Below are 144,179 nucleotides of genomic sequence, written 5' to 3'. Positions count from 1 at the left end.
AGTAATAATCATTTTTGAATATTTCCCATTTATTGGTCTGATGCACAAACGTTTCCCATTTCTCCAAATTAAAAGAAAAGGAAAGAAAAATGAGGAGAAATATTGATTAAAGATGATGTGAATATTTTTTTAAATTGTTACTAAATGTAGCAATGGAAAATTTCAGATTGAATGAAATATATGTGTGCTCAGCAAATTGAAGAGGCTCTGGGAACAGTCAGAAAAATTGTTAAGCATTCAAAGTCCTTCTTCAGAGCTAACAAACTAGCACATATAATTCACGCACATAATACCACTTTTTTCAATTCTGCTATTTGACAGGGATGAGTAACAGTCTTGGCTGTGGTCATTAATGGGAAAGTGTAGGATACATAGAATGGGGGGGAGGACTAGGAAAGATCGTGCTGGAGAGAAATAGTTGTACTGTAACAATTGCTATCCCATTTCATATCATTCTATCTGTTTTTTATCTCCCTGTGGCAGTCATATTCATTTTAGTATTGCTGATGGCATCACATCCCACATCCGATGTACCTGTTTCTCAGTCAAGATCAAGTCTTTTACTTTCAGTTTCTCCAGTTTGTTATCATACCCCCATGTTGTCCATTTGTATATCCATACACACAGTATCTAATCCTTTGTTCATCAAGCCCACTGCAATTCTAAATATATGATTTACTAATAATTTTTTGTTATTTCTTATTGCTATGCATTTTCTCCTCTGATTTCTGTGACACAAGTAGCCATTCACTTATTTTAATATCACTAAATTACTGTATGAGCAGTGGAAGATCTAGAATGGGGTAACAACTTGAATTAGAATAGATTGCTGCTCACCACATTGAGGAGATGCTGAGTAGCAGACTCGTGCCACACAATGCCTCCTCTATGTAGTGGGTAGCAATCCGTTCTAATTCATATAATTTATTCATCGCCGTGACTTCTTTGAAAACCATCACTTTTGATATTAGGTATCAGGGAGACATCTGTTTCTTCATTTAGTTTATGAAGAAATTTTAACCATACGTAAATGCTGTCAGTGCCCAAGCACTTGTTGATAACACAGGATCTAAAATTGGGGATAACAGTGCAAAAGCAGAAATGCTTCTTGAAATGTACCTTTAACAAGGAAATACAGAATGACTATTCCAGTTTAATTCTCACACAGTTGGAAAGATGGGTGATATATACGAGGGTTGGAATTTAAATAGTGGCAACTTTATGTATTCACAAACGATACAAAAGAGTTACATGTTTGCACCTATTACTGTCCTTCAGAGTAGTCACCAGCATTGTGTAGAACCCGCTGCCAGTGATGTGGAAGGCGTAGTATACCGTTAGCAGAGCCTGTTCTATTGATGGTGCAAATGGCGGTCTACTACCTGTGAAATCTCTGGAACAGTTCTGAAGTAAGTGCCACAAAGTGGTTCCTTCATCTTCGTAACCAAATCAAAGTCACAAGGACTTAAGTACAAGGAGTATGGTGGATGGTACAGTACTTCCCTTCCCATCGACGGAACAGAGCAGCCAAAGATTGTGCTGTATCCGCCGCACATTGTCATGCAAATTGATGTGTGGATTGTCCAGAAAGTGTCGGTGCTTCTTTCGAAAAGCTGGTCACAGGTGACTTAAGTCCTTGTGACTTTGATTTGATTCTGAAGATGAAGAAACCACTTTGTGGCATTTGCTTCAGAACTGTTCCAGAGATTCAACAGGCAGTAGACTGCTCCATTTCACACCATCAACATACAGAACAGGCTCTGCTAACGGTGTACTACACCTTCCACATCACTGTCAATGGGTGCTACACAATGCTGGGGACTACTTTGAAGGACAGTAACAGGTGCAAATATGTAGCTCTTTTGTATCGGTTGTGAATAAATAGTTGCCACTATTTAAGTTCCAACCCTTGTAGATAATAATGTCACTGATGTTGGGAAATGCCTAAAATAATTAAAATTAAGCAAGGTTCTAGGGCATGATGGAATCCCTGTCAAATCCTATGCATAGTTTGTAGCTGAATTAGTCCATTTTAACCATAATATGTCATGGATAGTTGGAAAAGAAGGTCAAACCTGTTGACAGGAAGGGTGGAGAAGTGATCACAAGACTGTCATCTGATCTCAGTTACATATGTTTGACAGAAATGTGCAATGTTAATGGTAGTATATGTAAATACCTCATAGATTTGTGTACTGTTCTTGCTGTGGATGGCTGAAAGATCAGTTCTTGTTTTGTGTGTATTTCAAATATCCATCTTTTTCATCCTAATGCATTTCATGCTTTTATTTTAGTTTCATACTTTCTCCAATCTGGGAGATATAAAAGGTATATTTTATCATGTATTAATCTTATTGGGTGTTTATTTTATAGGGATTTTATGCCAAATTTTACAACAAACTTTAGTCCATTTGCTGTGCGTGTTCGACCAGGACGCCGCAGAGAAGAAATGGGAGCCAAAGGAAGTTCTATGAAAAACCCATCTCTCTCTGGTCAGAGCTCTAGTAGTTCCACCACATCGAGTGCAAGGTAAGTGATAGTCTTTCTGAAAGTATTCGAAATTGGCCTTCTGAAAATGTTAAAAATTTGCAACATACTGAAACAAAGAGAAAAATGTTCACGAGCTATCTAGAGAAAATTCTAGAGTAAACAGATTAACGTGTAAGAAACTTGAATTTTGTAGTCTAGGAATCTTTCTAGCCCCATAAAACGGTTATGACAGAGTAGCTGCCCACAGTGGTATTGATACTGTTTTTTTAAAGAGAATTGTGCTTCTGCATCAGTTTTGATAAAGTGTATCTAAACTGACTTTTTCATCACAATGCTGTTCAGTAGAGGAGCACATTGATGTTCCTCTTCTCCACTTTGGAAAACCCTACCAAAATTCTTTGTTTGTAGATACTGTTTCTGTATCATATTGTTAGACATAAAAAAAACAGTATGGCCATGATGAACCAAAGTTTATTCTTCATCCACATACAAGTGAACAACATTTGAGAACATAGACACAAATATATAAATGATCCAGGCACTGACACAAGCCGTTTCTAACCCTGAGTATGAACACAATATGAGAGTGAGTTCCTGCTGCATTATTGTTATAAAATGGACAACTCCAGTAGACAGCGTGGCAGATGCTGTACCGTGTGCACAAGTTGTGTGGCCTACCACGGGGATCCTCTGGAGGCTGGTCCATGCAGATGCTATTGGCAGAACATTTGAACTGTATCACACCTGCAGCCTAGTGCTGCAGTGCATTGACAACTATTACATAAAGGATTATAGCACCCCTCTCCCCTTGGGGAAAGGATGCTCCACTGAGGCTTGTGTCAGGGTGAGTGTTGGAACACCCATGGCCTCTCTGGCAGACATTACAAGTAGTGATGGCAGCAGCAGAAGGAGATCCCAGGCTGGAATCAATTATTAGGGGCAGAACTTGCACATCCATGGACATGTGCAGCAGCCCCCCCCTTCCCCGCTCCCTCCCACGTAGTCTCAGGTAACTGAAGCTACACTGCAAACAGCATCACCAGTACATGGCGGGAGTGGTGACTGGGTGGGGGGTAAGGAGGAGGCTGGGGTGGGGAGAGGGAGGGATAGTAGGGTAGGGGTGGGGGACAGTGAAGTGCTGCTGGGGAGTGTGCAGGGACAAGGTGGAGAGAGGGTAGGGCAGCCATGTGCAGTCGGGAGTGTTGTGCATTTTGGCAGGGAACAAACCACATATTTATGCTTAGGGGGAGCTGTAAATTGCTCCAAAATTTGATTATGCTGCTTATAGTAACTTGCCAAATGTTGAGTAACAGGATACAATGCTGAAGATACCAAACCCACATAAGATTGTGAATTCAGTAAAGTCACGGCTGCACCCACATCCACTTGTAGTCTGAGCTCATTGCCCATCACTCGCACATTGATAAACTGTTTGTTATGATTCGTAAACATTGAAGACACACAATTAACATCCATTTCCATGTCTGCAGGAGGAGGTTGGGAACTACATACAGATGCTATATGTATTTTTTCCCTACAGTTGTTGCTAGTTATCTAGCACCTAGGGCACAAGGTCCTGTCACGTTGCACAAAAGAGTATGCACAAGATAAGAGCATTGAAAAGACACACACACTGGTCACTCAGCTATGTACGTGGATTTTATAGCTTCAGTGTTGTACTATAAATTAATGATACTATTTGTAATATGGTTGTTGGATTCTGCAGGTGTTTTTAACTACAATAAAACACAAAAGGATGTTATTAAAACTGTTTGTAATCTTCAAATAATTATATATTAGTTTAAATTTTAGTAGGATTTTACACTATTTGTTTGAGCTAAATGGTGCACAGACCCTCAACCTGGAATTTCTCAACACACAGAATTGGAAAATTGATTGATGACATTAAATTCAGTTGTTAAGCAAATTCTTTAGAGCCAACTTGACAATAACTCAGTTCCCCATAATAGCTAGCCTCATTTTAACCACTGTATAGTAAAAGAATTATTCCTCTCTGACTTTATTATTAAAACTGTCTTTAAGTGTCTTTCAGACTTATGTTAGTGTTATGTTTGTAAAAGAATCCAAACTGTGGCAAACTGCTCACTAGTACCACTGTTTTTCCCAGTTGTCATATCAGAACTTTTGACAAAGAACATCCATTGTCCATGGACTACATGTCATCCCAAGATGTATTCAAGATTCCTTATCTGCTCTATATACTCTAAAGCCCCACCAGAAATGCAACAAATATTTTCAACTCTCAGAATGCTCAAATTGTTTCCTGAATAAACCCATCAATCACAATTTCAGTGGAAGGTGATACAATTCTTCTGCTGCATACTGGGGCATGGAAAAAGAGATGTAAACAACATTCCTATAGAGTGCTGGCATAGTATACTTATACTACTGTAATAAGTAGGTATAACTTTTACTCAAACAATACACAGAACTTCATCAATACTTTTAGAAATATGATTCCAAAAAAAAGTAGCTAACTGAGGTCAAGGTTGCTTCAGATGTTTGAAATCCCACCCTTCAGCCGAAAGCTTGTGGCAGTCTTTTCGTTGAGTCTGTCTGTGACTGAATATCCCCTCTATATGGTAAGTAGCAATCTTTTCGTAGTATTGTCAATATATGCATCAGCTATAGAAGAAGTAGAAAAGAGAGAAATTGTACGCATGGTCTCTGATTTGATATAGCTAAAATTTAATTAACCAAGGTACATATTAAAAATGGTGTATGTCAAATAAAAGAATGAAAGGGGTAAATGTAAGATACAACATTTGAAACAGTAAATTTTAGGGATATTTTCAGAGGAAGATTAGATAGCAGTATAAGAAACCAAACAAATGATGGAGAACAATATTGGAACGCTCTCAGAATAGTATGTCTGAAAATAATGAATGAGGCACTTGGACCAAATTAAAAACAAGGATTAAACATTTGGACTGAGAAATTAAGGGAACATTATAAATAAAAACAAACAAGATAAATTAAGGTGTTTAAATAACAAGGTAATTGATAATTCTGAGGGGATTCTTGAACCAAGCAAACATAAAGCTTTGAGCAGTGTTAAGTGATTAAAAGTTGACATGACTGGAGTGCAAAGATTTGGATTTAAAATTTTTCAGAAATTAACGGGGTGAAACAATATGTCAGGCCAGAATATTTGTTACATTGGATGAAGGGTTAATCAGTTATTACAAATAGATGTTTACTAGTGGAGAGGAACCACATTACACAGATTGTAAGACAGTCAATGCATTACACAAATATAAATGTGGTGGAAGCACTTGAGAATGATAAAGTTAGTTTATCCATGGTGACTGCTGAATTCCATGGCCATTGTTCTATTAAAAACTGTTGAGATCTCCCTCAGAAGTTGATGGTATCAACAGTGAAGGCAAAAACTATGCAATCCTAAAATGGGAAGAGAGATTTCTACAACTATTAGATTATATTCAAAGCTATGAGCAAATTTAGCATGAATGGAGAATGCTGAACATCATTGATATATATGAGAAATTCAGTAGAAAGATTTTCAAAATAACAGGGACATGGCACAATTGAATATCATCTACAAAGTATATGAACCATAATTAAATCACAATTGCAACTGGCAGAAGAAAACAAACTGCAGAAAGAAAAACATGGATTCAGAAAGGGAAAGTCATCTACTGATGGCCAATATTTGTAATTTCGAAAAAGTGGGGAAAAGATCTTCCTGTGTTTGTTATTTTTTCAGTTATGAAAAACCATATGACAAGGTCAACAGACAAAGATTACGGAAGACATTAGAGCCATATGACATGCTAGATCTTTTTAAAAAATGACATTAAGTCTCTTTAGGTTAATACAATCACAATCATTAATAATTATTTTCTAAAAATTAATCAAAGACCTAAACAAAGATTTTTCTTTTATACTTTTTAACATTTATATGATACAGTCACACAGAAATAACATTTGTGTAATACAATCACACTGGAATGGGAACAAAAATACCAATTTGGTCAAAATAAGTAAATAGTATCCCATATAATGATGATGAAGTACAATGAGCTTATTCTACAAACCATATCCAAGGATATATGACAAAATTAAACAAGATATCAAAAGCTACAATGTGAATTTTTCAGCAAATACAATGAAAGCCAATACCATAAAAAGGGTATGAATGATTGTAGATAACCAAACAATACAACAGACAAATTCATTCAGATATTTGTGATGTGAAATATCAATTTATAATAAATTATGAGTCAGAATTTCTGGTGATACTTACCTTCAGGAGGCAAAATGTGTAGCTTTGTTGACTGACCCAAATAAAAGTTGTGGTGACTACATGAGATTGCATGCTTGGCATGCACGATCAGCTGATTGCAATCAAATGTCAAGGAGTTTGTGTGCCGGATACTTGGAGCACTGCCTGATGCTTATTCCTTGTTGTGTTGCGGATGCTCTATGAATTCGGTGGTTTAGTGATTAATTATTCTGTTGTTCTTGACTAGTAACTAGTTCTTACACTACTGTTGAAGGAAGTAATTATTCATATTCTCTCTCCTGTTTGAGTTTATTACACAGAATAGCTGGAAGCAACTTATGTTAACTCACAGCAACAAATTGTTGAATGCAATAACTGCCATCCATAGTCCTCATGATGAGCATGTCAAAATAAGCCGTGGCCTTGTGTCCCTATGAGATTAGCAACACTGATGACCCTGATGTGATTGTGCCCAAGAATATGGGTTACAAGAGATGGTATTGTGTTGCACAACAGAAACTTGATGGATAACGACACACCCGTTACTTCAGGACTGGCAGTATGACTTCCACCATTTTGGCCAAGCAACCCCACACTGTGGTTTGCACAGGTGGAGGCAAGTTTTCTGTGTTTTGGAATAATGACAGATTATACCAAATTTGCACTAATGGTTAGTCAGCTCGATCACAGGTATGCAGCGGAGGTACAAAATGTTATAACAGCGCCACCGGAGACAGACAAAAAGCTGAACTTGTACATCGAGCGTCCACCTTGCAGGAAGAGAGGTTATGACAAGGCCTCACCCAGTGCGATATAGGTATCAAAAAGCCTTCACAACACCTTCACCACCTACGAAGCGAGGTTGGCAAGCACACCGTCCTGGACAAGCTACTACACATACTATGAAGCAGCAGACTACCAGAACAAGTCAAGGCCACAATTACATCTCAGATTGAAATGCCTCTGGACATTGTGGCTGATCTGATAAAGGATACCATTGTACCTGACAGTAATGTGCAACAGTACTTCGGCAGATGCTAAATCCGATTGCGACAAGTTGACAGAAAAAGTTACGGCACTGGAGCAGAAGATGAATGATGGCCTGTTGAACAAACACCATAAGCAAACACTTGAGTGAACTTCTTGCTGACTGCCATGTTACAGGTAGGTATCAACGGAGATGGCAGATTTGTTATGCATCCAATGCTCCTCGTCGTGATCTACATCTACATCTACATCTACATCCATACTCCGCAAGCCACCTGACGATGTGTGGCGGAAGGTACCATGAGTACCTATATCGGTTCTCCCTTCTATTCCAGTCTCGTATTGTTCGTGGAAAGAAGGATAGTCGGTATGCTTCTGTGTGGGCTCTAATCGCTATCATTTTATCCTCATAGTCTCTTCGCGAGATATACGTAGGAGGGAGCAATATACTGCTTGACTCTTCGGTGAAGGTATGTTCTCGAAACTTTAACAAAAGCCCGTACCGAGCTACTGAGCACCTCTCCTGCAGAGTCTTCCACTGGAGTTTATCTATCATCTCTGTAACGCTTTCGCGATTACCAAATGATCCTGTAAAAGCGCGCTGCTCTCCGTTGGATCTTCTCTATCTCCTCTATCAACCCTATCTGGTACGGATCCCACACTGCTGAGCAGTATTCAAGCAGTGGGCGAACAAGCATACTGTAACCTACTTCCTTTGTTTTCGGATTGCATTTCCTTAGGATTCTTCCAATGAATCTCAGTCTGGCATCTGCTTTACCGACGACCAACTTTATATGATCATTCCATTTTAAATCACTCCTAATGCATACTCCCAGATAATTTATGGAATTAACTGCTTCCAGTTGCTGACCTGCTATTTTGTAGCTGAATGATAAGGGATCTATCTTTCTATGTATTCGCAGCACATTACACTTGTCTACATTGAGATTTAATTGCCATTCCCTGCATCATGCGTCAATTCGCTGCAGATCCTCCTGCATTTCAGTACAATTTTCCATTGTTATAACCTCTCGATACACCACAGCATCATCTGCAAAAAGCCTCAGTGAACTTCCGATGTCATCCACAAGGTCATTTATGTATATTGTGAATAGCAATCACTCTTACTTCAGAAGACTTCTCTCCATTGAGAATGACATGCTGCGTTCTGTTATCTAGGAACTCTTCAATCCAATCACACAATTGGTCTGATAGTCGATATACTCTTACTTTGTTCATTAAATGACTGTGGGGAACTGTATCGAACACCTTGCGGAAGTCAAGAAACACGGCTTCTACCTGTGAACCCGTGTCTATGGCCCTCTGAGTCTCGTGGACGAATAGCGTGAGCTGGGTTTCACACAACCATCTTTTTCGAAACCCATGCTGATTCCTACAGAGTAGATTTCTAGTCTCCAGAAAAGTCATTATACTCGAACATAATACGTGTTCCAAAATTCTACAACTGATCGACGTTAGAGATATAGGTCTATAGTTCTGCACATCTGTTCGACATCCCTTCTTGAAAACAGGGATGACCTGTGCCATTTTCCAATCCTTTGGAACGCTACGCTCTTCTAGAGACCTACAGTACATCGCTGCAAGAAGGGGGGCAAGTTCCTTCGCGTACTATGTGTAAAATCGAACTGATATCCCATCAGGTCCAGTGGCCTTTCCTGTTTTGAGCGATTTTAATTGTTTCTCTATCCCTCTGTCGTCTATTTCGATATCTACCATTTTGACATCTGTGCGACAATCTAGAGAAGGAACTACAGTGCTGTCTTCCTCTGTGAAACAGCTTTGGAAAAAGACATTTAGTATTTCGGCCTTTAGTCTGTCATCCTCTGTTTCAGTACTATTTTGGTCACAGAATGTCTGGACATTTTGTTTTGATCCACCTACCACTTTGACATAAGACAAAAATTTCTTAGGATTTTCTGCAAAGTCAGTACATGGAACTTTACTCTCGAATTCATTGAAAGCCTCTCGCATAGCCCTCCTCACACTACATTTCGCTTCGCGTAAATTTTGTTTGTCTGCAAGGCTTTGGCTATGTTTATGTTTGCTGTGAAGTTCCCTTTGCTCCCGCAGCAGTTTTCTAACTCGGTTGTTGTACCACGGTGGCTCTTTTCCATCTCTTACGATCTTGCTTGGCACATACTCATCTAACGCATATTGTATGATGGTTTTGAACTTTGTCCACTGATCCGCAACACTATCTGTACTTGAGACAAAACTTTTGTGTTGAGCCGTCAGGTACTCTGTAATCTACTTTTTGTCACTTTTGCTAAACAGAAAAATCTTCCTACCTTTTTTAATATTTCTATTTACGGCTGAAATCATCGATGCAGTAACTCACAAGCATCTAACATATGTGGGTATCATCAGCGGTTCAGTGATTAAGCACATAAATGTAATCTGCCATGCATACATGTTAACCTTAAGCGCCAGGCAGAAGTCTGTGCATCAAATTGTTCCTCTGCTCACCTGTTTATGGCTGATCACAAATTTTTGTTCGACAAAGGATAGGACTTGAGTATTTTACTGAGAGACAAACTGCAAAACTGCCACCCAGTCACAAACTTCAGACTGTCAGTGCCTAACAGCTTCACCATCCAGATGTACGGCATGCAACATGTGGAGCTAGATCTGAGATTTCGATGTGCCTCTGCATGGAATTTCCTTGGCGTGGATGTGGCAGAGCCAATAATCGGGATGGATCTCCTAGTGCACTACTTCCTGCTCCCAGGTGTCGCCAACGTCCGCTTGCTGGAAACTGTTACTGGGCTGCCTATGGGCAGGTTCTGACACCACATAGCTGGCTATGTCAGCCAGGTTGCAGGATGAGAGTACACCAAACTACTCAACCAGTTTCCGTCACTCACAAGGCCTCCCGGTGCCCCACAACAGGTATGCCATGATACTGTCCATTCTGTCAACACCACAGGAAGCCCCCTGGTGCCATGTAGGCCTAGATGGCTGGCTCCAGTCAGATGCACCATTGTGAAAGTGGAATTTGATACCATGCTGGCCGAAGGCATCGTTTGCCTGTCCAGTAGTCCATGGTTGTCACCCCTTCATCTTGTACCCAAGAAGAATGGTGCATGGCAGCTATGCAGTGATTACCGTGCCTTAAATGCTAGGACCATCCCTGACCATTACCTTGTGCCATGTCTGAAAGACTAAAGTCACACATTAAATGGAGAAGAAGTGTTCAGCATGCTTAATGGTGCCAAGGCGTACACCCAGGTCCCTGCTGCTGAACAAGAGATTCCTAAAATGGCCATTATAACACCTTTTGGCCTGTTTGTAAATTTATTTATGGCCTTCAGCTCGAGCAATGTGGCACAAATGTGGCAGTGGTTTATAGACTCAGGGCTACAAGGCTTACTGAATTGTTTTGCACACTTGGATGACATCCTCATCTGTTCAGAAACACTGGAGAAACACGAGTGTCTGGCCGCACACAGTATCATCCTAAATGTTTCTAAGTGTGTGTTTGATCAAACTGAAGTACTTTCTTGGGCCATCAAATTTCATTGGTGGGATCATGCACCTTACCCGAAAAGGTTGGGGCCATATTAAATACTCCACATCTGGTAACGGCAAAGGAACTACACAGATTTCTTGGCATGCTCAACTTATACTGCTGCCACCTACCGCAGGCAGTCGAATTGCAGGAGCCACTCACAGCTGGACTGACCAGTCCAAACGCAAAAGGCAAAGCACTCTTGCAATGGACACCGTCAATGACTGATGCATTTGGAGCTCCCAAAAAGGGATTGCGGACGCTGCACTCCTTGCTCATCCAGCGGCAGATGCATCCTTGGCACTAGTAGTGGATGCTAGCCAGGCAGAGATAGTGAGGCAGGGCTTCAACTCAAACTCATAAATGTGCCAAGAAAAGATGTGCAATTATTCTGTGACACCACCACTCAAAAGACTCACCCATATGTGCCAGCAGAGCTCTGAAAGCACGTCTTTCATGGCCTTCGCAACCTGTGTCACCCAGGAATCAGGGCAACCACTTAACTTATCTCTGTGCATTACGTATGGAATAGGCTACAGAAGGATTGCCAGCAATGGGCTTGCACATGCCTAGGCTGACAGTGTAGTAAAGTTTCATGCCATGTCCATGTGCCCATCATAAACTTTCCAGAGACAACTAAGAAATTTGCCAGTGTTCACACTGACATCATGGGACACATGCCGCTGTCAGATGGGCAACACTATTTGCTAACAATCATAGACAGATTTATGCGTTGGCCAGAAGTGATCTCAGTGGACAACACCTCCACAGAGACGCTGGCAGTGGCATTTGTGTCTCAGTGGGTTGCATGTTATGGTCATCCACTATACATTACTACCGACCAAGGATGCCAGTTCAAGTTGGAGCTACTCGTGCATCTCAGAAAGTTCTACAGTGCAACCCATCATTCTGCCACCAGCTACCTTCCGGTCAGCAATGGTATGGTGGAGTGATGGCATAGATCTCTTAAGACGGCGGTCATGTGTTATGACTCCAAGTAGACCGTAGCCTTACCATTTGTTTACCATGGTTTATGGCAAGACACTGCAGCTGGAGAATTTGTCGATATACTTGCCTCGATGGAGGACGATTCACATTGCTGGATTTCATAGCGCAGCTGAGATAGCGCATCTCTCAAATCCAGCCCTGGCCAGCATCACATAATGGCTCACAACCAAAATTTGTGCCAAGAAGTTGTCTTAACAGTACCACGTCCATGCTCCATAGAGATGGCTTCAGACCAGCACTTACGCCTCCTTATACTGGCGGCCCCCACCATGTTGTGGACCATTCTGACAAGACATTGGACATTTTAATCACTGGCAAATGGCACACCATTTCCACTGACTGTGTAAAGCCTGCATTTGTTTTAGAAATTCACTCACTACTCCCCAGCCATGTCACCTGCCTCAGCTGTTGTCTGAAAACAATTGGCTGCCTTCCATCTCTCCAGTGCCACTGCCACTATGCCAAACAAGGTCTGGTCACCATGTAAATTTTCCTTCAAGATTCTGAGATGACGCCAAGCCTGGTGGACGCTCTGCTTCTACATGGGGCCTGGTGTGATGACTGTGTGAGATTTTGCTATTGGTATGCGTGATCAGCTGATCACCACCTTGTATCAAGGAGTAGATATGCCTGCCAGTTGGAGCACTGCCTCGCACTTATTCCCTGCTACACTGTGAATGCTCTATGAATTCTGTAATTTAGTAATTAATTATTCTGTTGTTATTGGTTAGTAACTAGTTCTTCCAATACCGTTGAAGGAAATAAATGTTCATATTCTCTCTCCTATTTGAGTTTATTACACAGAGTAGCTGGAAGTGACTTACGTTAACTGAGAGTAATGAACTGTTGAATACAATTACTGTTACCATAGTCCATACGCTGAACATGTAAAAGTAAGCCACAGTCTCCTGTCCCTATGAGATCGGCAGCAAAGTAAATATGAGCTACTTCATAGCTTTCAGAACTAGAAATTTCTTCCTCAGGGAGAAGAGAGAGATAAGTTTGGAATGTTAAAAGAAAGGGTAGGTCACTCAGAACTCAGAATGAGAGGGGCCCACATGAATTATAGACCTGAAATTTACAATGTGTACAACTTTTACTTTTATGTGGGGCTGTCAGCTGTACTATATATTTTGCCCCCCGAAGGTGAGTTTAGGCCAGAATTTCTTTCTTACAATCTGGTAGTTTTCTCTGTTGAAATATCAATTTACTTCAACAGCCCAGATTCAGAGAAAAACACACAAAAATACAATAGAATGAATGAATATATAAAAGGATACTTGGGGGAAAATATGAAGAAAGAGCCAAGAACAAGATTTCATAATGTTGCATCAAAACCTGCAATTCAGTATGCAATTATAACATAGATTCTGAAAGTAAATGATAAAATAAGTTTAGTTTTATGGTAAATGTGAATTTGAAAGGTGAAATTACAAAATGTTGACAGAAATGACTTGGAACTGTAAGAGTTTTTCAGAAGATGTGAAAGAGTACCAGCTAAATGTTCCAGTCTCACTAGGACTACCACTGCTAGAATTCCATTGCACACCAACAGGCTGTGGGACACAGTCCATAAAACAGTAGAGGGAGCAGTTCTTCTCGTGGCTTCTCAAAGGAAGGTTTAACCCATCCCTTGTTTTGCAACAACAACAACAACAACAACAAAAGCAAAAACAACAATTGATAGTATTGTATATTAGATAACTACACACAATCAGTAAACAGTTGAAATCTTTATTCTACAAGTTAAATTTTTTTCTTAGTCACCTCCCTCCTTCTATCTCTCAGCTTTCTTCACCTCTAACCTTTCCATTTTCCTTTCTCTTTACTAATACTACTGGTACTATTACTACTTTTGCCCAAGTTCAGTACAGGGGCTTAAGACTCGTACAGTTTCAAAGGCTCTGATTTGTGTTACAGATGTTGAAGCAATAGATATTTGGAGAACATGTCTGCAACATAAATGCAATTCTCGTATCCAGTCCCACTCTCCTATCGGATGTGGACATGTGACCTCTGGGCAATGTACTATTAGTGGAATGTGGCTCCAAGTGAAAGCAGGGAGGCTAGGCGTAAATTCCTGATATTATAAACGAGGGATCATCCATCTACAGTAGAATCGATGTGGATATTAATGTTCCCATACTGTAAAAATCGTCACTTTTAAGAAACTGAACAAGAAACTTCAGAACCAATATAACAGACTGGGAACAGCAATGAATATTTTCTCTTGAATAAACAGCTGCAGATCTCATTACTTTGCTGAAAACTGATGGACTTCATTAAAAGAAGGGTAATATGGGAAATATTTTCATCTGTTAAACACGGAGAAGAGTGGAGACAGTGAACAAGGAAGGAGTCCAAGTGAATGGACATTGAATTACAAACATCATGAGAAGAAAGGGGATCCAGTGACTGCTCATATGATAAGGCAGTCTAAAAAGGCAATACTCAAGAGCTATGATAGAGGGAAAACCACCACATAATTGTATTGGTGGTGTGAGCTGGAAAATGCCATAACACATCTGGACAACTTAAAGAGTTTGGAGGCACCAGCTTTAGATCTTTGTAGCTGGAGACAATTAGTCTTATTTCTTTCTTTTTTTTCAAAATTATATTTATTTTCATTCAATCACCCAGCAGATCTGTATATGAAAGTTAAGTTTATGTATCATTTTGCATGGGATTCCTGTAATGTTCTGTAAGAAATCTCCCGTTACATCTCCTAAGGAACCAAGTGCAATAAACAAGTTGTTTTAATCATTTCAGTTTACTTAACTGTATGATAATTAAATTTATTTATTCTTTTTCTATAGCATATGTTCCACAGAAGTTTCAGTATTATGAGATGGAAAGTTTCTACTCACCTTACAGTAGAAATGCACAACAAAAAGACTTTCATAATTATGGTTTCGGCCATTAAAGCCTATGTCAACAATAGGCATTCACAATTATGGTTTCAGCCGTTAAGGCCTACATCAACAATAGGCGCACACACACACACACACACACACACACACACACACACACACACACACACACACACCACACACAAACGCTACTCACACGCACGACTGCAGTCTCAGGCAACTGAAACCACACTGTGTGCAACAGCATGATGGGAGTGGCGACTGGGTGGGGGTAAGGAGGAGGCTGGAGTGGGGAGGGGGAGGGATAGTATGATAGTATAATAGTATGATGGGTGTGGTGGGCAGTGAAGTGCTGCAGATTAGACTGAGAGCAGGGGAGAGGTGGGGAGGGGGGGGGGGGGGGGGGGGGGGTGAAGGAAACGAAAAAGGAGAGAAATAAAAAGACTGAATGTGGTGGTGGAATGACGGCAGTGTAGTGCTGGAATGGGAACAGAAAAGAGGCTGGATGAGTGAGGACAGTGACTCATGAAGGTTATGCCAATCTACGACTCAGCAGCTCCACTGCATGGTGAGTAGCAGCTTTCCTTCTCAAAATATTGTTACATTACATCCTGGATTCCCACAAAACTTTCATTTTCATATAGCATAGGCTTTAGTTTGTTAAGCCTTTATATAGTAAAAAATTACAACAAAGATGTTAATGCAGCACTTTGGTGTACATAGAAGCAACATTTCAACAATTAAATGATAGTTTAACCTCATTTCCTATATTGCTCATATTGATATTGCAACAGTATAACAAACATTATGAATGTACTATTAGCAGTGGTTTATTTTTTATTTGTGTTGGATTGTAAGGTATCCATCTACTGCACTTTTTTTTAAGAAAAAGATTCTCATATAACATCAACTAGTTCCATTTCTGTTATCATCTGTTCTAAAAGTATTTTTTCTTCAGCAACACCTGTTATTTAACATAACCATTGACCATCCTGCTCAGTAGTGGTTCTTTTATGGCAAAAGTCAATGAACCAAAACAACTGTTGTTCTTGAAGGAAATGTGTTCCTGCATTCCTGCTTTCAAAGAACTGACTATTTTTTGGACCCACAATACAGCCATGAAAAATGGATAATTGTATTGCCAATACTATACTGATACTGCTAGACTTCTACACATTGTGCTTGTTTTCAGTGATACATATATGTTCTCCACTATGTTATGTTCCTCTATATGATACTGTGGTTGTATTGTGGAAATTACTGGTAATTTTGGCTTTTTACACAGCTCAACATCAGATACGGAAGAGTCAGAAGAAGAAGAGCATCGAAGTGACTCACAACCTACACCCTCCAAAGACAGTTCCTCAGACTACATTACTTTTGAGACACTTTTTCCACCAATGAGACAAGTTTATGGGATGGAAATTGAAAATCCAAAGAAAGCTGATATTGCGCTATACAAAAGGTAAGTTCTAGTACATAGCTAAGTTGTTTTATTATGATATTAATATATTTAATTCTTATGCTGTAATCTACGATTAGCTGACTGCTTGTGTATGGCCAGCGTACATGTACTATCCATTTAAAAAAATGTATGAAGTTCCTGCTGGACTGAAATGTATATTCTTGCTGCAGATTGAAAATATGATTTCTATGCCATGATGCAAAGATTCATTATAGGAGTTATTCCTGCTAATAACTGTCTCCAGTCAGATGTTTGTAGTCTGCAGTGCACCCAAAATAGTTAATTATTTAGTTATAATAGAGGGAAACATTCCACGTAGGAAATATATATCTAAAAACAAAGATGATGTGACTTACCAAATGAAAGTGCTGGCAGGTCGACAGACACACAAATAAACACACAAAATTCAAGCTTTCGCAACAAACTGTTGCCTCATCAGGAAAGAGGGAAGGAGAGGGAAAGACGAAAGGATGTGGGTTTTAAGGGAAAGGGTAAGGAGTCATTCCAATCCCGGGAGCGGAAAGACTTACCTTAGGGGGAAAAAAGGACGGGTATACACTCGCACACACACACGTATCCATCCACACATATACCATATACAAGCAGACATATTTAAAGACAAATTTTGTCTTTAAATATGTCTGCTTGTGTCTGTATGTGTGGATGGATATGTGCGTGTGTGCGAGTGTATACCTGTCCTTTTTTCCCCCTAAGGTAAGTCTTTCCGCTCCCGGGATTGGAATGACTCCTTACCCTCTCCCTTAAAACCCACTTCCTTTCGTCTTCCCCTCTCCTTCCCTCTTTCCTGATGAGGCAACAGTTTGTTGCGAAAGCTTGAATTTTGTGTGTATGTTTGTGTTTGTTTGTGTGTCTATCGACCTGCCAGCGCTTTCGTTCGGTAAGTCACCTCATCTTTGTTTTTATATATAATTTTTCCCACGTGGAATGTTTCCTTCTATTATATTAATTATTTAGTTAGTTACAGGTTCCATTGGTCAATCTCATGGTAACCGTTATGATGTGGAATGTGTCAAATGCATAATAAATGCACACATGAATGAAGCTGTTTTCTTTTTTCTTTCCTTTTTTTTACAAAAAAGAAGCTTAAAACTTTTGTTACCTACCCCATGCACTTAAATGGCACAAAATACATATGTATTATATCTATTGATTTATTTATCCTATTCAAAAATTCATATGTGGCATAGAAGGGGTTGTCAAGGAGGTATGATTTAAATTTATTTTCAGAACTGTTACTGCTGTCTGTCAGACATTTTATTTCATCTGGTAGTTTATCAAAAAGTTTTACAGCAGCATATTTTACCCTTTTCTGTGCCAAAGATAGCTTAAGTAGACGATAGTGTAAGTCTTTCTTTCTTCTGGTATTATAATCAGGAATGTCACTGTTGTTTTTAAAGTGGTCCATGTTATTGAAATAGAGAAATCTTTTCAGTCCATATGGCATGTAGTCATAACCAAGGTAGAACTGAACTAAAGGGGTTATATAAAGGTAGCCATAAGGACCCATGAACTTCTGAGTGCTGCTTCTGGTCCATTCAAACATGTTCACTGGCTTAAGAACTCTTACTCTAAGATTCTACAAGTCTTATTACTCAGATGTATACTGTTAAAGACTAGATTTAGGCATCTTACATTTATAAATGTGCAATATTTCATAGGCACTGCTCAGAAAAATAAAAACCAATATGAAAACTGAAAATTCTTTTGTGGGAGAACCTAAATCTTAAAGTGGTTGCATGGATTTCTCTTAGTGGTTTGGTCACAAATACAATTGAGAGACCATGCAAAGTGTTGTTGGTTGAGGTGGGGGGTGGGGAAGGTGAGTAAATCAAGCAAAAACAAGGAAGTATTTATATAGAACACTTCCCTGAGATAGGCAGATTTTTAGAAGTTATGAAATGGATTTTAAGGGTGTTTGTAGAAATTCCATCTGGTACATTGTTGTATGTGATTGTACTTAACCAAATTGTAGGAATAAAATTATACTTCTGTAGTAATCATGGAAAGCAGTCTATATGATTTTAGTTCCTATTGCCCCTCCTATACTAAAAAGCAATTCAACAGCTGTTCCAGAACCATGGATCACTCAGTGTTTAAGCAGATCATTATAAATGCCTCATAGTGTGCATTCCTTCCCTGTCTTCATTGGTGGGATTATAATCACTTCATTCCAAAACTTTCAGCACTGCTCTAAGATCAGATGTTGTTGGAAAGATCAGAGACTGATCTGTACTGTTGTTAATGCAGTGTGATATGTTAGTGGTGTGTGCCAGGGTCTGTATTGTGAGCTTCAGCTCTTACATTGTTATTTGAGGGAACATATATCTAAAGGCCCCATTAGATTATCAAACAATTTATCAAACTTTGCATGTTTGTCAAAATATTTGGCTGTGTCCTGCTTCATTTGACGTGTTTGTCAAACAAAGATGTTCAGTGTGTTTGAGAAAAATTTTAATGATGACAAATAGGATGGACTGTTACACTTGGGTTTGTCAATAACAAAAGCCATTTGCTTGCCAGACCATACAAATGTTGATGTTTCACTATGCATTTTGAGCAAAAAATGTTATTTAATTGCTATTTCCCTCTTTATATTTTGTGTTTCCAAAACTGTGGAAACTAAAATCAAAGTAATATGTGTGCAAGAACAAAAGATTGTAGGCCATTATCAAATTTTATACAGGAAAAAGGTCAATATTCTACAACAACATAAATGATGGTGTAACAAAATAATGTCATTTTATACTTCATTTATTGCTTTACATATTTCCATAATAATGTCACTTGGTGTATAAGGTGCAATACAAGATACATATTTTAAATATTTGATATCTGGTCCAGTTGCCAGGTATCTCGGAGTTATAGACAGTTACTGGGAAACTGGAATAGTACTAAAACCAATGCAAGAAATACTTTGACTGCTTTGGTAGCCATTCACACTAGTGTCAAAATACTTCATGATATGATACACATGAGAACACCTTTAAAAGTGAGGTTTTAGTTTGACAAAGTTGCTTAATACATTTGTGTACCTTAATCCAACAAACTGTATTTCACTGTCGGGAGGTGGGATTCCTGTTTTTATCAAGTGCTTTGTGATGAAAATATTTTCTGAGCTGTGGCAAATGCAGAAGTTTAATAGCTCATCTATGTTCGTTATATACAAAAGTTTCCATGGATGCATCTGATTAACTCTAGTACTCAATATTGTTGAAATGAAACAATTTACAGATTTCAGGAACTCATGACATGACAATTTCCTGATTTCTTTAATTATGTAGTATGGATCCATGGCATCACATTGAAAACAAGAGAACATCAAAAGCCCAGATCTAGAGCCATCAGACCATGCTCTACTGGTACTGTTCTAGTTAGGAGGAGGCCAGCCTTAATGTGATACTGCAGTATCCCCCACTACAATAAAAAGATAGGGGAAAGAACTGATGCAAACTGTTACTGTGCAATAGTTCCCACTCTGCATTGGTTTCAGGATATACTTGAAGGAATGGAAACCACTGGTGCAGGGTAGGTCTCAAGCATCTCCAAAAAGCATATATTAAAGATTAGTACTCTTGCACTAAGGAGTTGTAACCACCATGAAAATAATTACATGAATGAGGGCTAAAGGGGATTTTGCCATTTTTACTAATAGTGCATACCACTTCTAGTATCTCCAAACCATCAACTACTTTACAAGCAGTTTGTGTACATTATAGGTTTACTATATGTTTCCTTTCTCTGCCTCTTTTTATGAATCAGTATCTCAGGAGGCTCTCACTAACATCATCACACAACTTCCCTTACTGTTTTCCCTCTGGGAATTTTAATACTGTTGAGAGCTGCTTCATTTGAGGGCACCTGTATCTTCTGATATGGGCGAGAGCACACACTTTAATCTTATACTGATAAAGGTTTATTTGGTAGGAAATTCTCAATGTTGTACATGTTGTTAGCCACTTCCCAATGTGGATAAACCTGCCTGACAGTGCCTGAAGGAATATGACCCAGGTGATGTTCATCAACATAAATTGGACACTGTACAGGAAATGGATGTGTTGGGACATAAAGAAAATGTTCAAAGATGAGCCAATCACATGACCTGTATGATCCACCATGGCAGTTATCCATGTATGCTGCAAGTCTTCCTGACACCATAGAGAACAACTTGTGGCAAGTGCCATTCTACAATCAATGACTGACATTTTGCTCTGTAAACATTGTAGAACAAACAACCTTCTGAGAACCTTGCAGATTTTCAGATAGTAGGGCAAAATGTTACTCTACGTTTAAGAAGAGGAAGAAGAGATTACGAAAGCAGTATCTGAAATCGGCCACTTCACTAAATGATCACATGTATGAGTAACATTCTTAAAGTTTTCAGGAAAAGTTGAGAATTCCAAATTAGTGCAATAATGAGCAATCAGAGTCCCTGATCACCCAAGGAGTCATTGCCCAGATCAGCGTTTCACTCAAATCACTACCACCATCAGAAGGGATACAGCTTTCCATTGCCACTGAGTAATTGCTGAAAGGCTGGACAAGACTTCAGCTCTGCCTGTAAATAATTTTACATCCAACCACTTTGCCTTATGGGAAGTGGACACAGCTTAATATCAGGTCATGACAAATTTGTCTCAGGGTATTGTACCACTTCACTGAGAAACTTGAAAAGATCTTCTTGACCATTTTAACTTAATATGGAGTGGGGGGGAGGAGAAAGACTTCGACTCATGGAAAAAAGCTATGTTGATCCCCTTCTTGAAACCTTTGAACAATACCTGACTGCTGAGCTATTAGTTTTGCTGTTTTCACTGGTTGCTTGTGAATGACCTTGAAGAGTATGGTTAAACACTGCTTTGTCTGGATGTAGTACACATGACACCTTAGTCAATTTCAGTGTGAATTGAACGGATACTGATTCACCTCTGATAAGCTGAGTCAACAGAAGGTCTCTATACAACAGGCTTATGTGCATGGCAATCAGTTGATAGGTGATCTTTTGGACTTTGAGAAGGTTTTGAATATTGCTCTGAGGTGTAATGTCCTTAGACAGGCTTCTGAAGATAATTTTTTGCCTTTTTATGTTTGTTCCCCTCCTCATACTATTTCAGATACTTTGTCATGATGTTTTATCTAATTGCTTTGAATGGAGAAAGGCAACCCTCAGTTTATCAGTTTCAGCGACAGTGTCTGTAATAGCTTTAAACAGTATTAAGCCTGCAGTAAAGGGACCCTGTCAGTGTTCTTTATTTGTGAACAGCTGTTCCATGTTTAGTTCTTCTTCCAGACTTCTACCAAGTTCACAATGGGAGAAGATTATATTTAGGGAGATGGTGCAGTGGTCAGACAGAGCAGGTTTTCAGTTTTTGGCCGAGAAACGTGTGTTCTTTTTAATGGTCCACATCATATTTTTAATTTTCCATAACTTATATGAAGGGAAGTATTTTAAATACTTAGTACATTGGTGAGGAATACCAAATGACAACTCTGTTGTTCATCTTTTTAATTATTATGGAGGTGAAATTTTATATAGCCTTTTGGCTATATTTTAACATACGTATGTTGCAACATATAATTCAGCTGTCAATATTTCCTTCTGAAGAAGACCTTTTTATAAATGTTGAAATCATGGTAAAGGTGGTTTTAATAAACCTTACATTTTGCAACTGATTGGTTGGTTACTATTTCTACTAGATTATTTCATCCTACAGCTGCTGTTCCAGCCTTGTACAAAATTTTAGAATACTTGAAGATATTGGATGCTGTCCATCATTAGAGAAATACATTGGCCATGGGCTTTTCTCCTCATTGCTTCTTTTTTTTTTTAAAAGATCTCCCTGCCAGATCATTCACAATATACAGTGCTGAGTTGTACACTATTCTTAAAGCATAGTGGTAGATGAGATATGACCACTGATGAAATTTCTGATCTGAGCCAATTTCAGTAGAGTCTTCATGTTCTAAAGATATTTTATCCCACCAAGAACATTGTTCAGAACATACAGAACTCATTTATTTATCTACAAAAGTAGAGAAAGGAGGCTCGGGACCAGGAAAAACAGAAATCTAAGCAAGCTTATTTAAAGTAAAGAAGTGTAGAGTTGACAGAGTGTTTCTCTCTTGTTGAGCTGAAAGGACCTGCATCAGTAAGCAAAAGAGTGGCTTTAGTTGTAGGACAAAACACTGTTAATAATCTAGCCATGGTATTCCTTGTTGTGGCACAGATGTGAGATGAAGTGCAGCTCACAGTGTACTCACTCAATTCTTTTTAATCCAGCAGGAGGATGGTATAGATGGTATAGAAATGTCATGTGTGATCCTTCCATCGTGCAAGCACACCAAGATGCACGTGACATGCAGTGGAGGGAAGGAGTATATTTCAGTGGCTATTGGAGATTGAGGCCAGAATGATTGAGGGATCAAAGAGTGTGTTGTAATGTGCATTCCCACCTTTATTGTTCAAAGAAGCTGGCAGTAACTGTTCACTTGTGTGAACTGTTGGGTGGTGGTCATTACCACCCAAAAGTCTGTCCAAAAATTGCATCAGAGCTGGGTACTCATTTGACTTCTTTAACATTTGGCCTTGTCTCTGATAGGGTGAATACAGCTGTGGTGGGAGTGGAGTAGGGTGCTGGGTGGGTGCACTGAACAGATCTCACACCTGGTTATTCTACATTTGATAGTATACCCACTTGTTAAAAGGTTGGAAGTAAGTGTGGCATAAGGACAGACCAGGATATCTCGTAGATTGGGTGGGTGGTGGAATAGCACTAAGGGAGAGAGAGAAAGAAGTGTGGGTAGGACATTAGATACTCAACACAGGTTGACATTTGAGGATGACCATGGTCATGCTCTGGATTTGTTTGTGTATCTTCCCCTCAAAGGTAAAGTGGTTATGGACAAGGTCAGGTGGTGGGTTTGTAGTCAGTAGGATGTTGTGATGTATAGTGTTTGAGAGACACAAAGCCTTGGGAATTGGGGATGATGGTGTGTAGGGAGGTAGCAGGAACAGTGATGAGTATGAATCAGGTGATAATGTGGTGTGGATGGTTAACAAGTGAGGAAGCAAATGGTTTCTGTTCTTGATATCAGATGTCCTAGATGGTTGGGTTTTGGAAGGCATGTAGTGAGTGTGTGTGGGGAGGGGGAGGGGGTGAGGGTAGAGTAGTTTAGGTGAGGAAGGAGACAAAATTGAATGAGAAGTTCTGGGACAGGCCTAAGGATTTGTGTAGGGATTTATTTTGGAATAAGATTGCTGGGGCATAACTTGTAAATGGAAGAGTCAGACAAATGGTGAATACCTTCTATCAGGCAACCACTCTAGTTCATCAGAACAGTGATGGAGCCTTTTTCCTCTGAAAAATGGTTTGTGTTTTTGGGAGGTATGTAGGAAAGGAGGCTAGGATCAAGGTGGAGGTTAGGCATTTCCAGAAGTAACCAGGGTGTAGTTGGATGGGACTGAGAGAGGGTTCCACATGGACAGAGATGGGAACTGGGAGAGGCAAGGTTCAGTATTAGATTTTGGTTAGTTTGGCTAGAAGGAGGAGAACAGTTCTCCGACCAGTCCAACTTGGCTGAATTTTTATGTGGTACAGAAGGTGATGCCTTTGGGTAGGAATGAATCTCCTTTAGAACTGAATTTTTTGATATGTAGGTTGACAACAGTGTTCTCAGTCTGTTTGTATTTTGGGTTTTGTGGGATATTGTGTGTGTATTACATGCAAGATGTCAGCAAGGTGGGGTCTGGATGCTATGAGTAGTTGACAGGGTTAGCTCACTGGTTGTAGGATAGGTGTTGCTGAACAGTGCTATTCTAAGGCAAGAGCAGGACAACAGTACATTGAAATATTTCTGGAAGTTTTGTTTGGAGTTCTTTACCAGCTGTTGGGTTCAGATTGGGAGATAGAGTGTAAGTAACTGATGTGATTAATAACAGTATCTTGCAGAGGGAGCAGAGATGGTTCAGAGATGCCTTTGCTATGGAAATTTGTTTATCCACTGTTAGGTTTGTAAGGACTAGGGAATGGCAGAATCTGAAGGTTTGGCAGCTATTGTGAAAGAAGTTGTTGAATCTATTGAGGGAATTTTGTGGTTAGGCCATTGGAAAGGGATTCCATGGGTGAGGCAGCATTTAAGGAACAAGATGTGGTACTCAATTTTAGCCAGGAATGGGTATCCTTTCCTGAATTGATGTAAATGGATGGAACCGGAATCATTTGGGAAGTGATGTCACTATAGAGAGAAAAAGGAATTTAAATGATGCCTAAGAATGATTAGTGTGAGTAAACACTGTAGGAGAATACTAGAGGTAAAACTGAGTGGTACACTCTAAAATGAAAAATATGAGGTAAATACACAAAATAGAAAAATAAGCATGTTGGATGGTTGTACATAGGTACATGGAAAATAGATTGACAGTTTGAAAAATGAAAATGACTTTACTCTGTAGGCTATAGGATGGTCCTTTGGTGCAAGACTACTTTTTGTGTGTTGTCACTGAGCATGGAGAAAATGTTACCAAGAAATGACATTTGTTCAAATATACAATGTGAAATAATGACAGAGATGATGTTTGGAAGAGAGGTGTAGAAATTACAGAATAATCTGAATTGGTTTAATTATTAATTAATGTTAAACTGAAATTGGGTAGCCACTCAAGGAGGCGTAACCTTAATGGCTGCATGACAACATGTGTCATCAGGATTCCCTCCCTTGCCACACATCCTTATCCACTACCTCAAAATACCAGCTTATCTGAATTACAGCTGTGGAAATTGTCCTTATGACACTTCCTTTAAAATTGTAAACCTTGTGACCCAGACTTTGCTACCCCCCCACCCACCCCTCCCCTCCCTTGCTCCCTCCACAACCACATCCACATCAAAACTTCACAAGCCACCATATGGAACATGATGGAGGGTAACTTTTGTCATTACTTACCATTTCCTTTCCCATTCCACTCGCAAATAGAATGAGGGGAAAATGACTGACTGTATGCCTCCATATTAGGTCTGATTTCTCATATCTTATCTTCACAGTCCTTATGTGCAATGTATGTTGGCGGCAGTGGATTGTTCAGCAATCATCTTCAAATGCTGGGTCTCTAAATTTTCTCAATAGTGTTTTTTGAAAATAATGTCACCCTTCCAGAGGTTCCCATTTGAGTTCCCAAAGCATCTCCACAACATTTGTGTGTTGTTCGAACGTACGTATAACAAATCTAGCAGCTGGCCTCTGAATTTCTTCGGTGTCTTTCTTCAGTGTCTTTCTTCAGTCTGACCTGGTATGGATCCCAAACAATCAAGCAGTACTCAAGAATAGGTAACCCTAGTGTCCTATATTCAGTCTCCTTTATAGGTGAACCACTCTTTCCTAAAAACCTCCTACCCCATTTACCTGTTAACCTCCCGTACACTCCCACCTTTTCTCCGCTTCGCTCTTTCTACACTCACACTCTCCTCTCCACAATGTATGTGTCTCCTGAAAAGTAGAATTGTGTGAAAGCTTAGCAATGTTTTTACCTTGTTTTTGAGCCTATCAATGGCTTAATGCTTTAACTGTATGGTGAGTTGTAACCTTTACTCCTTTCATTATTTGTTTATCATCCAGAAATTTCTATGATTACATATATTCAGTAAGTTCAAGGTGTGCAGTGGTAGCTTTCTCGTGTTCAGCCAGTTATGACTGAGGCACCTTATTATATATTGTTGCAGCACTGTATTTATGTGATCACTGATACAAATGTAACATGCACCATAAACATTCTTATGCTTAAAAATACAAAAATCTGTTTTCTTAGCGGCATCAAGGAACTAAATATCCCCACAACAGGCGTATCAATAAGTAAAGTAAATAAGGAAAATAAAGCATAGAGGAAAAAAATAAACATGTTCTTTCCAGTGCTGCAAAACAAATTTAAGTGGTATACAGTGTAGTGCCTGCACCTTGTGAAGTACAGGTGTAGATGTAGATTGTGTGGTTTATACACATGAGAAATAATTCATCTAAGTTTTTTCTGTTTCTTTTTCAGGTTTGCTATGTTGGGATTACATGCCAATAATGTGGAGTCATCACAGCCATCAAAATCTGTGCGTCTCATACAGCAGAGTGCATTTTCCTTGGATTCTTCAGTGAAAGTTTCTCCACCACGTGTAAGCCGTCCATCAGTTGAAATTTATAAACAATATGTGAATCGTGGGAAGTTTGGTGCTACTGATCCCAGCCCTACAGATCTTATGAAATATCAGAACTTTGTCAACAATACTGTCTTGAATAGTAATAGCTGGGATGACTCTGTATATTGATGAGCTGGAGAGAGAGAGAGAGAGAGAGAGAGAGAGAGAGAGAGAGAGAGAGTGGGGGGGGGGGGGGGTGGTAAGTATTGCACAAATCAGTGTGGATTTCAAAGTCAAGGCTTGTGTAAAATTTTGAGTGTATTGTTTGTACAGTTTGTATTTTACATGTTACTGATGTATATGACAGGCCTCATGCAATTTTTATATTGGCCATGTTTTTGTAAATAAAATGTTTTGTTTATTTCATATTTAATCAGCTTTATGAGAATGTGTTTTCAGTTTATATAAATTTATATCCATACTCTGCAAACAACTATGAAGAGGATAGAAGGACTTCCATTATACTAAGTATTAGATTTTCTGCTTATGCTATTTGTGTCTGGAGCCTGAGAAGAAAGACTGTTGATATGCCTGTGTGTGTGCTGTAATTAGTCTAATCTTGTCTTTGTGATTCTAATGTTCTAATGACTTAAATTGTGAGTGTGAATCTAGGTTATATCGGTTTATTCCCCCAAACCACCTTACACTTCGTTACGAGGTGACTTACTTGGAACTTGCAGCCACTCTACGTTACTGGCTAGCTGGCTGCTGGAAACTCTCTCGACTTCTTCTCCATCAAATAATGCTAGGTACAGGAGTTTTTAGACTCATTATACTTATGAAGTAAGTAGACATACACACTTTACTTTTCATCAATTAACAATGTATTTGCCCTCCGAACACAATAAAACTCTCACATTCCACATAAATATGTAGCTTCCTGTAAGTCTCCCACACAGCTAAACATCAGAAACAAATTGAGTTACAATTAAAAGAAAGTTGGCTTAGATACCATAACTTTTCTTAACATGAATCAGAAAATAACTCTTGCCTATCAAGAGTTCTTTTTCAACTGTCTTTGTTTTAATAACAATAGTCAATGACACAATAAGCTCAGAGCTGCATATAAACTCCATGGTTATTCCTTACACACTCACTAAAACATCTATGGGTTGCCTGATTTGTACTTGTCGGTGCCGTTTGTCAGCCGCGTCTACTTTCCTCCTGCGACTGATTTTAAACCTGCACACACAAGCATGTGATGCGCCTGTAGGTAGGATTCTACCATCCCACACTCATATGCAGAATATTGTGTGTTAAAGATGGTAGAAGGCTGAGTGGTTCTAGAATTTACACAGAAATTCTCGAATCACTACATATTTTTGGAAAAATTTATGAGTCTCTTTCTTCAGAGCCGAGCTGTGAAGATGTAGTTTTGTAAGAACCAGATCATCAACTTGGTACTGAGGTTCCACAGCCTGTTCGTTATGCTTACTTACTCTTCGTAGCACCTTTTCAATTAAATTCTTAGAAACTATTTCCTGATTTACTTCGTAATTGACACTAGGTTGTTCAGGCCAATTAAAACACTTAACTAGAGGTTCTCCTATAAAAGGTTTGCCTAGAACTTCTAAAGGTGTCAAACCAGTCAATAAATGGGGTAATTCATTTAGGATAAATTCAAAGTCTTTAATTTTCATTGCCCACGAAGTATATTTTTCATGGCAGTACGTATGACATAATTTTCCAATTTCCTTCATTACTCATTCACACGGATTAGATGACGGGTTATGATTGGATATTAACACTTGTTGAATACTTTCCCATGCTAGGAATTCTCTAAATTCATTACTCATGGTCCGTTATCCGTAAGAAACTGTTTTGGTTTACCTACTTCCAGAAAGTATTGTTGTAAACAGTGTATAACCATCTGCATATTTGCTCTTTTAATAGGACATAGTTTAACATTTTGACCAGCATTATATGATAACCAAAATATATGATACTCCTCCCTTTCCTTGTGGAATTGGTCCAAAAAAATCTGTCACTGTGAGGTCATGTAATGTAATACAATATTTCCAATGCTGCAATTTACTTGAGTTTCGTATTTTACAAGTTTGCTTTTCGTTCCCATTATCCTGATTATGTATACTCCAGTCACTGGCAATAAAGGTAAGTGCTGTTTATTCTTTATCGAGTTAAAAAATGTGTTTGAGATGAGTGATACCTCACTCCCCGTATCTATAAATATGGTAACCTCGGAAGTTTCCACTGTCCCTGCTATTATAGGTTGTGGGTTACTAGTAGCTAAGCTTGGTTCTTCATGCAGCAACCATTCCTTTGTGTAAAGTTAACATGCTTATATGGACTAAGGCCTCCTAATGTTCTCCACGGCCTGGGCCCTGGCACTGGATCCAGATCAAAAAATGTTTGCCTCATTACTACTAATTATGAGTTGGTTACCAAAATGACATACTACATTCCCATTTTGTGTTTTATGGTTACTCAGTACAAATTCTTGAGAAGCTACCGGATCTAAATTTGAATATGATGCCTTTTTTTTTTTTTATAATTGTCTTTACAACTTTTCTTATTGTACTGGTGTACTTTTGCTAAGTTTGCCTCATGCTTTTTAAAATTATTCCCACTATTTCTTTTATAGTCCAAACTTTCATTTCAGTGTAAAGTATCATTGCGGTCCTTATTTATTGCATCAATTGCATCAACAAAAAAAAACAACTCTTCTATCATTTTCCAACCACTACACAAGATACATAGTAAACCTTCTTCTTCCATTGGCTTATCTAAATACTTTGCTAGTGTTAAATGCCAATTGCAATATTTTCTTGTAGTACTCCAAGTTTTATTGTAATATTTTGGGTCCCATAGATCTGATATTAAGTTGGCAGACCAGTACTTCTCTTTAAATTTCTTTTGAAACTCTCCCCAAGAAGAAAAATTCTCAATATTTACTGTTCCCCATTCTGAGGCTTCCCCTAGAAGGTACCCCACAGCAAATTCAATCTTCTTCAAATCTTCCCAATTTTTTGGTGAAGTTCGGTTAAATCTTTTTAAGAAATGGGTCAGATGTGTCTCTCCATCCAGTTTAAATTTAGGGAATTGTCTAGATAACCCTGAAGTAGCTCCCAATAGCAAATCAGTCTCCACATCACTAGTTAATACAACATCAGGTGAAGTTACTATTTTTTCTGTTTTATCTTGGATAAGCTTAATTTCTCTCCACAAGTCATCCATACCCTTCCTGAGTTCGGAAGAAGAATAAGTGATACGCTTCCAGATGTTATTCTCTCGGTAACCTTTCTATCTATAATTTCTCTGAATTGCTCCTCCAAACTAATTACATTTATAATATCAGAGTTAGCTATTTTCCCTTTGAAATTTCTTTCTACATTATCTACCTGTGTATTGACACCTGTAATTTGCGACTGAATGACTGGCATTAATTCATTCTGCTTATTTACACTCTCTTTCAAAGTATTCAACCCCTGCCTTACATCATTATACTTAATGCTGTACACGTTTTCAGAAGATCTTAACTTTTCAATAAGTTCCTATTCTACATTATTACATTTGTTCTGAATGTTAAGTTCTAACTTTTTCGATAAATCTTGAAAAGTATCATTCTGTTTCTGACTAAGGTCAGTAAACATATGATTTATGTGAGTGGTCAAAGAATTTGTCAACTTGTTCTTTTAATCTACTTTCAAATTCTCTAGTTTATTACTTATAGCATCAAACTCAGTCTTCAAAGCACCCATGCCTTCGCATAGATTACTAAATTCTTTGCTTTGAGAGTCGACTTTGGCATTTAACAAACCTAAATTTGTCATTTAAATATTTTGAGTTTCATTCTGAGCATTTAAAGCTTCACTCTGGATATTTAATTGAGAACTTAATGAGTTTAACTTAAGACTCTGAGCTTTGGTTAAATTTATCATCTCAGCCCAGTCAGGCACTTCTTTGCTAATTTTCATGGCTATAGTTGGGTCATGAGTTTCCCCAACCTGTTGTATATTTTCCATACTTTTATATGACTTAGCTCTTGTAATCATTTAAAACTAACTTTAAATATGATAGTTACACAATAAAAGTTCACTCAACAGTGTCTTATACCACTTTGTACTAAAGTAATCAAGCTTTGTTTCATGCTCACTCGGTGTAGAATTCACTTTACGTAAGTGAGATGATATGGAAGCAGGTCAGCACCAGTGAACAGCAGCTGGTGCTGGCAGTGTTGGATGTTGGTTTCTGCATCTGCGTCCCCGCAATGTGTGTGAGAGCTGTATACTCCCCACACTGGATCTTCTTGGTTGAAGCGTTCTACGCGTATTTCTTCTTAGGCAGATACGTCGAAATCATCTTTGCTGTTTTATCGTTGTGAATTTTTCATTTCTTCACCATTTTTCCATTTAAATTCTGTTCCATTGGATACTTGAACATATTCCAATTTCTTGGAGTAATTCCCTTGTCTTATTATGTTTGGTTGCTATGGCAACACGTAACAGCTTCATCTCTCATTTTTTACGTAAAATTCCTGTTTTCTTGGTCCTTTCACACAGGTCACCACATTCTAACATTCTGACTTAAAGTGTGAGTGTGAATCTAGGTTATATCAGTTTATTCCCCCAAACCACCTTACACTTTACTAGGTGACTTAATTGGAACTTGCAGCCACTCTTCGTTACTGGCTACCCAGCTGCTGGAAACTCTCTCGACATCATCTCCCTTGAATAACACTAGGTACAGGAATTTTTAGAGTCATTCTACTTATGAAATAAGTAGACATACAAACTTTATTTTTCGTCAATTAACAGTGTATTTGCCCGCCATACACAAAAAAACTCTCACATTCCACATAAATTTGTAACTTCCTTTAAGTCTCTCATACAGCTGAACGTCAGAAACAGATTGAGTTACAGTTAGAAACAAATTGAGTTACAGTTAAAAGAAAGTTGGCTTAGGTATCTTAACTTTTCTTAACATGAATTAGAAAATAAGTCTCGCCTATAGTAAGCTTGTGTCAAGAGTTTTCAAGATTTCTTTTTCAATTGTCTTTGTTTTAATAACAATAGTCAGTGACACAATAAACACAAAGCTGCGTATAAACTCCATGGTTCTTCCTTACACTCTCACTAAAACATCTATGGATTGCCTGACAGGTACTCTCCCAATAAGAACCTATTTGAGTTAGTAACACTATCATTCAACTTAATTCCCACAGTAAAGTTCCCCACTAGGATAACCACTTGCTCACAAACAGCCATTGATAATATCTTTATAGAAAAGTCAAATGAACAAAATTATATTACAAAACCAATAGTCAATGGCCTCTCAGACCATGACATGCAGTTCCTTCTGTTAAATGTTAATACTGAACAGGATATAAAATCTGTTAAATCTGAGCTCAAGAGGGTAATCAGTAAGCCAAAAATTGATTATTTTAGGACACTCCTCAGAGACATTCACTGGACTGATGTTTACAGTGCTCATGGCATGAATGAAAAATATAACATTTTTGCTAATAAAGTGCTTACCTTATTTGAACACTGCTTTCCCCCAAAACTTACCAAGGTTAGAGCAAAGTCTACAAAGAAGCCATGGATTACTCGAGGAATAGGGGTATCTTGTAAAACAAAAAGAAAACTGTATCTGTCAATCCGAAACATTTCCAATGTTGATGCTATAGCACATTATAAGAAATACTGCAAAATATTAAAGACTGTAATACGGATGTCAAAGCAAATATATTACAAGGAAAAGATAGTCATATCAGATAACAAAATAAAGACAATATGGGATATAGTGAAGGAGGAGACCGGTAGAACCAGACATGAAGAGGAACAAATAGCATTAAGAGTAAATGATGCATTGGTGACAGATGTGTATAGTGTTGCAGAACTTTTTAACAAACATTTTATAACTGTTACTGAAAAGATGGGGTTGTCAGGTTCGGTAGATGCTGCTATGGATTACCTTAGACCAGACATTTCAAGTAACTTCCATAATATGAATTTGACCCTCACTACCCCAACAGAAATAATGTCCATCATAAAATCTTTAAAATCAAAAACATCTAGTGGGTATGATGAAATATCAACAAAGTTAATTAAAGAATGTGATTCTGAGCTAAGTAACATATTAAGCTATCTGTGTAACCAGTCGTTTATCAGTGGAATATTTCCCGAATGGCTGAAATATGCTGAAGTTAAGCCACTGTTTAAGAAGGGAGATAAAGAAATAGCATCAAATTTCCGTCCAATTTCACTGTTGCCAGCATTCTCAAAAATTTTCGAAAAAGTAATGTACAGTCGTCTTTATAACCATCTTATCTCAAATAACATACTGTCAAAGTCACAGTTTGGATTTCTAAAAGGTTCTGATATTGAGAAGGCTATCTACACTTACAGTGAAAATGTACTTAATTCATTAGACAAAAAATTGCAGGCAACTGGTATATTTTGTGATCTGTCAAAGGCATTTGACTGTGTAAATCACAATATCCTTTTAAGTAAACTAGAATATTATAGTGTAACAGGAAATGCTGCAAAATGGTTCAAATCTTATATCTCTGGCAGGAAACAAAGGGTGTTATTAGGAAAGAGACATGTATCAAGCTATCAGGCATCATCCAACTGGGAACTAATTACATGTGGGGTCCCACAAGGTTCCATTTTGGGGCCCTTACTTTTTCTTGTGTATATCAATGACCTTTCATCAGTAACATTACCAGATGCCAAGTTTGTTTTGTTTGCTGATGATACAAACATTGCAATAAATAGCAAATCAAGTGTAGTCTTAGAAAGATCAGCCAATAAAATATTTGTAGACATTAATCACTGGTTCCTAGCCAATTCTTTGTCACTAAACTTTGAAAAAACACACTACATGCAGTTCAGAACTAGTAAGGGGTGTCCCAAGAGTATATGTCTAACATATGATGACAAGAAGATAGAAGAAGTGGACGGTGTTAAATTCTTGGGATTACAGCTTGATAATAAATTCAACTGGGAGGAGCACACCACAGAACTGCTGAAGCGTCTTAACAAATCTCTGTTTGCAATGCGAATTTTGTCAGACATAGGGGATATAAAAATGAAAAAGCTGGCATACTATGCTTACTTTCGTTCCATAATGTCATATGGGATTATTTTCTGGGGTAATTCATCAAGCCAAGCTAAAGTTTTCCGGGCACAAAAACGTGCAGTAAGAATTATATGTGGTGTGAACTCAAGAACATCCTGCAGAAGCCTGTTTAGGGAACTAGGGATACTAACTACAGCTTCCCAATATATTTATTCCTTAATGAAATTTGTCATTAAAAATATATCACTTTTTCAAACCAACAGCTCAATTCATGGAATCAATACTAGAAATAAGAATAATCTTCACAAGGATTTAAAGTCACTTAGTCTTGTACAAAAAGGTGTGCATTATTCAGGAACACACATTTTCAATAACTTGCCAGCAGCCATAAAAAGCTTAACAACCAATGAAATTCAGTTTAAGAGAAGCCTAAAGGATTTATTGGTGGCCAACTCCTTCTACTCCATTGATGAATTTCTGAGGAAAACCAACTGATTTGTATATAAGTACAACATAACTTCTGCACAATTTCAGTGCAGTAATGTGTTCACTGAAAATTTGTGTGTGTGTGTGTGTGTGTGTGTGTAAGTATAATCTAACTTCTGCACCATTTCAGTGCAGTAATGTGTTCATTGTAAATAAGTATTACAGTAGTTGTATTACATGTTTCTTACCTTATAAATAAATATAAAACTTTTTTATTTTAAATTCAGTGCAATAGTATTTGTAAAATGACTCTTAGTGTTCATTAAAAAATGACGATCATTCCACTTGGGACCTGTGGAATGGTACATTAGCTTATTTGTTTTAGTTTAAATATTTGTCATGTATTGTTGTTTTTCTGACATGTTCCACATCCTGGAGGACCTCCTCACTACGGATCAATTGGAATGAAAGTAAATCTAATCTAATCTAATCTACTTGTCAGTGCCATTCGTCTACCACATCTACATTCTTTCCGCAACTAATTTTAAACCTGCATACACAAACATGAGAAGCGCAGTAGGTAGGATATTATCATCCTACACTCATATCCAGAATATCGTGTGTTCGAGATGGTAGAAGGCTGAGTGGGTCTAGAATTTACACAGAAATTCTCAAATCACTACATGGTCCCAAAGGGAATGGTATGTATGGGACTGTAGTGTGTTCCACACCTCACACTGGTTCTTAGAAACTTTGTATATAGGAATGACTGTCATTCTGTTTATTCTTTGTTGTACTATCAAGTTTGGTCAAAGGCCTTTATCCCGCACAGATTTTTGTTAACAGCAAGAGCTGCATACATACATAAAAAGACATGATGTCAAAATTATAATATATATTTTTAAATAATGATTAGTCATGCATGAGTGTAGGTAGATAAGGACTTAACAAGTGATCACACAGCAGTCATCTTCTTGGTGTATAACCACTTGACCTGGCTGGAAGACCAAGTTCATCTTATTCAGTCATACTGATGGAAGAACATGCATTCATTACATTAAAACTGGTGCCTTGCAGGGTTAACTGCCAATCCCACATGTACATCTGCAATTACATACATGCTCCACAGGCCACCATAGAGTGTGTGGTGGAGGGTACTTTATGTACTATTGTCACCTCCCTTCTTTCCGGTTACAGGTGCAAATGGTTTGAGCGAAGAATGATAAACTTTTGTGTGAGCTGAATCTCTCTAGATTATCTTTGTGGTCTCTTGTTGAGAAGTGTGCCCAAGGAAGCAATATACTGGTTCCCTCTTCTAAGAATATATGAAGGGCTTATTTAAATAGTGGTACAAGTCCACTTTTGTTCATATTGAGATACAGAGCCCTAAAGCTAAATGCGTGCTGAAAAATCTGCAGTTGAGATACCAGAAATATTCAAGCATATGGCTTATTGTTAGAGATGACCCTTTCTTTCTGTTTGTTTGGCTCATTAATTTCAGAAGCATTATAGACAGAGAAGTGGAGGTAATGGACTTTTGCCAGTATTGAAATAAGCCCTTCATATGCTCTCAGTACTTAACAGTAAACCACACCTTGATGCTGAACACATCTCTTGCAGTGTCTGCTGCTGGTGTTGACAGAGTATCTCTGTGATGCTATTGCACTGACTAAATGAACTTGTAAGCAAATATGCTAGTCTTCTTTGGGTCTTCTGTGTTTCCACTTTCAATCCTATCAGATATGGATTCTAGACTGATAAGCAATATTCAAGTAGTGGTCAAACAAGGGTTTTATAATTTGCACCCTTTTTGTGTGGGCTTCCTATAGATGATTTGCAGTCCATCCTACTCCATACCTGCGATTGCTTTTATGTGGTTGTTACACTCTGAATCACCCCATGTGCATACTTCTAGACATTATATGGATGTGACTGCTTCCAGTAATGATTATATGTAATCATATCTTTTTACCTATTTACTATTTATGTGCAGTATGTTACATTTGTTTGTTTTAAGTGTAACTGCCAATACTCCCATCAAACATTGATTCTCTGCAATCTTCCTGAATTTTGCTACAGTTACTAGCATTACAACATGTCTTTGTACAACAGCATTATCCACAAACAGCCTCATGGAGCTTATGATGTTTTCGACATCATCAAACAATGGAAAATCCAGGATGGAATTTATCAATACCAGAGAGGGAAAGTTGCTACTCACCATGTAGCAGAGATGCTGAGTCGCGATAGGCACAACAATAAGATTCACACAATTATAGCTTTTGACCATTAGGGCTTTCAGTTCTCTGAGACTGCAGACGTGTGTGCAAGTTGCGTTTGCGTGAGTGTGTGTGTGTGTGTGTATGTGTGTCTACTGCTGACAAAGGCCTTAATGGCCAAAAGCTATAATTGTGTGAATCTTTTTGTTGTGCGTATCGTGACTCAGCAAAGATATGCAAAGATCAGCACATTCCTCAAACTAGGGAACTATCACGAATGGGGTTCCACAAGGGTCGGTCTTGGGTCCTTTGTTGTTGTTGTTGTTGTTGTTGTGGTCTTGAGACTGGTTTGATGCAGCTCTCCATGCTACTCTATCCTGTGCAAGCTTCTTCATCTCCCAGTACCTACTGCAACCTACATCCTTCTGAATCTGCTTAGTGTATTCATCTCTTGGTCTCCCTCTACGATTTTTACCCTCCACACTACCCTCCAATACTAAGTTGGTGATCCCTTGATGCCTCAGAACATGTCCTACCAACCGATCCCTTCTTCTGGTCAAGTTGTGCCACAAACTACTCTTCTCCCCAATCCTATTCAATACTTCCTCATTAGTTATGTGATCTACCCATCTAATCTTCAGCATTCTTCTGTAGCACCACATTTCGAAAGCTTCTATTCTCTTCTTGTCCAAACTATTTATCGTCCATGTTTCACTTCCATACATGGCTACACTCCATACAAATACTTCCAGAAAGGAATTCCTGACACTTAAATCTATACTCGATGTTAACAAATTTCTCTTCTTCATAAACGCTTACCTTGCCATTGCCAGTCTACATTTTATATCCTCTCTACTTCGACCATCATGTTATTTTGCTCCCCAAATAGCAAAACTCCTTTACTACTTTAAGTGTCTCATTTCCTAATCTAATTCCCTCAGCATCACCCGACTTAATTAGACTACATTCCATTATCCTCATTTTGCTTTTGTTGATGTTCATCTTATATCATCCTTTCAAGACACTGTCCATTCCATTCAATTGCTCTTCCAAGTCCTTTGCTGTCTCTGACAGAATTACAATGTCATCGGCGAACCTCAAAGTTTTTATTTCTTCTCCATGGATTTTAATTCCTACTCCGAATTTTTCTTTTGTTTCCTTTACTGCTTGCTCAATATACAGATTGAATAACATCGGGGAGAGGCTACAACCCTGTCTTACTCCCTTCCCAACCACTGCTTCCCTTTCATGTCCCTCGACTCTTATAACTGCCATCCGGTTTCTGTACAAATTGTAAATAGCCTTTCGCTCCCTGTATTTTACCCCTGCCACCTTTAGAATTTGAAAGAGAGTATTCCAGTCAACATTGTCAAAAGCTTTCTCTAAGTCTACAAATGCTAGAAATGTAGGTTTGCCTTTCCTTAATCTTTCTTCTAAGATAAGTCATAAGGTCAGTATTGCCTCACGTGTTCCAGTATTTCTACGGAATCCGAACTGATCTTCCCCGAGGTCGGCTTCTACTAGTTTTTCCATTCATCTGTAAAGAATTCGTGTTAGTATTTTGCAGCTGTGGCTTATTAAACTGATTGTTCGGTAATTTTCGCATCTGTCAACACCTGCTTTCTTTGGGATTGGAATTATTATATTCTTCTTGAAGTCTGAGGGTATTTCGCCTGTTTCATACATCTTGCTCACCAGATGGTAGAGTTTTGTCAGGACTGGCTCTCCCAAGGCCGTCTATAGTTCCAATGGAATGTTGTCTACTCCGGGGGCCTTGTTTCGACTCAGGTCTTCCAGTGCTCTGTCAAACTCTTCACGCAGTATCGTGTCTCCCATTTCATCTTCCTCTACATCCTCTCCCATTTCCATAATATTGTCCTCAAGTACATCGCCCTTGTATAGACCCTCTATATACTCCTTCCACTTTTCTGCTTTCCCTTCTTTGCTTAGAACTGGGTTTCCATCTGAGCTCTTGATGTTCATACAAGTGGTTCTCTTATCTCCAAAGCTCTCTTTAATTTTCCTATACACAGTATCTATCTTACCCCTAGTGAGATAAGCCTCTACATCCTTACATTTGTCCTCTAGCCATCCCTGCTTAGCCATTTTGCACTTCCTGTCGATCTCATTTTTGAGACGTTTGTATTCCTTTTTGCCTGCTTCATTTACTGCATTTTTATATTTTCTCCTTTCATCAATCAAATTCAATATTTCTTCTGTTACCCAAGGATTTCTACTAGCCCTCATCTTTTTACCTACTTGATCCTCTGCTGCCTTCACTACTTCATCCCTCAAAGCTACCCATTCTTCTTCTACTGTATTTCTTTCCCGCATTCCTGTCAATTGTTTCCTTATGCTCTCCCTGAAACTCTGTACAACCTCAGGTTTAGTCAGTGTATCCAGGTCCCATCTCCTTAAATTCCCACCTTTTTGCAGTTTCTTCAGTTTTAATCTACAGGTCATAACCAATAGATTGTGGTCAGAGTCCACATCTGCCCCTGGAAATGTCTTACAATTTAAAACCTGGTTCCTAAATCTCTGTCTTACCATTATATAATCTATCTGATACCTTTTAGTATCTCCAGGGTTCTTCCATGTATACAACCTTCTTTCATGATTCTTAAACCAAGTGTTAGCTATGATTAAGTTGTGCTCTATATTAATGACTTGCCATTCTGTATTCATGAAGAGGCAAAGTTAATTCTCTTTGCTGATGATACAGTATAGTAATCATACCTGACAAACAAGAATTAACTGATGAAATTGTCAATAATGTCTTTCAGAAAATTACTAAGTGGTTCCTTGTAAATGGACTCTCACTGAATTTTGATAAGACACAGTACATACAGTTCCGTACAGTAAATGGTATGACGCCATTAATAAATATAGACCTTAATCAGAAGCATATAGCTAAGGTAGAATATTCAAAATTTTTAGGTGTGTCCATTGATGAGAGATTAAATTGGAAGAAACACATTGATGATCTGCTGAAACGTTTGAGTTCAGCTACTTATGCAATAAGGGTCATTGCAAATTTTGGTGATAAACATCTTAGTAAATTAGCTTACTATGCCTATTTTCACTCATTGCTTGCATATGGCATCATATTTTGGGGTAATTCATCACTGAGGAATAAAGTATTTATTGCACAAAAGCATGTAATCAGAATAATAGCCAGAGTCTACCCAAGATCATCCTGCAGACATTTATTTAAGGATCTAGGGATATTCACAGTAGCTTCTCAGTATATATACTCTCTTATGAAATTTGTTATTAACAACCAAATCCAATTCAAAAGTAATAGCAATGTCCATAACTACAATACTAGGAGAAAGGATGATCTTCACTATTGAAGATTAAATCTAACTTTGGCACAGAAAGGGGTGTATTATACTGCCACTAAAGTCTTGGGTCACTTACCAAATAGTATCAAAAGTCTGACAGATAACCAACAAGTATTTAAGAAGAAATTAAAAGAATTTCTGAATGACAACTCCTTCTACTCCATAGAGGAATTTTTAGATATAAATTAAGAAAAAAAGAAAAAAAAAACCAAACAAAAAAATTATAAAAAAAAACAAAAAAATAAAAAAAGATTTAATATTAACTTACTTATGTTGTTAAATTAACTTAATTATGTCATGTACTGGAAAATTTGACTCGTTCCACATCATTATGAAGTATCATATTCATGATCCATGGAACTAGTATTAATCTAATCTAATCTAATCTCATCTAATCATCTTCGCTATACGGTGAGTAGCAACTTTCCTTCTCTTGTATCGACTTCATTTTTTTATATATATTGTGAACAGCTATGGTCCTGTAACAATCCCTTTGGGTACCCCCAAGTTACTTTTGTGTTTGAAGATTTCACTCTGTATAGAATCTGTGGTATGCTCCGTTTGCTACAAACTCTTTAATCCAATCACACAGCCGGTCTAATGTTCCATACACTTATATTTTGCTCCTTAGGGAGTAGTGCAGAACTGTACCGAATGTGTTCCACAACTCAATAAACATGGCATCAGTCTGGACACTAATATCTACTGCTTTCTTGGTCTTGAATTAACAAAGTACTCTGAGCATTTTGCCAATCACTGGAATGCTCACTCCTCCAGCGAGCTATGAAACACTGCTGCTAGAAGAGGAACAAGTTCTTTCGTGCACTCAATGTAAAACTCATATTGCTGTTCTGTCAGTTCCAGTGGCCTTTCCTCAGTTGAGCAGTTATAGTTGCTTTTCCATCCTGTGGCCACTTATTTACATTCATACAATGATTAAGGAGGAACCGCAGTACAATCTACGTCAGTGACACAATTTTGGAAAAAGAGGTGTAGTATTTCAGCATTCTTTCCATCATACTCCATGTTGATTCTATCATGGTTTTGATCTATTTACTTATTTAACATAAGATGAAAACTTTTTACAATTTTACTTTTAAATCAATGGAATGCTTCACCCATTACTCATCTTACACAAATTTTGACTTCATTTAACTTTTGTTTATCTGTGAGGCTCTGGATGTGTTTCACTAAGCTTGAGAGGATACCATTGAAACTGTGGCTAGGAAGATGAAAGTGTGCACAATAGAACTGAGTAGGAAACACATCTGGAACAACATATGTAATGTGGTGGGAGAAGATAGTTAACTTTTGTGCATGACATTCGTGTAGCAAGAGACAGAAAATGATGATGATGATGATTGATGATGATGTTTATGATGACTCATTCATAGTACAGTGAAGTCAATGGATTTGAATGAATTTTTACAAAGTAATTTATTGCTAATTCACGTGTGACCTACATCTACATTTACATCAACATACATAATCTGTAAACCACTGTAAAGAGCATGGCAAAGGGTATTCAGCATTATACCACATGTTAGAATTTCTCCCCATTCCAATCATGTTTGGAGGGTGGGAAGAATGATTGCTTTAATGCTGTAACATGGGTTCCACACAATTGAGAAGTATTCTAAGATGAGTCACACAAGTGTTTTGTAAACAATCTCCTTTGTTGACTGACCACATTTTTCCAGTATTCTACCAATGTACTGAAGCCTACCACTAATGAAGTGATCATTGTGTTCATGGATACACAAATGGTTATACCAAGGTATTTGTATGTAGAACTGATGTAAATACATTTTGGTGATAGTGCAGCCACTTGAATACCTTGATCTATCCCTTTAAAGATGTTGTGTAAGAAAAGCATGAGCTGTGTTTCACATGACTGATGTTTTGGTTGGCATGGTGGGGAAAATTCTCTTTGAGATACCTCATTATGTCTGGACTCAGAATATGTTCTAAGATTTTACAGTAGATGTATGTCAATTATACTGAATAATAGATTACTTGTGCTACCTCACTTGTAGATACATGTGACTATAGCTTTCCTTGAGTCACTGGGAAAAGTTTTTTATTGGAGAGATTTACAATGTAATGTGGGTATAAAGAGGGAAAATCAACTGTAAAATATGCATAGATTCTGAAAGGAATTCCACTTGTCCCTTTGTTTAATTTTATCTGTTTCCCAACATCACTGACGATAATGCAAGACCTGTCCCATACATCCTCCTACCACCACCTGCTCCAGTCCGGTCACTAACATCACCTATCCCATCAAAGGCAGGGCTACCTGTGAAACCAATCTGTTGCTGATTATGCTGCCAAACATGATACCCCTGATCTCAATGACTGCTTCACAGCCTGTGCCATATGGATCCTTCCAACCAACACCAACTTTCTTAATTGCGCAGGTGGGAACTTTCCCTGAAATACATCCTACATTCCCGTAACTCTCCTGGCATCAACCTTCATTAGTCACTGTCCTCACCCATCCAGCCCACTCCCTGTTCCCATTCCAGCACTACACAGCCATCATTTCACCATCACATCCAGTCTTTTAATTTCTCTCCTTTCCGCTACTTACCCCTTACCCCCTCTGCACCTTCTCTCCTGCCCTCCGTCTAATCTGCAACACTCCACTGTCTGCCACTCCCACCATACTATCCCTCCCCCTCCCTGCCCCTCCTTACCCCCACCCAGTCACCACTCCCATCATGCACTGGTGCTGCTGCTCGCAGTGTAGTTTCAGCTCTCTGAGACTGCAGACGTGTGTGCAAGTTGTGTGTGTGTGTGTGTGTGTGTGTGTGTGTGTGTGTGTGTGTGTGTGTGTGTGTGTTTTGTGTGTGCGTGTGTGCGTGTGTGTGCGTGTTTGTATGTGTGTCTACTGCTGACAAAAGCCTTAATGGCCGAAAGCTATGATTGTGTGAATCTTTTTATTGTGTCTATCGTGACTCAGCGTCTCCGCTATATGGTGAGTGGCAACTTTCCTTCTCTGGTATTGTTACATTCCATCCTGGATTTTCCATTGTTTGATGATAATGTGTTTATCACATTGGAGTGGTATGAAAATTAAACTGGTGCACTTCTCCTGTATCTTTCTTTGTAAAGGAACATTTGGAAATTGGGCTCCACATTTCCAATTTTGCTTTTGTTTCCTCAGTTTCAGTTCTTGTGTCATTCTTGAGTGACATACATGCTTTGCACTTGGGAGTATCCCTCAATGTGTTGATCTCGATGCGATGGTGCTATTTTGCATACTGTCACTCTCCATTGTTGTATGGATTTATTTTCTGATTTTTGCCACTAATGTACATAGTGATAATTCTCAAAAAGTGGGCAACAAAAGTAATGTGCGCAGTAGATAATACCCCACCATACAGATGCCTCTCCTGTAGTTTTGCTTTTTCTTTTTTGTTTTAAATTTACCTACTAACACATTTTAGTCCTTATTGCTGTTGGTGGCTAATAATAAGTATCAAGTTCGTGTTAATTATGATTTACACATCTGCAATACAAGATAAATCATTATCATGTAAATTCCACTTGCTTTTCTGGAATACAGAGCAGGGCTCTACGTGTGATGTAATACTCCTTAAGCAGTTGCTGGCAGCTGTACAAATTCAAAAGAAAGCCACATACATATTTTGCAAACAGTTTTTCATACAAACTTTCTGAATTCGTTTACAGCATTCAAGATACCACTGTAAGACTATTGTTGTGAACAGTCTTCAGTTTACATATATTTAGAAATAGATAAATAAAAACATGTGCATATACCAATGAAACATTGTGTCAAGTTCTCAAATAAATTGGTCAAAAACTTTTGGAGATTTGTAATTATGATCACCTGTATTTCTATACAAGTACAAACATAGATGTTCATTTCTCCAAAATCTCAAATCTCCAAAAATGCTTCATCTATTGTTTTAAAATTTTGACACAACAGTGCATTGGAATACTCAAGTGTTTTTGTATACCTACTGAAATGCTATCTGGTATGTATATAATAAAAGGGGAAATGTCATAAAAATTTAAATGTTGGTTTGTTCAAAATCGTTAACCTCTGAAAGTTCCTGACAGATTGCTTTGAGATTTTCACACACTGAATCCTAATACAGGTATGTTTTATGTATACAATGGTTCTCAACAAGAAGGAACAAATGTCAAACATTTATTGCTTCAAAACTACAAAAAACAATTCCAGTGTTCCTGCAAATAGAGAACTTCAAATTTTTATGCATTTAGTGTGTGCACCATGTGCTACACAACGAATATAAAAATGGTGGCTCATTTCCTGCCACAGGTGAAGCAGCCAGTCTCTCGTTATCAAATTCACAACTTCAGCATGTGATGTTGCAGACTTTCAAGTGTAAGGCATAGGGGGATAAAAATGTGATCTTTTATGTAAAACCCACAAAGAAGTCACAAGCTGTGACATCTGGAGACCTATGGGGCCACCAGCAATGAAGTTCATTCTCTACTCCTCCTCTTCCAACCCAGCTTTCTGGAATGGTGTCATTTAGGCTATGTCAGATGTGCTTAGAGAATTTCTCTGCTTCATATGTGGCAGAAAATGAGCTATATTTGTCATGTAACACACAGTGCTCACATTGAATGCATAAAAATTTGAACTTTTCTCTTTCCAGGAAAGTTGGAATTGTATTTCTGTCTTTTGTATTTTGGAAGCAATAAATGTTTGAAATCTGTTCCTACTTTTTGAATAGCCCTGTATATATGCAGTAATAAACATTTATACACATATATACTATGTACTTTGTAATATGTAAATATATTTTTTAAATATACAGTAGTAAAAAATTGTTAGCAAACAGGTAAATTGTATTAATTACTTACTGTTTTATGATTAGACTGCTACTACAGAATCTGAATTTGCAATAACAATAAACAAGACTCAAGGTCAGACAGAGTGGAGGAAGAGGAGATAGACAGAGGGGCTGGAGGAAATGGACGTAAAAAACTGGAAGGTGGAGATGGACAGAGAGGGGGGCAGGAAGAGATGGAGAGAGAGGGAAGGAGGAGAAAAATTGCCGGAGAGAGGGCAGAGGAGGTGATGGACTGAGAGAGGAGGAGAGAGAGGGGCTGGAGGAGATGGAAAGAGAACATAGAGGAGAAGTTCTGGATCTACGTCAGTACTCTGCAAACCACCGTGAGGTGCATGGCAGAGGTTTTCTTACTGTTCCATTCATGTATGGAGCATGGGAAGAATGATTGATTGAAGCCTCTGTGAATGCAGTAATTATTCTGATCTTATCCTCATGGTCTCTGTCTCAATGTGTGTGATGTTTAGGGGGTTGTAGTACATTCTGGCAGTAATCATTTAAAGCTGGTTCTTGAAACTTTGTTAATAGTTTTTCTCAGGATAGTTTACGTCTATCTTGAAGAATCTTCTAGTTCAGTTCATTCAATGTGTCTGTGACACTTTGTTGTGGATTAAACAATTGTGTGGTCATTCATGCTGCCCTTCTCTGTATATGTTCAATGTCCCACATCAGCTCTATCTGGTATGGGTCCCACATACTTGAGCAATATTCTAGAACTAGTCACAAAGATGATTCATAAGTAATCTCCTTTGTAGACTGATTGCACGTCTCCATTATTCTACCAATGAGTCAAAGTCTGCCACCCGCTTTACGCACAACTGAACCTACATGATCATTCCATTTCATATCCCTACAAAGTGTTACACCAAGGTATTTGTATGAGGTACCTGATTCCAACAGTGACTCATTGATATTATAGTCATAGGATACTATGCCAGTCTCTGCAACATGTTGAAAACTTATCAAGATCTGTCTGAATATTTAAGCATCTTCTTTCAGGTAGCACTTCATTATAGATAACTGCATCATCTGCAAAAAGCCTGATTTTACTATTAATATTGTCTGCAAGGTTAATAAACACCCGAAGTTACTTCTACAAATGATGATGACATTCCATTCAAGATAACATGCTGTGTCCTCCCCACCAAAAATTCCTCAGTCCAGTCACACCGAGCGAGGTGGCGCAGTGGTTAGACACTGGACTCGCATTCGGAAGGACGACGGTTCAATCCCGCGTCCGGCCATCCTGATTTAGGTTTTCCGTGATTTCCCTAAATCACTCCAGGCAAATGCCGGGATGGTTCCTCTGAAAGGGCACGGCCGACTTCCTTCCCCATCCTTCCCTATTCCGATGAGACCGATGACCACGCTGTCTGGTCTCCTTCCCCAAACCAACCAACCAACCAATCAGTCCAGTCACAAATTTCGCTTGATACCTCATATGATCATACTTCTGATAATAAGCATAAGATGGGCAGAGAGAGAACGGGGAGAACATGATGGACAGAGAGAAGAAGAAGGAGGAGGTGGACAAAGAAAGGGGGAGAGGGAAATGGCCAGAGATAGGGGAGAGGAGATTATGATGTATATCCAACTCTCATACATATTAGAAACATGTGTTTCCTCCACTCTTTCTTTTCCATTTAAGCAGACTGAGGCACAGCAAAACATGGCTGGATACAGCTAGTCATGCTTAACATTGATCAAGCAGTAATAGATAAATATCACCTATGGTGCTTAAAGATGGAGGAAGAGGGGATCACATCAAAGAGAGTAGATAAAAGATAATACATTGGTAAGCACTGTTCTAGCTTCAGTCATTATGTTATGAAGAGTAAAAAATGGATTAAGAGGACAAGAAATTAATAGGTCAAATATGAAATAGAGCAAACTATATAAACCAAGATGATGTGACTTACCAAATGAAAGTGCTGGCAGGTCGACAGACACACAAACAAACACAAACATACACACAAAATTCAAGCTTTCACAACAAACTGTTGCCTCATCAGGAAAGAAGGAAGGAGAGGGAAAGACGAAAGGATGTGGGTTTTAAGAGAGAGGGTAAGGAGTCATTCCAATCCAGGGAGCAGAAAGACTTACCTTAGGGGGAAAAAAAGGACGGGTATACACTCGCACACACACACATATCCATCCACACATATACAGACACAAGCAGACATATTTAAAGACCTTTTGGTCAAGTTCCATTGTGCTAAACTATTCAGCAACTTTCACAAAAATATCATTTACTATTTTCTCTGTTGATGCTTCTTTGCTCGGCTTCTCAAGTATGTTTGTCTTATCTGAAAACAGAACTAATTGTGTCTCTGATTCAAATAAACAGGCAGATAATTAACATAAAGGGAGAAGAGTAGTGGGCCAATGATTGAACGATGTGGGACTCGCATCGTAATTTCTCACCATACAGATCATCAATGTGATGTCCCTCTTTGTATTGTTCAAACTTCCTAAGATAACGTTCTGCATTATTTTCCTTAAATAAAAACTAAATCATACATTTGCTGAACTTCATATTTCATAAGAAAGTCTTTAACACTTGGAGCTTTGGAGACCAGGCATGAACACAGCTTGTGGCACAACACTGTGTTGAAAAGTCTGTGCTGAAGTATAGGTTGGGGCACAATTTTCTTGACATGTGAGCCACCTATTGTTCAAAGACCACTGCTCAATAACTCTTCTCATCTTCCATCCTGACCTCCCCCCCCCCCCCCCCCCCTCTCCCCAAGGATAATGATCCTCCCTGTTATCAATATTTTAAAATTTATTATCTATCAAAGAACTAAATTAATATGCAAAATAAATCTTGAAGCTTGATCTTTTTAAAGTGTGTATTACTGTTGAAGATACATCAATTACATATGTGCCAGTAATGCTTTAAATACGAGGTCTGGAACTTAAATAGTGGCAACTATTTATTCACAACCGATACAAAAGGGTTATATGCTTGTGCCTGTTGGTGTCCTTCAAAGTTGTCACAAGCGTTGTGTAGAACCTGTTGCTAGTGATGTGGAGGGCATAGTGTACCGTTAGCAGAGCCTGTTCTATTTATGGTGCGAATGGAGCAGTTTACTACCTGTCGAATCTCTGGAACAGTTCTGAAGCGAATGCCATGAAGTGGTTTCATCATCTTCGGAATCAAGTCAAAGTCATAAGGACTTAATTCCGGGGAGTATGGTGGATGGTACAGTACTTCCCAGTCCATCTATTGAACAGAGCAGCCACAGCTTGGGCTGTATGCGCCCGCACATTGTTGTGCAAAATGATGGGTGGGCTGACCAGAAAGTGTCGCCTCTTCTTTCGTAAAGCTATTCGCAGGCGATGCTCCAAAAACAAACAGTAATACTGTGCATTGACGGTCTGCCGTGCAGGAACATAATGCATTAGAATAACGCCATCACAGTCATACGGGGGTCACTCCAAAAGAAATGCACACTATTTTTGTAAAAATACAGTTTTCATTCTGCATGTGTGAAAGTCTTACAGTGTGTAGGTACACCCTTCCCACTTGTTTTCAAACTTAGTTCAACCTGTTCTCATGAGTGGCGCCATCACAGCATGTCTTCAAGATGGCTGCTACACTTGACGTTCGTCAGAAGCAACATGCTGTCATAGAATTCCTGTGCTGTGAAAACGAGACAGTGGGAAACATCCATAAGAGGTTGAAAAAGGTGTATGGAGATGCTGCTGTCGATCGCAGTACAGTTAGTCAGTGGGCAAGCAGGTTACGTGATAAAAGCAGGCAAGACAATATTGAGGATTGTCCCCGCAGTGGCAGACCTTGTACTGCACACACTCCAGACAATGTGCAGAGAGTTAACGAATTGCTGACTGCTGACAGATGCATCACAGTGAACGAATTGTCACGTTACATTGGGATAGGAGAAGGAAGTGTTTGCAAAACACTGAGTGTTGGTGTTAAAAAAGGTTTGTGCCAGGTGGGTTCCCAGAATGTTGACGGTGGCTCACAAAGAAACAAGAAAAACGGTATGCAGTGAATGTTTGGAACAGTATGAGAATGGTGACAATGAATTTCTTGGAAGAATTGTGACAGGTGATGAAACATGGGTCCATCATTTTTCATCAGAGATGAAGAGGCAATCAATGGAGTGGCATCATGCAAATTAGCCCAAGAAAAAAATATTCAAAACCACACCTTCTGCTGGAAAAGTTATGGCTATGGTGGTTTTTGATTCCAAAGGACTCTTGCTTGTGGACATCATGCCAAGTGGAACCAACATAAATTCTCATGCATATGTGATGACACTGAGGAAACTTCAAGTTCGACTGAGTCGTGTTCAACCACATTGGCAAAAGCCGGATGTTTTGCTGTTGCACGACAATGCATGGCCACATGTCAGTGAAAAACCATGGAAGCAATCACAAAACTTGGATGGACAACACTGAAACACCCACCTTACAGTCCTGACCTGGCTCCATGTGACTATTATCTCCTTGGGAAACTGAAAGACTCTCTTTGTGGAACAAGGTTTGAAGATGTTGACTCCCTTGTGCATGTTGCCAAACAGTGGCTCCAACAGGTTGGTCCAGAATTTTACCATGCAGGTATACAGGCGCTGATTCCAAGATGGTGTAAGGCATTTGAGAAGGATGGAAATTATGTGGAGAAATGAAAATATTGCTCCTAAAAGATGTATCTACACACTGTAAAACTTTCAAACATGTAGAATAAAAGATGGATTTAAAAAAGAAGAAAATGTGTCCATTTCCTTTGGAGTGACCCTCGTATATGAGAATCACCATGACTATCACCATACTGGGGCTCTGATGTACTTTCGACTTTGGCGGCGACCCATAGTGACACCGTTTGTTGGATTGGCGTTTCAGTTTTGGCTCATACAATGTGGCCCATGTCTCATCCAGTGTTATGATATGTCATAGGAAAGCCTCTCCTTCGCACTCATAGTGCTCCACATGCATCTGAGCCATGTCGTAATGCATACATTTCTGCATTTCCGTCAAGTCATGCGGAACCCATCACAATGCGATTTTTCACATGCCCAGGAGTTCCTTCAGGATGCGAAGCACAGTTGTATGCACTAATCCAGTTTCATGGGCAAGCTCACAAATTGTGTGGTGTCAGTCACTGTCCACTAACAGGGCAACAGCATGCACTACTTCTTCAGACACTAGGACAACCTGCCTGATGAAAGTCTGCTGCAGGTTGCCAACCTTCATTGTAGGCTTTTTCCCAACTTGCCACTTTTTTGTATGGCAATGCCAATTCCCCACACGTGTCTTGAAGACCTTGATGACAATGTCATGCTGTATGACCTCTGGCACATTCAATCTTGATCCAACTCTGTTGTTCCTGTTTCGAAAACATAGTGACCGCTTGCCCACAAGTGACTGTGTTTCCCTCGATAGTGTGGATGCCGGTGACATGGGACGGGCGAGTTCATTTGCTCGGAGGTAAGGTAGGTACGTCAACAAAGTGTGCTATCAGCGACAATAGTAGATCCCATTGCATAGTGTCTCCACATCAGTGTTGCCACTATTTAAGTTCCAAACTATGTAACAGCATAAATGGACATTTTACATGACCTGATAGTCTCCAAAGTGTTAATAGAATATTGTGACTGATGTAATCAAATGCCTTTGATGAGTCACAGAAGATCCCAGTTGGCAATGTTTTATCATTGAAAGATTTTATTATGTGGTCAGTAACTGTATAAATAAATTGTGAGCAAGATCTATGAGGTGTTGAGGGAGATGAAAACTGGGTGAGGTTATTGGTGTAGGTGTCAAAGAATTCATTGATCGAGCAGGTGCATTTGCTGTGAATGCCTAGGCTGTGGGAAAGGAGTATTGATGTGGAAAGGATGATAGTTATCAAAGTGTAAGCACTGTCATTTGTTGATTCGTTTTATGTGCACTGAGCTATGGATCTGGGCTTCAGTGAGGTCAGCAGAAAGTAAGGTAGGATTCCTGAGCATATTCAAAGTTTAAATACAATAAATTTTCTTGAGGCATTAAAACTTCTGTCCAAAAATCAGCACAGATTAAGAAAGCATCAGTCACACAAAACTTGGCTTGCCCTTTTCTCGCATAACATTCTGAGGAACATGGATGAAGAGCAACAGGAAGTTTTTTTAATCCTAAATTTGCAGAAAGTGTTTGACAAACACAGTGTGCCACAGTGAACTGTTAACAAAGGTCTGAGCATAGGGATTAGGTTCTCCGATATTTGAGTGGCTCAAAGACTTTATAAATAATAGAATCCAGTACAGTGTATTTGATATCAAGTGTGCATCAGAGACAAGGATATCATCAGGAATGCCCCAGGGAAATGTCATCTAGAACAACACTTGTTCTCTCTATACATACATGATTTAATGGATAGAGTGAGTAGCAGTCTCCGACTGTTTGCTGATGTCACTGTATTATGTGGGCAAGTGTCATCATTGACTCACTGTAGGAGAATACAGGATGGCTGAGGCATAATTTCTGTTTGGTGTGATGAATAGTAGGTGGGGATATGTGGATCAGTAGTGTTAAGGGGTTATAGTGGATGAAATGTAAATCATATTGAGGGGGCTATGCTTTTAAGGATTTTCTGCAGCTCAGTCTGGACAGAAGGAATTGGGTCCTTAGGAAAAGTTTTGTGTGTCAGTGTGTCCAACAGTTGATGTAGCCCCTCTGCAACATACAGCTCATGGGCAAGTACCTCTGCCGGGAGAGGGATAGAGAAGTCTCTTTTCAAGTCACAGATATCTTGGGTTTCAGCTTGAGTAAGATTTGGGAATTTGGTAATATTTTGCAGGACAGAATGAGAAGGATTGCTGTCTGTCTTGGGAGCACCCAGTACCCAATTGCTGAATGTTCTCTACAGCACGACGCAAGAGACATGAGTGCCTGCGCTACGTGACATGAGCTATTTGGATCCTCCCACTAGATACTACTTTCCCCAAACTCCAGAGATGTGAACTTGACTCCCAGCTAATCCTCCACCCTGACATCCTCTTGGACTTAAGTCTTGTTAACATACTCCTCCACACCCACCCACCCACACACACACATATACACACACACACACACACACACACACACACACACACACACACACACACACATTGGGTGTTTCTCCTTAGAGTTATCAGGCGTATTTGTGCTGGTATTTTGGCAATTATTTGCAATTTTCTTTTTGCAGTGTGTTGCTGTAGTCAGCCCAAACAAATACAGCTCATCATGTGTTTTGTGCAATGACCATAATTGATGGAAAGCATCAGTTAGTTTGCTGTCACAAACAAACTTATTTTTTAAACAGTCATTTATGTGCCTATTCAGTAGTGTGTTCCCAGATTAATCTTGTGCAATACTCAGTTTCTTGATATGTATTAACAAGTACAGTAAAACAAGAAGAATAATCAGTACTCCAGCAGCAATGGAGCAGTGCTGCCGCAGGACATTATGAGTCAGTGCAGGTGAGGGCACTACTGTTGCTGCTGGAGTACTGTTTATTCTGTGTGTTTTACTGCCCTATTAATACCTATTGATGACAGATATTGCACTGGACTAATTTGTAATTGCTCTGTCAAATGAGTACATAAAATACTGATTTAATAATCTTTTTTTTCAGTTTGTTCCTTAGTTGCTTCAGAATTTGAGGTGGTCAGTCCTGTCTATGCAATTAATTGATGTCAGTTTGTTTATTAGCCATACATGTTTTGCTTCTTTTATTAATGTTGCATTACACGTTTGTTATATGTATCAAAAGAAACATGTATTGCAGGCCACTGAAGATGCTTCACAAATAAAGGAAGTGAAATGCATATAGCAATAAAGAAAACTGTCACCAATTAGTTACATAGTCAGAACAGACCTCCACGAAAAGTCATTTGCTTGTAACAGAAAAAAATTGACATTTCTATTGAAGCTGGGCAGCACATGAAAGATGTGATGAACAGTACTTGTTTGGGCTGACTCCAGCTACACATTGCAAAAAACTATGTGTGTGTGTGTGTGTGTGTGTGTGTGTGTGTGTGTGTGTACACATGCATGTGAATTGTTTTGTCTTAGCTCCCATCCCCCCCTTTTATTCAAATTCTTAATTTTACTCTTAACTTCTCTTCCTCATAATCCATCCTTTATTCATTTTCATCTTTGGACTGAAGCTGATGCAATGCTGACTGTTGTAATATCTTTGATCTCCTACTCTCTCTGTCACCACTTCTCTCCCCCCCTTTTCATATGTGTCTCCTCTTGTCCACACAACAGATGGTTTCCCCCCAACCTGGGATCTGAATGGCCTCCTCCTCTTTTTTAATCTTCACTAACTCAGCCCTTACTTCTCTGTGAATCAGGAACTATTAGTTCTGAAAACTTGGATAGTGTATGTACTTTTATATGTTTCTATTGACAGCAATATAATTTTTCCTCCTGAAGGTGTTTTGACCAGCCGTTCTGTCTCATAATCTTATAGTTTTCTTGAGTGAATTTTCATTTTGATACAACTTTGTCACTAACTTTTAGTTTGTTTTCCCCTATATAAGCACATGTAGAATGTCATGTTAAATTAACATTAACTGTTATTACAGTTTACAGAATTTGTTTTAGGTGAATGCTTCAGTTTGTTGATGTAGACCTAAAAACATTTCCTTGCCTTGAAAGTTTTTGTTCACTGTAATGTTAGTGGAACACCATAAATAAGTAACTACATGATCAGAAATATTAAGTACTATAAATTTCTACAGCTCTAGAGCACTGTTTAACTGTGAGGAAATCTTTAAAATTTCCATAGGTAAAATTTACTTTAAGACAAGAAATGACACACCACAAAGGAATTATCTGAATGGGACAGAAATTGATAGCTGTGATGTAAGCGTACCCATAAACATATGAGTACAATTTGAGAAAAACTGTATGATTTATTCAAGAGAAGGAGCTTTACATATTGTGTATATCACACCTACCAGTTTGTGTCCCAATCAGATAATTCCTTAATGGCGCATCTTTTTTTATGTTTTAGAGTGTAGTTCCCCGATTGGACCTCTGGACACTGCTTCCCTTCCACTATATCACACCAGTTCTGTCCGGCAGAGTTGGTGCTGACACACATCTGAGTGGTAGTGCTGTTCACTGTTCGTGTCTAAGATGGTGCAAAAGAGAATCTTCTTGTTGTATCAATGTTTACTCTGCCCAGTGAATGCAATTCAAACTGGCACAGTTTAGTGAATGCAGTTCAAACTGGCACAGTTGCAAAAAAGGCAGCGTGCGACCAAATCGTCTTTTCCTGCTATGTGATGCACATCAGTTGTGAATTTTGCAAACTACTCAACCTGTCTGCAGGACACAGTGAACTGAGGTCTGTCTCAAATTGACTAGTAGCACACCACCCATAAAAATTGCAAAGTGTTTACATTAAACAGACAGGTGGAAATGCTTGATAGCTAAGTAAATAGCAAGTAAATTGCATTCAATAGCACACCATTTTTGCTACTGTTGAGTCGAATTAGCCCAGTGGATTAAAGATGAGGGTTGGTATGCCAACCAGTCTGGATGTGGATTTTAGCAGGTTTTCTGCTTCCTCCTAGGTGAATAACAGGCTGGTACACATGTCCTGCCTAAGTTACATGATTTCCAAACATCTGAGGGAACTGTCGCTCACGTTCACACGGGTAACACTGTGCGGATGTGGTGTTGAGTATTGAGTGAGCACTTCCTGGTGACACTGGCAGATATTGTGAATGCTAGAAAATCTTGAAGCAGATTATGAAAAAGTGGCTCCACAGCAATGCTATGATATTGTCTACAGTACATGGCTTGTAGGGTTCTTCTTGCGTGATGCACCCATTTGCACTCCACATTGTTGCAGGTACAGAATCGTATTGATACACCCTGGTACAGATGACACAGTAGAGGTGCTAGACATCTTCGTATAGAAAGCCATGGCTACATTGTCCCGACCCAGTAGGCAATACCCTATCTATGGGTACTGGCTCCAACTGACAGTTGAACAGGTCAAGTAATTGTAGATTGTTATGTAAAACACCCAATTCAATTATGGGATGAGGAATGTCTGCAACCAATTGTTGCATGCAGTAAGCACATGTTGTGTGTGTTGCCAGCAATGTGTCACCAGTCCTTCTCAGTTAAGTGCTGGCTTGCGAGTGCATGTCAGTTAGAAACTCTATACTTGTTGAATGGTTCTGCTTGAAGAATCAGTGTGACTGATTAACTACATTTCCAAGTAGGAATATCCAGTGACAGTGCTCTCGGTGAAGAAGAATGGCCTGTACAGTTTTCTCATACGCAAAATCCACACGCAAAACCACTATATTAAATCTGTCATTGTTATTGGACCCCAAACGCTGCTGCGAAACTGAACATAGCCTGCATGAGCCAGAGCTGAGGTTGCATCGGCCAAAAGGTGGGAAGCTTAACATTTACATGTCAGGCATATGTACTCCCATCTTGTGTATTTTCACGTATCATTCCATTTTGCGGTTGACTAACAGTTGTGGATTATGATCCTGGTTTGAGTAGCAAGTATTATTCCAACTCGATTCCAGTTTCCAGTGCTTGTGTTGATGAACCCATTATTCCCAATGGTACGTTCACACTATTAGTCTTTATTTTCCTTTTTTGGTGTCACTCCTATGGGAGCTTTTATATTATATATTATTCACATAAAATAACTGCTAACTTATTTAACACATACTCACATAAGAAAAACCAGAAACAAGAGCAAACAACTGCAACCATGCTGACTGCAGTAAAGAAATTTTTTTAGTCACCAATGAAATCGCTCATTCATTGTGGTGAAGTGGGGTAGGAATGGTCTTCACAATTACAACAACATAAAACATAAACAAGAATTACAGAAGCAGGTAAAAACGCAAATACATCAAACAACATGATCAACATAATTTATTGAAACTGCAGATTGAAACGCACCGCATCAGTGGTTATTTGAAATCATATTAGTTTAATTATATCTACTCTACATTTCTACTCTGCAGACCACTGTGGAGTGCATGGCAGAAGATATGTCTGCCCATACTAGTTATTAGCACTTTCTCCAGTTTTAGTCATGTATGAAGTGCAGAAAGATTGATTGCTGAAATTTTTTGAGCGTGCTGTAACAAATGTAATCTTGTTTTCAAGATTCCTGTGGGAGCGATGGTTAAAGTTGGTCCAATAAACTTTCTAAGTAGGTTTTCACAGTATACTCTGCCTCTATTTTCAAGTGCATGCTAATTCAGTTCTTCCAGCATCTTCATGACATTCTCCCACATGTTGAACAAACCTTTCTTTGTATGCATTCAATATCATATGTTAGTCCAATTTATATGGGTCCCACAAATTTGAGCAACATAGGATGTATTTAAAGTCCAGGTACACTTTCAATTATTTATTGCACAAAAACTAAACATTGTACAGATGTTATACATGTTGCATTTTGAAGAGAAACTCTGAATTTTTTTTTTACAAACATTCAACATGTGAACCATGGGTGACCCGGCAGATGTCAATATGGTAATCAAATTCTTGCCATACCCATCCCAGCATTGCATCATCGACTGTGGCAGTCACTTCCTGTATTCTCTCCTGGACCTCTGCTACATCTCTTGGTAGAAGTGGTACAAACACCAGATCTTTAATGTGTCCCCACAGAAAAAAGTGCCGGCCAGTGTGGCCATGCGGTTAAAGGCGCTTCAGTCTGGAACCGCGCGACTGCTACGGTCGCAGGTTCGAATCCTGCCTCGGGCATGGATGTGTGTGATGTCCTTAGGTTAGTTAGGTTTAAATAGTTCTAAGTTCTAGGGGACTGATGACCTCAGATGTTAAGTCCCATAGTGCTCAGAGCCAGCCAACAGAAAAAAGTCACATGGAGTGAGATATAGTGATCGGGGAGGCCATTTGATGAAACAGCTGCCCCCTTCTGTAGCACGTCCGATCAGTTGATGTGGCAGCTCCATGTTCAGTTACCCACGAACTTCATGATGAAAATGGGGTGAAATCCCATCCTGCTGAAAGATGAATGGAGAGTCCAATTGCATTTGAGGCATCAGCCATTGCTGCAACATGTCCAAGTAGGAACATCCAGTGACAGAGCTCTCTGCAAAGAAGAATGCCCCTTACAGTGACAAGGCACAAAAAACATTTACCTTTGGGGAATCATGCTCAAATTTAATGCATTTATGTGGGTGCTTTGTACCCCAGATTTGACAATTATGCCTGTTCACTTTGCTATTAGTGTGAAAAATGGCTTCATTGCTAAAAATTAAGCAATCAACAATGCCATCCCCATCCTCATTCAATTGTTGCAACTGCAAACAAAATTCAAAATGCTTGTCTTTGTCATCATCATTGAGTTTCTGCACTAGCTCCAATTTGTATGGTTTCATAGACAGCTTCTGTCGCAGGACTTTCCACACTGTCATTGGAGCCATTTCGAGTTCATGGGATGCCCCATGCACTGATTTCTTTGGACTCCTTATGAATGTCTCTCGTACGTGCTCCACATTCACCTCACTCTCACTGGGTGTCTGCTTCTCTTTGCTGGGCATGAGCAACCTGTCTTAACAAATTTGTTGTGCCAGTGGTAAATGGCCTTCCTTGTTGGTGGCTTCTTACCTCTTACTGTACTGGTTCTAAACATCCGTTGAACAGCTGCAGCACACTTGTTTTTGCTGAACTCCAACACACAGAAAGCTCACTCTGCATCTGAACTCACCTTGTTTGCGACTAGCTCTGACTATCGGCAAATTACCAAGCTACGCTGTGGCGGTATACATGGGAAAAAAAAAAAATAATAATTTTAGGATTTCTCTTCAAAATGACATATGTATGATATCTGTACAATGTTTGGTTCATATGTAATAAATAATTGAAAGTGTTCTCAGACTTTATGTACATCTTGTATTTTAGAATGTGTTGCACAAGTGTTTTGTGTACAGTCTCCTTCATAGACTGTTCGTACTTCCCTAGTATTCTACCAATGAACTACAGTCTGCCATCTGTTTTACCTACAACAGAGCCAGTGTGATTGTTTCATTTCATATCCCTACAAAATTTTGCACCCTGGTATTTGTGTGAGTTGAAGATTCCAACTGTGATTCAGTGATTATAGTCATAGCATAATATAGTTTTTCATTTTGTGAACAGCACAATTTTACAGTTCTGAACATTTAAAGGGAGTTTCCAATTTTCCACCACTTTGAAATCTTACTAAGATCTGACTAAATATTTATGCACCTTCTTTCAGACAGTATTTCATTATAAATAGCTGCATCATCTGCAAAAAATCTGAGGCTGTGATTAACATTGTCTGAAAGGTCGTGAATGAGCATCATGAATAGCAAAGGTCTCAACAAGTTTCACTCAGACACAGCTGAAGTTATTTCTATGTCTACAGATGACTCTCATTCAGAGATAACCTGCTGTGTTCTCCCTACCAAGAAATCCTTAATCCAGTTACAAATTTAGCTTAATACCCCATACAACTGTACTTTTGTTGATAAGCATAGATGTGGTACTGAGTTGATGCTTTTCGGAAACTGATAAATAAATACTGTATCAACGTACATGCCTTGATCCATGGCTTTCAGTATGCCATGTGAGAAAGATGAGAGCTGAGTTTCAACATGTTTGATGATTTTGGAATCTAAGCTGATTGGCATGGAGGAAGTCATTTTGTTTGAGATATGTCATTGTATGTGAGCTCAGAATATGTTCTAGGATTCTACAATAAATAATGTTGAGGATACTGGATTGTAGTTTTATGGACCACTTATACAGTGTTTATGTTAAATACATGTGGTACATGTATATAAGCAATACTGAAGGGTAGGGTGGCTACTAGACAGAAAAACATACCACTATTAACCTAACTGGTAGTCATACATTTATTGGAAGTGGCTTAGCCTGTAGCAAGCATTGCAGCACTGCAAAAGGAAAATCACTCTTCACTTTAACTCATTAATAGAAACAAGTTTTCTAATATATTATAAAAATGTGTTAACAAATGTCAAACATTCAAAAATCAGTAATGCCTTAGATGATCTGTAACAGTGGTATCTGGAAGACCAGTGCAGTCAGTAATTTTTGCATGACAAATAATATTTAAGTTTAATGATAGTTACCGGTAATTATTAAGACAGTTTCTAACATTTCCCTCACTTTGTTGATTTATATCTTGTTTCCTGAAGTTGGTAAACATCCAGATGTATAATTAACTGAGGTGGCTTCAGCATTCACAAAAGTTAATCAAAAAGCTCAGTTTTTCCTACTTTAAACTTATGAATCTCTCTTATTTCATTAACCTGAAGGCAGCAGGGTTGCTAGCATACTTTCACTCAATACTTCCCTATGCCACAGTCTCCTGGGACAATTCAGTTAAAGTGAAATGAGGATTTAATATAGACCAGGGCGCAGTAAGGATACTGTGTAAAGTTAATAGCTGAACATATAGCAGATGACTCTTCATGGGTCTAGACAATCTTACACTTACATCTAGTAGATACACTTCCTTACAGTATTTTTGGTTAACTACAAATATTAATGGATAATGTTTTTAACAACTGTGAATTTAGAATGAACAGTGCAATTCACATTCACAGTACTAGCAGTAGGAATAATTTCCATGTAGAGCATGCATCTCCCTCTAGGGTCCAGAATAGAGTTTTGATATTCTGGTGCTAAGATCTGTAACAGATGACCAGCAGACATCTGGCAGGAAACTGAAAAACTCAGATATTCAAAAATTTAAAAAAATTACAGTGCGTCATTAGCCAAAACTCCTACAATTTGTCAGAATATTCGAATGCAGGGACACAAAATCAACAAAAAAACAGCATTAATATTAAACATATATTGATGTGTATAGTGTATAGACATTTGATAGTGATCTGTATAAAGTTACAGTACATAAATACTTTGAAGTAGTTGATAAAAACAGCAACTGAATAATACAAGACGAGTAACAGCCTTTTTCAAACTAACTGTTTTTCTCCTAATATACAAACATATGAGCCAAACATTATGACCACTGCTTAATGGTTCATTTTTCTGGCTTGAGAAAGAAATATGTCACTGATCTGATAGTTTATTGGTAGTTTTGTGGAGGTAGGTGGCATTACATGTCTACGCACAGGTCATATAATTTGCATAAATAATGGGCCACTGATTTGCGTACATGGTGATGGCACATGATAGCAACCCAGATGGGTTCCATAGGATTTACGTCAGGCAAATTTGGTTGCCGAGACATGAACAAGAGTCCACTATAAAGCTCCTCAAATCCCTGTAGCGTGGTTTTGGCTCTGAAACATTAACAATTATACTGCTGAAAGATGACATGCCATCGGGGGAGAGATCAAGCATGAAGGGGTGCAGGGGTTTTGCAGCAGTCAGCGTGTCTTTGATTACAGACACGGATCCCATGTAAGTGCAAAAGAATGTATCCCATAGCTTAATACTGCTCCCATCTTCCTGCGTCCATGGTTTGCTGCATGCTTCGAGCCACCTTTCACCTTGATGACGGTGTTTGTCTAGATAACCATTGACCTAGTGCAGCAAAAATGTGATTCAGTCAAAGAGCTGACACATTTCCATTGATCAACAGTCCAATCCCAATGGTCTTTTGCCCACTGAAATCATAATTGACAATGTCATTGGGTCAACATGTCAACACATGGGGATGGTCTGCTGTGGAGCTCCATGTTGAACAATGTATGATGAACGGTGTGCTCTGAAACACTTGTGCGTGCACCAGCATTGTGCTCTTTTGGTGGGGATGCCTACTTCACACAGCTGACAAACCTCTGAACGCCTTATTCTGTGAAGAGTCATGTACATTCAACCATTTAGTGCCTAGTGGTAGTTTCTCTGTCCTACATCTTTCCGTGGATGCTAACGACAGTAGCAAGTGAACATTCAACCACCTTTGCCGTTTTCAAGATACTCATTCACAGGCTCTGCATAATAATTATTTAACCTTTGTCAGATTCACTTATCTGAATGGATTTCCCCATTTGCAGTCCATATCTTCATAAGAGTGACCTTCCGTCCTTGTCTGCTTTGCTTAGATGCTTCTGTTACCATGTCATTTGCCCTTAATGCCAACAGGTGGAGTCCAGTGTCACAGAGAGCAGTCTTCGTGATGAATCTGACTTATTAGTGTATGTATACATGGGAGAAGCCTGGAGGTAGTGACAGGTTTCAGATAGATTATATAATGGTAAGACAGAGATTTAGGAACCAGGTTTTAAATTGTAAGACATTTCCAGGGGCAGATGTGGACTCTGACCACAATCTATTGGTTATGAACTGTAGATTAAAACTAAAGAAACTGCAAAAAGGTGGGAATTTAAGGAAATGAGACCTGGATAAACTGACAGAACCAGAGGTTGTAGAGAGTTTCAGGAAGAGAATTAGGGAATTATTGACAAGAATGGGGGAAAGAAATACAGTAGAAGAAGAATGGGTAGCTTTGAGGGATGAAATAGTGAATGCAGCAGAGGATAAAGTAGGTAAAAAGACAAGGGCTAATAGAAATCCTTGGGTAACAAAAGAGATACTGAATTTAATTGATGGAAGGAGAAAACACAAAAATGCAGTAAATGAAGCAGGCAAAAAGGAATACAAACATCTCAAAAATGAGGTCGACAGGAAGTGCAAAATGGCTGAGCAGGGATGGCTAGAGGACGAATGTAAGGACGTAGAGGCTTATCTTACTAGGGGTAAGATAGATACTGCCTACACGAAAATTAAAGAGACCTTTGGAGAAAAGAGAACCACTTGCATGAATATCAAGAGCTAAGATGGAAACCCAGTTCTAAACAAAGAATATAATAATTCCAATCCCAAAGAAAGCAGGTGTTGACAGATGTGAAAATCACCGAACTATCAGTTTAATAAGTCACAGCTGCAAAATACTAACGCGAATTCTTTACAGACGAATGGAAATACTGATAGAAGCCGACCTCGGGGAAGATCAGTTTGGATTCCGTAGAAATGTTGGAACTCGTGAGGCAATACAGACCCTACGACTTATTTTTGAAGAAAGATTAAGGAAAGGCAAACCTACGTTTCTAGCATTTGTAGACTTAGAGAAAGCTTTTGACAATGTTGACTGGAATACTCTCTTTCAAATTCTGAAGGTGGCAGGGGTAAAATACAGGGAGCGAAAGGCTATTTACAATTTGTACAGAAACCAGATGGCAGTTATAAGAGTCGAGGGGTATGAAAGGGAAGCAGTGGTTGGAAAGGGAGTGAGACAGGGTTGTAGCCTATCCCCGATGTTATTCAATCTGTATATTGAGCAAGCAATAAAGGAAACAAAAGAAAATTTCGGAGTAGGAATTAAAATCCATGGACACGAAATAAAAACATTGAGGTTCGCCGATGACATTGTAGTTCTGTCAGAGACAGCAAAGGACTTGGAAGGGCAGTTGAACAGGATGGACAGTGTCTTGAAAGGAGGATATAAGATAAACATCAACAAAAGCAAAACTAGGATAATGGAATGTAGTCTAATTAAGTTGGGTGATGCTGAGGGAATTAGATTAGGAAATGAGACACTTAAAGTAGTCAAGGAATTTTGCTATTTGGGGAGCAAAATAACTGATGATGGTCAAAGTAGAGAGGATATAAAATGTAGACTGGCAATGGCAAGGAAAGCATTTGTGAAGAAGAAAAATTTGTTAACATCAAGTGTAGATTTAAGTGTCAGGAAGTCGTTTCTGAAAGTATTTGTGTGGAGTGTAGCCATGTATGGAAGTGAAACGTGGACGATAAATAGTTTAGACAAGAAGAGAATAGAAGCTTTCAAAATGTGGTGCTACAGAAGAATGCTGAAGATTAGATGGGTAGATCACATAACTAATGAGGAGGTATTGAATAGGATTGGGGAGAAGAGGAGCTTGTGGCACAACTTAACTAGAAGAAGGGATTGGTTGGTAGGACATGTTCTGGGACATCGAGGGATCACCAATTTAGTATTGGAGGGCAGCGTGGAGGGTAAAAATCATAGAGGGAGACCAAGAGATGAATACACTAAGCAGATTCAGAAGGATGCAGGTTGCAGTAGGTACTGGGAGATGAAGAAACTTGCACAGGATAGAGTAGCATGGAGAGCTGCATCAAACCAGTCTCAGGACTGAAGACCACAACAACAACAACTAACCACAATAAAGGCAATCACTTGAATGTTGATTAACAATGTTACTTCAGCTAGCCAATGAGTTCATCATTAAGGCTGAGTAGTCACTGAAGTTTGGTCCGAGAATAGTTTGATTGTTGAAAGGGAGTATGATACTGGCTTGCTAGACCTATCATGAATCTTTGCATTAGTATTTTGTTGTGCACTAGATTTTCAGTGCCTGACACACACTTCCTCATATCAGTATGGTTCATTGTTTACCCATCACTATTTGGTAGGGCTGACTGCAGTAGATGCTTTCAAGTATCTAGGAAGTCAGCTAACCAGGGAAATAAACATCATGGAAAAATTTCAGAGAGGGTAGAAAATTGGTGAAAATCTTATTATTTCATGTCATACACAATTAAAAATTGGAAAACATCTCCCAAAGCAAAGATAATGACACACAAATAATGTTACCTTACAATAGAAACTCCAGTTACAGCTGCAGCTGCCTTAGACTGCAGTCATGTGTGTGTGAGCTGAGTTTATGTGAGATAGTGTATTTATGTTGTACATGTGAGCCACTTGGTGCTGCAGTGCCGAAATTGTGGAAAAACTTGGGAAGGTTCATGATATTTTATCTTGGATTCTGGTTAAACTTTTAACACAAGACTGCAGCTTAATGTGTCATCTTTACAGTAAGTAGCAATATATTTTTTTCTACACTGTAAATAATGTTATTTGATAGTTTCGACCTAAGGATCAGAATGTTGGACCTGGCCAGAGAAAGATCTAAGTAGAAAACAAGTGACAGAGATGCACTCTTTATGTAGGATCCTGGGTGAGATGGAAAGGGACAGGTTAAGAAATAAAACAACATGAAACATGTTTCAGATCAGTCACCTAAAAGAAACTATGCAAAGAAACTAGCTGAAATGGTTTGGGCCACATTAAAAGAATAGAAAAACAAAGACTACGGAGAAGAGCTCTGGAATGGATAAAATATGGAAGAAGACCAATTGGAAGACCACGAATAAGATGGTGGGACGAGGCAAAGTATGATCTGTATTGAAGAGAACTACAGTGGCAGGAAATGTTGAACAACAGGCTGTGAGTGAAAAGAGAAGATTTGAAGAGGCTTTGTGAACAACCTGGGTAAGCAGAAATCTTTAAGGACAAAGAAGCTACTGAAGTTAATTCATACCAAGAAAATTATTTTGGTGTCTATTATGCAGTGAAGCAGATGTAATAAGCCCTGATTACTTTCACGTTACATTAAATAAATTTAATTCTTCTGCAGAACATTCACAAGAACAAAAGAGCTATTTAGGCAACTATTAATGATGCAATTCTTTGCATCTTGCAGGTAATGTGTACTGTCTTGAAACTTTCTGGAAAATTAAACTTGTGTGCTGCGCCTGATCTGCCAGGAAGTTTCAAGAAGGAGTTTGTTGACTAAAGATTGCATGTAATTTATTTGTTCACAAGTGAAGTTAATATTAAATAAATACTTCTAATTATGCACAAATGTGTGACTAGAGTTTGACTTCCTGATATAAAGGATAATGGTGTTGAATGAACCTTGGACATTGATGCAAATTACATACTGATGGCAAATTTACAAGCCTCAAACTTAACTGGGTTCAGTTTTCAGTTTAAGGTGTTCCCTCCTGTCCCCCACCTCACCCAACTCCTGCAAGCCCCAAGGTATGTACTTATGATTGAACATTTTATGTTATTTCGCACATGTCTCTTCCTAAGTAAATGATGAATGAGATGATGATCTGTCCTGCTTCTCACAGTCATAAGAATATTATTCCTACTGTCTTACAAAATGCTTTTAATGCTAGAATATTTTATCATAGCTGAATTCGTGTGCTTTCATATATAGGGATGTTCATAAATGAGATGATGAGTAAACACTGATTCAGAAGTCACTTTCTTTTAAATAGGAGAACACATCTTTGTTGAATGACGTAGAAAATTTTCATGAATATTCTTCAGTGGAAGGAGAGATCTGTTAAGAAATTAAATATTTTCAGTTCATAGATTAGATCAAGTCTACAAACAATGATTACTAAATTAAATGAAAATTAAAAAAATATGTCATACAACACAACAGAGTGTGCCATGCATGGAAACCAGAAGCCTGCAAATGAAGTTTGAGGTGGTGCCGATGTAAGACAGTAGACTCATTTTCAGGACTCCTGAGTTTAAAACTCTGTCCATCCATTCATATTAAGTTTACCACTTTTTCCCCAAATTCATTAAGGTGAATGCAAGGCAGGTTCCTTAGAAAAGGCTATTGCCAATTTCTCTCCATATCCTGTTCCATTTCAAGGTTATCATTCAGAAAGAATAATTTGAGACATTTGTTCTAGAAATAAGTGACAGTTAACTTCGTTTGAACTACTAAAAACTTTTTACAAAGTGATAGATTTATTTATTTTGCAAGTCTTTCATCTCCTGCAAGTGACATAAATAAAAATCCTGCAAAAATTTGTAAAACTGAAAAACCAATTAAAACAACTTAACTCACTACACTAAAACGTGACTGAGGAAAAGTATATGCAGTGTTATGGTTTGCTCACTTCCCTAGTTATGGCCAAAAATCTTTGGATGCTGGTCAGTGAAACTAATATAAAAGTACATTCTAAGCAAAGATCAACATTTTAGTTCAACACAACAGTTATTGTGAAGCAAATGCTGTGTTTCTGCCAAAGCTCGAGGATCGGTGACTGTTGTTTGTGACATTTGCTCAGCAGCTCAAATTATGTTACATCTTTAACCCATAGCTCATATATAGCACTAAACAACAAATGAAACATCTGACTTTGTGCATGTGTTTATTTCAGCCCTATTCAAGGGTGTCTGGATATTGTCCACTGCAGTACGACACCAGTATTGATAAAACTGTTAGTTCTTCAGCTTGCTGTATAGCTTTTACATAATAAGAACAAACCTCCTGTTTTGATGAAGCTGCTGCTATGTCCATCTGATCATTTACATTTCCCATACACATGATGATGTATGATTTCAACCTAGTTGGTGATGAAGGACACACCTTTTACATGTTATAATTTTCAAGTCTTCCTGATGTTATAAAATGAGAGATCATTTATAGGCTTCGTTCAGTTTGTTTTTATTGATTTGCATGAGACTTTGATCTCATAGTGTGAATGACAAATGAAGATGTTTTGATTTGCTGAGCAGCTGACCCAATAGTCTGAGGTTCAAAGTGGAATAAGAGATCAGTGATACTTTATCTTTCTTTGATGAATTTATACATGGAGCTTCAACAACATTTTCCATTAATATGTTACTACACATTCATGTGTAACGGGTTTACCATAGCCTAATATATGGCAGAATTTTGTGTTTTGTAGACTTACTTATGGTTTTGCAAAAATCAGTCTGTCATAAATGCATTTCATTTATAACACTAATGATTTTACACATAACACTCTTATTCTTTGTTTTATGTTCCACATATCCAGAAATACATTTTATGAGCAACAATTACAACAAATATTAAAGATAAAAAATAACATTGTTACAAAAAGAATATGTTCAGATATGTACAAATTCTTTAGAAAAATCTATGTCCATGAATCATCCAACAGATTCATAAAAATACATTGTAAAAAATAGAATCACTTTTCTGCACCTGGTGAACAGGTCAAGTGTCTGTACATATAAGAGTACAAACAACTGTTTAGTTTCACAGCCACAAGGAATTATTTATATCTGGTACAACATTTCAAACATCTGTATGTCCTTCTGATTCAATCCGAGTGGCAAACTGAGGACCCCAGTTTACGCACACACCAGTAGTCTGGCTTTCAGCACAAGAAACTGGAAAGATAAAAATTGTTCTCATTAATGGATTATTCATGTAGAAGGAATACAAAGAGCATTGGCAATCAAGAGTAAACTTAAAAGAGCCAAGTGAGCAATAGATGTAAAAATAAACAAGCTACAAATACTAAGTGTCGGTATCATATGTGAAACCTCAAATGGTATTTTGCTATTACATCAACGGAGGATGGAACAAGAAACATCTAAAGGAGCAAAATATGAAAACCTGAGATTACAGAGATGAGACATAAATTGTAGTAATGCAACAATGTTTGTACTAGGACGAAAATAAATTTTTCAGTTTGACATCTCTGTGGCAATGATATAAAAAAATTCCTTTTTTATCAATATTATGAGAAGGAAAGTTGGTACTCACCATACAGCAGAGATGCTGAGTCACAGATAGGTACAACAAAAAGATTTTCACACTTAAAGCTTTTGGCCAATGGCCTTTGTCAACAATTGACGCAAATGCAACTCACACACACGACTGCAGTCTCAGGCAACTGAAACCTGAATACACACTGCGTCTGTAATGATGGGAGTGGTAACTGGGAGGGGAAAGGAATAAGCTGGGGTGGGGAGGGAGAGGGATAGTATGGTGGGGATGGCGGATAGTGAAGTGCTGCGGGTTGGGCAGCGGGCAGGGGAGAGGTGGTGCGAAAGTAGCAGAAAAGGAGAGAAACAAATAAAAAAAAAAAAATAATAAAATCAAATAAAAAAAAAATAAAAAAAAAGACTGATTGTGGTGGTGGAATGACGGATGTGTAGTGCTGGAATGGGAGCAGGGAAGGGGGCTAGATGGGTGAGGACAGCAACTAATGAAGGTTGAGGCCAGGAGGGTTACAGGAGTGTAGGATGTATTGCAGGGGAAGTTCCCACCTGCGTAATTCAGAAAAGCTGGTGTTGGTGGGAAGGATCCATATGGCACAGGCTGTGAAGCAGTCATTGAAATGAAGGATATCATGTTTGGCAGTATTTTCAGCAACAGGGTGGTCCACTTGTTTCTTGGCCACAGTTTGTCGGTGACCATTCATCCAGACAGACAGCTTGTTGGTTGTCATGCCTACATAGAATGGGAGGATGTATGGGACGGGTCTTACACCTACATCTATTACCAGGGTATGGGCCATGTGGTACGGGATTGGGAGCAGGGGTTGTGTAAGGATGGACAAGTATATTGTGTCGGTTCAGTGGATGGTGGAATACCACTGTGGGAGGGGTGGGAAGGATAGTGGGCAGGACATTTCTCATTTCAGGGCATGACAAGAGGTAATCGAAACCCTAGTGGAGAATGTAATTCAGTTACTAGAGTCCTGGGTGTACTGAGTTATGAGGGGACTGCTTCTCTGTGGCCGGATGACGGGGCTTTGGGAGGTGGTGGGAGACGGGAAAGATAATGCATGGGAGGTTTGCTTTTGTACAAGGTTCGGAGGATAATTATGGTCAATGAAAGCTTCAGTGAGACACTAGGTATATTTTGAGAGGGACTGGTTGTCACTGCAGATGTGATGACCATGGGTCTCTAAGCTGTACGGAAGGGACCTCCTGGTACGGAATGGGTGGCAGGTGTTAAAGTGGCGGTATTGCTGGTTGAGTAGGACCAGGTGAAACAAATGGGGGTGAAGTTGTTGAGGTTCTGGAGGAATGTGGATAGGGTGTCCTCTCATTCAATCCAGATAGCAAAGATGTCATCAATGAATCTGCACCAGGTGAGGGGTTTAGGATTGTGTGTGTTTAGGAAGGATTCCTCTATATGGCCCATGAATAGGTTGGCATAGGATGTTGCAATGCGAGTGCCCATAGCCGTACCCCAGATTTGTTTGTAGGTAATGCCTTCAAAGGAGAAGTACTTGTGGATGAGGATATAGTTCATAGTGACTAGGAAGGAGGTTGTTGGTTTGGAATCCATCAGACATTGGGAAAGGTAGTGTTCAATAGTGGCAAGTCCATGGGCATTAGGAACGTTAGTGTACAGAGAGGTGGCATCAGTAGTGATGAGCAGAGCACAATGTGGTAAAGGGACAGGAACTGTGGAGAGTCGGTGGAGGTAATGTTTGGTATATTTTATATAGGAGGTTAGGTTCCGGGTAATAGGTTGAAGATGTTGGTCTACGAGAGCAGAGATTCTCTCAGTGGGGGCACTTCCCTGTACACTAACATTCCTAATGCCAATGGCCTTACCACTATTGAACACTAGCTTTCCCATCGCCCAACAGACCAAGGTGTTGACCTCCAAATATCCATATCAAACCTACTAACCACCAGCAATACCTCCACTTCGACAGCGGCCACCCATTTCATACAAAGAAGTCCTTTCAGTACAACCTAGCCATCCATGGTCGTCGCATCTGGAGTGATGAGCAGTCCAGTCTCGAAATATACCGAGGGTCTCACTGAAACCTTCACTGACCGTAATTAAAAACAAATCTCTCATGCCTTACCTTTCCAGTCTCCCACCACCTCCCAAAGCCCCACCATCCAGCTACAAAGGAGCAGTCCCCTCATAATTCACTACCACCCAGGACTCTAGCAACTGAATGACATTCTCCACCAGGGTTTCGATTACCTCTCGTCATGTCCTGAAATGAGATATGTCCTGCCCACTATCCTCCCCACCCCTCCCGCTGTGGTGTTCTGCCATCCACCGAACCTACACAATATACTCCATTCTTATACAACCCCTGCTCCCAATCCCTTACATCATGGCTCATACCCCTGTAATAGACATAGATGCAAGACCTGTCCCGTACATCCTCTCACCACCACCTACTCCAGTCCAGTCACCAACATCTATCCCATCAAAGGCAGGGCTACCTGCAAAACCAGTCATCTGGTCTACAAACTAAGCTGCAACCACTGTGCTGCATTCTATGTAGGCATGACAACCAACAAGCTGTCTGTCTGCATGAATGGCCATCGACAAACTGTGGCCAAGAAACAAGCAGATCACCCTGTTGCTGAGCACGGTGCAAAACATGCCATCCTTCATTTCAATGACTGCTTCACAGCCTGTGCCATATGGATCCTTCCCACCAACAGCAGCTTTTCTGAATTGCACAGGTGCTAACTTTTCCTGCAATACATCCTACATTCCCGTAACCCTCCTGGCCTCAACCCTCATTAGTCGCTGTCCTCATCTATCCAGCCCCTTCCCTACTTCCATTCCAGCATTACACAGTCATCATTCCACCACCACTCCCAGTCTATTTTATTTATTTTATTATATAATTTTTTAATTATTTCTCTATTTCTCTTCTTTTCTGCTACTTCCCCCCCCCCCCCACCTCCACCTCTCTCCTGCCCACCACCCAATCTGCAGTGCTTCACTGCCTGCCTTCCCCACCATACTATCCCTCCCCCTCTCCACCCCAGCCTCATCCTTTCCCCCACTCAGTCGCCACTCCCATCATGCACTGGTGCTGCAGCTCGCAGTGTGATTTCAGTTGCCTGAGACTGCAGTCTTGTGTGTGCGTATGTGTGTCTATTGTTGATAAAGGCCATTGGCCGAAAGCTTTAAGTGTGAAAATCTTTTTGTTGTGCCTATCTGCGACTCAGCATCTCTGCTATATGGTGAGTAGCAACTTTCCTTCTCATAATATTGTTACATTCCATCCTGGATTTTCCATTGTTTCGTTAAATTTCCTTTTTATGTTGATAGGAATTGTACAATAATGTAAGTCAGATATCAAAACTGTCCAAAGCAAAGTTTTATTTGAATTAATTTTTAAATAGTCTGTTGCTGTGTGTTTTGCTGAAATTAATCAACTGGTACATACTGCCATTGTAAAACAATCATTTTAATGCTATTTATTGCCAATGATATCCATCCACAGTTGGTGGATTTTGTTTCTTCCTGTTCAACAGTTCAAAATTTGTTGCTGATTCAAGCTTGGCCATTCCTCTGCTGAAGAAGCTGAAAGAACATCCCACAACATAATCCAGATGAAAAAAATAAAATTTTTTTCAGTGTATATGAAATGGGTCCATCACAGCACAAGAAAATGAAACTGTACTTGAAACACTGGGTGGAAGGGTCCTGTGAAATTCATTTCATATGCCAGACAGTTTTATTTTGGATGTAAAAAGGATTTTTCCGACAGATCACATTGCAAGGACTCAAACAGTAATAATAAATACCATGCATGTTTTTCGGACCAAATGGATGGAGAATATTTGAGAAGAAGTATGGATTGCAAAGGAAAACAGTGTCTTTAATTAGAACAATGCAACTTCTCATAAAATAGTTTTCCCAGTGTGATTGTGGTGAATATTAAGCACAAACTGCTGGATCATTAATCTAATTCACCTGTTTTTACATGCTTTGATTCCCATATCTAAAGAAATTGGTTGGAATACATTTTGAGTGCAGTGTAGAAGTTATGACAGCCAAAGATGGGTATTTTTGCGACTTTACATAATTGAAATTCATGAATGAAATATCATTACTCAGTGGAAAATCACTGAACAAAGCAAACTGACCTAATAGGGGGCAACATAAGAAATAAGTCCAGTTGTGACCAAAAAAATAAAATGGATCATTAATCCAAGTTACCTGTTTTTACACGCTCTGATTCCTACATCTAAAGAAATTGGTTGGAACACATTTTGAGTGCAGTGTAGAAGTTATGACAGCCAAAGATGGGTATTTTTGCAGACTTTACAGAACTGAAATTCATGAATGAAATATCATTACTCAGTGGAAAATCACTGAACAAAGCAAATTGACCTAATAGGGGGAAACATCAAAAATAAGTCCAGTTGAGACCAAAAAAATAAAATATTTCCTGGAAGGATAAGAAATTACCTCTTTGCTCTTGTAAAGGTAGGTAGGTGAAATAAGTATTTTGCAATATTTATATAACAATATATAATGTTTGTGACAGTTTTACGGAAACTAGAATGGAAAGGTAAAATGTAAAATATACACACAAAACTTTATATTGGCTTGTAGGTTTACGTTTTTGCATTGATTGCTGAAATTTTGGGCTACAGAGGGAATGGATAGTTCTAGGAAAGAGTATTTCACATTTGAATTCAAGCAGTCGTGTGCAGTTCATTTAGAACATTCATCAGTTACACAACAGATGCATTGTGAAGTAACCTCTTGCATCTTAACATTTTGAGTTACTTCCACACTGAATGTCTGTACAAAGAGACTACCTCAAACAAGCAGGGATTTTAATTCAAATTATAAAAATTAACATCTTGACAAATCCAAACAATGGAAATTCCAGGTTGCGACCTGTGGTAACATACTGTCACTATATGCTCCACCCAACTGCTTTCGCTCCCTCTGTCTTGTCATCTCGTCACAATTCACCTCCACTCACTCTCACTGTGCGCTCCTCTCTGCTGGCGCGTCCACTGGTCTTTTCCCCTTTGTTGCTCCTCTCTTTTCTGCTCCTCGTTTTTCCCTCGCCTCTCCCTTGCCCACAGCCTCCCAAAGCTGTGCCAGCCAGCCCTGTCCTGGCACCTCTAGCCCCTGCATGGTCTGCCAGGCAGTGCTGATTCCCCTTCTCCCACCTCCCACCCCTATCCTACTATCCTCCCCCACACTGTTCTGGATTGCTGCTTCTGTTCAATGTGTTTCTGTTCCAGTCTGGCCAGAGCAGTCAGGGGTAATAGTTATGTGTGTGTGAGGCATGCTTGCTTATGTGAATGTGTGTACCATTCTCTTTTCTGAAGAAGTCTCTAGCCAAATGCTCATTTGTAACAATCTTTTCATCATGCCTGTTTGCAACTCAATATGTCATCTTTACAGTGAGTAGTAATCTATCCTTTCATAATATCAGGCTTATCCTTTGAAAAAAAGGACATTATTTTTAAAAGTTTGTGATATATGGTTTATTTTTGTATGGGTATCTAAACACAAGGATCCACTGCATAAAACATAATGATTACAATGAGTGTTCTATGGTGACAAATGTAACTACAGAAAAATGGTACACTAACCTGATGCTGGGGATGAAATTGACGGTGCAGCAGATACTTCCCCCTCGTATGCATACACCTTACAGTCTTCTGCTGTATGTGCAATCAAATCTATATCAGCCTCTTTTTTGCATTTTTCTAATGTAGATGCTCTTCCTATTACAATGGATTCAAGGTGCACATCTGTAAATGCATGTACAATTTAAAACAATGAATACTGGTAGAAGTATATGTAATGTAAAATGGAACATACTGCAATGAATGAAGATTTATTAACAATAGTATTATAAACTCTCCCTCATGTATAAAGCATTTACACTCTTACAAATAAACTGCACAGCTTTAATGAACAGAAATATACATAATTGCAGCACTAGATGTAAAGATAAGTACCACATGTATACAGACAGAAACAAGTTAAGTGACAAAGCATCTAAAACAGCTAGATGTATATTCTATAACAAACTTCCTAGCAATATAAGGAACTTAAAAACATTGTCTGCTTTCAAACAAAAATTAAAATGGTCACCTGGTCTTAGCATGTTGTTACAGTGTAAAGGAGTTCTTAAATGTAAATGTAACAGTGTAAATTAGTTCTTAGATACAAGTGTACAAAATTCTTAAGTAAAAGATTCTTCTGCAGATTCCACATGAATAAAATTAAGATGATGTGCTGGTTACTGTATGTAAACACAATTGGGTATATTTTTCTTAACTGTGTCTGCTACTGCTTTGTGTAGGAATGTGTTTAATTTTTTTATACGATGTGAACTCTTAATCTCTCTTACACCTGAAAAATTGTGTACCATACATGCGTATCCTGATGTATCCAATTCCCCAAAGTGATTGAAGGATGAATAAATATATAAATGTTCCTTTCTTCTGAACCTGCCAATGAGAAACCATTTACTCAGCATATGACTATAGAAAAACGCATGTGCAGCCCCCCCCCCTCCCCTCCCCCCCCCCCCCCCTCTCTCTCTCTCTCTCTCTCTCTCTCTCTCTCTCTCTCTCTCTCTCTCTTTCGCTCTCTATTTTCACAGTGTCGATTCTCCTGTTGTCGCCACACACGTACCATCACCATCCAAAACAACAGTTACACAATAAGCAGATACCTATTGCTAACAGGGTTATGTAGCAACATTGTACTTGGTTTTTTCATGGTAAACAACTACAGTACAATATAGCAACAATTTTCAATAATGGCTATGTATAGAGATTTTCAAATATGTCGTAAGAACAATGCATGAAATACATTGTGCTTTATTCCTTTACACTGAATAGTACACACAGTCCCATTTTTCATCTAATAACCAGTATTTTAAATGAACTGATAGTGAAGTTATGCAAGCCAGCAATACTAACTCCTTTTATGGAATGTACTGAGTATAAAGTATGTCAGCTGTCAGATTTGAAGCTTTCCATTTTTTGGCAATAAGTGGATGGTACCACTGTCATCTGTCACATAAATCTGCTATGTTTCTGCAAAATCTTAATTCCTTCTGTAATGCAACACTGGGTTGGAGTTTATGCTCCTTTATGTCTCATTCCACCTCTATGCTACTTGTTGCTTAATAATCTGATTATTTATTCAAATAAGGAAAACACAGTGATATGAATTAGTAAATGCTTGTTTGGTAATTCTGTGTACGTAATTGGTCACACTGGTTGTTACAAGCTTGAATTATGGACAGAAGGTTGCATGAAGAGTCAAAGCATCTATATTACTATATGTCTGTTCCGAAACCTGGGGCACAGCACACTGTCACATTTGCAGGTTAATTATGTAATAGCTTCCAAGGGCAACAACAATTTTATTTTAATTATTTTGTGTAATTATTGACCATATTCAAAATTCTGCCATAATCCATGCATGAGGAGTTATAATATTATGTTAAAAATTTAACACACTAAGACAAAATTATAGTTAGAAATTGTCTGTTAGTCTCGAGGCAACATAATTGATGGCATGCTGATTCCCGGATTTTATTCATCCAGTATTTGAGAATTAGAGTACTTAGCAACTTCTAACAATCTTTAAAAATAATTTCACACCTTCTCAAAACAAAGTTTACTACATTTCCACTGTTCATGCAGTAAAAAGACCGCATCAGGTGTGACATTTTAATTGATTACTTCATCACTATCTATTTGCAACACAGTTTGCTTTTAAGCAGTAAGTGAGAAATTAAAATTATGCTTAAATTTTGTTGGAAGTCACTAAATGCTCTCATTACGAAATACTGGATGAATATAAGCTGGGTAATTTGAACTCCATTTTGAGCAAAAGCTAGCTTTCCACACATCTCAATGCTTATCTCCTGAACTGAGTATCGTGCAACAATATAATTTTGCAGGTCTATTCAGTGGAATATGTAGATACTGTCTACAATGTGTGTTACCATTACAGTTTGTAGTAAAGAAGTAATAAACTAAAATATCATGCATGATGTTGAAGTTTTACTGTGTCCCATGTCAAGCACTAGTTTTTCATGCATCTAAATGTTTTTGACTTCAAATCTCCTGAACTATATGTTATTCAATGATATAATTTTGTAAGTACATTCAGTGGTATATGGTATCTATCAAATTAAATAATTTTATCAATAATTGATTGTTTTTGTTGTTGTCTAATAAACCACATATAGATAGAATACCAGTACTGAAAGTGGTTAGGACAGTCAAAAAAATCAGTGACTGCTGAGAACTGTTGAACTACAGGACACTGGATGGACCACAAGCATGCAAGCTACTCACTAGTGTTTCCTCTTTTTGGGACAGTCTTATCAAAGAGGCAGTTTGCATTCACACAACAAAAAATTTAACTAACAAAGTCACTGGACACAACTTCAGCAAGGTGTGAAATCAGGAGCTAGTCATGCTAAAAACACAATGACTGTAGGAAATGTAACAAAACCATAAGAAATATATTATGTTGTGTCTTTAAATTTACCGGCCCTCTCAATGTGAATTTTCAGAATCTTCCAACCGATTACAAATGGTATACATATACCATTGCAAAAGATGACTGCTTATGACAGTGTTCTGAGAGTTTTCCCATAACAACCCTGTTGGGGTCTTACATCACCAAATAGGTCCATTGACTGAAGGTGATGAGCACTTGCTCTGTCCACAGAGACCATTAGTTTGGTGACAGCAGTTTTCAGAATAAAGACAATGCTGAGTAATTGTATGGAATGGCAGTGAACCACAATCTCTCATATGGCAAAATAAGTAAAATATATATACATTTTTTAATATTTTAGTCTTAGCTTTCAATGCCAGTATGGCCCATTCAAAGAATACAGTTCTAAACTGCAGAATGACAGAACACAATTCATGTTTTACTGGAAGTTAGTAATGTTTTTTACATCAAAAGGGAGGCAGACTACAGTTCAACATCCTGTGAAGATTAAGATCACTGCTAACTCAATTGAACAAGCTGTTTTTAAGGAATCATTGATATGAGGAAATTACAAGAAACCATGATGGTTGACTGGGTATTTGGATCCCATTCTTTTTAAATATTAATCTATGTACAACTCAATGCATCACAAGTGTAAAACATTCTTCAAGAACTAAACCTAAGCAATATAATACTATCAGCTGCCCAACTTTCCATGGTCTATGTTCATGGGAATTTTCTTTCAAAGAAATTCACAGTACTTCATTTACAGCTCTGTGCAGTTCTGCAGACTATGCAGTTCTGTGCAGTTGAGGGATGATTAACTGAAAAATGTTCTTATTTACTCTAAGTGTCTGTAATTCAGACCATTCAACAAATTTGCTTAGCATACAAAGCTCGAAACATCCAGGGCAACTTGTTTGGTGACTTCTGTGCAACACTAGGTCACAACAGTCAACGATGATGATAAGTGCAAACAACATACTGTGATGCACTGTATTATCCCCAGACACACATGCACAGCAGTTGAAGAGGAAGGACTAGTACTAATCGTAAAATTCCGTGGGATCCAGCAGGCTAACAAGCTAAAATGGGTCCTTCATAATGATAAATTAACCAGGAAGCTCAGTTCAGAATTTCTCATAGTGTTTAGTTTAAAAATGGGGTGCTAATTTATTTTGTATGATTTCACTCCCTGTTGTAGTTTGAAACTGTATTCCAGGACAATTTTGTTGAAGTATGAGGTGGTATCCGCAACTTCCAGAAATATATTAATTAAAATTATTACATCTTACCTAAATCTTACTCTGCTCTACCACCAACAAAATTGTTTCCTCAGGTGCAAATACATCAACATCAATGTTTCTACCACATTTTAAAATTCATTCTGGAAGTATTTTTTTTTTTTTTTAGCACCGCAGTCTCTATTAAAATAGCATCAAGCAATGTTTGTCTGTTAATTATGTTATGAGCTACTAAATAGAAGTGTGTCACTTATTTAGTTTTGTCAGTGTGCTTATGTAGTTTAATATTTGATTTCTTATGTGTTTGCCTATTTGCAAGGCATACACTTGCTTATATTAACCATATAGCTCAGAGTTATGCCTCCTTCAGCACTGGTTTTTTATTGTGAGCAGGGACTATAAATGCTGTGTTCAAATGTGAGCCGAGTTGGTGTCCCTCCGCTCACAGCTCCAGGCAGTGCTGGGAGGTGACTTTGCCCATGCAGCTTGAGACCATTGCGAATGAACATCACTGTGTGCAGCCAGTCATGGGGATCCAAGGGGTGTCTAGCATGGTCAACATGTCACCTAATCGTTCCATTGCTGTGGTTGGCCCAATTACTGCCTACATTTAGGTTAACCCCTCATCCAGGATCAAGTGGGAGGTCATTTCAAAGTGTGGCAGGAAGTGAAAGACTTGCTGGGTGACTAATCAAAAGACCTCTTTGGTTTGTCTGACAAACAGGTTTTGGGCACTATCTGTGGCTGATAAGAATCACGAACCAGTTGCAATTGCTTGCCTTGTTTCAGAGGAAGTGTCTCAGTCTGAAAGGTCTGGGCTTTCACAGATGCAGCTTCACTGTAAGGCATGTGGTGGAGCCTCTTGCAGATATGACTGCTAAGAAGGGAACAAATCCAGTGTGCACTCTGTGAGCACACTACAGGGAGTCAACCCACATGTGGAATGGGTCCTTCCAGACACTATAAAAAGCACAGTGTGCAGCCAGCTGCAGGTAGGTAGTGGCTCATGCAAGTATCAATGATGTGTGTTGCTTCAAATCAGAAGAGGTTCGCTCTGGCTTCTGACTGAAACTGAAGTGTTAAAAAAAACCAGATGAAGATGGAGCTCACCATCTGCAGTATTGTAGATAGGGCCAATTGCAAATCCTTGGTACAGAGCTGATTGGAGGGCCTGCATCAGAGGCTCAGGTGATGCTGTTACTGTGCAGGCTGCAGGTTCCTTGACTTCTGTCATAGGGAGGAGAGATATCGGGATCCATGATATCAGGATCATGGGTTCACTAAAACCAGAAGATTGCTACATTGACTGCAGGGGGTGTGTGGATCAGACTGTGTGGTTTTTTAGGTCAAATGGTCTAGAAAAAGTTCAAACAGGGGTACAGTTGCAAACGGAATGGCTCAAACCCAGGATGAGGGTGGGCCCAGAAAATGTCAGCATTATAGTTGTAAACTTGTAGCTGTGTTGGGAAAGAACCAGCTCTTCAAGCCCTCCTAGAAAACACTGAAGCAGAAATCATTTTAGGTAATGAAAACTGGCTACAGTTGGTGATAACTTCAACTGAAGTTTCTAACCAGGACTTCACAGTATACATAAAGGATTGACTGAATTCAGTTGAAGATGTGTGTTTGTTGCTTTACAAATTGTTTACCTTGTTGTGAAATTTAAGAGACTTCTTGCTGTGAGTTAATATGAGTAGAAGTTAAACAAATTAATGATGGGTTTCTTTTACCTCCAACCTTATCCCACTGTCCTCACTCACCAACTCCATATGATGTTGTTGCTGAAAGGTCCACTAAAAATTTAGGTCTCAATTTGAACAGATTCATAACTCATACGATTACAGTTGGCTGAGACTACAATTTACCCTCATTATGCTGGCAAAGATACATGTTTAAAGTTGATAGTTAACATAAAACATCAACTGAAATTGTACTATATGCTTTCTCAGAAACTGTTTTGAGCAATTAGTTCAGGGCCCTCCCAGGGGACACCACCTTGTAGTAGGCACCTTCACTGCCGGGCGGGAGGGTCTGTTTACTTCCTTGAAGTCAAGGAAGTCTAGCATAGCTACTGGAAGGGTCACCCTAAAGCCGGAATGGTCTTGACTGAGGAGCCAGACAAAGTGAATAGGGCACTAGAGGTGTAGTGCAGCCATCTTCACTAGATGGGTAAATCTAATACAAATCCTGGTCCCTCAGGTTGGGAGTTGGGCATGGGGCTAATAAACCCCATACGCAAAAAAAAGAAAAAAAAAAATTATGGAAATTCGACAGAAGCCTCAGAAACTGGATGGAAAACATATATCACGTCTCCAGCAAAGGAAACAGATAAAGGATCTGACAGTAGCATCATGGAATGTGAGGACAATGCTTCAGCCTGGAAAAATGAAAGAAATAACAAATTAAATTTTAAGATTTAAATATGATGATGTAGGGTTACAAGAAATGAGATGGCAAGGGAATGGGCAGATAGATAAACCTGAGTACTCAATGGTATATAGTGGAGCAGAAGAAAGATCAGGCCAACTTGAAAAACAGTTTATAATAACTAGGAAAGTTAGGAAAAGCCTACTAGAATTTGAACCCATAAATGAAAGGATGGGCAGATTCAGACTAAGAGGGAAATTTAGGAATATCAATAGTGAATGCACATGTGCCAACAGAGGAAAAAGGGGATATAATTAAGACTTGGAAAAAGTATAATGCGCAGTACCTAAATATGACCTGATGCTAGTAATAGGAGATTTTAATGCAAAAATAGGGAGGAATGAACGTCCATATGGAGTTTATGGAAGATATTCATTACATGAATAAAACAACGAGAATGGAGACTTACTATGCCAATTCATAGCAAGAAATAATATCGTTATTAAAAGTACATGCTTCCAATACAAAAGGATCCATCTAGGCACTTGGAAGTCTGCAGTCAATGGAGTAGTCAATCAGATTGACCATGTTTTAGTGATTGAATGCCACTCCATGTCAGTTATGGATGTATGGAGCTGCAGAGGATCAAACTGTGACTCAGACCACTTTGTGATAAAATCAGTCTTGAGAGAGAAACTGTCAATAACAAATAGCAACAGAATAGGAAAGATGATGAAATGGAATACAGACAAACTAAAAATCCCTGATGAAGTAAAAAAATATCAAGTAACACTAAGCAGAAAGTTGAGCAATGAAGAGACCGCAGTGGGAGTAAACGAACGGTGGAACAGGATTGAAAAAGCCATTAAAGATGCTGTAGAGGAAGTAATAGGAATAAGAAGTAACAGAAGAACCCAGAAATGGTTTGATGAGGATTGCAGGTCACCAATAGAGGGAAAGAACAGTGCAAGAACAAAAGTGCTACAGAGAGAAACCAGAAATAACGTGGAACAATATAGAGAATTACAGAGAAGAGCTAACAGGCTGTGCAAGAGAAAGAAAAGAGAGTGGACTAAGAAGAAACTTCAAGAACTAGAAGAGTTAAAGGAACAGAGTGAAATAAGAAAGTTCTGTCATGCTGTAGGCAAAATGAAGAATAGATTCCTGCCAAAAACAGTGGACTGATCCAGTAAATATGGGAAAATGATAAGGGAGGAAGAACAGATAGTGGGAAGATGGGCAGAATATTTCAAAGATACACTAAGCATCAGATTAGAAGATGAAGAGACAGCTGCACTGCAGGAAAGAGTGAAGCTGGAAGTAGACAATGATACCAATGACGCAAGAAACCCAATACTACAAAAAGTAGTGGCGAGGCTGTAATAAAGGAACTGCATACACTAATATCAGATATATGGGAAACAAAAACTATGCCAGACAACTGGAAAACTGGAATAATGATCCCCATTTATAAGAAAGGGGACAGAACAACATGTGAAAACTATAGAGGTATAACATTCCTATGCACAGCTTAAAAGATCTTCACAAGTATATTAAATGAAAGGATACAGAAGTGTGCAGAAGGCATTCTAGGGGAATATCAGTGTGGCTTTCAACCAGAGCGAGGAACAACTGATCAAATATTTGTGATAAGACAAATGATAGAAAAGTTCTATGAATATGGTATAGATCTGCATTTCCTATTCATCGACTTCAAACAAGCCTTTCACAGCATAAAGTGGCAAGAACTACACTCCTGGAAATTGAAATAAGAACACCGTGAATTCATTGTCCCAGGAAGGGGAAACTTTATTGACACATTCCTGGGGTCAGATACATCACATGATCACACTGACAGAACCACAGGCACATAGACACAGGCAACAGAGCATGCACAATGTCGGCACTAGTACAGTGTATATCCACCTTTCGCAGCAATGCAGGCTGCTATTCTCCCATGGAGACGATCGTAGAGATGCTGGATGTAGTCCTGTGGAACGGCTTGCCATGCCATTTCCACCTGGCGCCTCAGTTGGACCAGCGTTCGTGCTGGACGTGCAGACCGCGTGAGACGACGCTTCATCCAGTCCCAAACATGCTCAATGGGGGACAGATCCGGAGATCTTGCTGGCCAGGGTAGTTGACTTACACCTTCTAGAGCACGTTGGGTGGCACGGGATACATGCGGACGTGCATTGTCCTGTTGGAACAGCAAGTTCCCTTGCCGGTCTAGGAATGGTAGAACGATGGGTTCGATGACGGTTTGGATGTACCGTGCACTATTCAGTGTCCCCTCGATGATCACCAGTGGTGTACGGCCAGTGTAGGAGATCGCTCCCCACACCATGATGCCGGGTGTTGGCCCTGTGTGCCTCGGTCGTATGCAGTCCTGATTGTGGCGCTCACCTGCACGGCGCCAAACACGCATACGACCATCATTGGCACCAAGGCAGAAGCGACTCTCATCGCTGAAGACGACACGTCTCCATTCGTCCCTCCATTCACGCCTGTCGCGACACCACTGGAGGCGGGCTGCACGATGTTGGGGCGTGAGCGGAAGACGGCCTAACGGTGTGCGGGACCGTAGCCCAGCTTCATGGAGACGGTTGCGAATGGTCCTCGCCGATACCCCAGGAGCAACAGTGTCCCTAATTTGCTGGGAAGTGGCGGTGCGGTCCCCTACGGCACTGCGTATGATCCTACGGTCTTGGCGTGCATCCGTGCGTCGCTGCGGTCCGGTCCCAGGTCGACAGGCACGTGCACCTTCCGCCGACCACTGGCGACAACATCGATGTACTGTGGAGACCTCACGCCCCACGTGTTGAGCAATTCGGCGGTACGTCCACCCGGCCTCCCGCATGCCCACTACACGCTCTAGCTCAAAGTCCGTCAACTGCACATACGGTTCACGTCCACGTTGTCGCGGCATGCTACCAGTGTTAAAGACTGCGATGGAGCTCCGTATGCCACGGCAAACTGGCTGACACTGACGGCGGCGGTGCACAAATGCTGCGCAGCTAGCGCCATTCGACGGCCAACACCGCGGTTCCTGGTGTGTCCGCTGTGCCGTGCGTGTGATCATTGCTTGTACAGCCCTCTCGCAGTGTCCAGAGCAAGTATGGTGGGTCTGACACACCGGTGTCAATGTGTTCTTTTTTCCATTTCCACATTTCCAGGAGTGTATATAGTATACTGGAAGAAGTTGATATATGTGCTAAACTATTAAGACTAATTAGAACGACAATGACAGAGACAAGAGCTAAAGTAAAGGTCCTTAGGAGAACAAGTGAAAGCTTTGACTTTAATAAAGGCATGAAGCAAGGTGATAGTCTCTCCACTGTCCTATTCAATACAGCCCTTCATAGTGTAGTAAATAAAATCTACAAAAGAGGCACCATATTTATGCCAGATATGTGCACAACTAGTCAGATATGTGCATAAGCTGATGACATTGCTATAGTAGGAAGAAATATCAATACACTCCAAGAAACATATCGGGCAATGGAAACAGGACCCTTAAAAATTGGCCTCATAGTAAATGAAAACAAAACAAAACATATAGTAATGTCACAACATAAGGGCAGAAGAACCCCTAAAAACCTAAACATCAATGGGAAATGCTTCAAAGGAGTGCCCTCTTTTAACTACTTGGGAGCCCTAATAACAAATGATAACAGTATTGGAAAGGCTATAAGGGAAAGAATAGAAGCAGGAAACAGAGTTTAGTTTACAAATATGCAGCTTTTCAGAAATAGCCTTGTTACAAGAAAAACAAAACTGCTGATATATAATTCCCTAGTCCACCCAGTTATCACATACGGGTCAGAGGTATGGACATTGATAGAACATGATAAAAATACACTAAGAACCTTTGAGCAGAAAATACTACACACAATCTATGGGACAATAAGTGAGGAAGAAGGCTGGGGAATATGCTACAATGCCGAATTACAAGAGTTAATACAATGTAAGGACATAGTAAAATTTGACAATGGCTTGGACTCTTGGAAAGAATGTCAGAGGATAGAATTCCAAAGAAAATGATGAAAGGTGAAAAGGGAGACCTAGAACAAGATGGGTAAATGTCATAATAATGGATCTCACCAATATGGGAGTCCAAGGGTGGAAAAGAGTAGAAAATAACCAAGAAGTGTGGAGGAAGATCATTAAAGAAGCCAAGACTCACCAAAGGCTATAGCGCTACTGAAGAAGAAGAAGAATTAGTTCAGGAGCCTCATGAAGAGAAAATGTTTGTGACAATATAGTAGACCTCCTTCTCTAAATCTATCAGCAAAATTGAAAGAGGTTCTGGTCATAAGAAATGTTTGCCAGTGGCAAGACACAATCAATACCATGCTTGCTTTCATGACCAGTATTTCTTTTATATGCATTAGGTCTAATGACCACAAAACAAAAATCACCAAGGACACAATCAATACCTCCACTGCTTGACAGCAATGGTACTGTTACTATGACAATGCTGCTGAAGCAGAGTTACTAAAAATGGTTTTGCGAAATTCTTTTACCATGGAAGATGGAGCAAGTATTACAGAATTTAAATAGCTGCCAGCATGAGTAATTTGGATATCAACATCCTCAGTGTAGCAAAGCAGCTTAAGTCACTTAATAAAGGAAAGTATTACAGCGCAAACTGTGTAGAAATCACGTTCTTTTCAGAGTATGCTGATAAAATTGCTCAATATTTTGCAATCGTATACAATTGCTCACTTCATGAAAGACTTGTACCTGGAAAGCTGCACAGGTCGCATCAATACACAAGAAAGGAAATAGAAGTAATGCACCAAATTATACACCCATATCATTAACATCTATTTGTAGTAGGATTTTGGAACATATACTGTTTTTCAACATTAGAAAATACCACAAAGAAAATGATCTACTGACGTATATCAAGTATGGATTCAGAAAATCTCATACTTGTGAAACACAACAGGTTCTTTACTCATGCTAAATAATGTGTGGTGTTGACAACAGTCTCTAGTTAATTTCATATTTTAGGGTTTCCAGAAGGCTTTTGACATCATTGATAATGAACAGCCTCTAAAGAAATAGCTGACTTATCGAGTATCATATCAGGTGTGCTATTAGAGTTGAGATTTCCTGTCAGAAATGTTGAAGTTCATAGCAATTCAAGGGCAGTTAACTAGTTATATCCAGGGTTCCACAAAGAAGCATTATAAGCACTCTGCTCCTCTTCATCTATATAAATGAGTTGGGAGACTATTTGAGCAGTACTCTTACAATGTTTGCAGATGTTGTGTCACTTACCATCTAGTAAAGCTATCAGAAGTTTGAAGCAAATTACAAAATAATTTAGACAAGTTATCTGCATGGTGTGAAAAGTGGCAACTGTTCTTAAGCAATGAAGAGTGTGATGTCCTCTACATGAGTACTAAAAAAATTCCATCAAATTCTGGTTACACAATAACTCAAACAAATTGAATGGTTATTGATTCAACCAAATACTGAAGGTTACAGTTACAAACAGTTTCAATTGGAACCATCACATAGAAAATGTTGTGGGGAAAATGAACCCAAAGACAGTATTTTGTTGGCGTAATATTTAGAACAACAAATGTTCTAAAGAGACTGTCTACATTACACTTATCCATAGTCCTCTGAAGTATTCCCCCACAGTATGGGATCCTTACTTTAGTAGCCCATACATTACTACACCTCCGCTGCTACTACCATGGTGTAGTATTGCACCAATCAGCTGCTTAGGGTCCCCTCCAGAGGCTGCTAACCATGGATGGTGCCTCAATCACTTGCAGCCAATAGCCAGTGGCCCCTGGCAGGCAGATGCTCTTTATATGGTGGTGCATCATCTCCGGTCTACAGTCTTGTACACGTCACTAAACTGTATTGTTCTACTTATGTTTATGCTGTCACACCGTGATCTAATAAATGGTTGTTGGTTTCTCATGGCCATGCCTTTTATTTTTTTTAGAGTTAGAACAGAGGTAGCAATTAGTAGAACTTTTGATTATTCAACTTCAGTGGCTGTTTTTTTTTCTGTAACTTCTCCATGGAGGTTGTATTTTAATCGCTTCTCCACCAGCAGTGGCTTACTACAGCTGCCTTGGGAAAACACGTGGTTATTTTGACTATTCTGGCCCCACAGTCTCACATGCACCTGCTGCCATTTCTGGCAGATGACAACTCTGCTGAAGATTGGGAAGCATATGAAATATGGCTCTGTCAGCACTTCATTGTCTTTAGGGTGGCTGACCAGGACACTTGTAAGGCTTCATTTCTGTTGTGGATTTCTTCTCTCGTGAACCAGTTGTTGCATCAACTGGGCACTTTGCAGGAACTGGCCTCACTCCCCATTGATGAAATGTGTAATTTGTTGTCTTCTTATCATTGCAATTGCACCCATATGCTTAACATGTGCATAAAATTTTACCCATGCAGCAAGCAGCCACAACAGTCTTATGGAGCTTGAGCAGTGGAGCTGCAGGATGTTGTTGTTGTTGTTGTTTTTTTGGGGAAGGAGACCAGACAGCGTGGTCATCGGTCTCATCGGATTAGGGAAGGATGGGGAGGGAAGTCGGCCGTGCCCTTTCAGGGAAACCATCCCGGCATTTGCCTGGAGTGATTTAGGGAAATCACGGAAAACCTAAATCAGGATGGCCGGACGCGGGATTGAACCGTCATCCTCCCGAATGCGAGTCCAGTGTCTAACCACTGCGCCACCTCGCTCGGTAGGAGCTGCAGGATTTCTAAGGAATCCTATGCAGTCTCTATGGTTAGGGATGTAATCCTGCCTAACACCGGCAAAGAAATTTGTCTGAGAGACCATCCTTGTCTGTAGTTTTAAACATTGCTCAGGCCTTTGAAGCCTCCTACGCTGTGGGCCACCAAATCAAAGTGTGGGGGATGTCACCATGGTTAGTAGTGAATCATATTGGTGCAGAGCATCATGCTCATCATGTGAAGAGGAAGTCAGTGACACACAGACCCGAAAACCTGGCCACAATGCATAACCTCAATGGCAACAATGAGCATTTCCATCATGCTTTGTGAAACATGAGACAGCAGCATGCCCCAGGCAGTGGGTGTCATACCGCAAATATCACAAGAAGAATGCATCATTTTGTCATTCTCAGCAAACCTCAGAACAAATGGACACTGATATTCAGTCTCTTTAATTGTTGTCTGCAGGCCATAATACTCTCTTTGTTGAAGTGTTTTGTGTTGAACAAACCATTGTTGCCTCAAATGGACACTGGAGCGACTCTTTCTCTATTCACCTCTCAAATGTACGCATGGCTGGGCTTGGCTGTTGGCTCCTGTCAATCACCGCCTGGTAAGCTACAATAAACAGCATATTCCTGTTCTTGGTCAATTTACTGCCACCGAGCTCACAAATATGTAGTCAATCCTATCACTTACTTGATTGTTAATGATCCTCATACTGAGAATTTATTTGGGTTAACCACTTTCAATGTTTTTGAATTTTCTATTATTGACACTGTACATCTTGCATCATATCAAGTTCCTTATAAAGACCTAAATTCATTGTGTCCTGAATTTGCAGATTTGTTTTCTAAGTGATTATAATGTGCGAACAACTTCACTGCCTGTATCATGCTTAAACCTTCAGCTCAGCCATGTTTTCTCTACGTGTGGCCTGTATTATGTCCTTAGGCGAACAAGTTAAGTCCAAATTGGATCAGTTGACATCACTAGGTATTGTACAATTGATTTCAACAAGTGGGTGGATTATGCCACTAGGGACTATCAAAAAGCCGTAGAGTCAGCTACAATTTTGTGGAGAGTTTAAGGTCACCGTCAATGTACAATCTGTAACTGACACATATGCTGTGCTTGAAACTGATGAATTACTTGCACAATGGGCTAGGGGCCAATTCTTTTCCAAGTTCGACTAAGTTGATACCTACCTGCAGGTTTCACTAGATGACACATCAAAACAGTTGCTTGTCATGAGCATGCCTTTTGGTCTTTATTAATATCAACATTTAATGCTTGGCGTGGCTAGCAACCTGGCTATTTTCCAATGCATTTTTGACTAATTCATGGTGAAGGCTCCTTGCTGCATCGACTATCTTGACAATATTGTAATAATGGGCACTGTATCAGAACAACATTAATGTAACCTCTGTTCTCTCTTTACTGTTTTGCAAACTGAGGGCCTTAAGTGTAATTTTACTAAGACACCATTTTTCCAACCCTCTATTGTGTATCTCAGTCATGAACTTTCCAGATAAGATGTTTGACCCCTGGAGTAGCATGCTGCTTCTATTACAGCTTTGCCTCATCTGGTCACTCTGCAAGAACTACACTCATTCCTTGGTAAATTAGCATATTATCACAAGTTTTTTCCAGGTGCTGCCACTCTGGCTCGCCCTCTGTACCAGCAGTTGTTTCATAAAAATGTGTAAAAATGTTCATTTCAATTAGTTGCCAGCTTGTGAGCATACATTTATGCAGCTTAAAAACAAATTATGCTCCATGCCTGACCTTGCAGCCTTCCAGACTGGTAAATATTTAGTCTTGGCCATGGATGAACCCCACTGTTAGGTTGCTCAGACCCATCAATGTCAATGGGCCAGAACTGTCCCAAACCAATCACTTTTGTGTCCAAAATGTTCAATGTAGCTCAGCAACACTGTTTGAAAGTTGCAAAAGATGCCCTTGCGGATGTTTATGCTGTAAATAAATTTCATGTATTCTTATACACTACAAAATTCTACATAATCACAGATCAACAACCTTTAGTTTCCTTGTTCACCCCTCAGCTGCTTTACTTGGCAAAGCTGATCATCACCCTAATTTTGTACCTTATTTTTGTTGAGATGTAATTATGATTTCCATTTCCAACCTACATTCCAGAACACTTTTTGATCAGGAAGAACTGTAGGTTCACACAGAATAAAGACAGGTTATTGATGGTTTCCTCATTATGAACTCCAGGATAGCATTGAAAGTAGGTGAGGACCCATTGCTTAAACAAGTTGTGTGCTTCATACAACACAGTTGGCCTGACCATCTGCTGGGCCATGCATTCAGTCCACTGCAAAAACTTCTATGCTTGTCTTTATTGTCTTTCCCTGTTAAGGGATGTCATTCTCTTGTTAACAAGAGGGGGTACTCCCCATGTTGTGATTCCTGCAATGTTGCGTAGTCAGGTTCTCAACCTGTTACATCAAGGTCATTAGGGAGCTTCTTGCACTAAATAAGTGTCACATTGGCACGTGTTCTGACCTGGTATTGTTTGTGAGATGGAGCACTTGGTAATGGCCTGCCAGAAGCATTCCAATCAACAGGTGTGACCAAGCTCTGTTTTTTATACCTGGCCAGTGCCCACTTTATCTCGGGGAAACAATCCATAATGACTTTGCTGGAACTTTTTAGACACTTTTTGACTGTTGGTTGTTGATGCCTTTTCCAAGTTCCCTTATGTTGTTCATTGTTCCATCTACCACAGCAGATGCAAAGGTCAACGTGCTGTCAGCAGTTTTCCTATCAATGGCCTCTCTTGTAGAGTGGTTTTGAACAATGGTCCTCAATTTTGGGCTCAGTCCTTTGGAGACTTTTGCTCATGTAATAGAATCTGTCATGTCATGGCACCTCTGTTTCATTTGCAATCCAATGGTAAAGCAGACTGTCTCATGCAAACTTTCAAAATGCAAATAAGTCATGGGATTTCTAGTGGAGGAGACCCTTATGTTCTTTCTCAGTTCTTACAGAACATGTCCAATTGGGGACAAGAGCCCTGCTGAATTCATACATGGCCAACAGTCATGGATGCTGTTCCATCTCCTACTGTTGAACAGGTGTCCTGCACCAGCACCAATTTCATCATGGTTTGCACCCAGAGCTCCAGTCTGGGCCTGAACATTCAGATGACACTTGAGTTGGATTCCCTGCAGCATCCACAGCTGGTGAGGATGCCATGAGTTCATGGTGAGGACCAGCGAGCACCTTATGACATGCCACTACAATCAGCTGCACCACTGGGTGAGTGCTGACATCCCCCTGCAGACCACCGTACCAGCACCTCTTCCACTGATATCGGTGCCTGCTGCCCTCCTGCCGGCACCACCTTTGCTACCTCTGGACACTGTGGTTCCCCAGCTCATGGCGCCAGCACTGAGTCTGAACTCAACATGACCCCTGCTGGGGTCATCTGCTTGCTCTGCTGTATGGGGATGAAGATGGTTGCATCTGTGCTTGTGTCACTCTCCCTCCCTCCCCCCACCCCCTCCCTACTTGCTGGTCCGCATGTGCTAGTAGCTGTCCATGCCACGGACAAACACTTCAGTCACTATGGATGTGAAATGCTTCAGGCACTACAGATGTGTCAACCATCAGGTAATCATGGAGGAGCTGACACCTTGTTGCTCTTCCCTCCAAGGAAGGAGCAATGAAGCAACCTGCACATTACTATATATTTCCACTGCCACTACTGATGCACCTGTTACACATTTGAGTATCAAGCCACATGGCTGCTGCGGGCCACCCCACCAGAGGCTGCTGACCATTGATGGCACCTCTATCACTTGTAGCCAACAGCCACCAACCCCTGGAGAACAAACGCTCTTTATATTGCTGAGCACTGGTTTCGGCTGGCAGTCTTGTGCATTTCACTAAACTGTATTGTTCCACTTATATTCTTATATTTATGCTGTAATGCTGTAACCTTATAAATAGTTTTGGTTTCTCACAACCATGTCTCTTATTGTACTCGGAGATAGGACTGGTGGAGGACATATAAAAAGTTGAAAGAAGGGAAGCTTAAGTTGTATTGTTATGAACTAGGGGAGGCAGTGTCATAAGTATGATAAGTGAGTTGGGGTTGCAATCATTAAAGGAAAGGAATTTTTTCAGTGGCGAGATCTTTTCAGGAAATTTCAATCAACAACTTTGTCCTTGAAGTAGTTGTGCCACAAACTTTGCTGCAATTATTCTAATCTTCAGTTCTCCTGATAGAAAACATTCACATGGACACAATTTATTCCCAAAGTGTTGCATAGGTCTGAATCAGATTTCTCACTTTGTTAGTATTTTCTGGTGTAATGTCAACTGATGGCCAACTGAAGCAGTTATCATCACACTGTGTCAGTTCTTTTAACCCTCTTAAATACACTTGACTCACAAGGATCCAGATGTTGTGTGCTGTAAATGCAAAACACTTGTCATCATTGTCTAAATGTATTGTCATCTCAACAAGGACATGTTTTGATACAATTATAAGTTTTAAATGATTAATGTAGAGAACTGATATCAAGTAATTTTCTTATTTACTGTATAAGTTAAGAATATCTGTGGCAGTACTTTCACTTACGTTGTAGTTCAATGCAAGTAGTTTTATCTTTTCTTTCAATAGCACCATGTAAGGATTTTATATCAAGTGCAGCAGTATTTTCTACGCTGTCTAGTTTATCACAGCAGCTTTCTCCATTTTTATGAGCATCATAATTTTCTGGCTTTGTTTTACCAAGACTTCTGGTCCTACGGCTCCACACAAGGAAGCCTACAGCTAAGGCTGAAATAAATCAAAGCGATAGTAGTAGTAACCAATGATGCACTAATAACAGCAGAACATGACAGGTAACTTTAGCATTGCCTGTATTGTTTAGAACAAAACACACACACACACACACACACACACACACACACACACACACACACACACACACACACAATGTTGCATAGAATGCCCTTAGGGATTTATGAAACAGTGAAAATGAAGGAATAACTTTTATTTTATGAGGCAGACAACTTGAAATTTGTATAACACTATTTGCAGTGGAGGTTCTAAAGACTGATGTACTTACTGACTGAACACGAAGTTTGTGTTTTTGCCGGGCGTCATCTTCATGTATTTTAAAGTTTTTATTTGTATTTTTCAAATTCTTTCTCACATATTTATATGTGTCTAGAATAAAAATCCAGGGGAGTGGGAGGACTGAAATCTTTAGAAAGAGGGTCCTGCAGGAATCCGTTTGTCATGCATGGTGCATTGCTCTTATAGCACTTTTTTGAGTCAAGAAGATGACTGAGCTAACAGTTGTGGTAACCCAGGATATAATCCCACAGTGTCCCCCAAAGAGGAATCAACAGCAGCAGCGGCATGAAAATCTCAAAGACTATGGGAAAAAATGCATTAAAATTATAAAATATATTACAACAATATATAAGTAATCTTCTAAAATATTCCCATGAATACCACCTACTGTGGAGAAAAAAGGAAGGGTGACTGATAAACTGGCCCCTGTTACAAGTGAGGAATCTCTGGATAAGGATTTTCGGGAGAGGAACACTTAGGCAAATTTTCTACGAGTCTTGTAGAGAAGCTGGGGATTCTGGAAAGAACAGTGGGATAGTTAATTTGTTGGAATTAGTAGCATCTACTGAAGTGGAATGAAGAGAGATCAGAGCTTACTAGTGAGTGATTACAGGACAATAGGAGCAGTATCAGTGAATGCTGTAACATGTGCTGATATAATTATGTGAAGGAAGGCATACTACAGGACAAATTACTAAGGGGAAACAATGACAAAATTTTTCTTCTTGTACTGAACAGAGGCCATTATCAACTACCAGTGCACAAATTTACATGCCTATATCAAAAGCTGATGATGAGGAAGTATAGAGAATAAGTGAGGACACCCCTCTCATTGTCGCAGTCTAACAGTGAGACCTCAATTTTATAGTTTCATTTTACTCACACCATGGATGAAATGTTCTTTCTACCAGCCAGCTGTAACCTGTTTTTGCCAAAAGCTAGTTGATATACTTATACCTGTAGTCTACGGGTAGTGTCTTTGACTCAAAGTCAAAATGTCTTTGGTCCCGGGTTCGGATCCCGCGGCTGCTTAAATTTCGATTAATAATCAGCATTGGCAGCTGAAGACTTCTGGCATAAGAAGTCACCCTCATTCTGCCAATGGCCTTGTCAAAGAGGGCAGAGGAGTGGACAGAGGTTCAGGGCACACTCTTGTCCCAGGGGTGGGAAACTGCCCTTGAAGGCGGAAGAATCAGCAATGATCAACAGCATGAGGATGCAGAAGGCAAAGAAACCACTGCATTAAAGACACAAAACGTGTATCTGCAGGACATGTGGCCTATAATTTAAGTGTCACAATGATCTAACCATTGGAAAAAGATTGAATAATTAACGAAATAATAATGTTCTATCATTTGGGGCATGGAATGTCAGAAGCTTGAACATTATAGGGAAACTAGGAAATCTGAAAAGGGAAATGCAAAGGCTCAATCTAGATATAGTAGGGGTCGGTGAAGTGAAGTGGAAAGAAGACAAGGATTTCTTGTTAGATGAGTATAGGGTAATATCAACAGCAGCAGAAAATGATATAATGGGAGTAGGCTTCATTATGAATAGGAAGGTAGGGCAGAGAGTATGTTACTGTGTGCAGTTCAGTGACAGTGTTGTTCTTACCAGAATCAACAGCAAACCAATACCGACAATGATAGTTCAGGTATACATGCCGATGTCGCAAGCTGAACATGAAGATATAGAGAAAGTGTATGAGGATATTGAAAGGCTAATACAGTATACAGAGGGGGATGAAAATCTAATAGTCATGGGGGACTGGAATGCAGTTGTATGGGAAGGAGTAGAAGAAAAGGTTACAGAAGAATATGGGCTTTGGACAAGGAATGAGAGAGGAGAAAGACTAACTGAGTTCTATAACAAGTTTCAGCTAGTAATAGTGAATAATCTGTTCAAGAATCGCAAGAGGAGGAGGTATACTTGGAAAAGGCTTGGTGATATGGGAAGATTTCAGTTAGATTACATCATGGTCAGACAGAGATTCCGAAATCAGATACTGGATCAAAATATAGTAGTGATGAAGAGTATGCTGAAGTTTATGACATTAGTCAGGAAGAATCAATACACAAAAAAGTGGGATATGGAGGTTCTAAGGAATGGCGACATCTACATATACATCTACATCTACATGGATACTATGCGAATCGCATTAAGTGCCTGGCAGAGGGTTCATCAAACCACCTTCACAACTCTCTATTATTCCAATCCCGTATAGCATGCCGAAAAAACAAACACCTCTATCTTTCCATACGAGCTCTGATTTCCCTTATTTTATCATGATGATTGTTTCACGTGGAAAAAACAAACAACTATATCTTTCCATATGAGCTCTGATTTCCCTTATTTTATCATGATGAGCGTTTCTTCCTATGTAGGTCAGTGTCAACAAAATATTTTCGCATTCAGAGTAGAAAGTTGGTGATTGGAATTTTGTGAGAAGATTCTGTTGCAACGAAAAACAGCTTTCTTTTAGTGATGTCCAGCCCAATCCTGTATCAGTTCTGTGACACTCTCTCCCACATTTTGCAACAGTACAAAACATGCTGCCCTTCTTTGAACTTTTTCAATGTACTCCATCAGTCCTATCTGGTAAGGATCCCACAATGCACAGCAGTATTCTAGAAGAGGACAGACAAGTGTAATGTAGGCAGTCTCCTTAGTAGATCTGTTACATTTTCTAACTGTCCTGCCAATAAAATCCAATCTTTCGTTAGCCTTCCCCACAACATTTTCTGTGTGTTCCTTCCAATTTAAGTTGTTCGTAACTGTAATACCTAGGTATTTAGTTGAATTTATGGCTTTTAGATTAGACTGATATATCATGTAACTGAAGTTAAATGAATTCCTTTTAGCACTCATGTGGATGACCTCTACTTTTCGTTACTTAGGGTCAACTGCCAATTTTCACACCATTCAGATATCTTTTCTAAATCATTTTGCAATTTGTTTTGATATTCTGATGACTTTATTAGTTGTTAAACGACAGCACCATCTGCAAACAACCTAAGACAGCTGCTCAGATCATCTCCCAAATCGTTTATATAGATAAGGAACAGCAAAGGGTCTATAACACTACCTCGGGGAATGCCAGAAATCACTTCTGTTTTACTCTATGACTTTTGTGACTGTGACCTCTCTGACAGGAAATCACAAATCCAGTCACATAACTGAGACAATATTCCATAACCACGCAATTTCACTAAAAGCTGCTAGTGTGGTACAATGATGAAGATGGAGTTGTAGTTCTCTAAGGCTATAGATACAGCAATAAGGAATAGCTCAGTAGGCAATGCAGTTGAAGAGGAATGGACATCTCTAAAAAGGGCCATCACAGAAGTTGGGAAAGAAAACATAGGTATAAAGAGGGTAACTGTCACGAAACCAGAGGTAACAGAAGAAATACAACTGATCAGTGAAAGGAGGAAGTACAAAAATGTTCTGAAAAACTCAGGAATACAGAAATACAAGTCTCTGAGGAATGAAAAAAATAGGAAATGCATGGAAGATAAGAAGAAATGGCTACAGGAATAATGTGAAGACATCTAAAAAGAAATGACTGTCTGAAGGACAGACTCAGCATACAGGAAAGTCAAAACAAACTTGGGTGACATTAAAAGCAAGGGTAATAACATTAAGAGTGCAATGGGAATTCCACTGTTAAATGCAGAGGAGAGAGTGGATAGGTGGAAAGAACATGTTGAAAGCCTCTATGAGGGGGAAGATTTGTCTGATGTGATACAAGAAGAAATGGGAATCGATTTAGAATTAGAATTTAAAAGAGCTTTGGAGGACTTAAGCTCAAATAAGGCAGATGGGATAGATAACATTCCATCAGAATTTCTAAAATCATTGGGTGAAGTGGGAACAAAATGACTATTCACGTTGGTGTGTAGAATGTATGGGTCTGGCAACATACTTTTGGAAAAACATCATCCACACAATTCTGAAGGTGGCAAGAGCTGACAAGAATAATATACAGAAGAATGGAAAAGAAAATTGAGGATGCACTTGATGACAGTCAGTTTGGCTTTAGGAAAGGAAAAGGCATGAGAGAGGCAATTCTGATGTTGCAGTTAATAATGGAAGCAAGATTGAAGCAAAATCAAGACATGTTCATAGGATTTGTCAACCTGGAAAAAGTGTTTGGCAGTGTAAAATGGCACAAGATGTTCGAAATTCTGAGAAAAACAGGGGTAAGCTATAGGGAGAGATGGGTAGTATACAATATGTAAAAGAGCCAAGAGGGAATAGCAAGAGTGTGAATGACCAAGAACAAAGGGCTTGGATTAAAAATGGTGTAAGACAGGGATGTAGCCTTTCGACCTCACTGTTCAATCTGTACATTGAAGAAGCAGTGATGCAAATAAAAGAAAGGTTCAGGAGTGGAGTTAAAATTCAAGGTGAAAGGATAGCAAAGATATGATTTGCTGATGACTTTGCTATCATAAGTGAAAGTGATAAAGAATCACATGATCTGCTGACTGGAATGAACAGTCTCATGAGTACAGAGTATGGGTTGAGAGGAAATCGAAGAAATATGGAGGTAATCAGAAATAGTAGAAATGAGAACAGTGAGAAATGTAACATCATGATTGATGGTCACAAAGTAGGTGAAGTTAAGGAATTCTGCTACCTAGGCAGTAAAATAACCAATGACGGACAGAGCAAGGAGGACATCAAAAGCAGACTAGCACTGGAAAAAAGGGCATTCCTGGCCAAGAGAAGTCTACTAATATCAAACATAGGACTTAATTTGAGGAAGAAATTTCTGAGAATGTACGTCTAGAGTACAGCATTGTATGGTAGTGAAACATGGACTGTGGGAAAACCGGAACAGAAGAGAATCGAAGCATTTGAGATGTGGTGCTACAGACGAATGTTGAGAAGTAGGTGGGCTATAAGGTAAGGAATGAGGAGGTTCTGTGGCGAATCAAGAGGAACGGAATATGTGGAAAACACTGATAAGGAGAAGGGGCAGGATGATAGGACATCTGTTAAGACATGAGGAAATAACTTCCATGGTACTAGAGGGAGCTGTAGAGGGCAAAAACTGTAGAGGAAGACAGAGATAGGAATACATCCAGCAAATAATTGAGGATGTAGGTTGCAAGTGCTACTCTGAGATGAGGAGGTTAGCACAGGAGAGGAATTCGTGGCGGGCTGCATCAAACTAGTCAAAAGACTGATGACCAAAAAGGAAGAAAGAAAGTTGATGCACTTTTTCTGTGACCACAAATTACAAGGTCACATTTGCTTTTCATTGTAGATGTCCCTGTTTTTCCTCTTCTACCTGTTACAATTTTCCACCCTCTTGCCATCCCCCCCCCCCCTTCCTCTTCAAATATTTAACTGCCTTAGTTCAAATTTTAAGCTCTGAAGCCCTCCATTTCAGTGCCTGTTTTACAATATCCAATTTTCTACCCAACCAGAGTTACATGAATGAGACCAAAATTTGCAAGCTATCAACACACATTTGGGCTCACAAACATAAGAGAATCAAAATTTATTTCCCATGAAAGTATAGTGACTACAAGATACAAGTTATTATGAGATTCAAATTCATTTTTTTGTCACATTTCCCATCATCTGAAATTTTCACCCCCAGGAGTTTATATTCTTCAGTGACTGCTACTGTTCCTACCGCACCCCCCCCCCCCCCCCCCCCCCAGCTGCTGTGCATGTGAAAGCACTGCTTCTGGGATTGGGAGGTGCACTGGACCCAAAGCAAATCTGCCCAATAGATTAACAATGAGGGTCAGTGTGCTAGCCAGCCTAGAAGGGATTTTTAGCTGGTTTCCTGTATGACACTAGATGAATACAGGGCTCTTACCTAAGTCCCACCTCACTTACATGATTCACAAACATTTAGGTAGGAACATCAACATTGTAGAAAAAGACAGATTGCTACTTACCGTAAAGAAGATATGTCACGTTGCAGACAGGAACAATTAAAAGACACTCACGCACAGCTTTTGGCCACAGCTTTCATCAGTAAAACAGACACACACACACACACACACACACACACACACACACACACACACACACACACAAACAAACAAACTCACTCTCTCTCTCTCTCTCTCTCTCTCTCTCTATCTCTCTCTCTCTCTCTATCAAGAAAGCACACCCTACGTTCAAACAACCAGCAACTCCAAAATCTGAGTGTCTTTTAATTGTGCCTGTCTGCAACTTGATGTGTCTTCTTTACGGTAAGTAGCAATCTGTCTCTACCTACATTGTTGGTATTCAGAAACATTTAGAAAACTTTTGCTCACTTTTACTTATATAAACACTACATGCTGACAGTTGGGGGGGGGCAGGGGGGGGGGTCGTTTACACACAACATATTCACTCCTTGGGGGGGGGGGGGGGGTAAGGGGGTGGCCACAGGAAAGGCATCCAGCCACTCCTTAAACTAACCATGCCATATCTGATTACAACCATGCTGACCCTGCACCAAACTGGGACAAAGGTACAAGAAAAAGAAGTAACTGCTATTGTTCCCATCCCTTCTACGTATAACAGTGCTATATCTTCATTTATTCCACCAATTACCATGTATTTCATTAGACTGCATTTACATTCAGAACTAATTTTTATATTCTTGTATTAATTTTCTGACCATACAGTCTACATCCTCTTAACCTAAGGCTACAGTCAGTGGGTCATCTACACAGTGCAATGAGTATACCATAATTTATTTGCACCCCATTCTTTAAAGACTATATTGCCCCTTGTTCCAATCCTATTTCCAGATGACTGTAGTAATCTGTATGATTATTTATTAGTCCAGTATACTCAGTCAGTGAGTTTTCCAAATATGCTATTAACAGTTTTTAAAAATAGTTTCCCCCAGAATTATGAGTACTATATACAGTGTGCATAACACATATTTTTTTAGAATTTCTTTTTAAACTCTCTATTATTCCCCATGTGTCTGTACTGCTTTTCCCTCCAATAAAAGAATATAATTTTCGACATGATTGTTCCCAAGTTTTGTCCTTTGCTTCTACAACATTTGTTCCTGATTTTGGCTTGTGTGTTAAGCTCTATCCTGTTCTAAACTTTTCTAGTATTTAGGCATTTTAAAATATTGTTTTCTTACTTTAAAATGTTACCTTCTTTTTAATTTCCTCAACCCAATAACACAATGAACGGTTTGCATGTTTTTCGCTTCTAATGTTTCTTTGGTTGATTCATGTAATTTATTTATGATATAATGGTACTGACTTCCTGTAATACCAATGTAGTTTCCATTGATTTTGTATCTGGTCTCTTATGGAATAAAAACTTACATTCTCAAGAGTATTTAAATTTTGTTTAGAGATTGCCAGTTTTCGTTGTAGATTATCTGTGTCACAAAACTACTTTTCTTGAATCGCCATCACTCTGAATGGAACAGAAATTTGAAATTAACAAGATAGGTAGCACTAAGTGTTACTGCTGTGTATGGCATTAAATTCTTTCTCATCTCGTACCTGTTTAACTCTAATAAAACCCTTTATTTCATTTTAATGCGGTGTATATTTATGCCATGTGTATTTATATGTTCCTTTAAATTAACTTTCAGATTTTTCAGTGAATTTTACTCACAAATATAAAGAGTTTATTACTATTATTACTCACACTGTTTTCTCCAAACAGTCCTATCATATCATGTCCCCTTTCACTTCCTGCCGGCCGCAGTGGCCGAGCGGCTCTAGGCTCTTCAATCTGGAACCGTGCAACTGCTACGGTCACAAGTTCGAATCCTGCCTTGGGCATGGATGTGTGTGATGTCCTTCGGTTAGTTAGGTTTAAGTAGTTCTAAGTTCTAGGGGACTGATGCCATCCGATGTTAAGACCCATAGTGCTCAGAGCCATTTGAACCATTTTTCACTTCCTGTTGTACAGTTAAAATTTCCTGCAATGAAGATCTCTCTTGTTTTCCAATATTGTTTCATTTATTAAGGAATCCATATTTTTTAATATAATGGTTACTCTTCACTGATACCAAATGCTCAAAAAATTGTATATACTAAACTAAATTTAATTTTCATCAGCAGGGTTCTGTTTCTGACCATTCTTCGGAATTTATGTTTCATCGGTTTCAATATTCCATGGTAAGTACTTTGATTTTTTTCTGCTACACTATAAAAATGTGTACTCGCTTCCTTGATTTCAATAACATGTCCCTTTTTCTTTGTTTCTGGGAGAAGAATAATAACTAGTTTCCTATTTCCAATTCTTTAATCACTTTTGTTTTATTTTGCCAATGTGGTATTTTGCATACACAAATTATGATAATTCATTTCCATAGACTTTTCCTGTCTCCTATTATACAGCCATTCTTCTGTTACCTTGAAGCCTTTTAACTAAAGATTTTTTCAATGAATAGGTAGTTGTCCTCTTGTATCATTCCCAACATGGAGGACCAGGTAGTTTTTGTTCAAGATTTTCCTCATTTGTTGTGGCCTTAGTCCAAAGACTGGTTTGATGCAGCTCTCCACACTATTCCATACTGTGCATGCCTCTTCATCTCTGAATAATTACTGCACCTTACATCCATATGAACCTGCTTAGCCTACTGTATGTTGAACAAATATATTTCAAGGAAGAAGCAATACATGAAAGTCACAGATCAAGTAAAAAGAGTAAGACGTGTGTACACTTTAATAGTCAAATCATAACTGAGTCCGAGTCTAGTGGCCGCTGGCTGGCTGGCCCCTTAGTTGGCGCTGCTGCTGCATGGCTGGCAGACAGCACTGCATGTAGAGGATGTGCGTAACTGCGCGGTGGCACTTTGAAAGATCGGCGAGCCACAGCACTTTTCCCCCCTTTGAAGTTTTTGCACAAGTCTTGATGGAGGTGGCCTGTAGATTGCTAACATCCATAGGTATTGTTTGACTGGCCGTAAAGTCTCGAGGAGGAGGCTTCCCGTACGGACGTAAGTGTCCCCGATGATAACGGGTCGAGATGACAGGAGACGTGGGGGTCGAATCTGCTGGGGCCCCATGAACCAATCTGCCCATTGTGGCAAGTCCTGTTGTTATAACAGGAGACATGGGTGACGTGTCGGTGTCTGTAGGAGAAGGAGGCGAGTAGAGTTGCTCCGACAGATGATGGTTATCTGGCTCCTGCATGGGCATGTCTCCTGGTGGCGCTAGTTCTTGTGCTGGCACCGACATGATGGTGAGAGGACTGCATTGTGAGTAATGAGAGATTCCAGTATCCCAAGTGTCAGGTACAGCTGAAGGTGGTGTAGCGGCATCCGGAACAGGTGTTGCCGGCACACGAGGCCGAAGCTGGTCTGAATGGCGCACTGAAACACCCGTGTCTGCCTGGATTTCATACAGGCGTTGGCCACGGTGTCGTAAGATGCGACCTGGACTCCATTTTGGCCGCCTGCCATATCCCCGTACCCACACAAGGTCGTATGCGGTGAACCGGCCAAGCGAAGGCACCCACGGCCGTGAGGTGGAAGGCCGCAGAAGATGAAGTAGCGTGCGGGGCTGTCGGCCATGTAAGAGCTCAGCCGGGCTGTGGTAGCCCATGAGGGTGAAATGGTAAGAAGTCTGAAATTGGAGAATGGCATCATCAGCAGCAGAAGAAGTCAGGAGTTTCCTCATCTGAGCTTTAAATGTGCAGACCAGTTGTTCAGCCTCACCGTTTGACTGTGGATGGAATGGAGGGGCCATGACATGCATGACACCGTGACGGGCACAAAAATCTGCAAAATTGGAAGAGGCAAATTGTGGACCATTATCAGTAACAAGAGTAGAGGGAAGGCCTTCCAAAAAAAATGCGAGCTAGTGCATTGGTGGTTGCCGCGGTGGTAGGCGACGTGCAACGGACTATGAAAGGAAAGTTAGAGTAGGCGTCAATAACGAGAAGCCAATAAGTACCTACAAAAGGTCCCGCAAAGACAGCATGAATATGCTCCCAGGACTTCTCAGGCGAAAGCCACGGTGACAAAGATGACTTCGGGGGTGGCGGCCTGTGACGCACAAGGGCCGCAGGCAGCGACCATGTGTGCGATTTCAGAGTCGATGCCGGGCCAGCACACATGACGGCACACCAGAGATTGTGTGTGAGAGACACCCCAGTGCCCTTGGTGAAAGAGGCACAAGACCAAAGCACGCAAAGACGCAGGTACCACAACACGCGGCGAAGCATTTTTGGTGGAAAGGAGGATAACACCATCCCTAGCCGTGAGGCGGTAATGCAAAGCGTAGTAGATCCGCAATGGATCAGAAGTCTTAGCAGACGGATGATCCGGCCAACCCTTCTGAATACAGCATAAAACCCGGGAGAGGGTAGGGTCAGAACCCGTAGCAACCGCCAGCCAGTCCCCAGTGATGAGGAATCCGTCCACAACCCGGTGGTCGGCAACATCCAGGTGGAAACACAAAAGATCATCCCTATCGAATGCCAGATCAGGACCCATGGGAAGGCGAGACAGTGCATCAGCATTTGCATGTTGAGCCGTCGGCCAGAAATGAATCTCATAATTTAAACGAGACAAGTGAAGAGCCCAACACTGGAGGCAGTGTGCAGCCTTATCGGGAAGTGATGTTGATGGATGAAACAAGGAAACAAGTGGTTTGTGATCCGTAACAAGATGAAATTTCATCCATTGAGAAAAACACCAAACTTATGAAGAGCATAAATAATGGCCAAAGCTTCTTTCTGAATTTGAGAATACTTTTGTTGGGCATCCGTGAGCGTATTGGAGGCATAAGCAATGGGTTGTTCAGAACCGTCAGAAAAATGGTGTGCAAGGACTGCACCAACCCCGTATTGAGAGGTGTCCATGACAAGAACAAGATGTTGGCCAGGTTGATAAGTAGCCAGGGACGGGGCCTGTTTCAGCATAGTCTTCAATTTCTGGAAAGCCGCATCGTATGATGCGGACCAGTGAAAAGGCACGTTTTTATGCCACCGAAGCAGCAGACGGTAAAAACTTTTGATAGTATGCTATTTTCCCCAAGAAGGCCTGCAGTTCCTTAACCGATATAGGGCGAGGAAGGGCATCGATCACAGCGACAGTTTGCTGAAGCGGACGAATACCATCCCGAGAGAGTTGAAACCCCAAGTACGTGATATATGCCTGAAAAAAATTTTGATTTCTGTTGTGACGTAACAAGACTGTTATGCCACACTGAAGTAGCCGAAAGAAAGGCACGCGTACACACACGCCGACTGGCGTCAAGTCTGGAACAAGATACGTTATGACTGCTATCAAGAAAATACGTAGCTTTGGAATATACTTAACTTTATTTACTCCTTGTGATACATCTCTCTGGACTATACAAATGAGACTCGTAAGATACATGCACTGTTACAATTGGCGCCTTGCTAGTTCATAGCCATGGACTTAGCAGAAGGCTATTCTAACTGACCCTCGGCAAATGAGAGGAAGGCTTTGTCCGTATTGTCGCTAGCAATGTCGTCCGTACAACTGGGGCGAGTGCTATCTCGTATCTCGAGACCTGCCTTGTGGTGGCGCTAGGTCTGCGATCACACAGTGGCGACACGTGGGTCCGACATGTACTAAATGGACCGCGGCCGATTTAAGCTACCACCTAGCAAGTGTGGTGTCTGGCGGTGACACCACAATTTCTGAAGATTATACTTAAGACCAGCAGTCTGTAAGACATGAAAAAGAGTGCGGAGATTTTGAAGATGTTTGTCAGTGGTGGAGCCAGTGACAACAATGTCATCCTGCAATAATTTAAACATAGTTGCACAACAGCAATGGTTTCACATAATAAAATTATAAACAGCCAACTAGCTGCAATGGATTAAGAAATTCTTTACCTAGGTTTTGACAAATGTAAATTTGTCTTCTTCAGAAGGTAGCAATTTTACATTAGTAAGGACTAATGTACCATCACCGTTTTTACAATTGTCGGCATAGATCCGTGTGTCAACAATAAAATATAGCCCTAGAATTAGGGTTTGTCACATAAATATAAAATAGCTCATGGATCTTGCAGAGCTCACCTAGGTAAAGAATTTCTTTATCCATTGCAACTGGTCAGCTGTATATAATTTTATAATGTCGTCCTGGTAATTTATACACCCAGGGACAGTGAGCAATAATTGTTCCAAGAATCGCTGAAAGAGAGCAGGGGCGCTGGCAACCCCAAATGGCAATCGTTGGTACTGATAGAGGCCGAAAGGCGTGTTAAGGACCAGAAACTGCCAGGAAGCAGCATCGAGAGGAAGTTGATGATAAGCTTCTGACACGTCAAGTTCAGAAAAATACTGGCCTCCAGCAAGTTTAGTGAACAATTCTTCAGGTTGAGGCATAGGGTAAGTGTCGATAAGGCATTGAGCATTGACAGTGGCTTTGAAATCGCCACAGAGGTGAATATCACCATTTGGCTTAGCAACGACAATGGCAGGAGAGGACCACTCACTGGAAGTGACAGGAAGCAAGATCCCTGAAGCAGTGAGATGATCCAGCTCCTGTTTGACCTGATCACGAAAGGCCACAGGAATGGGCTGAGCCTGAAAAAACTTAGGCCGAGCAGTGGGTTTGAGCGTGATATGAGCTTCAAAGTCGTTTGCACGGCCTAACCCAGGAGAAAAAAAAGGGATGAAAAGGTCGTCGGCAAGGAATCGAATTGAGCATAAGGAATAGCATCAGAGCCGATATTGACAGAGTCATCTATGGAAAACCCAAAAACGCGAAAGGCATCAAAACCAAAAAGATTCTTTGCATTACTATGGTCGACTTCAAATATGGGAACAGTGCAAATGACAGATTTGTAAGATACCTCAGCATCAAATTGTCCCAAGAGAGAAATCTTCTGTTTATTGTAAGTCTGTAATTGCCTAGTGACAGGCGACAGGATTGGAGAACCCAACCGAAAATATGTCTGAGAATTGAAGATAGTGGCAGCAGAACCAGTATCCACCTGCATGCGAACATCTCGACCAAGGATTTGGACAGTGAGGAATAACTTCCCTGAAAGGGAAGAAGTACAATTGACAGACAACACAGAATCAGAATCAGTGTCATGTTCATGAACATCATGTATGCGGTCGGATTTGCAAACGGATGTCACATGACCCTTTTTTTTTTTTTTTTTGCATTTGTGACACACAGCGCAACGTTGTAGACAGTCTTCTCGTGAATGTTTCGTAAAACACCGCGGGCATGAAGGAAGTTGCCATGGGTTTTGCTGCAGTTTCTTAGAGGTTTGTTTATGGTTAGGCCGAGGCTGCGCTTGGGAGAGTACTGCGGCCACGTCGGCCGACGTGGATACGCCACACGCTTTGTCAACATTGCACAGAGGTTCTATTTCCCCGACGTTGCCCCATGCCTCTATTTGCGCTCCAGTGGCACGAGAAATTTCAAAAGACTGAGCGATGGATAGGACTTAATCTAGAGTCGGATTTGCCAACTGAAGGGCACGTTGCCTAACATCTTTGTTGGATGCCGATCGGATAATAGCATCCCGTACCATGGAATTGGCATAGGATTCTTTGTGAACTTCAGTAACAAATTGACACTTTTTACTGAGGCCATGAAGTTCAGCAGCCCAAGCGCAATAGGATTGATTCGGTTGTTTTTGACAATGATAAAAGGCAACACAAGAGGCTACCAAATGCGTTTGCTTTTGAAAATAGACAGACTGAAGTGAGCACATTTCAGCAAAGGACAAAAATGCAGGGTCTTTCAAAGGAGCCAATTGCTACAAGAATTGATACATTTGAGGTGAAATCCATGAAAGGAACAGAGAGTTATGTGTTTGTTAATCCGCGACATGAAATGCCACGAAGTGCTGTTGAAGACTTTTTTTGTAATCAGACCAGTCTTCCGCCGTCTCGCCGTAAGGAGGAAAAGGAAGTAGAGACAACGATGAGAGATGCCCTGCATTTGATGCTGTGATGCAATCACAAATCGCATTTGTGAGAAGCATTTGCTGTTCTATGAGACCTTGCAATAGTTGCTCTAAAGTAGACATGGAAACATGTGGGTCAACGAAGGAAAAGAAAAATCCCATCCTCATCACCAATTGTTATAACTTCAAGTTGAGCAAATATATTTCAAGGAAGATGCAATACATGAAAGTCACAGATCAAGTAAACAGAGTAAGGCGTGTGTACACTTTAACAGTCAAATCATAACTGAGTTCGAGTCTAGCAGCCGCTGGCTGGCTGGCCGCTTAGGTGGCGCTGCTGCTGCATGGCTGGCAGACAGCGTCGCATGTAGAGGACACGCGTAACTGCGCGGCGGCACTTTGAAAGATCAGCGAGTCACAACACCTATTGCATTTATCCTTCAATATCCTTCTACAATTCTTATCCTCTAAACATCTTCCATTAACAAACTAACAATTCCTTCCATCTCAAGTAGCTCCTATCAACCAATTCTTTCTTTTAGTCAAGTTGGGCCATAATTTTTCTTCTCTCAAGTCAATTTAGAACCTCCTTATTAGTTATCTGATCATCTAATCTTAAACATTTTTCTGTTGCATTACATCTGAATAGCTTCTATTTCTTCCTTTAGCCTTTGGTAACCGATTTCCCAAATTGAAAGGGAGCAGGTGCTAATTTTGGTACAGTCCATGTATTTCATTTCCCTGGTGCCCTTGTTATCAACACGAGGACCATAAATAAGCTAAATTGGGTAGAAGGTGTGGGGACAATGGGTTAAAGGAGACTGGGGCCAGGAGGGTTACAGCAGTGAAGGATCGTTTGCAAGGAAAACTCCCATTTGTGTAGTTCAGAAAAATAGGTAGTGAAGGGAAGGACCCAGAGGGTCCAGGTTGTGAAGAAGCCATTGAACTCGAGCATGTTGTGCTCAGACACTTGTTGTGCCCCTGGGTGGTCAATTTTGTTCTTGCCCACATTTTTGCAGTGCTCATTCATTCTGCTGGTCATACTGAGATAAAAAGCTGCCCAGTGACTGTAGCATGGTTAGTATATGACATGGCTGCTTTCACAGGTGGCCCTGCCTCTTATGGAATATGATAAGCATGTGACAAGATTGGAATAGGAAGCACTGGGTGGGTGGATTGTGTAGATCTTGCAACTGGGTCTTCCCATGTAGCAAGAGGTTGGAGGTAGGGGTGACATAGGGATGGACCAGGATATTGTTTTTAAGTTGCGTGAGTGGCTGAATAAGACTTTAGGACACCCTAACCGAGATCCCTTCCATCTCTCATGAAGTATATTCCATTTCCCCTCCAACTTATGCAACATTCTGGTCCATCGCTATGCTACTTCCATTCCCAACCCATTGCCACAGGTTTTATACCCCTATGGAAGCCCAGATGCAAGGCCTGCCCAGTCCATCCACCAAGCACTTCCTACAACAGTCCTCTCACAGGCTTATCCTATCCCAACAGAGGCAGCACACCTCTGAAAGCAGCCACATTATATACTAACTGCTGCAATCACTACAAAGTTTTTTACAACCAGCCAGCTGTCCACCAGACTGAATGGCCATCAAGAAACCCTGGCCAAGAGCAGACTTGACCATGCAGTGATACAGAATGCAGCTGAGCACAACATGCTGAAGTTCAGTGGCTGCTTCACAATCAAGGGCATCTGAATTCTTCCCTCCGTCACAACCTTTTCTGAACTACACAGATGGGAGTTACTCTTGCAACACACCCTTTGTGCCCATAACACTCCTGGCCTCAGACTCCTTTAACACACTCTCCCCACACCCTTTACCCAACAGTTTTCTCTTTCTCTGTCCTGTCACACCCCCACTCCCCTCAATCAACAACATCATGCCATCATCATCATCATCATCATCATCATCATGGGTAACACCCCACCAACTCCGGTATGCTTGTATCATAGGATAATACTTGGTTGTAACAGCCAAGTAACTACCTACTGTGTGAATGATGGATGTATGGAAAGCAGATGTAAGTCTTAAGACTGTAAATAGAGGAATTTTAATTTTAAATCTTGTACATAATCTGACTGTTCTTAACTGAGGATCACTGAAATGAATAATTTACTTTAATTTTTGACAATACTTGGTTGTAATAGCCAAGAAACTAGTAAATGTCTGAATGATGGATTTAATGAAAGCAGATGTAAGTATTAAACCTGTAAATATTAGAAGTTTAAATTTAATTCATCTACATAATTTTACTGTTTATTGACTGAGGACCATTAAAATTAATGAAACTCAAGTTCTCCTAATTACATTTTTGTAATGTGTTTATCTGACATGTTCCACACCCAGGAGGATTCCCTGTTTTATGGATCTATGGAATGAATAATTAATCTAATCTAATCATGTAGCGAGCACTTGCTTCTGCTTTGGTGTGTGTGTGTGTGTGTGTGTGTGTGTGTGTGTGTGTGTGTGTGTGTGTGTGTAGCCTAACTCAACAAAGGATGTTTTCTTTCACTTGCATGTGTCATCTTGTGAATGTTTATTTTCATTTTGTGAATGTTATTAAATAAACTGCATACACGGTATATGCCAATATTCACAATCAAAGTTTTCTCAGCTAATCATGACATTTTCCAGTTCATAGTTATTGCAAAGGATATTACATACTTACCAAATATGCAAATAAAGCAAGTTATTATTGCTGCTAAGGCACTGGGACTAAGTTGGAAAATTTGGCTTTCAAGGACAGATTCACAGTTTGGCCCTAATGTCCCATCTGGACAAGAACAATTATACTGTGACAGAATGTCTTGAGAAATGCACATGCCCCCATTCCAGCATGGCAGTTGTGAACATCCATTGTTATCTGTGCAGTCATTGTTACCAAATTTCAGTACTTCTTCTGCACACCTGAAACAAGTAAAAAATATAAACCGTACGTTGTCCTATAAATTATTTTGCATACTGTTTAATTTGTTTTGAGTAAATTTAAAAAAACTGGGATCAGTGAAGAAATGTGTCATCTTGAGAACATCAAATGGAGGGTTTATTAAAGGGAGAAATTGATATATTAATTAAATTTTAAAACTTATGTCAGTGTACGAAATTCATGACAATAATAGAAATTCCTGAATGGATCAATAAGTAAAATAAGGGGAAGAGAACCACTCACCTATACTGAATTGATGGGTGGTGGGCAGAAACATGTAAAAAAGAACAGTATTGACACTAGCTTTTGACCACTTGTTCTTTTTTTGCCAAAATTACACACATTCACAACACAGCCACATTTACACATGTGTTTGGATGTCTGTGGAGTTGTGTGTGTGATTGTGTCTACTTTTTCTAAAAAAAGATCGAGTGCTCAAAAGCTAGTGTGAACGCTATTTCCTATTATTTGCTTTTGTGCTCCAAACACTGATCTGCTTGCTATAGGTGAGTGGTTGTCTTTCACTGATTGCATGTGGTACGTGAGAGTAACTACAGTAAGTGGGTTGACAGAAAACAGTTTCTGAAATTTCTCTCTCTCTCTCTCTCTCTCTCTCTCTCTCTCTCTCTCTCTCTCTCTCTCTCTCTCTCTCTCAAGTTAACAGTCACTATCAAGCTTGAAGTATTCCTCCATTACAATGTAATACAGTCACAATTTATCCATTTACAAGTACATTTTATACACAGTGACCTCAACAGTCTTTGTATTCCACAATTTGTCTTTTACAAGTTTATCCCACTCAACTGGAACTTCACAACTGACAGCATACTATGTTCAGGTTAATGTGCACCTAGAATACTGTGATACCGAGAGACATCCAATTCTTAGCTTTACAACTCACGCAAGAAAGAAGGACAGGTTTTGGAAGGAGGGAAAACCACTCACACCCCAAGTTGTTTTGTTTTGTTTTGTTTTAGAGTGCAAAAACAACTAAAATCATACACGCCCATCTCAGAACCATAGAACACGAAGATGAAAAAGTGACTACATGTTAAGCTCAACTGACGGAAGGAAAGAAAGTTGAAAATAGGGACTTACTCATGAAGAAAGGTCCATAAAATATGCCATAGAGACAATGGAGGTCCTGAACTGAAGATCAAATGTCCTTCACCATCTTGCTATCATGGGTAAAAAGTAAAATGTGGTCAACAGCCTGTGTGTTGTTTGCTAAAAAGGCCAATAACTCAAGATGGCAAACACAAATTAGAATATAAGAGGTTAAAAAGAAGGCATTCGGTCAGGAGATGGTGAACCTCAAAGGTTGATAACAATGAGCACTAAGTGTGAGGGATCACCACTTAAAAAATGGCAATGGCTAAAATGATAGTGCCCAATATGCAACCTAGCTAAAATGATCTCCTCACAGTGAGAGCACCCAGAGGAAGTCGGAGAGGTTTAATTCTGTGGAGCTTGTCCCCCAGAAGGGAATACCATTGATGGTGCCGAAGTGACATCACCTGCTGAAAGACAGCAATACAGAGATCATTGGAGGGAATGGAAGAATTAGCGACCTGAGGTAGGAGGGCTGTAGCCTTGGCTGCAGTGTCAGTGGCCTCGTTTCCTGTCAGATGGACATGACCAGGGACAAACATTAACATCACAGTGGATCAATCAAGAGTGAGCAAGTGGAAGCTTTCCTGGTCCCTCTGCACTAAGGGATGGACTGTGTACAGCACAGAGAGGCCCTGAAGGGCAATGAGAGAGTTGGAGAAAATAACACAACTGAAAAGCCTATGTTGGCAGATGTATTGTGCAGCATGATACAGGGCAAAGACCTCCACTGTAAATACAGAGCAGTATTCCGTAAGGTGCCAATGACAAAGGCACATCTGACATCACGTCAGTCTGCGAGCTATCAGTGCCTTTGTGTACACTATCATGAAGTTCTGTGTGAAGGTCAAGAAACTTACTGTGATAGAGTAAGTCTGGAGTAGTGTCCTTAGGAAGTGAATCAAGTACAAAGTGAACATAGTCAAGGTGGTGAAGCGTTCATAATCATTGAGAAAATGGCAGGTAGTGTGAAGTTAAGATGCCAGATGTCTTTGAAGCAGGGATAGATGGGTGGCCAGGCATGGCAGACAAATGGCCACTGAAGGGAACATCATATCAATATGACAGCTTCTGCATGCAGACTCCCAACTAGGTTTGTGTAAAAGGCGCCTGTGGCTGAACGGATGCCATGATGGTGGATTGTATTGAGACAGCATAAGATGGACAGACATGCACATGCATAAATGAAACATCTGTAGTCTAGTTTCTAACTGACAATAGATTGGTACAAATGGAGGAGGGTGATCCAATCTGCTCACCAGGAAATACCACTGAGGACACATAGGACATTGAGGGACAAGGTACAGTGGGCTGCCAGGTAAGGCTCACGAGAGGACCAAGAACGTTTCCTATTGAGCATGAGCCCCAGGGATTTTGTAGTTTCAGTAAACTGAAGAGCAACAGGCACTAGATGTAAAGACAGTCGAAGAAACCCACTGTGGCACCAAAAATTCATACAAATAGTTTTGTCAGTGGAAAAGTGAAAGCCATTGTTGCTGTTCTATGAGTAAAGACTATTGAGACAACACTGAAAATCCCACCGGAGGAGATGAGTCCATGGAGAAATGCAATAGATTGCAAATTTATCGACAAAAAGAGAGCCTGAGATGCCCAGTGGGAGACAGGCTATAATAAGGTTAATGGCGATAGCAAAGAGGGTGATGCTCACAACGGAACCCTGAGGCACAGCTTTTTTCTGGTATAAAGATATCTGACAAGGCAGAATGCACATGTAACATGAAAAGTCGGTCTTTGAAAAATTCCTGAAGGAAATGGGGCAGGTGGCCTCAGAAGCCCCATGTGTAGAGAGTGTGGAGGATACCAGTCCTGCAGCAGTTGCCATATGCTTTCTCCAAATCAAGAAACGTGGTCACAGTCTGGTATCCCGATAGAAAACCATTAATTACATGGCTTGAAAAAGTGACAAGATGGTCAACTGCAGAATGGCACTCTCAAAATCCACAGTGTGCATTGGTTAGCAAATTGTGAGACTCAAGCCACCATATCAGCCAGGCATGAATCATATGTTCCTTCACCTTGCAAACACAACTGGTGAGAGAAATGGCATGGTAGCTAGAAGGAAGCTGTTTGTCCTTACCAGGCTTAGGTATGGGTATGACAGTGGCTTCATGCCAGTGTCTGGGAAACATACCCTCTGCCCAGAAGCAACTGTACATTTGAAGGAAAAAGTGCTTGCATACATGAGAAAGTGCTGCAAAATCTGAATGTGAACATCGTTCAGCACTGGAGTGGAGGATTGGGATGAAGTGAGAGCACCATCTAGCTCCCTCATAGCAAAAGCGGCTTTGTAGTATTCATGATTCTGAGAAGAGAAGGGTATTTCCCAAGCCGCCTCCACTTGTTTCTGATGGAGAAAGACAGGTGATAGTGGTGGGGCTCAAAATCTCCACAAAATAGCATTTCGAGGTTTTGGAGATAGTAGTAGTGTCCAGTATGACACCATTTGCTATGGTCAGGCCTGAAATTGGGGAATCGACCTTGGTCCCAGTAGGCCGACACAGGCTGGTTCGCACGACAGAAGAGGGAGTGGAACTGTTAAAAGAACTAGTAAAGGAAATCCAGCTTGCTGTTTTGCTATCCCAAAGAATGCAATTACTGCACTCGCAACTATTTATAATGACTGCAGATCATCATCGTAGGATGATGGTTAAAAACCCGGAGAGCACATCTTCGTATGCAAATTGCATCAGGGTACACCTCAGTCCACCAAGCGATGAGGACATGGCATGGTAAAGATAAAGTGTGAGGAATGGAATGTGGTGGTAAGGATAACATTTGTAATGGGTTCTACCTGGTCATGGGGAAATGTTGTTCATCAAAAATCGCCAGGGAGGAGTAAAGCCTCCAGTTGGCATTATAAAGCTGCCTTGTGGGCTTGCAATAGGTGGGGTAGAAGCCAGCATATGGATAGCACATGGTAAATGGTCGCTTGAGTACATATCAGAGAGAATGGACCACTCAAGGTGATGGGCAAGCTGGGCAGTGCAGAACGAGAGGTCCAAATGGGAATAGGTGTGCATGGAATCTGAAAGGTACGTAGGTCCTACAGTGTAAAGGCAGATGAGGTTGAGTTAATTGAGAAGATCAGCCAAGACGGCATCACTCTGACAGGTTCTGAGAGAGCCCCAAAGGGGATGGCATGCATTAAAGTCACTGAGCACTAAAAAGGAATGAGAGAGTTGCCCAATAAGTTGGAGGAAGTCTGCCCTGATGACACAACATGACGGTGGGATGTAGGTGGTACAAAGAGCAAAGGTGAAGCGAGGAAGGAAAATGTGGACTGCAACGGCTCGCAGCTAGGTGTTCAGTGAGATGGTTTGACTATGAATGTCATTCTGGATGAGCAGCATGACTCCCCCAAGAGATGGAATGCCGTCCTCAGGGGGAAGGTCAAAATGGACTGCAAAGAAATGCACGAGATTGAAGCGGTTGTGTGGATGCAATTTTGCTTCTTGAAGGCAGAGAACAAGTAGACATTGTGATTCCAAGAGCAACCATAATTCCTACTTGTTGGAACTAAAGCTGCATATGTTCTATTGGAGGAGAGTCATGACAGGGAAAGGGGAGGAGGGAAAAAAATGAAGGTGTGTCACCTTGGTGGCTGCTGAGTGCCAGTGTTCGACGACACTCTGCTGCAAGGCACAGAGGTTGGAGGATCCTGCTCTATGAGATCTACAGAGGCATCAGCATTCTCCCTCAGTTGGTCTGTGGATTACAGAGCAGAAAATCGATTAGTGGTGAGCACCAGTGACACAGAGGTTGGCCAGGTGAAGGTATCATGCAGCGACACCCTTGAAGAGGATCTTTGAGTCAGAAGAAGAGGAGACCGTTTGCCTTTGTTTGATTTCTTTGAGCCTTTGCAGTTGACAGATGAAGTTTCAGAAGTTTGTTGGCTGGAGGCATATAAAAAATCTTTGTGGGAGTATTCTTTCCATCGCATCTGACTTGCTCGTTGTGTAGCAGGTGATTTCGCCAGGTGAGACAAAAATTTGGTGGCTTGTTGCACAGTTTGAGGAGGAGGAGATGGGAATGCTACCATGAAACTGGGTGATTTTACAACCACAGTGCTGAATTTGAGATTGCAAGTCTGTGTGGCAATGTCCTTCACAAGTTAGATGTGGCAAGAATGATACCGTAAGTGATGGATTGTAAAATGCAGGGCTTCCAACTAGCCAACAACTTGCATGTGTCAGGGTAAGGCACTTTTTCCTTCACTTGGATCTCCTGGATGGCCTGCTCACCAAGATACGTGGGACATTCTCAGGAGGAGGCTGCATGGTTGCCTTTGCAATTGATACAGCAGGGAGGAGGGCGAGGGCAATCACCCTGGTGAGCATCCCTACCACAGGTAACAGATTTGGCCAGGTGTCGACAGGACATTTGAGTGTGGTTGTAACGATAACACTGGTAGCAGCACATTAGGTTCAGAATTTATGGTTGGACTGTGATGACTTCATAGCCTGCTTTGATCTTTGATGGAAGTCCTACTCTATCGAACATGAGAAAAAGAGTTTATGTGGGCACTAAGGATGCATAAATGTTTTTCATTACTGATGGACTGCTGTGATGTCCTGATCAGAGAGGTAAGTTTGGATTTATGCCTTGGTCAGACAATCAAGCAGTCTAATGTAAATAACACTGTGTGGAGAATTCAGCATTTGATGGGCCTCAACATGAACAAGATAGCCATAATGAAGTAAAGCTACAAGCAGTTGCTATGCTTGAGAATCATATTTAGTCTCCAAAAGCAAAGTGCACTGTATAAACAAGAGCACGATTTCAAGGACCGGCAGTTGAATCAACACCTTTCTGAATAATAAATGGATTAACCATAGCAAAAGACAGTGAATCGTTAGCCACATACCATTTACACTTAGTAGACACAGACTGAAAAGAAGAGGAGTGGCTTATTGTGAGAAAATCACGCATGATTGCCAGCGTCTCTGATGGTGCACCCCGTCTACCTTGGGGGCACCCTCTGAGGGGGGCAAAACCGCTTTAGGTGATAGTTCACACTTCAGGTCATACCTCCCAAACACCTGACAGAGGGACCAATTGACAATTTGGGAAGGTAAGAGGTCAGGCAATCACACCTCCCTGGGTTGGGCCTGTACCAGGGGGTACATAGGAACACTAACTGTCAACCCGGGGCTGGGAATTATGTGTTACCCAGCAACTGTTATGCATCAGCTGCATGAACTAGCCTTCATGAGCACACAGGGAAGAAGAAGGAAAAGAGGAACCTCAAACATCAAAGCAGAGGAAGGATAGTAGAAGGGAAGCAAAGAAAGAAAAAATGAATGAAAAAACAGTGGGGGACTGTTCAGATGACAGGCTACTGAAAATTCAGAATATATTCCCAAAAATACTCAAGACATGTTCCCCAGGGGAGGTGAAAAAGAATGGCAGGATGATAGACATGCAGCACTGAATTGTCATGTCTGTTGTGTTGACAATGAGGTAGAAATTTGAAGGGGAAGGGGTCAGAAAGAGAGTATGAGATCAAAGACAGTATTCTGGCAAGCACTGTACTGGTTTCAACACAGAGATTCCCTCCTTCTATCATCTCTGGGCTATGGAGTGTCTTGCACCAGTAAAATGCTTGGCTGTACTGATGTTTTGAACCAGAAATTGACATCATGTAGTCATACTCACCTTGCTTCAGAGAGCACATGGCTGCACTTATTATATTATTCTGAAAGTAGCTGTTAATATGTGTGCTATACTTGCCTACTTGCATATCACTTGCTTATTCTTATTTTGCTTGCTTGCTTACTTTGTTATGTTTTATTTTTTTCTGTTTTTTAGTTGCTGCTGGAATCTACTATTTTTTATATAGTTTATGTTATTGAAGAGACGAATACAGTAAGAAGGTTCAAAATGATGTAGGTTGCGGTAGTTATTCAGAAGTGAAGAAACTTGCACAGTACAGAGTACTCTGTAGAGCTGCTTCAAACTAGTCTTCTAACTGAAGATCATAACAACAACAACAACAACAACAACATTGTTATGGTGATGACTGTACTGTTTAAGTAGTCTGCTATTCCACACTCATTACTTTAGTTTTGAAAAAAATCAGTCTTCTAACTGAAGATCATAACAACAACAACAACAACAACAACAACATTGTTATGGTGATGACTGTACTGTTTAAGTAGTCTGCTATTCCACACTCATTACTTTAGTTTTGAAAAAAATCAGTCTCCATAATCTAAATACGTGGTTAAGCTTGAATACCTAAACTGCTAAACAGGGGCTTACAGGAGTTTCTAGGTTTACATCCTTTATGATTTCTAATGGCTTTTTTTGTATTGTGAAAATTTGCTTACCAAATTACCCCAGAATATGACCTCATATTGGTAGTAATCTAGATTTCACTTTTAGACTGAATAAATCTTAATAATTTTTAACTTCACTGGGAGGAAGATGTCATGAGCCACCTTTACCTGTGATACAGATGCCCATAAAAATATGAAAGTTTTGTGTCATATATCAAATGCTAAAAGAGAAGTGTTTATGAAATTTGGAGGTATTTCAACTTGGTTTAGATAAACAACTATACAACATTAAAATATTTTATTGGTGCAGAGTAATAATTATATTTAAAATATCTGTATGAATGTATTTAAAGTAATCCCCAATGTTCCCCTGGAGTATGGTATGGTCTCATTCTATTAATTTTGTGAGAACAGCTTCAGTACCATAATACATTTCTCAATGTTTAATGTGCAATGATGATTAACTTGTCCATGCATGTTACATTTGACTACTGTTTCATTTTGAGTCTACTTTTACAACAAGATCACACACATCTGTTACAAAAATAGAAACCACACACTTTCTTTCTGCCAGACCGAAGTTCTTAAGCACAAATGAATTGTAATTAGCATCACAGTTTTCTTTTTACTTGCTGTCAGCCATTTTAGTATACTCGCTAATTTGTTTACTGCTTGTAGATAACTGGGGGATCAAAATGAGGAAAAGTACATGAATTTTATAGTTACAAACATACAATAGTCCACTCAGGCATAGAGTTCCACATCAGCAGTTCATCTGTCATTGCAGCCAACTGTGCACAGCAGCTAGTCACATGATGGCAGTTTCTGGTCCAAAATGTCAATACAGCCGGCTGTTTTTCTGGTGTGACACAATCCCCCCTGAACTAATGCTGGAATATTGCATACCAACGTACTAACTTTGACCTCCTTTCCTCTGTGCCACTTCCGTTTTCACTTTTGTCTCCTTTTGTCCTCAGAACAGATGGGTGTACTTCATTTCTCTACCTAATCTTATGTATCAATGTGTTGCATCACTTTTTAGAATAATATTGCCATTACAGAGGAATACACACCACTGTAATACCATTACAACATTTTTTCGTGTTTACTGTAATAAGAAAACCGGATTATGGAACAATGGAAAATTCAGATTATGATTAGACAGATTTTTCAGTGTTAATTACTCATCTAATTGACAAAAAATTATTATTATATTCATTTGAGAATTATCATCAAAATGCTAGAATACTTACACACATTCATATGAATCAGACATTTCAACACATCGGAGAGGTTCTGGGCAGTTAACAAAGGCACAAGAGTCATTTAATGTACAACCATACACTACATTGTGGGCTACTACTGCCTGAGCCCACTGGGTGGCATTGATCACTGGAGGTAATGGAAGACTTTTTCCATACAGTCTGATGTCATCCATACAACCTGTTACAGACAGTGCACAATTAATATTCAGCTGGTCATTAATATTTATTCCTTTGCAATCTTTTATCCTAATTTTAAGAATGTATTGTATTTTGTAAATTTCATTTCTAACAACAGTAGCAATAATATTCTAATCAGTAATTATCTACGGAAATAGTTTATGTTGATTAAAGGGTGTATGGTTTTCACAGAATTACCAATAAAACTAGTTCTATTAATACAAGTAAAATTATTAGTATGTCAGTACTTGAACTTTTCACACATGCATTGATTATACAGTATTTTTCCTTCAATACATCTATTTCCCAGTGATCCAAGATCACAACAGAATAACTCCACAATTTGCTATCTGCTATTTAACTGATCATTTCCTAAAATCTATCAAGAAAATTTCTGTGTCATCTCTTGTATCTGATAAATTTAAACCATTTATCAGCATTGTGAAGACCTCTCTCATTTTGTCCCAAATCTAAGCCCCCTCCTCCATCCCCCTCTTAGATACACAGTTTATGAGAAAGTGAGACTTAAAATTCTCTGGGATTATGTTTAAAGGACTAATTTTAAGAACTAAATTATTTGCTTCATAAATACCTCTCAGTCAGTCATATTTAACATAATGACTGAGTACTTAGATATTATCCTAAGCTGTAATTTTTTATATTATCTAAATATGATTGGCATAAAGTACTGTTAAAATTTTATGCTCATGGTAAACCATTCATTACTGCACAGAGATGACCAAGCTGCAAGTTATTTTCACAATAATTATATTTACTGTCCTTCAGGATCATTTATTATAGAAACTTGTGGTGGAAACAGAATTGTTCAGTAATTTTAATAATAAGACTGGATGCTCCTAACAGTGGTTTGAAAAAGTAGACTGTTACCAGCAACATTCAGATTAGACTATACAGCATATCATGGAAATGAGTGCAATACACTACATAAAACACACATGTTTTTAACACTGGTTTCTTGAGGGACTTTCAACTGATACAGCTTTCACATTAGTATGATGAACACACCCAGCAATATGCCACAAAGTACACTGCTGCATCTTTAAAACTGTAACATCATGAAGTTGGCATACATCTACATGGTTACTCTGCGATTCACACTTAAGTGCCTGTCAGAGGGTACATTGAACCATTTTCATACTACTTCTCTACCATTCCACTCTCGAATGGCACATGGGAAAAAGGAACACCTAAATCTTTCCGTCTGAGCTCTAATTTCTCTTATTTTATTATGATGATCATTTCTCCCTACATAGGTGGGTGTTAACAAAATGTTTTCACATTCGGAAGAGAAAGTTGGTGATTGAAATTTCGTAAATAGATCTCGCCACAAAGAAAACTGCCTTTGTTTCAGTGACTGCCACACCAACTCACGTATCATATCAGTGACACTCTCACCCCTATTGTGTGATAACACGAAACGAGCTGCCCTTCTTTGCACTTCTTTGATGTCCTCTGTCTATCCTACCTGGTAAGGATCCCATACCGCACAGCAATATTCCAGCAGAGGACGGACAAGTGTAATGTAGGCTGTCTCTTCAGTGGGTTTGTCACATCTTCTAAGTGTTCTGCCAACAAAGCGCAGTCTTTGTTTCACCTTTCTCACGATATTATCTATGTGGGCTTTCCAATTTAAGTTGCTCGTAATTATAATTCCTAGGTACTTAGTCGAATGAACAGCTCTTAGATTTGTGCGATTTATCATATACCCAAAATTTATTGGATTTCCTTTAGTACCCATGTGGATGACCTCACACTTTTCTTTGTTTAGTGCTAATTGCCACTTTTTGCACCATACAAAAATTCTCTCTAGATCATTTTGTAATTGGAATTGACCATCTGATGATTTTACTAGACAGTAAATTACAGTGTCATCTACAAACAATCGAAGGGGGCTGCTCAGATTATCACCTATATCATTTTTATAAATCAGGAACAGCAGAGGGCCTATGACACTACCTTGTGGAATGCCAGATATCACTTCTGTTCTACTCAATGATTTACTGTCTATCACTACGAACTGTGATCTCTCTGAGAGGAAATCATGAATCCAGTCACACAACTGAGACGATACTGCATATGCACACAATTTGATTAATAGTCACTTGTGAGGAACGGTATCAAAAACCTTATGGAAACCTAGGAATATGGAATCGATCTGAGATCCCTTGTTGACAGGACTCATTACTTCATGGGAATAAAGCACTAGCTGTATTGCACAAGAATAATATTTTCTGAATCCATGTTGGTTATGTGTCAATAAGTCATTCATAATGTTCGAGAACAGTATATGCTCCAAAATCCTACTGCAAATTCAGGTCAGTGATGTTGTTGTGGTCTTCAGTCCTGAGACTGGTTTGATGCAGCTCTCCATGCTACTCTATCCTGTGCAAGCTTCTTCATCTCCCAGTACCTACTGCAGCATACATCCTTCTGAATCTGCTTAGTGTATTCATCTCTTGGTCTCCCTCTATGATTTTTACCCTCCACGCTACCCTCCAGTACTAAATTGGTGATCCCTTGATGCCTCAGAACATGTCCTATGAAACGATCCCTTCTTCTAGTCAAGGTATGCCACAAACTCCTCTTATCCCCAATTCTATTCAATACCTCCTTATTATTTATGTGATCTACCCATCTAATCTTCAGCATTCTTCTGTAGCACCACATTTCAAAAGCTTCTATTCTCTTCTTGTCCAAACTATTTATCGTCCATGTTTCACTACCATAAATGGCTACACAACATACAAATACTTTCCGAACGACTTCCTGACACTTAAATCTATACTCGATGTTAACAAATTTCTCTTCTTCAGAAACACTTTGCTTGCCATTGCCAGTCTACATTTTATATCCTCTCTACTTTGACCATCATCAGTTATTTTGCTCCCAAAATAGCAAAACTCCTTTACTACTTTAAGTGTCTCATTTCTTAATCTAATTCCCTCAGCATCACCCAACTTAATTTGACTACATTCCATTATCCTCGTTCAGCTTTTGTTGATGTTCATCTCATATCTTCCTTGCAAGACACTATCCACTCCGTTCAACTGCTCTTTCAAGTCCTTTGCTGTCTCTGACAGAATTACAATGTCATCGGAGAACCTCAAAGTTTTTATTTCTTCTCCATGGATTTTAATACCTACTCTGAATTTTTCTTTTGTTTCTGCTTGCTCAATATACAGATTGAATAACATTGGGGAGAGGCTACAACCCTGTCTCACTCCCTTCCCAACCACTGCTTCCCTTTCGTGTCCCTCGACTCGTATAACTGCCATCCGGTTTCTTTACAAATTGGAAATAGCCTGTCGCTCCCTGTATTTTGCCCCTGCCACCTTCAGAATTTGAAAAAGAGTATTCCAGTCCACACTGTCAAAAGCTATCTCTAAGTCTGCAAATGCTAGAAACATAGGTTTGCCTTTCCTTAATCTCTCTTCTAAGATAAGTCGTAGGGCCAGTATTGCCTCACATGTTCCAATATTTCTATGGTATCCAAACTGTTCTTCCCCAAGGTCGGCTTCTACCAGTTTTTCCATTCGTCTGTAAAGATTTCGCGTTAGTATTTTGCAGCCGTGACTTATTAAACTGATGGTTCAGTAATTTTCGCATCTATCAAAACCTGGTTTCTTTGGGATTGGAATTATTATATTGTTCTTGAAGTCTGAGGGTATTTCGCCTGTCTCATATATCTTGCTCGCCAGATGGTAGAGTTTTGTCAGGACTGGCTCTCCCAAGGCTGTCAGTAGTTCTAATGGAATGTTGTCTACTCCCGGGGCCTTGTTTTGACTCAGGTCTTTCAGTGCTCTGTCAAACTCTTCATGCAGTATCATATCTCCCATTTCATCTTCCTCTACACCCTCTTCCATTTCCAAACATTTTCCTCAAGTATATCACCCTTGTATAGACCCACTATATACTCCTTCCACCTTTATGTTTTCCCATCTTTGCTCAGAACTGGGTTTCCATCTGAGCTCCTGATATTCACACAAGTAGTTCTCTTTTCTCCAAAGGTCTCTTTAATTTTCCTGTAGGCAGTATCTATTTTACCCCTGGTGAGATAAGCCTCTACATCCTTACATTTGTCCTCTAGCCATCCCTGCTTAGTTGTTTTGCACTTCCTGTCAATCTCATTTTTGAGACGTTTGTATCCCTTTTTGCCTACTTCATTTACTGCATTTTTATATTTTCTCCTTTCATCAATTACGTTCAATATTTCTTCTGTTACCCAAGGATTTCTAGTAGCCCTTGTCTTTTTACCTACTTTATCCTCTGCTGCCTTCACTATTTCATCCCTCAAAGCTACCCATTCTTCTTCTACTGTATTTCTTTCCCCCATTTGTGTCAGTTGTTCCCTCATGCTCTCCCTGAAACTCTGTACAACTTCTGGTTTAGTCAGTTTATCCAGGTCCCATCTCCTTAAATTCCCACCTTTTTGCAGTTTCTTTAGTTTTTATCTACAGTTCATAACCAATAGATTGTGGTCAGAGTCCACATCTGCCCCTGGAAATGGCTTACAATTTAAAACCTGGTTCCTAAATCTCTGTCTTACCATTATATAATCTATATGAAACCTGTCACTATCTCCAGACTTCTTCCATGTATACAACCTTCTTTTATGATTCTTGAATCAAGTGTTAGCTATGATTAAGTTGTGATCTGTGCAAAATTCTACCAGGTGGCTTCCTCTTTCATTTCTTCCCCCCAATCCATATTCACCTACTACGTTTCCTTCTCTCCCTTTTCCTACTACCGAATTCCAGTCACCCATGACTATTAAATTTTCGTCTCCCTTCACTATCTGAATAATTTCTTTTATCTCATCATACATTTCTTCAATTCTTCATCATCTGCAGAGCTAGTTGGCATATAAACTTGTACTACTGTAGTAGGCATGGGCTTCATGTCTATCTTGGCAACAGTGATGCGTTTACTATGCCATTTGTAGTTGCTTACCCGCACTCCTATTTTTTTATTCATTGTTAAACCTACTCCTGCATTACCCCTATTTGATTTTGTATTTATAACCCTGTATTTGCCTGACCAAAAGTTTTGTGCTTCCTGCCACTGAACTTCACTAATTCCCACTATATCTAACTTTAACCTATCCATTTCCCTTTTTAAATTTTCTAACCTACCTGCCCGATTAAGGGATCTGACATTCCACGCTCCAATCCGTAGAACGCCAGTTTTCTTTCTCCTGATGACGACATCCTCTTGAGTAGTCCCCATATGGAGATCCAAATGGGGGACTATTTTACCTCTGGAATATTTTACGCAAGAGGACGTCATCATCATTTAACCATATAGTAAAGCTGCAAGCCCTCGGGAAAAATTATGGCTGTAGTTTCCCCTTGCTTTCAGCCGTTCACAGTACTAGCACAGCAAGGCCGTTTTGGTTAGTGTTACAAGGCCAGATCAGTAAATGATCCAGACTGTTGCCCCTGCAACTACTGAAAAGGCTGCTGCCCCTCTTCAGGAACCACACTTTTGTCTGGCCTCTCAACAGATACCCCTCCATTGTTGCACCTACGGTACGACTATCTTTATCGCTGAGGCACACCAGCCTCCCCACCAACGGCAAGGTCCATGATTCATGGCGGGGAGGGGGGGGGGGGGGGGGGCGGGGGGGTCATTGATATGGGTCTGTAATTTAATGGGTTACTCCTATTGCCTTTCTTGAATATTGGTGTGCCCTGTGCTACTTTCCAGTCTTTAGGAACAGACCTTTTGTCAAGTGGGCGGTTGTATATGATTGCTAATAAAGGCGCTGTTGTGTCTGCATACTCTGAGAGGAACGTGATTGGTATACCATCTGGACCAGAAAACTTGCCTTTCTTAGGTGATTTGAGTTGTTTCGTAACACCTAAGATATCTACTTTTATGTCACACTTGTTAACAGCTGTTCTGGTTTTGAATTCTGGAATATTTACTTCTTCTTCTTTCATGAAGGAATTATGGAAAACTGTATTTAGTAACTCCGCTTTAGTGGCACCATCATCGGTAACATTTCCATCGCTATCGTGCAGTGATGGTATTGACTAGTTTTTGCCACTGGTGTACTTTACATATGACCAGAATCTCTTTGTGTTATCTACCATATTTTGAGACAATATTTCATTGTGGAAACTATTAAAAGCATCTCGAATTAACGTTCGCACTAAATTTTGAGCTTCCATGAAACTTAGCCAGTCTTGGGGATTTTGCATTCTTATGAATTTGGCATGCTTCTTTCGTTGCTTCTGCAACAGTGTTCTGACATGTTTTGTGTACCATTGTGGATCAGTCCTGTCTCTTATTAACTTAAGCAGTATGAATCTATCTATTGCTGTCAATACTGTATCTTTGAATTTGAGCCATATCTGGTTGACACTTACATAATTAGCTTGGAAGGAATGGAGACTCTCTCTTAGGAAGGCATCAAGCAAATTTTTATCTGCTGTTTTAAATAGATATATTTTGCGTTTATATTTAGTGGTTTGGGTTGATGTGGTTTCGAGCCTTGCTACAATGACCTTGTGTCCCTGTATCCGCCATGATGCTCTCTATTAGATCAGGATTATTTGTGGCTAAGAGGTCAAGTGTGTTTTCGCAACCATTTACAGTTCGTGTGGGCTCATGAACTAATTGTTCAAAGTAATTCTCAGAGAAAGCATTTAGTACAATTTCAGAAGATGTTTTCTGTCTACCACCAGCTTTGAACATTTATTTTCGTCAACAAATTGAGGGTAAATTGAAGTCTCCACCAATTATAATTGTATGAGTGGGGTACTTATTTGTAATGAGATACAAGTTTTCTTTGAAGCGTTCAGCTATTATATCATCTGAGTCGGGGGGGGTCGATAGAAGAAGCCAATTATTGTTTTGGCATGGCTGTTGAGTATAACCTCTACCCTTAGTAATTCACAGGAACTATCTATTTCAACTTCACTAGAAGATAAACTACTACCTACAGACACAAACACACTGCCACCTACTTTATTCAATCTATCCTGTCTGAACACGGTTTGTGCCTCTTTAAAAATTTCAGCAGAATTTATCTCCGGTTTTTGCCAGCTTTCTGTTCCTATAACGATTTCAGCTTCAGAGCTTTCTATCAGCACTTGAAGCTCTGGTACTTTTCCAACACAGCTACGACAATTTACAACTACAATACTGACTGTTGCTTGGTCGATTCTCGTCATTTCTTTGCCTTATACCCTTTGAGACTGGAGCCCTTTTTGATCTTTCCCAAGACTGTCTAATCTAAAAAACTGCCCAGTCCACGTCTCACAGCCTCTGCTACCCGTGTAGCTGCCTTCTGTGTAGTGGACACCTGACCTATTTAGCAGAACCTGAAACCCACCACCCTATGGTGCAAGTTGAGGAATCTGCAGCCTACATGGTCGCAAAACTGTCTGAGCCTCTGATTCAGACCCTCCACTTGGCTCTGTACCAAAGGTCCAGAATCGGTCCTGTCGACGATGCTGCAGATGGTGGGCTCTGCCTTCATCTCGCTAGCAAGACTGGCAGTCTTCACCAACTCAGATACCCGCCAGAAACCTGAGAGAATCTCTTCCAGTCCATGGCGACACACATCATTAGTGTCAACATGAGCCACCAACTGCAATTGGCTGCACCCTGTACCCTTCATGGCATCCGGAAGGACCCTTTCCACATCTTGGATGACTCCCCCCAGTATGCACACTTGTAGCTGTGCTGCGGCTTTCTTCCCGTCCTTAGCTGCCATATCCCAAAGGGGCTCCATCACCTGCCTAACATTGGAGCTCCCAATGACAAGCAATCCCACCCTCTGTGCTTGTCCAGACCTGTCAGGAAGACCGGCCACTGCCGCAACAATCATCAAGTTGGCATGCCTGGATATGTTAATTATTAGCATTTCAGTGCAACCACACATAGTCAGTAGGAAGAACGCCATCCAGATTTGGTGTATAAGGGAAGATTACACTGTGAGTTTCTCATTGTGAAATCATATTTGAATGTTAGTTGTTTCAGTGCACATTGTATTTAAGAAAGAGAATTATCTACCAAAATGTACTGAAATTCAACAGTGGCAGGATCATGGCATATTTAGATCATTTTGTCATTGTTGCTCATATTAGTTAGGGTACTATGATCAGGCACATATGGAATCAGTGGATTCAGGAGGGAGATACTTGATGCCCTACAGAAGCTCAATGGCCCCACACAACTAGCACCTAAGAGGGCAGGTGTCTTGTTTGTTCACCACGAAGGACTGCACTGCCAGGAAATGAGCTTGTTGGCAGCAAGATGAGTACCCACAGATAATGTGATCACATCTGGACCACCAAGGACTATCAACATGGTGATCACTGCTGGGACTTCCCTGGACATGGCATCAGAAATAGACAGGCTGACAGTGTTTTACCTGATGATAGTACCAGACATAGAAGTGGCACCACATCAATTTTTCAGGTAACTCCTGGCTCTACATACAGCATCACGATGGATTAATTTGTGTTGGGGGCTCTGTAGAACAAATGTTGCGAGATTGTTACTGTCATAATTTATGGGCCCTACACCTGGCATGATGGTATAACATGCCATTGGGTACACAGCATGATCAACTCTGGTTGACATAGTTGGATGTTTGGACAGCAGGCATTAAAATTATGTGACATTACAACTGGTGGCTGTGACTTTCCTCTGAAGACTGTGTGACATTGTCTTTCAACAAGATAATGCATGATATCATGCTGTTTGTGCTATAGCGAACTACATCAATGAAGAGGACATTTAACTGGCTTGGTGAGCACATTTTCCAGATCTCTCACCCACTGAAAACAGCTGGTCATATGTTGCTGAGACACTGGCATGTGACCACCCCACAACAACTGATGAACTCTGGAATGGAGTTGAAGAAGCATGAAATACAGACGCACATTACCCGTGCTCACTTTGATTTGATGCCCAGCCATGTTTGAGCCATCTTAGAGCCATTCTCACTACCAGAGGTGGAATGTCTGTGTACTAAATTTTGCATCCTGTGTATCCTGAAATCACTGACAAATTTACTTGTGTCTTCTTCCTGCTACAATGTTCATACACCATAAGGAAAATTTCATTACTTTTGTAGCTCCTAGTGTTGCAGTTTTAATGGTCAACATTGTAAATGATATTCCATAATTGTGGTTGCAGTCTAAAATATTGCCTGCCTCCCCTCTCCATTCCCTGCACCCTAAGTCCAAATGAATACAATACGACCTCTTTGCTATGATCTTTTGTACTTGCAAATTTATTTATGATGTGATTCCAAGCAAGAATCACAATATGACCACCGACAAGGAGCAGGAAAAGGTACTTGCTTTCTTGCTATTCTGTGGCTCCATGATGGGCAAGATAAACTGCCTGCTGAAAAGACAAGATCGAATTGATCTTCAGACCTCTGACAAAAATCCTGTAATTATGTAGATCAGTTACAGATACTGCTGGTCACAGAACACCTATGGTCTAAAGGATACATTGCAAGTGTTGCCAGTCTTACATCAAACAAACAGTACACACTGTAAAAGTGCACGGGAAGGAGCACGAGAGGTTTTATTGCCTACACTACCCTGAGAAAATGCTTTAGTTGAATGTGCTTTGGAAAATGGTCACCATATCAGATTTCATGAAACAATTGTTATGGCCCACACTAACAGCTTCTGGGACTGTGTAATTAAAGAAGCCATTGAAATAAAGGCCACCAATAACACCATTAATAGAGACAGCAACTTACAGCTCAGCTTGGCATGGAATCCAGTGATTGCGCAGTTGGAGCGAGGGCATCAATAGCCAAGTCAACATATGCCCATATACAGTGATGCTGTGAGCACGCTTGACATCAAAGTTGGCAGCTAGTGTATGTAATGGCATACCAGCAGCCCACTGGCAGTCATACCACTTGCCAGTGGCCAAGGAGTGCTTGGCTGAAAGCTTGTGTAATTTTAATAATTTGAAGCAGCTGGAAACCCAAGAGGTTTTTATTCATTGCTAACCACCATGAGGCTCTGCATTCTTAATTCTAATTCTTATCTCTAGCATTACAATTCATATTTTATTCATGTCTCCACCCTTTATGTCTGCCCTCTTCTGGAATCTTTTATGCTTCAGTATCAGATTTCTGCTGTTAGCTTCACTATCCATTACTTGTTTAATTCTTTTCCTTTCATTTGCTTTTGTGGTTTCTCACTTCTTGTTATATACTACTACCTCATGTCCTTTCTTTAATATTTGCCAATTTGATTTGAATCCATCTCTGCCTATCATTGCCTAGTTTATGTTACAATAATAGAAATTACACAATGAAATAAAAAAATAATAAAATACAGTAAAAACTAATGACATGCAACCAATTAACTGCCAATGAATACTGAAAATATGGCAAGCATAGATTGCTACCCACACTACATAGAGGAGCCATGAAGTTGTCAGCAGGCAGAATGAAAAAGCTTGCTAATATGTAGCTAAAATAGTTGAGCTTTCAGACAAAAGTCCTTTTTCTGAAGTGTAAAACACAAATACAGTCACACAAATACAATCACAATGTGAATGAATGTGAAAGTGTGTGTTTTCTACTTCAACAGTCCATGTTCTCAGTTTTTGTACATTACACATTTCTTTTACTGGTCACTTCAGCAATAATTTGCATTTTGCACTACGCATCTCATCGTATCATCTGATTTCTCCATACAATTTTCAAAAAGTTGTAATTTTTCACTTTTACTAAATAGAAGAGACTGTTAATTTTGGACTGCCATATATTTTTGTTACTTCTTGCTCATGTATGTTTTCAGCTGTCTGTTTTATATTTTTATATGAATATGTGTTACTAGTCATTCCTATTAACTACTACCAGGATTCCTGATCATTATCAGTTATCTAAAAAATAAGGGAAGTATCATATACTTTTGATTACACCCCCAGTTGTCATATAACAAGAGTACTACAAGTCTACATTACTAGAAAATCCTGATCATAATATCATGCTGGAATCTAAATTCTGTTAATTTTAATGCTCAGATCTCACTGTTTCAGCACTGAAGAATAAGAAATTGTGGCAGTTACTTATTACGTGCATATAGCTTTAAAAAGTGTGTACCATTTTTAAAATCAGCCTGTATTTCAAATGTCTTCATTCCTGTGTATTCAGCTTTGCCACCTGCATATATCCCTTCTCTTTTATCAGCTACAAGCAGTTGGTGCCCTCTAAAGGAGAATGTCCCATTGTATTGTGCATTTTCGCCATCATCAATCTGAAGAAAAGCTGTTGAGCCATAACGGGATGCCTACAAAAGAAAATTCAATAGTGGATGAGAGAAATCTACACCACCACCCCATTAGTAACTATGAAGTATACTCACTTTCACTGTATGCCAATATCCATCATTTACAGGGATAAAGCACAAGCATATAGCTATCTCTTCAGAATAATAGCTGTTCAAGTTGTAACGAAATACAAGAACACTGTTTCGTATCTGCAACAATGCATATTAATTCACAAAATAAATAACACAGAAATGTACAACAAAAGCAACAATACATCTGGACAGTGACAATTCTGAAGTAAGACAGGAGAGAATTTGCTTACAATATTAGCAGTTTGGTAAGATTAGTGTGAGTTAATAAAATTACTTTTTTTTAGCTTAAACCTAGGCTCATAGACACACTAATTTACATTCATAAATGTATTAATGCTTCCTTTTGTTGCTGCTGCTGCTGCTGTTGTAGTCTTCATTGCAAAGACTGGCTTGATACAGTCTCCGTGGTACTTTATCCCAAGCAAGCCTCCTCTCTGAATAACTACTGCAACTTACATCTTTCTGAATCTGCTTACTGTGTTAAACTCTTGGTTTTCCTCTACAATTTTTACTCTCCACACTTCCCTCCAGTATTAAACTGGTGATCCCTTGATGTCTCAGAATATGTACTATCAACCTATCCATTCTTCTAGTCAGCTAGTGCCACAAATTTCTTTTCTCTCCAATTCTATTTGGTACCTCCTCATTAGATACACGACCTACCCACTACTCTTCAACATTCTTCTATAGCACCACATTTCAAAAGCTTCTATTCACTTCTTGTCTAAACTGTTTCTTGTCCATGTTTCACTTTCATACATGACTACACTCCATATAAATACTTTCAGAAAAGACTTCTTTACAATTAAATCTATATTTCACATTAAAAATTTCTCTTCTTCAGAAATACTTTTCTTGACAGTGGCAGTCTAGATTTTATATGCTCTCTACTTTGGTCATCATCAGTTATTTTGTAGCCCAAAGAACAAAATTCATCTACCACTTTTAGTGTCTCATTCCCTAATCTAATTTCCTCAGCAACACCTGGTTTCATTTGACTACAGTCGGCCGCTGTGGCCCAGCAGTTCTAGGCTCTTGTAAGCATGCACTTTCTTAAGAATTGTTATTACTACATTATTCTTGTAGTCTGAGAGTATTTCACCTGTCTCTTAAATCTTGCACATCAGATGGAAGAGGTTTATCATGGATGGGTCTCCCAAGGCTATCAGTAGATTTGATGGAATGTCATCTATTCCAGTGTCTTTTTATGACTTAGGTCTTTCAGTGCCCTGTCAAATTCTTCTCACAATATCATATCTCCCATCTCATCCTCATCTATGTTCTCTTCCATTTCAACAATATTGCCTTCAAGTTCACTTCCATTGTATAGACCCTCTATATACTCCTTCCACCTTTGAGTTTTCTCTTCCTCGCTCAGGGCAGGTTTTTCATCTGAGCTCTTGCTATTCATACAGCTGCTTCTCTTTTCTCCTAATGTCTCTTTGATTTCCTTGTAGGCAGTATCTATCTTTCCCATAATTAAATATGCTTCTAAATCCTTACATGTGTTCTCTAGCCATTCCTATTTAACCATTTGACACTTTCTGTCAATCTCATTTTTTAGATGTTTGTATTTTCTTTTGCATGCTTCATTTGCTGCATTTGTTATATTGTCACAGAAGAAGCTGAGTAGCACCATGGTGTAATGGTTATGATACTAAACTGTTGCATGGAGGGTCATGAGTTCAAAACTCACCTGGACTGTACAATTTTAATTTCTATATTTGGTTTGAGTACATTCTAGAAGTATTCACAAATGTCGAGAATCATTGTACAGGTATGTTCTGTAGCTGTATATATACTGCATGAGTTCTGGCCGGAGGCAGCTCACTCTGTGCTCTTGTATGTGCAAGTGCTGAATAAACCTTTGTTAAGTGAAGTTAGTGTTTGTCATTCATCTAATTACACCTCCTTCTACATGACATTATTCAGGTGGAGGCACTGGCTATTGGAACTTGTGATAGCACTTATTATCAATGACACAGTGGCTCCCATTAAGCCACAACAGAACCGCCGTTTACATGGCAAGAAACCCGAGTTTGAGCCATAATCAACAGATCACAATCTACCAGACACAGAAGGAGAAGAGGATGTTACAATGACAGCAACTGTGTGCCACCACATGAGACATCCTTCTGGGTTCTCTGGTGATGATGGCCAAGATCAAAAACAAGTGGCTGAAGGTATATGAGCATATAGCCAAATTTAACAAATGGGATGACACCATGTGTTTGGTTAATGTATTTTACTACTTGGAAGGCACACTTCCAAGCAATGGTATGAGAACAACAAGGAGAAATTCACAAGTTGGGAAGTATTCCAGGCGGAACTGCGCAAGTATTTCAGTGACACACAACAACAGAAGCGCAAGGTTGAAGATAAATTAAAGAGCAGGGCAAAGCGTCCAGGAGAAACTACAGCATCCTACATTCAAGATGTCTTGGAACTATATAAAATAGTGGATCCTAGAATGAAGGATGAAGATAAAGTTGCATATCTCATGAAGGGTGTTGCTGAGGACATGTATCAAGCCCTACTCCTGAAGGAGGTTTCGACAGCAAACAACTTCATAAAATGGTGCCAGTATATCGAGACAATGCATCAAAAAAGAATTGCACGCAAGAAGTTTGAACAGCTTCCAAACATCATATCGATGTCTGTGATGGGGGAAGCAACTGATTTCACAAGTGTTCTTCATCAGATAGTGACAGAAGAAGTTCAGAAAGCACTTGGATTGCATGGCGAGCAAAAAACCGAGACACTTCAAGAGGTCATAAGGGAGGAAGTGGAACAGACATTGAACCCAATCTCTCGTCCTTAATTTCCCTTTAAAATGGTGAAAAAGTCAAGACCCAGGCAGTGTTACGTTCCTACAATGCCACATGAGGAACTGTTTGGGCACCAAGGAAGACTGACATCTGGAGGACCCAGGATAACCAAAACCAAGCAGTATGTTTCCACTGTGGACGACCAGGACATGTGGTGCACTATTGTTGAGAAAGGCAGTGAATATTTGATGATGCCCGCACTAGAAGACAGCAGATCGATCTTGGCCAATGCCAACTCCGGGATGACGAAGATGAACAAGATGTGGGTGCAGGACGACGTAGGTCACCATTGCCGCAAGCTAGCCACTGGAGAGGATGCTCCCCAACATGCTGATCAAGGTCTCCATTGCCGTTTAGAAGCTCTAGCTGAAAAAGGGTGCAACCTTCCTTGGAGGTGAGGTCGCCAAAGAGAAAAATCCTCCACTGTCGATCACTACAAAAATCATAGGAAACTACATCAATATCCTCATGCATGGCCAACCAACCCAAGCTCTTGTGGACTCTGGAGCATCATATTCAGTCATTTAGGAGAAGTACCGTCACCAGTTGCAGAAAACTGTATTCGTCGACAACAAAACATCTCTGCTGAAGGTGGCTAATGGGAAATATGTAAAATCTACAGGAAGATGTACCATTCGTGTTGGTATAAGTGGCCAGACACAGCCCTTAGAATTCATTGTCTTGCAAAAGTGTAATCACGACATCATTCTCGGATGGGACTTTTTGGAAGCTCCTCAGGCAATTATAGATTGTGGTCGCTCAAAGGTTATGCTGGACGAGATGAGATACTGTGGACAGGAAGATGCACATCCAAGTGTGTGGAGACTATGTGTGCTGTATGAAGTGATCATTCCTGCAGTCAGCACTAGCAAGGTAACTGACACGAGTCATGCCATGCATCAACCCATGGATCTTGAAGTGCAATGTAAGAGAAGCACACCACTGAAGAACAACTTGGTCATCCCAGACACTGTCGTCTCATTTAAGAACAGATTTGGTGAATTATGGAAAGTTATCTGTCACTGAGAACTGCAGATCCTTCCAAGACGCATGTGCCTAGCAAACACTGAGTCATTAATTGAAGAACAGCTGAGGGTCATAGAAACCTACTACTACGAGACAAGATCTCCTAGCTCGACTATCACCAGATCTCACTAAGGAACAACAGAAGAAGCTACTTGCCATTCTCCAATAGTTCTCTGAATGCTTCACTCCACAGATGAAGAGCAAATTCTAAGGAACAACAGAAGAAGCTACTTGCCATTCTTCAAGAGTTCTCTGAATGCTTCACTCCACAGATGAAGAGCAAATTAGACAAATTGATGGTGAAGCACCGTATTAGCACTGGAGACCACCAACTAATACGCCAGAGAGCATACCGTGTGTCAGCAACAGAACGTCAAATAATTCATGACGAGGTAGAGAAAATGATGAAGTATGACATAATTCAGCCATTGCAGAGCCCATGGTCATCACCAGTGGTCCTCGTCAGGAAGAAGGATGGCAGTTGGCGCTTTTGTGTTGATTACAGGAAGCTTAATAAGATAGCTATAAAGGGCATTTACAGTCTTCCACAAATTGAGGATACACTACATTGCCTGAAGGGGGGCTCAGTTTTTCTCAACCATGGACATGTACTTGGGATACTGGCAGATTGAAGTAGATGAGGCTGATCGTGAGAAAACTGCATTCATCACTCCTGAGGGTCTGTATGATTTTAAGGTGATGCCATTTGGTTTGTGTAATGCACCAGAAACTTTTGAATGGATGATGGATAATCTTCTTAGTCACCTGAAGTGGACAATGTGTCTTTGTTATTAAGATGACATTATAGTGCTCTCAGAGACATTTGATGAACATATAAAAAGACTTTGGGCCTTTCTGAAGTGTCTCCAACAAGGCTGATTGAAACTTAATCCAAGAAAGTGTCTCCTTGGAGAAAAAGAAATCAATTTACTTTGACACCTTGTGTCAAACGAAGGTGTGTGGCCAGACCCAGAAAAGGTGAGATCTATAACAGAATTTCCTATCCCTAAAAGTATTAAGGGTGGGAAAAGCTTATTACCATCATTTTATCAAAGACTTTTGTATCAAAACCAGGCCACTCCAAGAGTTGTTAAAAGCTGATGATAAATTTATCTGGGGTGGTGCTCAACAAGATTCTTTCAATGTGCTGCAAAAAGCTTTGATGACTGACCATGTACTTGGTCTGTATGATGAGAGAGCACCTACAGAACTACACACAGATGCCAGCGGGTATGGGATCGGTGCTGTTCTGGTGCAAATTTCAGATGAAAAAGAGTAGGTTATAGCCTATGCTTCTAGGACACTTACAAAAACTGAGAGAAACTACTCGACTACAGAAAGAGAATGTCTTGCTGTGATCTGGGACATGTGCAAATTTTGACAGTATCTCTATGGTAGGCCATTCACAATTGTTACAGACCACCATTCACTTTGTTGGTTGACAGGTCTTACAGATCCAACAGGACGACTCACCAGATGGGCACTACGTCTTCAAGAGTATGACATTACCATAGTGTACAAAAGTGGAAGAAAACACCAAGATGCTGACTCTCTCTCAAGAAATCCTGTGCAAGACCATCAAGACTTTGGTGAAGATAGTGACTGTCTTGCTGCACTCCAGGATCTCTCTGCTGAGCAGAAGAAGGACGTCAAGATATCTCAAATTATGCTTGCCTTAAACTGGTCAGAGGATGTGAAAGGACAATTTAAGGTAGTTAACGGATTATTTTGCAAGAAAAACTTTGATCCATTTGGAAAGAGGTTGCTACCAGTGATTCCTAAACACATACACTTAGATGTTCTACAGAAATTCCATGACGCACCTGAGGCCGGACATTTAGGATTTATTAAGACATACAATAGGATCTGCAAGAGATTTTTCTGGCCACGTTTATTTAGGGGTGTCTATCACTATGTGTCAGACTGTTGAGAGTGCCAGAGGAGAAAGGCAGTTCCTCAGATGCCACCTGGCTGACTCATACCATTTACACCAGTCAAAACACCTTTCCAGCATGTTGGGATTGACCTCCTTGGACGATTTCCATCGTCTGCTAGTGGCAATAGATGGATTATTGTTTGCACTGATTATCTGATATGTTATGCCATTACAAAAGCTGTGAAAACAGCCAAAGCTTCTGAGGTAGCCATATTCACTGTGCAAGACATTGTATTAAAACACGGTACCCCGAGGTTGTTAATTACGGATTGAGGGAAAGTTTTTCAATCGAATCTTGACAGAGAGAAACTGTTGGTGCAAGATTACTCATCACATGACAACTGTCTACCATCTGCAAACTAATGAGCTTACTGAATGCCTTAATAAGACCTTGGCTGACAAGCTATCAATGTTCGTCAATGTTGAACAGAACAACTGGGATGAGGTACTACCTTTCGTGACTTTTGCCTACAACACCGCCAAACAAGACACCACAGGATTTATGCCATTTTTTCTGGTGGATGGGCATGAGGCGACTACAACCATGGACACTGTGTTTCCATTACATCCTGATGACGTGGACAACGACTGCATCAGAGCTGAGGAAGCTCAGCAGTTGGCTCGACTCTGCACACTGCAGGCTCAAGAAAATGATCGCCGAAGGTATGACACAAGCCACCACCCTGTTGTCTACCAGCCTGGTGACCTCGCCTGGAACTTCACTCGTGTTTGGAAGGTTGGTCTCTCTGAGAAACTCCTCAGTCGCTACTTTGGACCTTATAAGGTTGTAAGACAGTTGTCTGATGTTACTGATGAAGTTGAAGATTTCGACCCTGACACAAGACAACAAAAGATCAGAGATATGGTCCACATCCTTCGAATGAAGCTCTACAAGGATCCTGCCACAAAGGGTAAATTCGAAGCTCCAGCAACAGGCAACAATCAGAAAAGTGACAAAGAGTATAGCGGCAAAAGAAGTTCTAAGAAGATCACCGCCAGGGCAAACATCAGTCATCGGGAGTTGGAGTATTCTGGACGGATGACTCATTCCCAGACTAGGAGAACGTAACACTGAGATGCTGTTCACTTAAGGAGGGAGCAATGTCACAGAAGAAGCTGAGTAGCACTGTGGTGTAGTGGTTATGATACTAAATTGTTGCATGGAGCGTCGTGAGTTCAAAACTCACCTGGACTGTACAATTTTAATTTCTATATTTGGTTCGAGTACATTCTATAAGAATCCACAAATGTCAATAATTACTGTACTGGAATGTTCTGTAGCTGTATATATAATGTATGTGTTCTGGCCGGAGGCAGTTCCCTCCACGCTCTTGTATGTGCACGTGCTGAATAAACTTTCGTTAAGTGAGGTGCTCGTCATTCATCTAATTACACCTTCTTTTACATGACAATATTTTCTCCTTTAATCAATCTTATTCAGTCTCCTGTGTTATCCAAGGATTTCTACAAGGCATTATCTTTTCATCTATTTAATCCTCTGCTCCTTTCTGCTGTTCTACTCAACCATTACATAGTGCTCCCTCAGAAAGTATCAAAACCTCTGGTTCTTTCAGTTTATCCAGGTCTCATCTCCTTAATTTCATACCTTTTTTCCAATTTGTTTAGTTTTAATATACAGTTTATAGTCAGTAAATTGTGTTCAGAGTTCCTATCTGCTCTGTAAATATCTTACAATTTAAAATGGGGTTCCAAAATCTCTGTGTAATCATTATTCGTAGGTTGGAACTTAAATAGTGGAAACACTGCTGTGGAGACACTATGCAATGGAAGCTACTATTGTCGCTGATAGTACAAGGTGCTGACATACCTACCTTCCCTCCGAGCAAATGGACTCACCCGTCCCATATCACCAGCACGCGCACAATTGAGGGAAAAACAGTCACTTGTGAGCGAGTTGTCTAACGTAACAGTGTACACCTGTGATGGTGTTATCCTAATGCATTACATTTCTCCACAGCAAACCATCAATACACAGTATTACTGTTTGTTTTTGGAGCATCACCTGCAACCAGCTTTGCAAAAGAAGCGGTGACATTTTCTGCGCAACGCACCCATCATTTTGCATGACAATGCGTGGGCGCATACACCTCAAGCTGTGGCTGCCCTGTTTGGATGATGGGACTGGGAAGTATTGTATCATCCAACATAATCCCCAGACTTAAGTCCTTGTGACTTTGATTTGATTCCGATGATGAAGGAACCACTTTGTGATATTCACTTCAGAACTGTTCCAGAGATTCGACAGGCAGTAGACCACTCCATTCGCACCATCAACAGAACAGGCTCTGCTGACAGTATACTATGCCTTCCAAATCACTGGTGACCACTTAGAAGGACAGTAGCAGGTGCAAACACGTAACTCTTTTGTATCAGTTGTGAATAAATAGTTGCCACTATTTAAGTTCCAACCCTCGTGTAGTCAGTCTGGAACCTTCTGTTATCTCCAGGCCTCTTCCACATATACAACCTCCTATCATGATTCTTAATCCAAATTTAGCAATTATTAAATTATGCTCTGTAAACTTCTAGCATGCGGGTTCCCCTTTCATTCCTGTGTCCCCGGTACATATTCACCTACCGTTTTTCCTGCTCCTCCTTTGCCTACTATTGAATTCCAGTCCACCATAACAAATAAAATTTCATCTCCTTAACTATCTGAACAATTTCTTTTATTTTATCAGACTTTTCTTCAATCTCTTCATCTGTGGAGCTAGCTGGCACATAAGCTGATTTTACCATGATAGGTATAGGCTTAGTATCAATCTTGACTATGGTGTTCATAGTGGCATAACTGTATTCTTATTTTCTTATTCAGTATTAAACCTACTCTTGCATTCCATTTATTTGAATTTGCAATTATAACCCTGTATTCACCTGGTTCCAACTACATCTAACTTCAACTTATCCATTTCCCTTTTTAAATTTTCTAATCTCCCTATGCAATTAAGGGATTTAACATTCCACACTCCAATCTGTAGAATGCCAGTTTTCTTTCTCATGATGATGACATCCACCTGAGTAGACTCTAGCTGAAGATCCAAAGGGGGCTATTTTACTCCAGAATATTTTACCAATGACGACACCATCATCATTTAACCATACACTAGAGCTGCATGCCCTTAGGAAAAATTACCACTTAGTTTCCGTTCTTTCAGCTGCTCATAGTGTCAGCATAGCAAGGCTATTTTGATTGATGTTACAAGGCCAGATCAGTCAATCATCCAGACTGTTGCCCTAGAAACTACTGAAAAGGATGCTGTCCCTCTTCAGGAACCACACTGTTTGCCTGGCCTCCCAACAGATACCGCCAGGTTGTGGTTGCACCTGCAGTATGTCTTTCGGTATCACTGAGGCATGCAAGCCACCTCACCAATGGCAAGGTAGATGATTTATGGAAGGGAGAGTGTCATATAGTGTGTGTGTGTGTGTGTGTGTGTGTGTGTGTGTGTGTGTGTGTGTGTGTGTGTGTGTGTGTGTGTGAGAGAGAGAGAGAGAGAGAGAGAGAGAGAGAGAGAGAGAGAGAGAGAGAGATATCTGTTTTTGATGAAGGCCTTGTTGGCCAAATTATATTGTGACAGTCTTTTTGTTGTGTCTATCTGTGACTTGGCATCTCTACTACAGACTTTTTAATGTACACTACTGGCCATTAAAATTGCTACACCAAGAAGAAATGCAGATCATAAACGGGTATTCATTGGACAAATATATTATACTAGAACTGACATGTGATTACATTTTCACGCAATTTGGGTGCATAGATCCTGAGAAATCAGCACCCAGAGCAACCACCTCTGGCAGTAATAACGGCCTTGATACGCCTGGGCATTGAGTCAAACAGAGCTTGGATGGCGTGTACAGGTACAGCTGCCCATGCAGCTCCAACACGATACCACAGTTCATCAATAGTAGTGACGCGTATTGTGACAAGCCAGTTGCTCGGCCACCATTGACCAGACGTTTTCAGTTGGTGAGAGAGCTGGAGAATGTGCTGGCCAGGGCAGCAGTCGAACATTTTCTGTATCCAGAATGGCCCGTACAGGACCTGAAACATGCGGTCATGCATTATCCTGCTGAAACGTAGGGTTTCGCAAGGATCGAATGAAGGGTAGAGCCACGGGTCTTAACACATCTGAAATGTAACGTCCACTGTTCAAAGTGCCATCAATGTGAACAAGAGGTGACCGAGATGTGTAACCAATGGCACGCTGTACCATCATGCCGGGTGATATGCCAGTGTGGTGATGACGAATGCACACTTCCAATGTGCGTTCACCGCGATGTCGCCAAACACGGATGTGACCATCATGATGCTGTAAACAGAACCTGGATTCATCCGAAAAAATGGCGTTTTGCCATTCATGCACCCAGGTTCGTTGTTGAGTACACCATCGCAGGCGCTCCTGCCTGTGATGCAGCGTCAAGGGTAACCGCAGCCATGGTCTCTGAGCTGATAGTCCACGCTGCTGCAAACATCGTCGAACTGTTGATGCAGATGGTTGTTGTCTTGCAAACGACCCCATCTGTTGACTCAGGGATCGAGACATGGCTGCACAATCCGTTACAGCTATGCGGATAAAATGCCTGTCATCTCGACTCCTAGTGATACGAGGCCGTTGGGATCCACCACGGTGTTCCGTATTACCTTCCTGAACCCACCAATTCCATATTCTGCTAACAGTCATTGGATCTCGACCAATGCATCAAGCAATGTCACGATACAATAAACCACAATCGTGATAGGCTACAATCTGACCTTTATCAAAGTCAGAAATGTGATGGTACACATTGCTCCTCCTTACATGAGGCATCACAACAATGTTTCACCAGGCAACGCCAGTCAACTGCTGTTTGTGTATGAGAAATCGGTTGGAAACTTTCCTCATGTCAGCACATTGTAGGTGTCGTCACCGGTGTCAACTTTGTGTGAATGCTCTGAAAAGCTAATCATTTGCATATCACAGCATCTTCTTCCCGTCGGTTAAATTTCACGTCTGTAGCACGTGATCTTCGTGGTGTAGCAATTTTAATGGCCAGTAGTGTATATGACACATAAATAAGTACGTAGTACACAAAGGGGAAACATTATTACCAATAATCTCGAGAAGTTCTTAACCTATTTGCTTCAATTACCATATTGTTACCAAAATTACCATATTGTTACCATACTGTTACAAAAATTCTGAAAAGTACTCAACTACATTACTTCAAATTACTCAAATATAATGCTGAGTGTGAGTGTCTTGCTCACACAATGGTAGTATCAGTAAAGCACAAGGGGAAACATTCCATTGTTGTTAAGGCAATTTAAAAGAATCATCTTTCTTGTGCAATGATAGATAGTGCTTTCACATGTTGGACACCCTCCCCCTTTCCACTCCACTACGGATTATTGCTCCCGTTCGACGCATTCCAGTTTGCCTGGCCTCAGCAGTCAGAGAGAGCAGTTACATGCGTGTAAGGTGTGTGTGCTTGTGTGAATTAGTGTGTGTTTCTCTTTTCTGATAAAGGCTTTGGCCAAAAGATTAATGTGTAACAGTCTTTACATTGTGCCTGTCTGCAACTTAGTGTGTCATCTTTACAGTGAGTAGCAATCTATCCTTTCCATAATTGTTGATATTCCAACCTGGACTCTACATAGTTTGTTTTTTTAAAAAAAAAAAAAAAAAAAAAGTTGGATGCTGCATAAATGAGATGTTTATTTGCAGTTTTTTCCAATTCAGAAAAAAAAACAGGATAAAAGCACCAAGCAAAGTTAATCTTTTCAGCTGATTAGTATATAAAATTGAGACTATTCGCTATTGTTCATGTTAGTTGAATTAGTTTCTTTTTTCCCTTTCAGTCCTCATATTGATATTTTTGTCTTGATTGTTTTAAAAATATTTAAATACTAATTTTTTAAAACATATATCCAGTTTGAGGAAAATTGACTAAATCGCAGAGTTCAGAAAAAAATGGCACAAAAACTACCAACCTGAATTATTCAAATGCTGTAGTGGGTCATTATCTACATGAACAAAATATATTTAAATTTATTGGAAAATGAATGTTATAATCACCATAATAATGACTCACACTGCTGTGTTTGAAAATGCTTTCACTATCTTTTTGACAATTTGGCTGTGCCATTATGTATGATTCTGTTGAACTTTTCTTTTCTTGCCTAAGCCTAATGAAATATTTATTGTGAGTTCAATATCCAGTTCATTACATTCAGCTGGACTGCATGAAGTTAACAGTTGCTATTCTTGTTGGGAATGTTATTGTGGGGACTAATCAAAAATAGATGTTTTGCTATATCTGATATAATATCAACATTAGAATTCCCACATACAATACCTTCTAATAATTAACCAAAAATTCTCTTAACTGCGTCATGAAATATAAAGAAAATTCTTGTTGGTGGCTTGTATATAATTGAAATTACCAAAGTGTCTGTTCCCAGTAGCTCTAATGAGCACAAAATCACCTGAATATTTTAATACAATATTCAAAAGCTATTTACCCTTGCCTTTTACTAGTTCTGTATGATATCACAGATACTAAAATCTTGTTTCTCACAAACAGATACTACACATAACTTCAGAATACATTATCTGATGTTTCAGGTATAGATATTAGTAAAGCTGGATGGAGGAGATATTCTAGAAATTTAAAACTGTCATTCCAACATACACATTCAGGTTCTCCAAAATTTACTTCTGTTTTATTTATGTTACCTTTGACATTTCCTGAAACAATATTAGACAGAGGAACACAAAAATCTACAGAACTGCCTTATCATGGTCTAGTATCTTCAAATGCTACCACCATAAACAGAAGTGCCACACAGACTCCTCATAAATACAGACAAGAAATATTAGTGCATTTATTGATAGACTAGTATTTTCACAAATATGGAAATATAAAAACTAAGGAGTGAGACAGGGTTGTAGCCTCTCCCCAATGTTATTCAATCTGTATATTGAGCAAGCAGTAAAGGAAACAAAAGAAAAATTCGGAGTAGGTATTAAAATTCATGGAGAAGAAGTAAAAACTTTGAGGTTCACCGATGACATTGTAATTCTGTCAGAGACAGCAAAGGACTTGGAAGAGCAGTTGAACGGAATGGACAGTGTCTTGAAAGGAGGATATAAGATGAACATCAACAAAAGCAAAACGAGGATAATGGAATGTAGTCAAATTAAATCGGGTGATGCTGAGGGAATTAGATTAGGAAATGAGACACTTAAAGTAGTAAAGGAGTTTTGCTATTTGGGGAGTAAAATAACTGATGATGGTCGAAGTAGAGAGGATATAAAATGTAGACTGGCAATGGCAAGGAAAGCGTTTCTCAAGAAGAGAAATTTGTTAACATCGAGTATAGATTTAAGTGTCAGGAAGTCGTTTCTGAAAGTATTTGTATGGAGTGTAGCCATGTATGGAAGTGAAACATGGATGATAAATAGTTTGGACAAGAAGAGAATAGAAGCTTTTGAGATGTGGTGCTACAGAATAATGCTGAAGATAAGGTGGGTAGATCACGTAACTAATGAGGAAGTATTGAATAGGATTGGGGAGAAGAGAAGTTTGTGGCACAACTTGACTAGAAGAAGGGATCGGTTGATAGGACATGTTTTGAGGCATCAAGGGATCACAAATTTAGCATTGGAGGGCACCGTGGAGGGTAAAAATCATAGAGGGAGACCAAGAGATGAATACACTAAGCAGATTCAGAAGGATGTAGGTTGCAGTAGGTATTGGGAGATGAAGAAGCTTGCACATGATAGAGTAGCATGGAGAGCTGCATCAAACCAGTCTCAGGACTGAAGACCACAACAACAACAACAACAAAAACTAAAAAATAGAATATGAAAAAGGTTCAAACCTCCAGTATTGCATACTCTTGTGAATGGTGATCAGCTATGTGAATGAGCTCCCCACTTGTCTCTTTTGTTCTAAATCTCATTTGCACAAGAGTACTGAAGTGACTAGGTTCAAAAGAAAGTGCAAACTTGACATAGCTATGAGGCAGGAAGGTGAATGGATGGGTTGGCTTCACACATGTTATTCCACTCCATCCTGGTTGACATAAACAGATGGGCAGTGATCCAGTCAAATCAGCAACACAGGACCCTCTGTTTCCACAATCCAGATTTCTGCATATGTTCTCAATCTTGACACAACCTGCTCCTGTTCCTGATGACATCCTAGACCCTGATAGATCTAGAAGCTGCTGAAAAAAAACAACATTTTAGTTTATTTTAACATACAAAAGAAGGAAAACAATTTCAAGTCTTGAGAGAAATGTAGAAACTCTTTGATTCACTCAAACATGGAAAGAAATTTAAAGTATAGACATCAGTTAATTCTGCCTGTGGCACTATTGCATGAACTGAGTAGACAGGTAGTATTGTTGGCTTTCCAACACATGGATAAAGTTAGAGGACTGGCACCATGAAACTGTAAAATTCCAACTGCCAAAGGCAGGGCCCTCCAGGAATAACAATACAAGATTATTGTGAATGACTGAAGCGATTTCACAGATTTACTGTAGCTGCATTATTTGACACATTGTTACATGAAGTTCTTTTTTGAGATATTGTAAGTTCTGCATGTGTCCCTCCTACTGACTCTGCAGATATCAAGTTCTTTCAATGTTCAGTGCAGCATGTCCCTATAATCTGCTGCAAAGAACTGTTGATCTGAGCTCACAGTCCTGGTATTTTTGTTGGCAGATGAGGTGTAAACACCTCAAAATCACACACAAAAATCACGTGGAATTAGGTTAGGAGAGTGTGGAGGCCACTATATGAATTAATGATCATCAAACAACCTCAATCAATCCATCAGTTTCTCAGTTTTCTGTTTAAGAATTCACAAACATCATCATGGAAGTGGGGTGGGATGAGGCTGAGCACCACCATCTTTGGCCTCATCCGAGATGTGGAGACAGCCTTGTCTGTGGCTATCGAGAGTGCAGGATGCAGTCATCTGCAAGTTATGGCTCATGTTGGCACTGATGATGCCTGTCCTGTGCTTCAGTTCATATAGGCAGCTGACAAGAGTTGGTGAAGAATGCTAGCCTCATTTCCAGGATACAAGCAGAGTTTGCAATTTGCAGCATTTTTCCTGTAGTTGATCAGGATCCTTTGGTTTGGAGCCGAGTGGAGGAACTCAACCAAAGGCATTGTTGACTCTGTGACAGTCTTTACTTCAGATTTCTAGACCTATATTATCAGGTGAGACTCCCCTTGATAAGTCAGGGATGCACTACACAATGGAAGCAGCTATTCCGGTAGCACAGTATTTGTGGAGGGCAAATGGCTTTTTTTAGGCTAGACAGTAGTCTGGGGTACTACACTTGCCAGTCAATATGCAGAAAAGGAAATCAGACCATTTTCAGAATAAAGACAATTCGACTGTCAAAATTTTATCAGTTAATTGTTGAAGTACTTGTAACAAAGTTTTGAGTTTACTGTCCTTCTGGAAAGTCCTCACACTCAAATTATTTTGGCTGAAATTCAAAGTAGAATATTATTAGTAGAATATTTAGTGAGTCATGGAATGTATATCGGAAGGTTGGATTAGATGCTATAGGAGGGGGAGTGTTCACTGTGATTGACAAAAATATGGTCTCTAATGACGTTGAAATTGAGTGTGACAGTGAGGTTATCTAGCCACATATATTGCTGAGGTACAGACAGACAGTCTTGTGAAGCTCTTTTTGAACACCTTTTCTGAAAACAGTCTTGAGCAGCTAATTTGGCAGCCCACACGCAATGGAAATATCTTAGACCTTGTGGCCACAAATGGGCTGGACTTGATTGATAACATTAGTGTAGACACAGAGATTATTGATTATGATGTCATTATAGCACCTATGATTACAAAAGGTAATAAATCAGTCAAGAAGGCTAAGAAAGTGTTTCTGACAGAAAGAACAGATAAGCAGTTGTTGACATCTCACAGATAGTCAATTGACATCACTTAGTTCCATTAAGGTGGATGTGGAGGAACTATAAGCAAATGTTAAACAGAAGGTAAATGATAGTCCAGTGACCTAACTGCATAGTAGGTGGATTAAAGACGAAAAAGACCCATCATGATTTAACAACAAAATTGGGAAAATGCTGAGGTAGCAAAGCCAGTCACACTCTTTGTTCAAAAGAGAACACCAAATGATGACAGGCAAAGATTAGTAGAGATTAGTGCTTCTGTGAAAATATCTATGCACAAAGCACACATCTACCACCATCATACCTTAGCAAAAGATCTGGCTGAAAACCTGAGAAAATTCTGGTCCTCAGTAAAACTGTTAAGTGGATATAAGCCTTCCATCCATTGACTCATTGATCAGTCTGATGTGACAGTTGAAGATAGCAAAATGAAAGCCAAAGT

General features: G+C 39.8%; 2 protein-coding genes across 4 annotated transcripts in view; one reads left to right on the top strand and one right to left on the bottom strand.

The window, feature by feature from the left end:
• The window catches only part of LOC124802708 (polyphosphoinositide phosphatase), a 177,311-nt gene extending 150,324 nt beyond the window's left edge, over positions 1-26,987 (top strand). For all 3 annotated transcript variants that reach the window (XM_047263668.1, XM_047263670.1, XM_047263669.1), the window contains 3 exons: positions 2,374-2,529; positions 16,437-16,616; positions 26,668-26,987. In XM_047263668.1, coding sequence (XP_047119624.1) covers positions 2,374-2,529; positions 16,437-16,616; positions 26,668-26,941 — 610 coding nt within the window. In that variant the 3' untranslated portion in view covers positions 26,942-26,987. The remainder of the gene's footprint in view (positions 1-2,373; positions 2,530-16,436; positions 16,617-26,667) is intronic.
• A 39,486-nt stretch (positions 26,988-66,473) lies between these two features.
• LOC124803096 (putative neural-cadherin 2) lies at positions 66,474-128,114 on the bottom strand. The gene is made up of 7 exons (XM_047264251.1): positions 127,995-128,114; positions 127,733-127,919; positions 116,428-116,617; positions 107,508-107,746; positions 90,469-90,669; positions 72,639-72,800; positions 66,474-66,680 (listed from the first exon to the last, which is right to left on the bottom strand). The coding sequence occupies exons 2-7, from the start codon at positions 127,767-127,769 to the stop codon at positions 66,586-66,588; spliced, it is 924 nt and encodes a 307-aa protein (XP_047120207.1). The 5' UTR covers positions 127,770-127,919; positions 127,995-128,114; the 3' UTR covers positions 66,474-66,585.
• Between the last annotated feature and the right edge of the window lie 16,065 nt (positions 128,115-144,179).

Source organism: Schistocerca piceifrons, chromosome 6, assembly GCF_021461385.2.
Source record: "Schistocerca piceifrons isolate TAMUIC-IGC-003096 chromosome 6, iqSchPice1.1, whole genome shotgun sequence".
Classification (NCBI taxonomy): Eukaryota; Metazoa; Arthropoda; class Insecta; order Orthoptera; family Acrididae; genus Schistocerca; species Schistocerca piceifrons.
The sequence above is the reverse complement of the archived record's forward strand: the minus strand, read 5'-3'. Positions and strand labels throughout refer to the sequence as shown.

Excerpts from the sequence above, each read along its gene's own strand:
- LOC124803096 (XM_047264251.1), bottom strand. The coding sequence starts at position 127,769 with ATGAAGACATTTGAAATACAGGCTGATTTTAAAAATG. Across the intron at positions 90,670-107,507 it reads TTGCTTTATTTGCATATTTG|CCTTAGCTGTAGGCTTCCTT; the intron begins GTAAGTATGTAA and ends GATTTATTTCAG. Across the intron at positions 66,681-72,638 it reads AATTTCATCCCCAGCATCAG|TTTCTTGTGCTGAAAGCCAG; the intron begins GTTAGTGTACCA and ends TTATCTTTCCAG.